Source organism: Aplidium turbinatum, chromosome 14, assembly GCF_918807975.1.
Source record: "Aplidium turbinatum chromosome 14, kaAplTurb1.1, whole genome shotgun sequence".
Lineage (NCBI taxonomy): Eukaryota > Metazoa > Chordata > Ascidiacea > Aplousobranchia > Polyclinidae > Aplidium > Aplidium turbinatum.
The window spans coordinates 15676000-15820178 of NC_137485.1; the positions used below are offsets into that span (position 1 = coordinate 15676000).

The 144179-nt window shown below is 36.5% G+C and overlaps 8 protein-coding genes, 2 long non-coding RNA genes and 1 pseudogene across 15 annotated transcripts; 5 read left to right on the plus strand and 6 right to left on the minus strand.

Moving 5' to 3' along the window:
• Nucleotides 1-515: 515 nt before the first annotated feature.
• Nucleotides 516-18430, plus strand: LOC145782938 (galactosylceramide sulfotransferase-like). Its single transcript, XM_082594697.1, has 4 exons — nucleotides 516-523; nucleotides 662-941; nucleotides 1099-1210; nucleotides 17553-18430. The coding sequence occupies exons 2-4, from the start codon at nucleotides 813-815 to the stop codon at nucleotides 18428-18430; spliced, it is 1119 nt and encodes a 372-aa protein (XP_082450823.1). The 5' UTR covers nucleotides 516-523; nucleotides 662-812.
• Nucleotides 2457-12531, minus strand: LOC145783678 (uncharacterized). Its single transcript, XM_082595567.1, has 5 exons — nucleotides 12168-12531; nucleotides 4369-4492; nucleotides 3851-3923; nucleotides 3233-3467; nucleotides 2457-2662 (listed from the first exon to the last, which is right to left on the minus strand). Exons 1-5 carry the CDS (start codon nucleotides 12178-12180, stop codon nucleotides 2640-2642), a joined length of 468 nt encoding a protein of 155 aa, XP_082451693.1. The 5' UTR covers nucleotides 12181-12531; the 3' UTR covers nucleotides 2457-2639.
• A 468-nt stretch (nucleotides 18431-18898) lies between the features above and the next one.
• LOC145782939 (galactosylceramide sulfotransferase-like) lies at nucleotides 18899-21287 on the plus strand. Its single transcript, XM_082594698.1, has 2 exons — nucleotides 18899-18932; nucleotides 19720-21287. The coding sequence occupies exons 1-2, from the start codon at nucleotides 18899-18901 to the stop codon at nucleotides 20307-20309; spliced, it is 624 nt and encodes a 207-aa protein (XP_082450824.1). The 3' UTR covers nucleotides 20310-21287.
• A 3317-nt stretch (nucleotides 21288-24604) lies between these two features.
• Nucleotides 24605-30040, minus strand: LOC145782765 (trafficking protein particle complex subunit 6b-like). The gene is made up of 4 exons (XM_082594527.1): nucleotides 29916-30040; nucleotides 28727-28906; nucleotides 27354-27437; nucleotides 24605-27219 (listed from the first exon to the last, which is right to left on the minus strand). The coding sequence occupies exons 1-4, from the start codon at nucleotides 30006-30008 to the stop codon at nucleotides 27094-27096; spliced, it is 483 nt and encodes a 160-aa protein (XP_082450653.1). The 5' UTR covers nucleotides 30009-30040; the 3' UTR covers nucleotides 24605-27093.
• On the minus strand, nucleotides 30041-32988 carry LOC145782764 (putative phosphoglycerate kinase). Its single transcript, XM_082594526.1, has one exon. The coding sequence runs from the start codon at nucleotides 32949-32951 to the stop codon at nucleotides 31695-31697; it is 1257 nt and encodes a 418-aa protein (XP_082450652.1). The 5' UTR covers nucleotides 32952-32988; the 3' UTR covers nucleotides 30041-31694.
• A 12654-nt stretch (nucleotides 32989-45642) lies between these two features.
• LOC145783052 (uncharacterized) lies at nucleotides 45643-52446 on the minus strand. Its single transcript, XM_082594819.1, has 2 exons — nucleotides 51674-52446; nucleotides 45643-47898 (listed from the first exon to the last, which is right to left on the minus strand). Exons 1-2 carry the CDS (start codon nucleotides 52342-52344, stop codon nucleotides 47685-47687), a joined length of 885 nt encoding a protein of 294 aa, XP_082450945.1. The 5' UTR covers nucleotides 52345-52446; the 3' UTR covers nucleotides 45643-47684.
• A 961-nt stretch (nucleotides 52447-53407) lies between these two features.
• On the plus strand, nucleotides 53408-74873 carry LOC145783531 (uncharacterized). 5 transcript variants are annotated; one of them, XM_082595428.1, is made up of 9 exons: nucleotides 53408-53494; nucleotides 56846-56935; nucleotides 57162-57241; nucleotides 60752-60887; nucleotides 61540-61714; nucleotides 62754-62856; nucleotides 63224-63396; nucleotides 63962-64127; nucleotides 74605-74873. In XM_082595428.1, the coding sequence occupies exons 2-9, from the start codon at nucleotides 56893-56895 to the stop codon at nucleotides 74668-74670; spliced, it is 942 nt and encodes a 313-aa protein (XP_082451554.1). In that variant the 5' UTR covers nucleotides 53408-53494; nucleotides 56846-56892; the 3' UTR covers nucleotides 74671-74873. The 5 variants fall into 5 exon arrangements, with proteins under 5 accessions (XP_082451554.1, XP_082451555.1, XP_082451551.1 ...); XM_082595429.1 differs by having other exon boundaries at nucleotides 56846-56932; XM_082595425.1 differs by lacking the exon at nucleotides 53408-53494 and adding an exon at nucleotides 53524-55787 and having other exon boundaries at nucleotides 56848-56935.
• Nucleotides 74874-80055: 5182 nt separating this feature from the next.
• On the plus strand, nucleotides 80056-81697 carry LOC145782940 (uncharacterized; annotated as a pseudogene).
• A 10868-nt stretch (nucleotides 81698-92565) lies between these two features.
• On the plus strand, nucleotides 92566-105826 carry LOC145783499 (uncharacterized). The gene is made up of 4 exons (XM_082595388.1): nucleotides 92566-94092; nucleotides 102242-102341; nucleotides 103608-103717; nucleotides 105157-105826. Exons 1-4 carry the CDS (start codon nucleotides 92621-92623, stop codon nucleotides 105275-105277), a joined length of 1803 nt encoding a protein of 600 aa, XP_082451514.1. The 5' UTR covers nucleotides 92566-92620; the 3' UTR covers nucleotides 105278-105826.
• A 9239-nt stretch (nucleotides 105827-115065) lies between these two features.
• On the minus strand, nucleotides 115066-120679 carry LOC145782996 (uncharacterized). Its single transcript, XR_014290892.1, has 2 exons — nucleotides 116943-120679; nucleotides 115066-116351 (listed from the first exon to the last, which is right to left on the minus strand). It is a non-coding gene; the product is annotated as an uncharacterized LOC145782996 (long non-coding RNA).
• A 12-nt stretch (nucleotides 120680-120691) lies between these two features.
• LOC145782995 (uncharacterized) lies at nucleotides 120692-125417 on the minus strand. 2 transcript variants are annotated; one of them, XR_014290890.1, is made up of 4 exons: nucleotides 124293-125417; nucleotides 123264-123388; nucleotides 121433-121566; nucleotides 120692-120777 (listed from the first exon to the last, which is right to left on the minus strand). It is a non-coding gene; the product is annotated as an uncharacterized LOC145782995 (long non-coding RNA). The 2 variants fall into 2 exon arrangements; XR_014290891.1 differs by having other exon boundaries at nucleotides 123249-123388.
• Nucleotides 125418-144179: the final 18762 nt, after the last annotated feature.

Consider the following 144179-nt stretch of genomic DNA (forward strand, 5'->3'; position numbering starts at 1 on the left):
AGATTCACGATGTTCTCGGACTAAGCTGGAAGGCTACTAGAGAGCAGCCAGTCTTTTGTTTCATTATTATCCAAGATACGAAAACCTTCCACTCCATGATGTGGCTTGAAGATGGTGCAATCGTTGATGATGTGGTATGATTTTCAGCACTACATTCACAAGAAGAGAAGTCATTCCCCATTAGTGCATGGTTGAGTGGAAAAGCCCGATGCCCATACAAAGACGGTTGAGGCGCACCAATGCCTGTCTTTGTAGTGCCAGGTCGGTGGGACGGGTGTCGGCATCGGGTATGAACGAATGGAGTTTGTTTAACTTTCATGTTTGGTTAAGATTACATGCAATTTGTTGTGTTTTTAAATTCACACAACGAGTCATACTGGAGTTATGTTTTATTATGAAATTGTGCAGCCAAGATATAAGTTAGTGTGAAACCTCCAAAGTAAGCCCAAAACGAGAAACGCTGATAACAAAACAATGCGGATGAATACAAAGTAAAAGAGAAGAAGAGGGAAACGAAAAGAAAGTACATAATTTCAATGCAAATCAATGTACATAACACAATTATTCTTTTCTTGTTTGGTAAAACTGCCAGCGCAGACAAATAGCCTACTGCATCTAGTGAAATCAGATTACGCTTATAACTTGTTTGTTTTTGTTTTAGACAACATTCTCAAGAAATATTGTTCAGCAAAATACTTCCCGGTACCAAAAACTTCACGAACAGGAATGCTTCATCAATCAATGGTTCTTTAATCGCCAGCATTTCATATACTGCTGTTTCTTCATCCACAGTTTTAAGCTCGACCAGTCATATGAAAGCTAATGATTATTCTGCAGATCACGTTACAAATGCAACCGTCTATCCCAAGAAACTTCCTTGCAGGAAAAAAACGAATATAGCATTTATCAAAACTCACAAAACTGCTGGAAGTGCTGTGCAGGTAAAGAATCTAAATTATTGACGTTTGGAGTAACAATTTGTGGCTTACTCCAGCCAAGAAAACTGAAAATTTTGATTGCATTAACTTTATTTTCTGTTTGTCATCACCATTGTAGGTCTACCAATATTTATACATTGTACTGTTTTCTATTTTGCAGAATGTTCTTTTTCGTTTTGGTTCTCAAAATGATTTGAAGTTTGCTCTTCCCCCGAATGCTCATGACTTCTTTTATCCACAATATTTTAAGCAACAATATGTTGCTAGACAAGGTTAGGAATGAAATTTATGCTATTTTGTGACAATCTTACTGTAGTCTGACTGTGCAGCCAAATGTTGTTGTAGGAATCTTTTTCTTCAAACAGAAAAAGCATTTTTGAAAGCATAATGCTGACAGTTTCGCATAGGTTACTTGGTCACTTTCTTGCTGTTGTTGTTTGCAAGTCCTTCCTTCTTCCAATTTATTGTGCCGCTGAATAGAGAGCTCCATTTACAGTGTGTTCATAGACTCCTTAAGTAAAGGACTGGAATGTTGCGATCTCGAGGGTTTTAACTTGAGTCTGAATGATTAACTTGAGTCCTGGCTTAAATGACTTCTAGAGAAGCTAGAAACACAATCTTGGATTTCATATTAGGGTTTTTGAGGATGGCGAGTTCAATGGTGTTATTTTCAACACCGTTTGAGGTCATTTTCAATGTTAAAATATTATATTTTAAGGAATTTTGGTCATTTTTGCCCAATTTTGCGTCTAAATCGTAAAGCAAAACTGTTTGAAAGAAAGTCTATGACGAAATATGCTATTACATAAACATCATATGTATTTCTCAACACTATGGCTATTATCTAAAAGAGTCAATGATTACAATATAATTCTCAAATTGACAATACATAACAAGATGACACCATAATAGACAATGTCTATCACTAGTTGGAAGCTTTTCTTGCCCCCTGAGGCATCCCAAAGACTTTTCTTTGTCACTTACATTGAGGACATAAGCCTTCAATAGAATGTTAGCTAAAGTAGTACAAGCAGCATTACTACTATCTAAAGGTCAGAGATGTACGTATGTATACGCCGCAAATTCCACGCCGCATCCCCATAAACATTGGCTCGTGAAAAACACGAGAAAAATACGTGTTTTTTTACCCCAGTTTCTCGTGTAAAACCCGTGATGTGCACCCGTGTATTACACGGATGTTTGCACAAACGCAACCCGTGTTTTTCACGACTTCTAAACCCGTGTTTTACACGGCATCTAACCCGTGTTTTACACGACTTCTAAACCCGTGTTTTACACGGCATCTAACCCGTGTTTTACACGACTTCTAAACCCGTGTTTTACACGACTTCTCCACCCGTGTTTTACACGGGTGTTTGCACAAACGCAACCCGTGTTTTTACACGACTTCTAACCCGTGGTTTACACGACTTCTAAACCCGTGTTTTACACGACTTCTAAACCCGTGTTTTACACATCAAACCCGTGTTTAATATGGCAATTTATTTGGTACCAAAATCACACATGCCAAAAAATACAGATATAACTGAGGACAGTACAGCTGTTTCACACATCATCAGTTGGGCGAACCGTGCTGGATGAAGATGTCCTTGCAACTGACTGTCTTCTTATTCTCTTTTCAGCTGATTTGAGGATTTCTTGCACAACAGCTTTAACATCGCCCATGGATGTGTCTTTTGTCTAACTGTATGTTCGAACTGATGCTGTAAGCAAAAAAGAGTTAGTGCTTAGTCACAAAAGCAATAGGCTAGCAATAGATATACAGAATTCTTCACGGATCAAATATATTAAAAATAGATTGCAACATACGTTCATTAAGCAGGGTATAGGCCTACGTGCAAAATCTAAAGTTCGAATTCGTCGAACTGTGTGAAAAATAAATAGTTGCTTTAACATGATTTGGTGTTAGCAAAGGTGCTTTGCTTTGACAATACAAAAAGAATAGCTCCCACGCTAGGGCAGTTGTGATTTAAGCAGCTGCCAAACAAGAAAAGCGAGTGGTAAATAATACTGCCAATTAAGAACAATGCTCTTGTAGGGGCGCTCACGTGAGAGACTCAACAGATCTTCCAAAATTAGAGAAACTGAATTTTCAAAATGCGCTGCTTGTGAGTAAAGATGGGAGTTACAAAGGATAAAAAAAGAGAGTAAACATAAATAAACGAAGTGAAGAATTATAGCTAAAACTATATCATCACACCGATGCAGCTGAGCAATTGTTGAGCGAAGTTAATCGAACAAGTTTCAAGATTTTAATTTAACCAGGTACAAACCTTCACTCTGCAGCGCAACAAATTCGTCACAAGATATGTTCTTGGTCACTTTAGGCGTAGTGTCGATTGCAACATTCAACTGATTGTCATCCAAGTGAAAATCAAGGATTGATTGTTCGCGCTCTGGACTTGAATGCTGTGGTGCCCTCACAGAGGAAGATTGTGGAAATTCCGGAACTTGTGGCAGTTGCTGCAAGGTTGTAGCAACCTCAGCTGCTCGTACAGGAGTAGAAATCTATGGAAGATTTAGTGACCGTCAGAGTGAACATTAACAAAATATATTTAGTGATATGCTTGGCTCCCTCTACACCCTCAAGTGTCGCACACGAAAACAAACTGACAACTATGTTATTCAAGACTGTCCAATCTATCACGCTCCAACTGGGGCACATGCTGGTCTCAAAATCCTGGATGACGACAGCATATTTAGGCAATGTTTGAAAAGTTCTGATTGAACACCTTAATCCGTGCTATTAACCTTAAAAATGAGATTGCAATATTTTTTTAAATCATACCACTTTTAGAAACCGCTCAATTTCCCAAAAAAACAACACCTAAAAATCGTCAAATTTTGGGATTATCATAATTAATAAGTGATTAAAGCATTTGTTTACTTACAGTAATGATATTTTCTGACTCCGGTGAGTCGCTTTCATCTGTATATGCAATCCTCATAGGCAACCGGCAATTCCTGCATTCATAATTTGAAAACAGTTACTTCAGCTAGATGTCATGCTTGCCCTTGCTTATTAGTACATTACCTACTGATATCTCGTCAACATCAACATATTTTGCATATATACAACCAATCATCATGCAATAAACGTAGAAATGCATGGGTGTACGGTATCTTAAAGGATTAGCTTATATTTGCATCACGGTGTTGTCAGGTACAATGTAACAAGCCAAAATGTACTTACATTAGATACAATTTATACAACAATGTTACAAAAACGTTATATACAACTGCCACGTTAGTGTAACTGTGACTTCAATGCAATAAGTTACTATAATGCGAAGTACTGGCATGCACCCATGTATTATAATTAAGTTAAGAAAGGGTAAAATCAGTTTTGAGCAGTTAAAATCAAAATGAAATGAACAAATATCAGGGAAAAATGAATGCATTGTTATACCGCTTTCTTCTTTTCGATTTAGGTTGTCTACTATCATTTACTCCTTCTTCACTAGCTGCTGTTGAAGCCAAATCAGAAGTATTTTCAGCATGTTGTAACTTTAACAGTGCTTTGGCCAAATCATCTGTTGCAAAATATTAACAGGTCATCTCCCATAACAGTGATCAAGATTAGGAAAAACAATACACTGGAGAATAAGATCTCATGCATATTGCATATGGAATAATAACAATCTGCTAAAGCGGTTAAATGGAAATTACATACCTTTTTACAGTAATATTCATACCCAAATTTTTGTTGAACATGCTCAAAGAATGCCCCAAATTCAACGTAATTTTTCAAAGTTTTTTGGGGGAGGACTCCCAGATCCCCCGCCGCTGGGTGTCGCCTGCGGCAATTACGCTGCCAGGCTTCGCCCGCCGACTGTCAAACCACCCCTCCTCCCCTTTCAAAATACCTAGCTACGCTACTGAATTGGATCATTGTCATTGGGGCCCGCACAGCATATTCCGCACAGGGCCCGAAATACCCTAAGACCGGCACTGTACTGGGGCGTTTCTTTCGTTTGTCATCATTACTGCATAAGCGTAGCCAGGGGGCAAAAGGGGCCATGCCCCCCCCAAATTTTCAAAGTTTGGATTCCAAAGTTGAACCCTTTGTTGAAAATATAATATAATTTGTATAAATTTAAATCGTTTTCCAAGACATCTGGCTATTAACACCCCCAGGATTTGTTTTAGACACACAGAAAGACACCAATAAATTTCGCAAATTGTAAATCGTGCAAAGTTTATGCGATTTACGCTTCTTTAAACTAATCTGTGGAAGCAATTTCAGAATCGCTTACTCTGTTGGGTTTTTGTGTAGCTGAGTTTTTTGTGTGCTCTAATTTTAGCCGCAGTTTTTGTCTGTTCATGTGTAACAGCTACCTTTAATAAGTTAATAGCTGTTTATCTGCCTATAAATTTCATACAATTATTACCCTGAAAGTGTTTCCAGAAAGCGCTATAATCAATTATTTGAGTGTAATTTTGCAAATTGTTTACGGGGGAGCATGCTCCCAGACCCCCCTAGAATATGCATGCCTTTGGCACGCTCTAACCCCCCCGCCAGCCTTATTGCTTCCCTTGCTTAAACAAAATATATTTAGTGATATGCTTGGCTCACTCTACACCTACAAGTGTCGCACACAAAACAAACTGACGACTATGTTATTCTGGACTGTCCAATGTATCGCGCTCCAACTGGGGCACATGCTGGTCTCGAAGTATTTTCAGCATGTTGTAACTTTATCAGTGCTTTAGCCAAATTATGTGTTGCAAAATGTTCACGTCATCTTCCTACGGGTGGCGACGATGTCGTCCCCTGCCGATGTCGTACCCCCGATGTCGTACCCTCATACATCGGGACGCGCAATAATTTACGCCGCCAAAAAAAAGCTTCATATGCGGCGCGCTGTTGGATTTCAGCTCGAGCGTCAATGCCCATGTCGTCTCCGGTGAGTGATCATGAATCACGCTGCCGAACAGACTTCAAAATGCGGCGGGCTGTTGCATTTCAGCTCGAGCGTCAATGCTCACGTTATTCTTTCAGTTTGGTACAACTTGTGGGATTAGTTGATGAACAAACATTTTTTTTTTGTTCAGATGAACAAACAAATTATTTTAATTTCAAAAATAAAAATTAATTTCTAGGCTAATTTTTTTTTAAATGTCCGCTAGCCAAGGTTAATTATTTGTTGCTGACGAGTGCACAGTTTTGCACAACCGAGTGAACAGTTTGTTTATTTATTATTATTTCTTTAAAATAATATAACCTACGGACACGGTAGCCCACTGCTACGAGTAGCGGATCTGTGCAAAATGGCGCCCATGGCAAAGTTTAAATGTGCGTCCTTTTTAACAATTTAAATTAAATATTGCATACAAGTCTTCTATGAACAAATCGTGAAGAAAATAAATCAATGTATTATTGCCGTTTTATAATGTTCAAAGGCAGTCACGTGAGATTGTTTCGTCATGCAAATTTTGTTCTCTACAGAGCTAATCAATTTGATAGAATGCTGCGCTATTGCGCTTTTCCAAGTTATTTCTAACATAAAAACTAGCCAACGCGGCTTATTACTTTTTCATCTGACGCTGTGTGTGTATAGCTTACTGTAGTCTACTACCAAGTGAATTATTGGACAAAATCGGACATAAGTTTGTCTGCTTGACTTTTCAGCTTCTGCTGCTTGCAAGTTTCGTCTCTTTCGCCCTTCAGCCCCACTTTTCTTTTTCTTTGTATTGGTTTGTTTCAGGGTCTAAAAGAGCAAGTAAAAGTTAAATTAAAAAAAATCCTTGGTCGATAATTACAATATATAGCCTAGGCATACGCAAAATGTTTTCGTAGTCCTTTACGTTGGCCTAGCCAACTTAAAATTCATCTCAATAGAGCACTGTGTTGATGCAACCGGCGGTGACCGACCTGTAGATAGGGGTATTTTTGTCTGATAACTGTGGATAAAAATAAAACGACCCAAGTCCGGAAGATTTTTTCAAAAACTAATATTAATTAATTTAATTTGTCGCCGACATTTGTTGGCATGTCGGCGGGTTTTGTAACCGTTGGGTTATAGCCTATGCTAACTAGAGATTGAAGAAACTGATAGCGAATCAATCCCAACATTGGTGTGTAGGCTACTACGAATTGCGTTCAGTTCAGTTGTTTTTTTATTTCTGACCATCATATCAAAACAATACACATCAACATAGCAAAGGTCAAGAAAAAGGTAGAAGCGACAAAACGCGAACGTTAAAATGTGCTTGTGATCGAAGTAAGTTATTGAGTTGAAAAAAATTTGGCACGGTCGCAACACCTTTCATTTTATCCGTTTGATAACGGAACTTGAGGAAGTTGGGTAAAAGTACGGTAGCCTACCGTATATTTATAAAGCACAGCTTGTGAATTTGTCAATGAACCGCAAAACTTCAGACTGCTTGGTCACTTAGTGCTTGGCATCGTCAGCGCAACACGTAAAAGAAATCATATAGCATAATTCTTGGTTTCAAAATTTCACATAGCCTAATGATGCTTATAGGCTCAATAATAATACTTCAATGCTAATTTCTTCCTAGAACACACTGAGTGGTCTGGTCAGGCCAAATTGAAGTCATACAACAGATTAGATTTATAAATTCTTATAAAAATGAATAAGTGAGTTCTGGAGCTACTTTTACGCTTCAACTAATCGCTGCTTAGCGACTTTACTAAACTTCCAATTTTTAAATGGCAAAATCGTCATTTTCGTAGGGTGGTAAATGATTAGGTCGTCTCGTTGTCTCCCTGTTGGTATGGGAACTTGTGTAACTTTTGCATTGTGGATATTACTTGCATATTTCAAACATGTAGCCTACTGTACTATGTTCCTGTTACTGACAATTAAACCGTTGGTTGATTGATTCCAATTGTTGCTGACTGAACGCAAAGTGAGCCAGGAGAGGCACAATGTTGCTTTTCCAACGTCCATTGTTTAACAGTGGCTACAGTAAAAGAGTGACCCTTTTTGATCTTTGTTGGGCGCAAATTAGATTTTGAAGAAAGTGTAAGTCACAAATTTTATTTTTACCAACCGATTTTTGCGCCCATGGCTCGAGCCATGCCTGCCATACCCTAGGTAGGCTACGCCACTGCAGTGCTACGGCCTAGGGGAACGAAGTCGTAAAAATGTGGCTCGTAATTCTGTTCACTTCCGTTTAATTGTGTGTCTGAAAATACGTTATCAATGGAAAATTACCATCACAGAAATGAAGAAAAGAGCAAATTCTAAAGTTAGTTTGCAGTCATTATGTGCTTATCTTGACCTAGCCTGTAGCATAAATTTTAAGCTAATACCGGTCCGCTTACAACAATTACCGGTAGCTTTAAGTAGGCTAGTCCTATGTTGGCTTGCGAACAAGGCGGACTATATAGAATGCAGTATAGACTATATAGAAAACAAATGCGAACCATCGATGCAATGCAGTAACGCGGCACCTTTTTTTAACATTTTATTGTTACCGGTAGGCTAAGCAGAAGCGCTATGTTCTTTGCTTGGATTCGCTATCATGCAATAGGCCAAATGCAAAAAAGTAATGCTTTGAATGATGATCACCGTAGCCTACATACATTTAATTTTCTGAGTTTTAGGCGGTTTTAGGGAGTAATAAAGCAATCGTCTCCTCCTAGATCAGCCACTGCTTTCTTGACAAATTTTGATACAAGCTATTTTATATCAAACCTATTATTAATATTTATTTGCGTCAGACAAAGCTGTCCATATCCAAAACAAAACAACGAAATAATAGCCTACACTAATACTAATAATATTACGAAATAATATTAAATATCAAACTGTTTTTTTTTAAACACGAAGTTTCTGAGTGTAGGCCGGGGACATAGTGAGCTCACTATATCCCCGGTGTAGGCCTACTCTTTTTATTCATTGAAGTAGTGTGCCTGCCTCTGCACACTAGTGTGTATGAATAGGGGAGATTGGGGCTAGTCGGAAAGTTTTTTTTTAAGTGAAATTTAAAACAATTGGTGCATAACCTGACTATCTGAAGCGGCCTAAATTAGCATCTATGGTGTCCTCTATCATACAACCAAAAATAAGTAGCCTATTGAGTCAATTCAGCTTTTAATAAAAATTTAAAATAAACAAACATACAATTGATTTTTCAACTAACCCCATACCTGGGGTTAGTTGAAAAACGTCAGTTTAATGCTCACTAATGAACTGGATATTCTTTTTTCAACCAACAAACATTTACATGGGGTTGTAAGCAAATATGTTTACCTGCTTTAAAATCAAATATAACACTTTCCAAGTTATTCAAATTAAAATTTTACAATGTATGTCTGCTTAAAACAAACCTTTGTTTTCTAAGTAGGCTAGTCCTATGTTGGCTTGCGAACAAGGCGGACTATATAGAATGCAGTATAGACTATATAGAAAACAAATGCGAACCATCGATGCAGTGCAGTAACGTGGCACCTTTTTTTAACATTTTATTGTTACCGGTAGGCTAAGCAGAAGCGCTATGTTCTTTGCTTGGATTCGCTATCATGCAATAGGCCAAATGCAAAAAAGTAATGCTTTGAATGATGATCAAGACATAAAATAGCCCAGTCAAGCCTACTTAGGCTATTTTCCTGAGCGTGCACAAACAGTATTTTCTGTAAAGCTAAACTATGAAGTGGCATTAGGCTATTCTTAAAAAAATTGTCAAATTATATCGATCCTACTCAGGCCACACAACCGAAAATACAATCAATAAGCCTATTGTACTCGCAGTTCATTGGGTTAAGTAATTCAACTACGTCGTCTAATTCAAACATTACAGCTATGCGACATCAAGAGAGTTAAGTTAGGCTATATCATATTGTTTGTTTTCAATAAAAAATGTAGCCTATCTAATGTAACCAAGCTGACCAGCAAACTAAAAACATTAACGTCAATGCAAATTGCAAACTGAGTAGCCTGTGTAGGCAAATCTTTTACAATGTAGTCTAACTAACTGGTTATTATTAGCAATTGGGCGTTTTTTTAATTCGGTTCGAAAGGCTCCCACCCTTGAGGCAATTCTGCATACGCCACTATAAGTCTACATTACAGATGTGCGAAAAGTAACATAACGTTAAAAAGTAACAGGTAATTTCCTTAACTCATATTAACAGATAGCAAATTGAAAAGTAAATTGATAAGCAAATTGAAAAGTAACAGTTAAAAAAATTGTTAGTTAACCTAATCGCCTTCAACTTTTGACCTTTTTTTTAGACAAACTAGATTAAAATTATATCGTTCACAGTCCAGGGTGGTCCAAAGATTTGTTAATATTTATAGCCTGCTAACAGTAAGAATATAGCTAAAACAGATCGAAATCTATAGAAAAGAATTTCAAAATCGCAACCTAGTTAAGTTTTTATTTAACAACGTTTCTACTTTCAGCAACGCGTTATCATTTCTCACTATGCGGCCCGTGAAGTTTTTCTCAGACCCTAATGTGGCCCTCATGTTCGCAGTCTTGGACCACCCTGGTTTACACAATTGTTTTTTTAGTCACACGTTAACTGAAGTTTACTCTAGCCTAGCTTTTTTCTGCTTTCATGGTTTTAGCTTTCAAAGTAGCAGTTCAGATTTTCAAAGTAGCCTACTTATTTAAAAGTAACAGTTAAGCACATCTCTAATCTAGCCTACATCACCAGATAACGTAGAACCACACTTGTTGCATGTCATAATTAATGTTTTTTTAGCTGTTTCTGTGTTTTTTGTCGTAGGTTAGATATGTTTATTTTCGCCCTTTATTGCGTTTATTTATTGTCCGCCCGGTTAGCTCAGTGGTTATGCGCCGGCTCAAGATCACGCGGCACAAGCACGACGCTCGGGGTGTGCGCTTGAGCAACGCATTTCAGGACTGCTCTCCATTCAGCGGCACCTAGTGAATGGAATAATTTCTCAGCAACAATACTTCAACAATCGGAAAACTTCACTTTGCCAATCTCGGTGACCGGCCCTGCGTCAAGAGCCACTGCAAGTACGCGTAACTACCAGGAATAACCAATCAAGGCTTTGTCAGTCCGAGGATAAAGATTTAAAACCAACCAACCAATTTGCAGTGGGCTACGTTAGCGATGTCAAAATAAATGTTCATGAAAAGAAATTGAGTGTTGATTCAGTGGCGTAGCTTGGGAATGTGTCGCCCGGGGCGGATTCAGATTTTGCCACCCCTTCAAGAAAAAGTATGTGAAAATGAAATGCGTTTTTTTATCAGATTATAATCAAAATCCAAAATCGTAGTCTGAAAGTTCCACTCCCAGATGTGCCGGCCGGGGCGGTCTGTCCCCCGCCCCCCCCCCCCCCCCCCCCCCTTACCTACGCCACTGTGTTGATTGCAGGAACATGAAATCCATGTCCTTATGCGAAATTCATGAGGAGTCAGAACAGGGCAAGAAAGATCTTTTTTGTTTTCAATTCAGTTTTATTTTTCTTTGTATAAGTCATGATGAGTTAAACAATATTGTAACAAGTAAAACAGTAATGATAAATTTAACAATAGAGTACAGGAACAAAAGAAAAAGGTAGCAAAAATTTCGTTTCGATTTGAATAAATTCGTTTCGAACAACCATCATTTTTAGCTACATTTAATCGGAGAACAAAAAAAGTTGAACATCTGGCAACAGGGACGACATCGACGTGGGACGACATCGGCAGGGGACGACATCGGGGGGACGACATGTCCAGGGGACGACATCGGTGGCATTCTCTTCCTACCATCTTCCATCTTAAACACGTCATCTTCCCATAACAGTGATCAAGCTTAGTAAAAACGATACACTGAAGAATAAGATCTTATGCATATTGCATATGGAATAATACGGTAACAACCTGCTAAAGCGGTTAAATGGAAATTACATACCAAAAAATTGACAGCTAATTAAGACAAGCAGCTGTGCTGCAACAGAAACAACAGAGCAAACATAAATTTTGTTGCACAAAACTCCATTAATATTGGAAAACATATTATATACATATACATGTTGATTGTTGAATGAAACAACCTTGACACTTGGCAATGTAAATTGGTAAGAGAGAATCACAAGGCCAGTGAATTCCAACTCTTAACTCACCATAATTATATATATGTATAATATAGCCGGCCATTGGGTACTCTACTGGCAAAACCCTACCGGTACCTCTGATTGTTTCCAACTTTTATTTAGGTACCGTACCGTATGTATTATAACTTAATGGGTAGTATAAATTAATATTAATGTTTACCTGTTTTGTACATAATTCGTACATGATACTTTTTCCAATTTGGATTGACATCTGAATTTTGTAGGCATAACTGGCGAACCTTGTAACCGGGAAGCTCAGGCCAATAACATTTCAAAACATCATTATCATGAAATATCCATTTCTCTAGGACAAGATCAACTTCACTTCTTGATATAAAGTCAACGACTGCAAATGCTCTCAGTCATAGTCTTCATATTTTTAATCTACAGTAGCACAAAATAGACTGGACTTACTTAACATAGACAGTAAACAAAAGTATTTTCAATCAGTGTTGTTTCTCAAGACTGCACATTAAATGATAGGCTAATCGAGTAAAACTATTCGTACAATAGAAATAAATGCACTGTCTACAGCAAGCCCTGTAGCCCGTAGGTAGGTACCATACTTCGATAGATGACCAAAAACAGGCACAGCTTTTCGCTACCTTTCTGAACAGCACTGCACCATTTCGGTATGTTCACCGCGATTCGTGCACAATCTTCAAGCGCTTTTCGGTAGATTTAAATCAGTTAATGATTTCTAAATATAAATGGAAGATTAATTAACACAAACCTTGTACCCTACTTAACAGTCACTCTAAAAAGTCCTCTCCTAAGCTGATAAGTAAATACTTAGTGAAATTCTGTGCCATTTTTTTTATGTCACAGACTCACAGGGATATTTAATCAGGTGACCGCTGGTAACCGCAAAATAAGGTTTACGAAAAATAAAGGGGAGAAATTCGGTCTCAACAATGAAAATTACATAATACTGTATTCCTGAGTTGCACAGTCAATTCCTATTGTAAAGATATTAACATAAAACACAACAAATAGCCTACTAGATGAAACAAACTTGCTACTAGCGTGAAAACAACACGAGTATAACACGTTAAAAACACGTGAGTGTACAGAAAAAAAGTAAATTTGCAACTGCAGAGATTTTTTAAAGATATTAACATAAAACGCATCAAATACCCTACTAGAGTTGAAAAATTACTTTAAACAAGAAAAACAACATGAAACAAACCTGCTTCTGCAGAGATTTTTTTAAAGATATTAACATAAAACGCATCAAATAGGAAATAGCCTACTAGAGTTTAAAAATTACTTTAAACGAGAAAAACAAGATGAAACGAACTTGCTACTGGCGTGTAAAAAACACGTGTATAACACGTGAAAAACACGTGAGTATGCAGAAAAAAATGAATACGCAATTGGAGAATTTTTTTAAAGATATTAACATAAAACGTATCAAAAAGCCTACTAGAGTTGAAAAATTATTTTAAACGAGAAAAACAATATGAAACAAACTTGGTACTGGCGTGTAAAAAAACACGTGTATAACACGTTAAAAACACGTGAGTATGCAGAAAAAAATGGATACGCAATTGGAGAAATTTTTTAAAAGTATTAACATAAAACTTATCAAATAGCCTACTAGAGTAGAAAAATTATTTTAAACGAAAAAAACAAGATGAAACAAACTTGGTACTGGCGTGTAGAAAACACGTGTATAACACGTTAAAAATATGTGAGTATGCAGAAAAAAATGAGTATGCAATTGGAGAAATTTTTTAAAGATATTAACATAAAACGTATCAAATAGCCTACTAGAGTTGAAAAATTATTTTAAACGAAAAAAACAAGATGAAACAAACTTGGTACTGGCGTGTAAAAAACACGTGTATAACACGTTAAAAACACGTGAGTATGCAGAAACAAGTGAATATGCAACTGCAGAGATTTTTCAAAGATATTAACATAAAACGTATCAATTGATATTCTAGAGTTGAAAAACTTACTTCAAATATGATATAAAGCATTATTGCAATTGATGACATGTGTAAAAAAACTCGTGTTAATCACGTGTTAAAATGGTGTAAAAAGAACGTACCCCAGTATTACACGAGTTCCCCCAGAATTTCACGTGTTTTTCACGTGTTTTCACGAGCCAATGTTTATGGGGATACTTGCGTAGAAGTTTTCGCGGTTTTTTAGCGCATAGCGTCAACGCATACTTTCTAATGTATTTTTTTCGCTACAACACGCCAATACCTTCCAGCGCTGCAGTTGAAAGAATGTTTTCAATGGGCAAAGACATATTGGGACCAAAACACAGCAAAATATCAGATGAATACTTTCAGATGCTTGTGTTTCTTCGTGGAAATTCAAAATAAAATTTGTTTGTTTCGAGTGGTTTATACCGTGTGACTGTTTGGCACCTAGCAAACAAAATTAGTTTGCGCTGGCGCTGACGCCGCCAACTTTTTTGCAAGTTACGTTGACGCATACGGCGTATGGTTTTTCGAACGTTTGCGTTTACGCTGACGGCGTCATTATTTTTTGTATGCGCGTACGTCACTGCTAAAGGTGCATTTACAAAGGATAACAACTCAGCAAAATGAAACAGGCAACGCATTTCAGTCTCGTCATTCAAATTACAGCTTTGATTTCAATAAATTGTTACGTCACAAAAGCTTGGAACCGCAATGTTTTGCTAGGGCATATGAAATCACCAAAATATTTCCGAAAATAAATAAAAAGAACTTCAAAGAACTTACGCAGTGTAGAGAAAATATCTTCCACAATAGATACAGTAGGTGCACAATATCATATTTCGTCACAGACTTCTTTGAAACAGTTTTGCTTTACGATTTAGACGCAAAAATGGGCAAAAATGACTAAAATTCTGCAATTTGACATTTAAAATATAATATTTTGACCTTGAAAATGACCTCAGGTATTGTTGAAAGTAACACTATTGAACTCGCCATCCTCAAAAACCCTAATATAGTATCCAAGATTGTGTTTCTAGCGTCTCTAGAAGTCATTTATGCCAGGACTCAAGTTTATCGTTCGGACTCAAGTTACAAACCCCGAGCATGGGAGGTTCCAGTCCTTTACTTAAGGAGTCCATGAGTGCGTTGCTGAAGCGTAGGCTACACCTCCAGAGTTAAACCTGCGTTGCTTAATTACCCCATTTCTTTGCTCACGCAGTCAAATGCGAATCCAGCGGTTTTAGAAAAAAAATGTTTTGTTTTATTATTTCGAAATACTTTGCTTCAACTGAAACTTATTTGTCTTGATTTCGTTTCGAATTAAATTTGTTCATAAAAGATCAGTTTCGACTAAAACGCGTTCGTTTCGAACAGCTGTACATTTTAGACCCCAGATTCTTTCAAAACTAGGAAAACACCACGTTAGTTTTGTAGTCCAATATTGCGTGAGCCTAAAACCAGTGGTGTAGCAACGCAATAGGCTATACCGCCTTGGATCTTTGCAGGAAATGCCGCCCCCCTTAACACCGTCATAAAAGCTGATTAAAATTCCGCAAAAAAATGAGAAATACTTGCTGTGTTCATCTCCTCCAGAGATGTTTTATCTTTTTCCAAGAAGCTCGATTAATTCGTTTTGAATAGCTGGTGAAAGATAGCCTACGTTGTCATGCCTTTTTTAGAGAGTTGGGTACCAAAAATATGTTAGAGAGTTGAGTACTGTACCAAAAATGTTTTGTAAATAACTGTACTGTAATTTTCAAGGAGTTTTAAGTTTCAAAAAAATTGGTTATTCAACATCATCACCATTCTTTAGCGTCTTGTAAAACCACTTTTTAGAAATGTTAAGGATTCTTTCTCTTTGTCTTCTTCTTTAATTACTCTAATCGCTGGCTTGAATGGCCCTTCTTTATTCTGAAACCTTTCGGGCACTAATTTGACCATCTCAACTCTCATATGAGTTAATATTTCAGGCCAAGTCGTTATGAAAATAATAAATATCATCTGTTTTATTTTTATCTGCAAGTATTTCATTCATAGGCTGACTTCTTTCAATGATCACTTCGTTTTTGTTTTGCTTGAAGTAGGCTACATTTTTTCCTTCTCAACTTGAGGTAGCGATTTACTGTGACTGCTGACCTCTTCTGTTTCTTTAGCAGAGGCAATTTTTACGAACTTCAAAATAGCTTCTTCATTCTTTTTTAGTTCCTCTTCTCTAGCTTTCTTTTTCTTTCTAAAAAAAGCTCCACTTTTTTTTACTCTCTTCATAGACAAAAATTAACTTAAAAAGTTTGCAAGTTTAATCTTGTTCTGGAATCTGCAGCACACGAGTTGAAAAGATTAACCATAATTGCAAATTTGCTGAGGTAAGCTAAGTGATCTATTTCAGACCTGAAACTTTAAACCTTTCACAAACCTAACCGATCTTCACCATGAAGATAGAGGAATCCCGTCTATCTACCACAGACAGATGGTAAAGGTGGCAGTTGACCCGATGACCTCAAAATCCTTTCCTGTCCCCTCGCGAAATTGAAATAAACTTAAAACTAATCTAAACTTGACTACCAAAGCTAAATTGACTGAACAATGCTATAGCTTACAAGTTAAGTTATAACCGACATTCTATTATGACTTCAACAGCATGAGTTTCATTATACCGTCACAAATACCACATAAAGATTCACCATCTAAAAAAGTTGCAAATTCGTTTAGAGGCATAACTTGTGTAATTTTTTGACTTCACTTAGATCAGTGCTAACTTGGGTCGTTTAAGTCTGAGTCTCTCTGAGAATAAATTAATGTGACTGTTTTTGTTCGTTTAAACTTTGTAACGTTATCACATTTCGCCGCCCTCCAGCAACGTGCCGCCCCTGGATTTATCCACAAGATCCAATGGGTAGCTACGCCACTGCCTAAAACGTGTAACTAAAATTTGAAATTAAAAGACCTATTGATTATGAGGAAGCTACACCCAATTGCAATAAAATCATAATTTAAACTGTTCGATTATTCTAAAAGATCAAAATACTGCTACTTAGTCAGCAAAATCCGGATAGAAGGTAATCAATCAAACGAATAAACAAGGTAGACTACCAAGACGATGGAATGACAACATCCAGACATGGACCGAACTCAATTTGGCGATACTGGGCGAGCTAGCTCAAAACCGTGATTTGTAGAAACAGATAACCCAATCTGTTTCAAGTGATTAATAACGCAACCTGCTTTAAGCGAAGACGGCGACTGCATACGTGTAGTCTATGCATCCACTTCAGACTATTTCCTGTAGGCCATGAAAAACAATTTTACTGATTTTGACGAAAACTAGCCTACCTCTGGTTTGATATCATTGCTTTCTTCTGAGGTAAGCACTCGTTGTTTAGAGCTATTTTTAGGGTCAGGACCTCTTATTGGTACTGGGTCTAAATAATCGTCTCATAGCTTAAACGTTGCCTAAAGGTTGGCTAAGGTTGGCTAAAGGTTGGCTAGGAGTTGGCACATTCGTAGTTTTTATTTGCACGATTTATTTTATCGTAGGCTATAGCAGCTGTAGGCTGTGGTGTGAGTTCCAATTTTACTCATTTAATTCCTAACTTTTTTTCAAACAGGGTCGAAGCCGAACAATATCATTTGTCATCATATGCGCTTGGACTATCAATCAGTGAAAGCTATGCTTCCAGAAAATTCTACTTTTATTACAATTCTACGCGAGCCAGGAAAACACTTTGAGTCTTCATTCGATTACTTTTGGTCGATTGTTGATGCGTTTCAACATGTTCCTCATCACGGTAACGATTCAATGGAAAGCTGGTTGGACAATGCTTCTGCATATTTTAAAGCTGCAAAGTCAGGAAAGTTTAATCACCTCAGTAAAAACTCAATACTTTTTGACTTGGGATTTAAAAATGATGACGATAGCGACTCTTTTATTGACAACGCTATCTCGAAAATAAGCGATATGTTTGACTTGGTTATGATAGCAGATTATTTTCCTGAGTCTATGATTTTACTGGCCGATCTTTTGTGCTGGGATTTGAAAGATGTCGCCGGCTTAAGTCTGAACATGAGAAATGCAAATGCAGAAAATGCCACAAAACATTCCATAATCCGGGAAAAAGCTCGTCGGTGGAATAAAGCAGATGCTAAGGTATTTGACCACTTCAACGCAACGTTTTGGAAAAAAGTGAAAATGTATGGTTATGAAAAGATGAAAGAAAACGTAAAAACACTGCATGAGGTCAATTCCAACTTGACTTCCTTATGCATTGAAGGGGGCACAGCTGTGGACTACAAAGAAATTAAGGACTTTAACTACAAAAAAAAAGTTTATAAACCGAAAGGTGTCGATGTTCGTGCTTATAACTTAAAAAAAGATGTTGCAAATTTGACAATGTGTGAGAACCTTATCGCTGCTGAAAACGATTTCAGTAAACAAATTTTTAAAAAACAAAACAAACCGACAAAAAAAAGAAATGTAGGCTTATAAGTTAAAGTTAAGCTACGTGACGTGAAGCTTTAGAAACAATACTTTAATTGTCTTGATGCTGTAGCTTAGATTAGATTGTAGCTTAGATCACTATCTATTTTACGCTATTGTAGTGTACAGTATATAAATAGTTAATCAACTGAATCAAATTTTTTACTTGTTCGTTTAAAATCATCGTGCATTTTTCATTTGCAAATAGTGTATTAATTCCACTTAAAATATGTTATGGTCGTTTAGTAGACTATCTACCCAAGAACTTGTAAACATATTCACATTCCAACCTCCGAGAATGTATAGGGGAGGATGAGGTAAGTTGAGCCACTTTTTACTTAAACGCTTCTACTAAGAAAAGCGCTTAATTTACAATAAAAGTGAAAGTGGCAGCATAATGCTTGAGGTTTTGGCCTTAATTGAAAAAAAAATTCATAACTCATAAGAATATTGAAAAACAAACATGTTTCAAATATTATGCCATTTTGGCTCAACTTACCTACCGCACGTGGTAAGTTGAGCCGGGGTGTGAAGTAAGTTGAGCCACTCGGTGAAGTTTAATAACAAAAGTTGTAACGATGGAACATGCAAAATGTTATGCAATAGATGTGCTTACGAAATTATTGCCCAGCTACTTGTCCCGTATTATAACATAGATTGTGACGCAATCGTGATGTCATTGCGATGCACAGTCACGCTTGAGCAACAATCTTTTATTATTACTTTTTATTTGCTAACTCGTGTTTTCGCTACTTGGTGAAAACGTGGTTCGGCCTTTTACGATGTGCGGTATTAGAGTGTGCACTGTGCAGTGGCTATTCCACATCACAATTGAACCCGTCCCTTGTTGATACTATATAATCTTCACTCAACACATGTGGAACTTGAGTCAAAAGTTAGGAAGAAGACAGGCTGGGTAGCAGTTAATACATAGCTGCTACCAGAAAGAAAGAACAACATGTGAAAGGATAAATTTATTTTGTTGTGACTGTTCGACTGTGAAATTGTGCACTGCCCAGCCGACAAAGCTGCCCTTTTTTGTTGATTGAACATCAACAGACGTTGAATCAATGTAGAACTAGCAGATTGTGTTAATAGGTGGCATGCAAACTTTAATGCAAATTTTTAAGACAAAACAACTACAATATAAAAAGCTTGCTTGGCTTCAAAGTTAATAACTTCCGAAGTCAAGTATCCCAATTCTTTTTAGACATTAGATTAGGTTGTGGTGAGTCTGCGTTGTTGATGGGTAACATTTTATTGTTTTATGCTTACACTTTAAACATGTTTTTATGCAGGGCATTTTCGCTCCAATATCATATGCCATCATATGCGGTTTGATTATGACGAGGTAGCAAAAGCACTATATGATCGCGCAGTCTATGTAACCATACTCCGAGAGCCAGGGCTTCAGTTTGAATCATTTTTTGATTTTTTCTGGCCAATCGTTTTGCCGTTTCAGAAAGTTCCGTATGCTGAAGTTGATTCCAAAAAAAATTGGTTGGACAATGCGGCAGAATATACCAAAGACCTCCATGAGTGGAGAGGAGAAGAGTTTTGGGAATATGTTCATTTGAGTAAAAATCCATCTACATTTGATTTAGGCTTTGACAACGCCAACGAAAAGAGCTCATACATAAGCTCAACAATCAGGAAGCTTGATCAAGCGTTTGACTTGGTCATGATAGCGGACTATTTTTTGGAATCACACGTCTTATTTGCGGATCTGATGTGTTGGGAATTAAAACATGTAGGAAATGTACCTCTTAACCTACGGAACTGTGATGGCGATAAAATCACTAAGGAAGGCCATGCAAGGATTCGCGAAAAGGCTCGACGGTGGAATAAGGCGGATGCCGCTTTGTATGATTTTTTTGGAAGCGTGTAAAACGTTACGGTAACAAGCGGATGGCTTGTTACGTAGATGTTCAGAAGTTACGCAAGGTTAACGCAGATTTGATGTCGATGTGTATCGATGGAAGTACCGCTGTTGATTTCCTTGAAGGATGAGGTAAGTTGTCAAAAGAAAAATCTGAGTTACTTGGGTCACGACTGAAGCAATGGTCTTTAATGTCTGGGTCAGTGTCAGCATAGTGTATAGTAACATGGCCACCGATAGTAACAATACTAAAAGGTCTGTGTCTTCACCAATTAAAGTCGTGCTATGTCGATGAGAGCTGTCCATTATGTTCACATCTGCATCACCTGGTGCGTTGATCACATTGCAGCTTCTATTCATCAATTGAGCAGAAATTAGAGAAATTAATCCTTCTTTGTTGGAAGCTCGAGACAAGAACTGCTCCTTCTTTCCAATGAACTCGGTGTCTACAGTGAAGTGAACAACCGGGTGGACGTTCATGCCGCGTCTTTGATGGGTATTGTCTTTGATAGACGGACCACCATATCCATCAAAGACCACCGTTGCTAAGCGATAATGACAAATGGTAAAATCTGCATACGACTGTGCAATAGACCCATAACTGTCTCCAGTTTCTATGGCACTCGATGCAACAAGAACCCTCCATCAAGGACGTAGTGATCGGTTTTCGAGGCAGATTCTTTCACTACTTCATAATCGCCTGACATCACACTGCTGGCATGTTCTGTGATGGCAGTAGCTATTTGAGGCTTTTCTTCTGCAAGAAACAGGGTCTGGATATTACGCGGTTGTCACAAGTAATACTCGTCTTCCTCTCAACTGGTCTGAGTTTTTAGAAAATGACAGCAACAAAACTGCGTTATATTAAATGGTTCAACAAGCTGTGATAACTTCAGTCGATCCAAACTTGTCTACGATTGTTGTTACATTGTTAGATACAATTTGGGTAGAGAGGTAACTCTTTTAAACCATAAACAGACATAACTCAGCAACAACACTACATTTAACATTATAAAAAAAAAAAAAAAAAAAAAAAAAAAAAAATTTTGTTTTTTGTTTTTATAATGTTAAATGTAGTGTTGTTGCTGAGTTATGTCTGTTTATTGTTAGATACAGCTCTTAACAATTAAACATTGGACATGTCTGAGGTTTCCCCATGTGATCACGAAGAGGCAGACGCCCGTATGTTTCTCCATGTGAAACATAGAAAATCCGATGCCATAGTCAAAACAGTAGATACTGATGTGGTAATTATTGCAATTTAGTGTTTTGACAAGTTGGAAATCTGTTAACTATGGGTTGAATTTGGAGTTGGAGAAAAAACTCGCTTCCTTTCAATCCATGACATTGTTTCATCTTTACCTCAATCTCCGATGATTTGCGCTTCTTTACCTTTGTTTTATGCTATCACAATCTGTGATACTGTTTCGTCTTTGGAAAAAAAGGCTTGGGATTGTTGGATGCTTAATCTTACCGAAATGTGAGGCTTATTTAACTCTCTGAATTTCTCAAGCTCTCCTAGTTCTATAAATGACATACAAAAGTAGGCTATGTTATAGCTCTTTATGGCAATTGTCCTACTATCACGGATGTAGACGAATGCCGTTATATGATGTTTACCAATGGTTGCACTATTGAAAAGCTGCCACCAACGTCAGCTGCTCTGATGCAACATAGGCTACACACGCAGAGCGATAGGCTATATCAAGCTGAAATACGGAAATCAAGCCTCGTAAATGTTCAGCATCTACCTTCTTCTTTAGCTTGGGGTTGGAAACATAATGATGCAAATCAGCTTGTTGCGTTTTGTCAGTCTACTTGTGGCTCTCGATGTTCCTATAAGAAAAAATCCATAAAATGCACAAGTCTTTGTTCATGCGAGTACGAAACATGCAATTCGACCACAAAATATCCAATCCTCTCTGATGTTTCATCTACAATCCACATTGACGTTTCATCTCCAACCAACACGGATCATTCAAAAAATGCTTTTGACTTTCTAAACTCTATCTTGTAACTTGAAAAAACTTGTCTTGCGAATTTTTTTTATATCAAATTACGTTTGGTAGGAATTTAACATCGAAAACCGCTAGTATTTTCATCTTGAATTAACAGTGTTAAGACTCTGACATTGCATCATCTGGGGTCGTGTATTAATTTGATTTGTAGATCATAATTACATATTATTTTAAATTTTAAAGTGGCATGACTAAAAGGGAAATTCACTCCTGGTAGCTGCTCTTCTGGTTGTACCCTTGATGACGTCGTTATTGCGTCATACTGTAGGCCTACTGTACTGGAATTATTGTTATTGCTTGCAATTGTAAAATTTTAAGTAATAGCAAAACTTATAATGAGAGCATTTGATCGCTTTTTTTTGAATAAACTTATACCCTTGGTTCCTGAATTTCACGTTGTCTAGTTTTAATAATGTAATGCTGACGTCATAAAAGATGCAATCATGACGAAAGTACTTTTAGGAATTGTGAAATGGTTTTAGTAACCGGTACTCCAACTAAAACCAACAGCAAACGACCAAAATAGGTTAAAAAAGCAAAAGAATATATGTGATGACCTCATAATGACGTCATCAGTCAAATTATTTTGTGTTTATTTTGTCTCACTTATTTGTACCTGCTTTTAAGTTAAAATACAGTAGAACTCGGTTAATCCGGATTCGATTTGACCGGCGATTCCATTCGGATTAGGCGAAGATCCGGATTAACCGATGACGGTTCTATCTAACCTGACTCATTTGTACTTAGAACTCGGTTAATCCGGATTCGATTTGACCGGCGATTCCATTCGGATTAGGCGAAGATCCGGATTAACCGATGACGGTTCTATCTAACCTGACTCATTTGTACTTCCAGCTTCATCCGGATTAGGCGAAGATCCGGATTAACCGAATCCGGATTAACCGAGTTCTACTTACAAAAATCAAATATGTAGGCTAATTACACAAAAATGCCGTAAAAAGAGCTGAAACGTGATTTCTGGGGAAATCCCCGATTTGGGGGTGATCTCTTGACCCAAAAAGTTGCGGCACCCACTAAAATCAAAGTTGGGTTGATCAACTGCAAAAAAACAACGTGTAACACGTTTAGCCTTAAGATTCCCCTCAGGGCCTGCACTATATTATCACATTTAAGTGGACAAGTTTTCATAACAAAGAGCTGTGAAATTGAAAACTATTTCAACCTCTTGGTCGCCAGGTGTGGCGGGAAGGTTTCCGTTTTTTGTGTGATGTATTCATTCAAGTAGGCCTACGGTAGTTTTAGAAGATTAAGAAAAAAAATTTCTGATTTAGTTTTATTCGTCGTTTTAAAAAAAAAAATCTCTGTTTTGCCCCGCCTTCCCCTGCGGTAACTTATATTCATAGCATCAAATACTGAGACTCACAAGGCTGCAGTGTGCAGATGTCCGGTCACTTTGCAACTTGGAGAAACACTTCAAAATATTAAATATATAATACTAGATCTGCTGATCTCAGCCATGATCTGTTAATCCAATTAGCTCTTCTAGCTGCAAAGACAAATTTAGCTTATTTATTGTTTCTCAATCACAATATCTTGGTTGTTGCATGCTCTTTATAAACCGCAATATCTTAAGTGTTGTATGACTATTTTAAAATCGCAATATCATGAGTGTTGTATGATGTTTTTCACTCGCAATGTCTGTGTTGTATGTCCTTTACAAAGTAAACCCTAATACAGTATCTTTAATTGCTATACCGTATGTTATTCTTCAATCGCAATATCTTGAGTGTTGTAGGCTAAGCCTAGGCTATGTTGTTTTTAAATCACAGCATCTTGGGATCGCAACAGTTTCCGTGATACATGTAGTTTTTCAATCACAATATGCTGCATGTAGTACCGTAGTGCGTCAGTCTATAAGTAGCAGAACCTTAAATAGAAAACATTCTTCATTTTGTTAGGCTATGTTGCTAAAACTATGCGGATGGAAATAAAATAACTAAAAAGTTGTGCTGCTTAGCATTGTTGGAACGTTTTCGTATAATTGCAACCAGGGGCTCTATCCACTTTTAGACTTCGAGGAGGTGAATTTTGGACAGTAGGCTAAAATCGTCATAGTCATTTCAACTTGACTCCAATGAGTGGGTGGGTGATCACCCCTCCCCCCCACTTGGATAAAGCCCATGATTGCAACCATAGCCATAGAAACCATAATTGCAAGCCGTAAGGTCTAGACTACGTGCGAACTGAAGGCCGACGTATTTTCGATTTTGAACTTTAAGCTAAAGTTACTTTATCCCTTTAAAATGATAGCTTTGAGAATTCAAATTGCCAAAGTGTAATCACTGAAGCTCAAATCACTAAAAATGCTAAATTTTTCCAAATTAACAGAGTTGATAGACGCTTTTGGGATTTCAAGCACAAGTGCTGAAATCTAGTCCATCATTTGCAAGGTAACAATAGCGCAACTGTAAATCAAAATATACACATAGACTAAGTTTGAGTATTAGTTAATAAACAATCAACTTATAGCCTACCAACGATTTTAGATAACAGATTGGCCTGCCATTCAGACGAATTTTCCAAGCACGTCATGGACCTGTGTATAAAGTTCGCCATGATTGTAGCATAATGAAAATTGGTCTGCAAACCCATCACAAAATGCACTTCGGAAAAAGTGGTCTAACAGAAACATCATTTGACAATACATGAAACTGGTGACTTCCATAAGGATGAGGTGGTGAAATAAGGAATTTAAACAGAATTGAAGAGAATTAGCATCCACCTGAATTCAACGTAGACTTCAATTTGTAAAGTTTCACTGTCGTTCACCATTTTTGCAACATATCAATTCAAAGTGGAAGCTCATATGCCATACTTCGCAAATATTTTTTCCTAATCCCCACGCTACACATTTAATCTGAAATACCACAGAGAGCATGATATCTAAACAACTTCCTGGTGGAAAATATTTCTGAAACCCAAATAGAGTAGATGAAAGGAAAACATGTCCGAAATAAAACGCTAGAAAGTATGTCATCTTAAGCCTCAAAACATTAAGACACTTTATTTCCAATTAGTGATTTCCACCCATCCTGGAGTCACAGATCGTTGCACAATACAGTAGTTAGAGGTCAAAAAGTCAGAATACATAACCGAATATCTTAATGACTACATACTGAATTAAAGGTATAAATAAACAATGACATGAGTCACATCACACAAAACTACACATGACAACGCAATTGAGAACAAGAATGTGAAAATGAATTGCAGTACTATAGTAAATAAACTATATCAAAACTTTCATGACGTGATTACTAATGACGTGTGCAATCGAATCAGAAATATAGAGGCTGGACAGGAATGAGACAAATTTACTAAACTTTTAAAGCACACGCAGAAATTTTAAGAGTGCACACACAACGCACACGCAATAACGTGTAAAAAAAACACGGTGAATCAAATGGCTGTTGCGGGAAGTAAAAACTTAGTGAAAGTACCAGAGGTGCTTGTTGAGACGAGCACATTAAAATAAAGTTAATTTACTATCGTGGCCTTGCGATGCCATCGTTGAGATAATACAAAAAGCTTGATAAATATCCTTCCGCTCTATTGACAGCGTCGAATAGTTTGGTTTGCAAAGTCAGCACGATCTGTTTCTGAGGGGACTTAGACGCAGTAGTCCCTGCACTATGTTGTAACAAACGAGGGTCGTGCGTATAAACGTTTTCAATTGCGCAACGCGACTGCGGTTTGGCACCGCCTGGGCAAGCACAATACCATTGCAACAGGTTAAAATAAGTAGGCCAAGTATTAGCGCATACCAAAACGACACTAAACGCTGTTGCTTCCATCTTATTACAAAATATAGTCCACAACATATCACTATGTATTTAGAATTTAACTCTTCAAAAGACGGTTCATTTTACTTCAATAATCAAAAAAGATTCAAGAGTAGAAAATAGATCCTCAAATCAAGTGAAGTTGAACGGCACAGTTCACTGTGATGATATCAATAGTTGATGGAGAACAATGATTAGTGTCACAATCAATGTGCAAAGCCTCGCGTCGGGCTGCTTTGCGTCTTGACAGAATGTGCTGTTTTCATTATGGAATTCTTGAGCGGTATGTTATTATCGGGTATTGACCTAAAGTAACCTCTGATGACGAAATCTGTATTATGTAACGTGTTTTCTACAACCTTCGGCCCCACGTGACATTCTAAAGACTTCTGTTGTTTACATTTAAATGCTACGTGACCGAACGATGGTTCTTTATGATGTAACCTTCTCGAAGTTACTGGACTGAACAGCCAACTATAAATAGTGGTGTAGTTTGTGTAATGTTTATTCTGATTATTTCTGAGATTATTATTATGGTGATTATTATGAGTTGATTATGAGAGTTGTGCTATGAGTTGTGGATTGGTAGTTGATGCAGAAATTAGAGTTATTTGAGAAGCCGTTCGTTAAAGTTCTTCAAGAAGTCAGATTATCATTTCACTAGTAGAATTATTCGACATTTAATTGACTGCTTTTCGGTTTGACCCATTAAACTACGTCATTGAACCTTTCCAAGTCTTTTTCCTGGTAAGAGATAGAAAGAAAGCGTGACAATTAGAAGCTGACCTGAAATTTACTACAATCGTCTGCATTTCACTGTATCCAGCATTCACGCAATGTTCAAATAGAACTGCATAAGTTTCAAGGCTTCAGTTTTGATTCGAAGCCGCCTTTCCGATTGTGTTTTGACCTCTTTGGGACTGGGATTTATGCTTCTTGATATCAGAGGCGGAACGCCGCCACTTCAATCCGTCAGCTTCTTTGTATCATGATTTGAAACTTAGCAGCTGGCATGCTGATTACTTCAGCAGTGACAACACTGTTTATCCCAAGGTTGTCCAGAGCTCCTCTGACGAAACCACAAGAAACCGCTAAAAACTGAAAAAACACGTTCATAAGCGAAAATTTGACACAACCATAAGACAGATCATTTTGGTTATTACTTAAAGATATAAACGCTTTATCGCAAGTTTAATAAAAAAGAAATCAGCTTGGTTGAAGGTTGTACTTACCCTTGGTGCACTGTCTAGGTTTTGTTTTCCAGCTGACAAATGCTGCAACAGCTTGAAGTTATTGTCTTGCAACACAAAAACGCCCTGAAAACAATGGCATATTTGAAAGGCATATCAAAATGCAAAAAGGTTTCATTAGATAAAGTTAAATTGTTGTGCTTTCGTACAATGATGTAGTCTGCCTCACAATACAAAATTATGGTCAACATGTAAATCCTAAAATCTACATGTGAGCATACAAATCACACACAAAACTTTTATTAACGCCAAGATCGAACAAAAATGAAAGACGCCATGCTCGAGTTTCACCCTTGCTTGGGATCATCATTGGTGCATATCTATTAGGGTGGAGTGAAAAAAATTTTTTTTTTCAAATCAAAAAATCAGATTAACCCAAAGTGGCGTATGGACCTAAAATCAACTTCTGAAAAGGTTTTGGGTTTGTGCCACCTATATTTTTAAAGGTCATCCGAGGGTCAAATTTCATAAAAATCCCATAACTTGGAAACCGGTTAAGCTAGAATGTTAGTTTTTGGCTTAAAATTTCCAGAAGGTCCATGTTTATATATGCTCTAATGCAACTTTTGTCTCTATTTTAACTATATAAGCTGATAATAATAATAAATGACATTTTAGTTTAAAAACTAAAATGTCCTTTGTCTCTAATAAATTAACATTTTAGTTTGAACTAAAACTAAAATGTCATTTTTTATTTTTTTTAGCTTATGTAGTTAAAATAGAGACAAAAGTTGCATTAGAGCATATATAAACATGGACCTTCTGGAAATTTTAAGCCAAAAACTAACATTCTAGCTTAACCGGTTTCCAAGTTATGGGATTTTCATGAAATTTAACCCTTGGATGACCTTTAAAAATTATGGGCCACCTGGGTGTAGGTGGTACAAACCCAAAACCTTTTCAGAAGTTGATTTTAGGTCCATACGCCACTTTTGGTTAATCTGATTTTTTGATTTGAAAAAAAAATTTTTTTTCACTCCACCCTAATATCTATGTGTCTTGAGGACACACATGGATATCGCACCACAAGACATACATCAAGACGCACCTCAAAACACATGGATATTCACCACTGATGATGGTGAAACTCGATTATGGCTGTATGACGTCTTCCATTTTCGTTCGATCGGCGCTTAAATGACTTTACAAATCCCCAGTCCCAACATCCCCTTGAAAAACGTTTATCAATTTGATGAAACTGAATCATATTCAACTACAGTATAAACTTTCGTCTGTTAAGAAGTATCGAGGAGTACAAAAGACTGTCGCACTCCGTGTTTCCAACAGCATGTTTTTACGCCAAATCTACCGGTTAGTTCAATCATGTCTATAAATTACCTAGAAAAATATAATACCTGATGATTTGTTCTTAAGTTATCCACTTGTTTTTGAAACAAAGCTGTCCAAAAATCTCTACAAATAAACTTCATGATTTCCAAATCATCTTTGAATCGGCCTGAATCTTTTGTCAGTTGTTCTCCTAAACTTTGACCAATTCTGTAGCCGTGTGCCTCAAGCCGGGATACACACTTGTTCTGATTTCAATAAAGTAATGGATTAAATTACATTTATGAAATAGAAAAACTAAAGTCTTAGATTTGATGGCAGTGTAAACTTTATTTTCGTGTCCTGGTGACGCATGCGTCTGCACCAAGTAGCCAATTACAGAAATATTTAATTTTAACAGTAACAATCTGCAAAGCACTCGGGTCCACGTCTTTTAAGCATTGCCCTACCTGCCAAGCTGAAACAGTCTGCAGACTTTACTAGGAATAGCACTTAAATGAACGGGTGCCACAGTGCTACGCACCTAAATGTCCAGACGGCATAGTGTGCGCGCCTATTTGACCGGCGCCTAACTGTCTGCACCTAAAAGACTTGCTCCCAAGCACTCTGTGATGGTTTTGCGGGACGTCAGTGATTGTATTTGGAAGATCGAGAATTACTGATTTTTTTTCTTTGCGCAAATAAATGTTTTGTTGCTGCATTGCAAGAAAATTAAGACAATTGATGTGTCATAGGAGTAGTTCTGGCAAACAGCTCCATTGTCAGAAGCTTTGGACCTTACAGTGCAAGTTATGACTGACCAGCACCATGCAGTGGATTCAATTTATAAATAGTTTTGATATCAAAACTATTTAAAACAAAACTATTTAATTGAATGAGTTTCGCTTTTAGCAGCATGATCGTTGCTTACTTCACAGTGTGGATTCAAACGATCTGTTATAGCCTGATGCTGCGGGTTCTTTTTTTGGCAATATGTACAGCATGCAACGAACACAGCATGCAAAGAACCATTTTAAAAAACCACTCACTGACTTCAACACCATTCGTCATAGCACATGACTAGGGAACTGTGTTCCGAAAGCTAGTGTACAGTAATTTGATATTGCCAAAAAGAACCCGCAGCATCAGGCTATAACAGATCGTTTGAATCTACACTGTGAAGTAAAAAACTATTTAAAATACCAAAGCTATATAATACAGTATGACTGTGAAACGCTAGTCAGTCAATGTAAAAGAAATCTACAAACGATACTTTACCTTGTTGTCATCGCACGAAGAGGACACATATGCAACTAACTCGCTGTGGAGAAGTTCAAACAAAACATTTGGTGCGTCGTCATGAATGGACATGATAATCAGTCATCAAGCTAACTATGTTAACGCTGTGTAAATGCAAAACATCTTTTTGCAAAATACGCCTTGCAGTCAATACTTTGTGGTGCACAATGCTCTTTTACAACACTCGAATACATACTCACTAACGCAAGTAATTCCTTACTTATTAAATTACATTATGAAAAAGCATTTTAAATGCTATTTAGTAAATTGTAACAATTAATTTGCAAAGCGGCTTTTATTTTTCAACACAATTCACATGCATGAGATTTAGTACGTGATTGAACTTAGTATAACTGGACTTTTGAGAATGATCTACTGTATATATAATATATGGAAGTAAAATGAACTATATTTTTCAAAACATAACTGTCGACAAAATGCAGTAAGCAAAGCACATGCAACAATCTACACTGCAGTATAACTTCAAGAAATGCAAAACACAAACTTGTGACAAAACCAAACTTCGTTATTAAACTTTTTGTGAGCCACATATATACATATGGCTCTTTTGATGATGGCATCTTATTTGCAGAAAGTTGCATTATAACTTTTCATTACAATTTAGAGCTGAAAATATGCTCAGAATGCACTTAAGTTAAATGTAATTTTTTTAAATTTTCTGAGAAGCCCCAGACCTTTTGCTGTTTTTCTCGTCTTCAGCAAACATGTAAACCCACCTTTGCAACTCACCAGTTATCACTACATGTTAGTTGTATTAAGTGTTTCTTGCCTTAATATTGTGTGATGATTCCATCAACACACCTTATTACTGAGTCGTACATCAAACCAAAACGTGTCTATATATACTGTCTATCTTGCGAGATATATATCACCACTAACTCTATTACAACTCCAAAAGTGTAACCTCGCATGTCCTTATCTAGAATAATGAATTGCATGCAAATTTTATAGCCAATTTGTTAAAATTAAATGTTAATTTGGAGACGAAACCATATGGAAAGGAACCGGAATCAGTTATTAAAGTCAATAATTCTCCATATTTTAATTCCAAACTTACAATGTTTAAGTTATACATGACATGAGATTAGCATCGTCTCAAATCTGATATTAATTTTTCAAAGTTCAGGGCAGGTAGTGGGTCAGGGTAGCTTTGCAACCCAGTTGACGCAACGAGAAAAGACAAACTACTGTGAACATGTCATTTTTAAGTGTATCATCAATATAGACATTACCATTGTAATCAAACAATATTGTAATTGTATACACCAATAATACATATATATAATAATAAAATTCACTTAAACATGTTCACTGTATAAAGTGTATATTGTATAAGCCGCTCATTTGAAACAGCAAAAACTTGTGCAAAACTAGACAATTTACGATACTGATTGCTTAATGCTACATTTTTAATGTGATAAGGTGAGGCATGTGTAAAAAACTGAAACTACACGTTTCTAGCAAGTTTAAATGGATTCTGAGACTTAGTCAAAAATTATAATATTGAAAGGACTAAAAATATTTATAATATGCCAGTTGCAAAATTTGAACACCAATAGCCTAATAACTGTTTAACCACAATAATAAAATATCTACTCCATAATGAAGATCTCCAAACGGATGTAGGGCGGGTAGGCCTATAATTCAGCCAAAATCACAAACACAGCAAAAGATTCATATGTTCAATCACACTTTATTATGAAAGCACGCTTTATCATTTTGGAAGAATAAACGAATTTACATGGCAGAAGAGTCAGATAATGCTGCAACACCAGGAAGAACTTTTGATTCCAACAGTTCTAAACTAGCTCCTCCACCAGTGCTAACATGACTCACTTTATCTTCTACATTCCACTTTGCACATGCTGTTGCCGTGTCACCACCTCCTATGATAGTGGTTGTCTTATTTGTTGTTGCATCAACCACTTCATCCAATATGGATTTGGTTCCTGATGCAAAGTTTTCGTATTCAAACACACCAGGAGGACCATTCCACACAATCACTTTTGCACGCTTAATGACTGCTGCAAATTGCTTACAGCTTTCAGGACCTATGTCAAGTCCCAACCATCCATCTGGCACACCTTGCTCAACCGTTGCTGCCCCAACCTTTGCATTTTCAGCAAACTTATCAGCAGTGACAAAATCAACAGGAAGATGAATTTGCACATTTCTTTTCTTGGCCAAATCCATTAATTCTTGTATGATTTTAGCTCCTTCTTCATCATAAAGTGAATTTCCAATCTTCATTCCGCTTAACACTTTCAGAAAGGTGAAAGCCATTCCACCACCTATTATCATTTCATTAACTTTGTCCAACATGCTTTTAATCAATTGAATTTTATCTTTAACTTTAGCACCACCCAAGATAGCTAAAAATGGAGTTTCAGGGTCTTCAAGTGCTTTTGCAAAGTAATCTAACTCCTTTTTCATGAGATAACCAGCAGCCCTTTGTCCAAGTTGTACTCCAACCATGGAGCTATGAGCTCTGTGAGCTGTGCCGAAAGCATCATTGACATACAAGTCTCCCAACTTTGAAAGGCTTTGACGGAATTCTTCAACTTTTTTAGAATCTGCTTTAACCTTTTTTCCTTCACTATCAACACCTTTTCCTTCCTCTTCTACATGGAAGCGGAGATTTTCCAGCAATATAACAGAACCAGATATTGGATCTGCACATTTAGCCTCCACATCAGGTCCTACACAATCTTCTAAAAAGATGATGTTTGTTGTCAGCAGAATTTTTAATTCTGCGGCAACAGGTTTGAGAGAAAATTTGTCTTGTTTTCGACCATCGGGTCGTCCCAAATGACTCATCAGTATCACTGCCTTAGCTCCATTTTCAAGACAATACTTTATTGATGGTAAAGCTGCAACAATTCGTTGGTTGTTGGTGATCTTAGAATCTTTAAGTGGGACATTGAAGTCCACTCTCATGAGAATCCGTTTTCCTTTAACATCAAGTTTATCTATACTTAGCTTTTTTAATGACATTGTAGTTTCTACAACCTATTCTTGTGTCAAAAATTTTAACTCTGTGATTACAAATACTTATGTAATTACACATGAATTCTTTTTATTCACACCAGTCGACTGTGTAAAGTTTGTAAACTATTTTTCTCCTCTTTTATCAACATACTTCTTTCAGGAAAATTGTGGGGCTGGTTATAGGCTATGAGTCTCCTACAACTCAGCAGTTGTGAACTTAGCAAGAAACAACTGAGGGGTGCAACCTAATTCGTACCCTGAACAATCTGTACCCTGAACAATCCGTACCCTCAGTTCGTACCCTAAAAAGATCGAGAGAAAAAATAGCACCAAGCCGAAGTCGCTGATTGCAACAAAGCCGAAGTCGCTAATCAGAGTTTCCGCAAACATTTTAAAGTTAGGGTTAGAGTTAAGCGGAAACTCTGATCCGTGTGTTATATTACAAACTACAATGGTGTAGAGCCAAACGAACATGGTGCTACCAAATCTTTTTCAGCCGTTGCAAAAGATCTCGCTAAGGATCCTGGTAGTATGGGTTGCACCAATAGGCCCACTTCTTCGAAAGTACAGGGGCCAGCCGGCGGTTCCAAACCTGGGAACGATCAGGGATGGACAACTGTCACAAGAAAAACGCACTCCAGGCCTACGCGCATTGGAAAACTGGCAGGTGCTGATTTGAAAATAATAAAAAGATAAGAGCGCCCTGCTGAGGTATTCATTTCCAGGCTTGATCCTGAAACTTCAAGCACTGAAATTGACAGCTTTGTGAAAAAGCAATTTTCTAGTGCCACAGATATAATAGTTACAAAATTGACAACCAGGTACAACTCTTATTCCTCATTTAAAATATCAATGAATGGTGTTTCTTTTAAAGACTCTGTTAACGCTGACCACTGGCCATGCGGAATTCTGGTAAAAAGATTTTTTACCTTGAAAGTGGAGCATTCAAGCGCTAGCAAAACCAGCAATAATGTTCATGTCAAAAATTAAGCTAACAGTCGTGTCATACAACTGCAGAGGAATGGTTGGTTCACTATTTAACATTCAACGGCTTTGCAATAAATATAATATGACATAAATATTCTGCAAGAAATCTGGCTGTCCAAGCAAAATTTGGACCTCCTATCAAACATAAGTGAAAACCATCATGCAATTGGCTATTCACCTATGGATGACAGTCAAGGTGTACGCGCTGGAAGACCATTTGGAGGTACTGCAATTTTATGGAATAAGAACTTGAAAGCTACATCTAAATACAGTCAAGATGAGTCTATTATTGCATTGACAGTTAATGTAGAGGATGCCTCATTGACCATTATAAACGTATACCTGCCCTACTGTTGTGAAGAAAAACACCGATGACTTTCTAAACTATATGAGTAAGCTAAGTGTGCTGTGTGATAGCCTGGAATGTAACAATATTTTCATCATGGGCGACTTTAATGCCAGTAATTCAAATGAATTTGGAAAGCTTTTGCAATGGTATTGTGATGAACAGGAGCTCATCCTCTCTGACAAGATATTACTACCAGCGAGTACATTTACGTACATCAGTGATGCACATGGAACAACAAGCTGGCTTGATCATTGTTTATGTACTGAATCAGCCCACAAATCCATCAGCAATATCTCTGTTCTGAGTAACTACTTCATATCTGACCATCGTCCCCTGCATATTACCATACAATGTGAAAACCTCCCCCGGCTTGTCCCAAGTATTGGTTCCCCTAGTTCACCATATCAAAAGATAAACTGGGACAAAGTTTCCAAGCTCCAGTTAGTCAAATACTATGATGAAACTGAACAGCTAATTTCACAAATTTCATTGTCCTCCACTGCTATCTGCTGCAAGAGCCCTATGTGCTGCAATTCATCACATTTAGAAGACATTAACAATTTTTACAATGGTATTGTTCATGCCCTGGCCAGTGCTTCCCATAACTGATTCCAACGCAGTATTTGCAGTAACAGAAGGTTCTCTGTATGTGGTTGGAACACAGCGGTGAGAAGTGCTCACAGCACAGCTCGTGAGGCATACTTGACTTGGCTGGATCATGGCAAGCCCAGACATGGCCCCATTTGCTCGCATATGTCCACTACAAGAAGACAATTTAAGCATGCTCTACGCCATTGTAAAAGACTGAAAGAAAAGCACAAAGCTGATGTGCTAGCAAAAAACATGGTGGCTGGATGCCCTACCAACGATTTCTGGAAGTGTATCAAGCATACAAAACAACATACATCCCTATCACTCACGGTAGGCGGAGAAACTGGCAGTGCCAACATAGCTAACATGTGGGGAGACCATTACAGTGCATTGTTAAATTCCTCAAATGATAACTCTAAAGCTGCAAAACATTTTGTAACTAGTAGTATAGCAAATGAAAAGGCTTACGAAAATCATGACAAATTTAAATGTACAGTTGACATCGTTAACCTTCTATTACATAAATTACCGCCCAACCGATCAGTAGGGACTGATGAAATTTGTGCAGAACACCTCTCTTATGCCCATCCCATAATTCATCTCTATGTTAGCTTATTATTTAACATGTGTATCTCCCATGGATTTGTACCTAATGCATGCATGAGTACTATTATTGTCCCTAATTGTAAAAAGTAACAAAGGTGATATTTCTGATGTTTCTAATTATAGGCCCATTGCTATGGCAACTATTATGTCCAAACTGTTTGAAAAATTTATTCTGTATAATACCACATAGAACCGTTTTTGCAAACCACTGATAATCAATTTGGATTTAAGTCCAAGCACAGCACTGATATGTGTGTATTCTTGTTAAAACAAGCGATTTCTCAGTATGTACAACATGGAAGCCCGGTATTCTCGGTATTCTTAGATGCATCCAAAGCATTTGATAGGGTGTGCCATTATATACTTTTTGAGAAATTAATTCAACGTAATGTTCCAATGGTATTTGTCCGTCTACTCTTCTACTGGTACACCCAGCAGACCATGTCTGTTAGACGGGATGGTTGCTTCTCAGCATTATTCCAAGTCACTAATGGTGTGAGGCAAGGAGGAGTTCTTAGTCCCTTCTTGTTTAATGTATACATGGACGATTTGTCAAAATTGCTTAATAACTTAGAAATTGGCTGCAGTATTGGTAATTATTGTATAAATAATCTTATGTTCGCTGACGATCTTTGCTGCCTAGCTCCCAGTATCAAAGGTCTGCAAAAACTCATTGACACATGTGACACATTTGCAACTACGCATAATATTGTGTTTAATTGTTCTAAGACTGTTGGATTGATGTTTTTGACTAAACAACTCAGGGGAAAACTCCAGCCTACAATCAGACTTGGCAAAGAAAGCGTTTCTTTTGTAGAAAGAGTTAAATACCTTGGTGTTATTCTTACCAATAACTTGTGTGATAATGATGACATTGCAAGGCAAACCAGATCTTCATACTGCATAGCGAACATGCTCAGATATAAATTCAACAAATGTAGTGTTCTTGTAAAAAATGTGCTTTTTCGCACCTACTGTTCTGCATTTTATGCTTCTCCCCTTTGGTGTAATTATTCAATATCAGCTATTAATCGTCTGAAAGTTGCATATAACAACTCGTTCAGAATTCTGTTCAAATTGCCTAAAATTTGCAGCATTAGTCACATCCAAGTAAACCACAACATGAACACTTTTTATGCCCTGCTACGGAAGAGCATTGCTAGCTTTGTAAATCGGTGTTGCAGCTCTTCTAACTCCTATATCAAAGCGTTAATGACCTCTGAGTGTTTCGCTCGTTCAATGTATTTACAACATTATAACTGTTCAATGCTTGTTGTTTGATTTTTCAATTATTTTTTTATATGTGGTTTGGTTTGGTTTTTGAATCTTTATCCTCGGACTGACAAAGCCTTGATAGGTTATTCCTGGTACTTGTTCGCATACGATACTTGTAGAGGCTCTTGACGCAGGGCCGGTTACCGAGATTGGCAGAGTGAAGTTTTCCGATTGTTGAAGTGTTGTTGCCGAGAAATTATTCCATTCACTAGGTGCCGCTGAATGGAGAGCAGTCCTGAAATGCGTTGCTCAAGCGCACACCCCGAGAGTCGAACCAGCGCCGAGTAATCTTGAGCCCGACGCGTAACCACTGAGCTAGCGGGGCGGAAATGTGTAAATGCGTAAATGTGTGTGCTGGCGTGTTTCTATGGACCTCTCTTCAGGTCTGAACCAAATAAATAAATAAAATAAAAAAAATATTGGCATTTTTTAATTTTTTTTCTGGATTTTTTCAGGGTACGAACTGAGGGTACGAATTGTTCAGGGTACGAATTAGGTTGCATCCCAACTGAGCAAGTGACAATTGAGCTAGCAACATTTGAGCAAGTAGCTGAAGCTGGTAAATGATGAAACTGAGCAAGTGACAACTGAGCAAGCCGAAACTTGGAATGTCACAAGTCAGCAAAGTAAGTTTGACAAGCAATAACCAAGCAAGTCCGACGTGAGCACACAAATCTTATTTGCTGACTGGGCAGTAGCTGAAATGTACGGTACTTGTTGAGTTATCACATGCCAAGTGGTCCGACGACCGTTTATACATGAACATAATATTTAGATGCGAAAAACCAGACACCAGTTCATGCACTGGCAATGCAGCAGTCAGCAAAAGATTTGATTACTGCCCTGATAGCTCGGTTGGTTGGCGTTTGACTTCTGGAACGAAGAAGCTTCAAGATCAAGGTGCTGTTTCAACTCTCTGGTTGTGTACACTTGAGCGACGCATGTTATTAAGGACTGCTCTCCAGTCTTCATTCAGGGGCATCTAATTGACGGAATAATTTCCTGGCAACAACACTTCAACAACCAGAAACTTCACTCTGCCAATCTCGGTGACCAGGTCTGCGTCAGCGATTCAAAGCCGCTACAAGTATGCGAAACTGCCAGCATTAAGCTCTGCAAGAAGCTTTCCCAGTCCGAGGATAAAGAATCAATCAATCAATTAATTACTGACTGACCTTGACGTTCAATCAATAAGAAGTGTTGCCAGACGCGACCAAACGCATTTCTCACAACCGCTTTGCAAATTCCAAAACACGAACTTTCTTTCAATCAATCAATCAAGTTTAATCAATCAATGTTTTATTTGTCAGTAACAGGAACATAGGTACATGTTTGAAATATGCAATATACACAATACAAAAGTTACACAAGTTCCCATACCGACAGGGAGACAACGAGACGACCATATTCAATTTTTCAATTCAATTCAATTTATTCTTCTTTGTCAGAACGCAAAAAGAAATGATATTGTAAAAAAGAAATACAGTAACAAAACCAACAAAAGGAAAAGGTGGCAAAACCTTAATGGTTTAAGACGTGCATAAAAAGATCTAATATTGCGGTATTTGCATCGATAAGTATAGTTAAGCACGGCCACCAAACCTGATACTGTAAAACAAGTAGCCTAGATGAATTAGTTAAGAATCAGTCGCCTCCTCGTTGCTGAAACAATTGAAGCGCCAATTCTTAAAGCAATGAGAACACGACTGAACCTAACAACATCACAAAAACAAACTAACACACACATATTGTAATTAGGTAATGGACTATCAAAACATGGATTATTTACAGATTTTATACAGAAGTAAAGTGTTCGCAGCAACGATATTAAGTAGCCTATAGATTGCAGAACAAATACACAATATAGCAGCTCATTATCAAGATAAAATAGTTAAAAAAGCTTTGTTTTTTAAATTAATTTCTTGCACATGTAAAAGCATAAGAAGCATGATGGTATATATAGCAGCGTGTTTTTGGTATTGCCAATAAGAGTTGAATCATCTTTTATAGCATCAGTGAGGGATGGAGTGTTTTTGGTATCGCTAATGAGAGGTGGAGACTCTTTGGTAGTGCCGATGAAGGATGTAGTAGTGTCTGATTTGTTTCAAGTATCTTTTCCAACCAACCTAAACAATAATCTTACAAAAAGTCAATTCATTCTCTGAACGAACATAATAGCTTATAATAATTAGGGGGTAGTTACAGTTAGATGCAAGCTTGTAGTAAATATAGTAATATTGTAGGATAAATTTACAAAAGTGGCATTTGGCAAGGCATGCTATACCAGGATTTGGTGCAACAATCAGTAACACAGTCAAAATTAAAGAGTTACAGCATAGGTTGATTTTCAGAACGCAAGTGCTTTTTCAGGTTACTGCAAAATATTGAAAAGGTTTCAATTTCGGTGATGGTTTTCGGGAGATTGTTCCACACTTTAACTCCACTAAACTGAATGGATTGTTGAGTCAGTTTTTTGGAGAAGTAGGGGAGGAAAAAGTGATTGTTGCTTCTGGTTGATATTGAGTGCAAATTGTTATTAAGTTGAAATAGAGAATTAAAGCACTGGGGTAAGTGATTGTGTCTACTCGTCAATGGTCTACTCGTCAATTGCCACCCTACGAAATTACGATTTTGCCATTTAAAATAAAAAAGCTTACAATTAAGAGAAAAAACAAAATAATGGAAACGTTCCTGCGCTTCAACAACAACATACGCACAAAAAAAACATATTGATGATAACGTAGGCCTAAACACAAAATTCCATAAAGCAAGCAGAGAATAATCAAGTTTCCGAAGAAACTGACAAGTTGGTTTCCATAACATATCACTTACGATGCACTGTAGCTTTGTAAAATTAACGTTTTGATCTCTTTTTTGAAACAATGAAATGATAAGTTTTTTAGCCTACTTGGAACCTCTGACCAGAGCATTGGTCCCAATACCTGCATGGACTTTTTGCCAAATTCTGTGTTTGATCTATTTATAAAATAGTTGTTGCTTGTTTGATATCTTGTGTGATGCTGATGAATAGATAAAGCATTTGTAAATAAATCACAATACGTATAGACGGATACTGATTCATATGAACTTTGTACATATGTTTTTTTATTTCATGTTATGTATGTCTTTTAGTTTCAAGATGTTCATTTTGAAAAATAAAAAATTAGTGTGAGCATAGTAATTTTGTTTCGTAATTATTCTTATAACCTTTTTTGTAATTTTATTAATGGATCCAGTACACTGTCACAGGCCTTTCCCCAGCTTGAAATACAATATTGCAAATGACAGTAAATCAAAGCGTGATACACATCTTTTAAAGTGTCTGTGTTGACATAATTTCTGAGTTTTAGCAACGCCCATGAGCCTTTTGCTACTTTTCCGCAAATTTTATCTATGTGATATTTCCATGTTAATGTGTTATCTATGTAAACGCCAAGGTATTTTACTTGGTCTTTTTGTTGAATGCTTGTGTTACCAATGTTAATGCTAAAATTTTTTATGTGTTTTTTATTTGTTATTAGCATGTATTCAGTTTTTGAGAAATTTAACGATAATCTATTAAGCTTCAACCAGTTGTAAACTTTTGCATTTCGGCATTCACATTGTTCTGCAAATTTATTTCACATTTGTCGCTCATCGTAAGATTGGTGTCGTCTGCAAATAGTTTAACATTCATGTTTGTTGAATTTGGTAATTCATTTATATAGAGTAAGAAAAGAAAGGGTCCCAATGTCGATCCTTGGGGCACACCGTAAGTAACCTGTCTTGAGTTTGAAGAGATTCCATTGACGACCGTGTGCTGTAGACGATTGCTGATATAGCTTTTTAACAATAGTAATGGAAGGCCCCGAAAACCATATGTTTGCAGTTTCTGTATGAGAATAGTGTGATCAACTGTGTCGAAGGCTTTAGCTAAATCAAGAAATAGGCCTACAGAGCAAGTTGTATTTTTATTATCTAGGTTAGTTAAAATGTTATCACAAACGTTTGACACAGCTAACGAAGTGGAATATTGTGGTCTAAATCCATACTGATGTGGTGTGATCAGGTCTTTTTTTGTTAGATAATTGTACATTTGTTCATACAGGCATTTTTCGATTATTTTGGTGAAGGGGGACAATAGTGATATGGGCCTGTAGGCTAGTTGGAACAATTTTTCCTGGAGCCACTTTTGAAGATTGGGGTAACTTGAGCGACCTTTAGTACATCAGGATATACACTTTTATCGATACACTCATTGAATAAGTTGGTGAGAAAAGGGGCGATTATTGGTGAATGATAGTTTGACAAATTTTATAGGTATTCCATCATGTCCTGTACTTTTAGAGACAGAAAGATTATTAAGATGTTTTAATACTTCTTCTTGATTGACAGGTTTTAGGAAAAAGGAGAATGGGACACTTTGCAATTTCAGTAATGAGCCAGGAGACGGTAGAGGGATTTTAGATGCCATGGAAGGACCAATTTCTGTGAAATAATCATTAAAACAGTTACTTATTTGTGCAGGGTCAGATATTTTTTCATTGTCAGTGCTAATTATTTCTTCTGGTATGTGAGCTGTGTGCTTATGTTTGTACTTGATGATGTCATTTATGGTTTTCCATATTTTTCCAGTGTTGTGCTTGCTTTGCGTAATAAAAAAACTGTAATGCATTTTTTGTGCTTGCTCTTTGGTATGAGTAAGTACATTTCTGTACTTTTTGTACGTTGTTTGTGCAGAAGTGTTTGTTGGGTCTTTTATTTTTAAGTGATTTTTAAGATGATAAGTTTATTTTGTCATAGTTCCACATTCATTTTCAATGTACACATCAGGAGATATAACAAATCGCTTTTTTTAATATGGAAGCTACACCATGGAGGCACCGAAAAAGCCATGCGGTTATCATCACAAACTTCATTATCACTGCTCACTATCGTTTTCTATGCTATTCTTCCGATTTTCAAAGAAAAATTTAAAAACGATCTTTATCCTCTCAAACACCGCTTACGGCACAAAATAGTTAATCAGTTTTCAGTACGGCAGGTGACCACATACCTAAAGTTGTTTCTGACAAAACACAAGGGTTGACTTACCTTCGCTGAGCAACCGATCATGAGCTCCCACTCTCGCATGTAGGCAACGTCAACCAACGGGTAGGGAATGAAGTGGAACGAAATGGAAGATGAAATTGAATGAAAGGCACTTTTTAAAATAGAAGATGGAAAATGTTAAACATGGTAAGGGGCGGAAGATTTGGATGATGGGATATAAGACAGTCTTCCATCATTCTATCCTAATTCCATCATGAATTGTAGCACCAGACTATGTCAAAAGTCAAAACATACAACAGTTGTGAAATGTATTGAGTAGGCCTAAAAGTTTCCGTTTGATTATTTTTTCAAGCATAAATATTTCGATGTCTTGTTCATTGAACCAACGCGATTGTTGCTCGGACGTTGTTCGAGAGAGAGAACTCGACAACATTCACACTTCGTGAGTAGTAGGCTACGGTACCGTAGGCCTATAGTTTCACTTCAGCTCAGACGTTTAAATGCACTATACATCGGTCTTGAATGATTCTATTTGTGTGAAAATTTGTAGCCTAGGCTACAATTTGTTTGAGCCTTGAAGAATTTGAGAACCAATAACATTTTGTGGCAGAGCGCTTTGAAAACCTTAGCGCTAACTGTAGTAACATAGGCTACTGTAATCAATCAAGTTTATTTCAGTAGGCTAGAGCTTCATACATGGGCCTACTGATACCGCTGCGGGAGGTTTACATTGTAAAAAAAATCAATATAGGCCTATCTAACGCAAACTTTTTATCCCTATTATAGAATCTGCACCGTATAGAGACACCGAAAAAAAAATAGACGTTATGTAGGCTACGGTAAGTCAAGATGCTCCCACAATTTTGAATAAAACAAGTCTTAGAAGAAAGAGTAAGCTTGCTCCTCTACAAACTCTAATTAATTACACACAGGACAGAAATCCTCTGTGATGTATTGCCTGTATCGCGCTATACTTTTGTAGCGCGATATACTCTCCACCTCTGTTTAGAAGGAACACTGTTGCACGGCTAGCAATAGTGTTGACAAGGGGGTCTATTAGGTAGGCTACTTTTGGACCAGGCCCCAGGATAATTTTAGGGGCCCCGTGCCCATAACCTTTCTAAGGGGCCCAGGAATTTAAGGAAACTGTAACAGTATGAAGGAATGGCTGTTGAAGTGATTCCCAATTAACAGACTGTCAACACGAGGCAACAGAAGGAAATTGACAGGATGCTATCTTAGTTCTGCTGGCTAGCAACGGGCATAGGTGGGCAAAGTTACTTTCAAAAGTAACTGAGTTACAGTTACAGTTACTTGGCCAAAATAGTAACTGAGTTACCGTTACAGTTACCGATTTTAAAAAGTAACTAGTTACCGTTACTAGTTACAGTTACTAGTTACTTTCAGTTACTCACAAATCTAAACATAAAATTCTGCACCTGGCCAGCTCTGCATGCAAGTCCAGTTTAACCGCAATGTTTGATATATAGTGTTAGAGCCAACCATGCTAACATAACAGCACAAGTACAAAACCAACAAGGTTTTATTTAAAAAAAATACTCAGTGGCTTATGTGTTTATTTCCTTTGAGAAATACGAGCATTTCAAAGTGCTCGTCACTCAGGCCTGCCCTTTTGGGCTTTAAAATGTCCTTGCCCAATCGTCGTCGTCGTGTGAGCCTCTGGGGCCAAGAGTCTATTCTTTTACGCCCCAGATTCACGATGTTCCCGGACTATACACTGGAAGGCTACTAGAGAGCAGCCAGTCTTTGATTTCATCATTCATGACACGCAGACCTTCCACTCTGTTAGGTGGCTTGAAGATGTTACAGTCATTGATGATGTCCGCCCCGATAGTTCAATTGGTTAGCGCTTCACTTCTGGAACGAAGAAGCTTCAAGATCAAGCGGCACTGGTTCGACTCTCAGGGCATGCGCTTGAGCAACGCACGTTAAGGACTGCTCTCCATTTAGCGGCATCTAATAGATGGAATAATTTCCCGGCAACGAGACTTCAACAATCGGAAACTTTACTCTGTCAATCTCGGTGAGCGGGCCTGCGTCAGTGATTTAAAGTCTTTAGTCTACAAGTATGCGAAACTGCCAGGATTAAGTTCTGCAAGAAGCTTTCCCATTCCGAGGATAAAGATTTAATCAATCAATCAATGATGTGGTCTGCGTCTGTTCCTCGGCACCACATTTACAGGAGGAGAAAGAGGCCATTTCCCATTGGTGCATGGTTGAGCGGAAAAGCCCGACGCCCGCACGGAGACGGTTGAGGCGCACCCATGCCTGTCTTGGTAGTGTCAGGTCGATTGAGCGTGTGTCGGCGTCGGGGATGAACGAATAAAGTCTGGTGATGAACAAGTGCTGCAATGAAAACAATATTTCTACTGCAGCACTTGACGGAATGGGAGTGTTATGTTTTTAAAACAGTTTTTTCATCGGTCCAATTGTGAATCTGGATCCGCTTAACTTGTCCTCAGCAGGGTCCGCTTCCAAATACTCCTGTAACAGATTCAACGCGCATTGCTTTCTTTTCTTGGTTTTTGCGTAAAGTGATGCAAAAAGTCCTCCGTCGCTCTATCTACCACCATCCACTTCAGTGTCGCTGCTACTCCCCTCTTCAGCAGAGCAGTTTGCTTCTTCAATTGCTTGAAGCATGTTCTGTTTTATTTTGGTCTTCAATTCAGCAGTGTCGCTTAATGATCAGGCATTAAACAGACAAGTCTAAATTGTGGGTGGAATGCAGTCGCAAGCTGAAAGTCGCTGTCCTCGAACCAATGACCAAATCTGGTTTGTCTTGCTTCCACAAGAACGTCCACCAACGGCAAGCAAACAGCAATGCTGTTGCTGGTTTTAACGTCAGAAAATCTTTTTAGAGGCATTGCAAGCGTTACACTAAATGCAATAAATTTCAACTTCTTGAAGGTAACTAACTAACTGACTATAAGCATCAACAAATTGCTTTTAATCGCTGCGTGTTTCTTGATGTTTATAGTCAGTTAGTTAGTTACCTTCAAGAAGTTGAAATTTACTGCATTTTTATAAATATTTTCAGGTTCCTGATGAGGGCTTAAGTTAAACCGAAAACGTTTGACTGTTAAACTCATTTGTAAATATGTAAAATATATTATTATAATGCTCAACCCTGTTGTATTGTTGTGTCTTGGGTGCATATCGATTAATCTTTGGTGCATATCGATTAATCGCCAAAAACAATTAATTTAGCCAAATCAGTTATCAAAATCGCCAAAAAAGAGCCAAATCATAAATATGAAGCTAAACGTCTTAAAAAATCGCCAGATTTCTGGACTTTGGCGATAAATTCGCCAATATGGCAACCCTTTTCCACCAGACCACACAACAAAAGTAGAACCGCGCATGCGCAGTGCTGCGCCGATACAGCTGCGAGAAAAATGCATTATTGCGCAAAACGCAGCAAACACGCACTAAGCAAGACACAAACACGTGCAGAGAAATAAACGGCAATTAAAAACTGAAATTTCAATACAAAAGTTAACTTGTAACTGTAACTGTTGAAAAAGTGCTAAAATAGGAACTAGTTACCGCGTTTCGTTACTTTTGGAAAATTGTAACGAAGTTACCGTTACAGTTACTCAAAAAGTAACTAGTTACAGTAACTAGTTACTTTTGTAACTAGTTACTGCCCACCTCTGGCAACGGGGGATAACACAGTTGGAAGTCATCCTAACTACTGTATCAGAATACATAAATCAGGCACTATGGTTGCTCTTCAAAAGGATTTCTTTATTGATTACCCTGTAAACGTGGCGATGTACCCAGATTGCAAAGAGAACACGTCACACGTCTACCAAGGTTGTTTCAATTTGAAAAGAAATGTGATTAATACGCGATTCTATTTATACACGACGTGACGTCAAAATATGCATCATTGCGCGAAAGTTGCCAGGCACAATGAAGATAAATTAAAACTTGAAAGTAGGCTAAACAGTTGAATAATGATAACACTGGACTGCACTGCTGAATATGCCGTTGGTGCACGAATGTGGGACAGCAGTCGGTAGTCGGTACAAAACCACCGAGTATTCTTTGGACATAGCGCGTTTTTCTTAGAAGTTACTTGATTTTGTGTTCGAGTCTACCGAACACAAAATCAATGTCCGGTACAATGTCCGGAACACAAAATCAATCAGCGTCCGGTACCAATGCTACCTCATTGGTACCGGACGCGTATTTGTAAAACCTACTGTTAGACGGCACCATAAGCAAAATTGACCAATCAGAAAGCAGCAAGCGATTCACACGCGTACCGAACCCAAGTTATCTTCTCAACAACCCTGACGGTTAGCTTCCATATGGATAAAAGTTATGAGTTGGGTAGACGTTCAGTTCAGTTCAGTTCAGTTGTTTTTTTATTTCTGACCATCATATCAAAACAATACACGTCAACATAGCAAAGGTCGAGAAAAAGGTAGAAGCGACAAAACGCGAACGTTAAAAACGTGCTTGTGACCGAAGTAAGTTATTGAGTTGAAAAAAAATTTGGCACGGTCGCAACACCTTCAGAAAAATTTAAGATATACAAAGAAAATAAAAAAAAAAGAAAATGTTAAAAAAACAAAAACAAATAAATTTAGGCTATAGCTTTATTAGCCCACATGGCTTTAGCTGATATATTTAAGATCAGTATGGACAGTTGCTATGAAGATCGGCCATGGTGCGTTATCAAGAGTGCTGATGGTCTTAAGGGGAACACGTCTTGATGCGTTTAGCTCATAGCAAGAAGAGCAAGGCAGGCAAAGAAAACCCCACAAAGAAATCCTACCACGGGCAAAGCCATTTCAAGCGCAACGCACCATAGGCCTTGCACGACTCACAAAATAGATAGGCTATAACTTGACGACACTGAAAACAATGACAAAAACAAATAAAACAAACTAGCAAAAACAACATCATCATCTTGCGGAAATTCAATTTTACCCAAGGAAGTTATGTCTTGCAGATATCAAGCGTGCTTTGATAAAAGTTGCGTTGATAAAGCGATAATTTTTAAACCCCAGTCAGCTAAACTCGTCACTTCCACACTGATCCAACGTTAGCAAACGTTGAATTAATGCAAAAACGTCAGGGATCGCCAGCTGGGATGTAGTAGTGGCATGTCACAGTAATATGATAAATTTGGGTTACCGTGTATATGTTTTACACGTTAAACCATAACAAAAGTGATAAAGAAATCCAATTTGGCATGTTAGAAAAATAGATAAATAATCAGACAATAGCATGACGATCCAGTCCAAGATATTGATATATATAAAAGCAACTGGTTGGAGCACATGGCCACCGCTTCACCGAAAGATGGCGATTGGTCGAAGAGGATGGAAAAACTTCTGAAGACTCTGTAGAACTTCTGTGGACAAAAAACACAAGAACCAGAAGGCCAGTAGGAGTAGGGGAGGCCGGGGTACAGTGAATCACGGTACACAGTGAATCACCCGATCAAACGTAAAAAGTATATATTAAATTTTCTCTGTAATCACTGTTGCGTGACCACAGTAAAGCTTTCGTTTCACGTGCAAAACCACAGGCGGAGCATAGTTCAGCATTTTGTCCAAGATAGAATTTGTCGATTTCGTTAGTAAAAAGTAAAAAAATTATGTTGAAGAGTTTTGATCATATCTTTGTGCATGGTCAAACTTATGCAAGAGTGTTTATATAAAAAAGTACAGTTATAAGTGGGCATAAACAGGAATAAAACTTAAAACTAAACTCGTTTGAGAAAAGCATGTTTTTCTCATTTTTGTTTTGAGGATAGGCATAGTACACAGTGAATCATGCCTCAGTGAATCAATGGCGGATTTGATTCACTGTGTACCGGACTTTAGCATGTTGTGATATGTGTATAAAAAGTTTTTTTTATTTTAGATACGTTTGTAACTAAATATGCCTAGAGCTAGAAATAAGCCAAGAAAAATTGGTGCTACTCCTCCGGAGTTGATGAAAGAAGCTGTAGAGCAGATCATCAAAAATAAAACTTCAATGCCGGGGGAGGCAAGCTTGCAATCGAGGGGATGGCTCCTCCTCCCCCACCCCATGGCTACGCCTCTGTGTAGCTCATGGATCTGTTTCTTTTGCCTATTTACAAGAAGAAATTTATGTCTCACTTTTAAAAAGTAACTGATTGTAACCGTGATTCACTGTGTACCGGCACCGGTCCACAGTGAATCAATTTTTTGTTTACATTTAAAATGCAAAATTTCAAAAACTAAAAGTGCAACAGATCTTGCATTAGAGTCATGTATAGTTTAGATTATGCGGAATCGTGTGACAAAATTTGATGTTTCTATGTTGATTTGAATGTGAATAAATGCAAAAATAAACATTTGTGATTCACTGTGCCCCGGTCTCCCCTACTTACAACCATACTATTTTGCTAATGAATCTACACACATTGGCCTATCATTTCTGGGCAAAAAAAAATATTAGTATGTTTGGTGCAAGTAATACTTAGATAGGATCATTTTAAGAAAGATTTAACTTGTTCATTTTTGATTTAAAGCCTTTTACAGTTTTACATTCATTTCTTATAGTGGGGGGAAGCTTGTTCCAAACTGTTGGCCCCATGTACCGTATTGATTGTTTGCAAGTGTTAATTCTACAATATATCGGAATATAAGGAGAATTACTTCTTGTTGTTAGGCTACTTGATTGTTTACACATAAGTATATCATTGAATGTTGTGGGAAGTAGCCTTTTTGAATATTTAAACATGAAAGTTGCAATCTCTGTAGTTTTCATGTGGTTAATTGATTTTAAATTATTGAGTTCCATCACACCTTTTACGCTTTCTCTGCGGTCAATGTTAAATACAGTACGAAGAAAGTTATTGCATGTACGTTGTAGCTTTTGCAATGTAGTTTTGTTTTCATGACACCATGTTGAGATACAATATAATATCTGGCTCTCAACTAAGGAATGGTAAATGGAGAGAAGTGCTTGTTTGTTTAGGAAAGGCTTAATTTTTTTTGTCACGCAGAGTGTTGATCTTATTTTTTGAAGCAAGATTTCCATATGAGATTTCCATGACAAATGCTCGTTTACAATTATTCCCAGAAACTTTATTGAGGCAACTTGTTCTATGTTGTTTTTTCGAATATTTAAGGGTGGGTTGTTTGATAGTGTCTTGCTTCCTTGACTTGAAAATAATATATGTTTGGTTTTGGTGACATTTAGAGACAATCGATTTGTTGATAGCCATTGATCTATGGATACAAGCTCTTGATTTGCAATATCATATACAGCAGAAACGGTTTTATTTTTATATATAATGGTGGTGTCATCTGCAAACATAATTGCAGTTCCGTGTTGAAGGCAGTTAGGGAAGTCATTTACATAAATCAGGAATAGAAGAGGGCCTAAGATAGACCCTTGTGGGACACCCAAAGATATGTTGTTAACGTTAGAAGATAGTGTGCCATTGAAAACAACTCTTTGTTTTCTATTACTCAGGTAACTCATGAACCAATCATAGGCCACGCCTCTTATTCCGAAATGATATAATTTAGCTAGCAATATTTTATGGTCGATGGTGTCAAATGCTTTAGATAAATCAAGAAAGATTCCTAATGCAAGATGGTTGTCGTTTAGTATACTGGTGATACTTTCTATTAGCATTGAAGCAGCATGGCTTGTGGAATGATTTTTTCTGAAACCAAATTGATTGTTATAGAAAAATTTATGTCTAATTAAAAACGAGTATAATCTGTTGTACATGATTCTTTCTAATATCTTTGAAAAGACAGGAAGTAGGCTGACTGGTCTGTAGTTGTTTGAATCTTTGCAGCTACCCTTTTTAAAGATAGGTATCACCTTCCCCAACTTAAATGTATTTATGAATTTTCCACTCGTTAAAAGTAGTTTGATAAATATAAATTGTCTCAGAGCATGGAGAATCGAGATATGTTGAAAATATTGTATTTGATTTGGGAATTTTTTTTGTAAGGGAATGGGCAGCACAGGAAAAGTGATCATTAAAGTGATTTGCAATAGTTAATCTGTCAATGACTGTACTATCATTTATTTTGATGCCATGGTTAGTCTTAGACTGGGATTTACCTAATAGATTGTTGATTGTTTGCCAAGTAGCTTTCATATTAAACTTTTGCTTTTCAAATTTAGATTTATAAAATTCCTTCTTTTTTTGTTGAACTGTATGGAAGTATAAGTTTCTTGCAGAGGTGTAGTTCTTTTTGGAGTGAACAGTTTTATTTGCTATGTACTTTTTAAACAAACGCTCTTTTCTTCGTAATAGATGTAGTAGTTCTCTATCAAACCAAGAATTATTCTTTTTTAAAGGTGTTTTTTGTAAAGGAAAATGCTTATTAAATTGACTAGTATATTCTCCTATGAATGACTCATAAGCTTCATCAGCATCAGTTTGATTTAAGCAACAAGTGATGTCCATATTTTCCAGAGCATTTGAGAAATTTTGTATGTTTGAGAGATTAAATGATCTGGTATATTGATGACATGTAACTGAGGGTTTTCCAATATTTGTACAATGCATAACTGGAAAGTGGTCTGAGATTGCATTAATTAGAATTCCACACCGACTTTCATTACCTGTTTGCACATTGGACCATATTTGATCTAAGACTGTTGCACTGGTGTCAGTTATTCTAGTAGGTTTATTAATTAGTGGGTAAAAAGAATTTGAGAACATCAAGTCTGTAAAATTGCCTACATTGATGTTTTCATAATCCAATAAATTATAATTAAAATCTCCCATTATGTAGCATTGTTTTGATGTACCTATGTTATTCATGCACTCACTAAGCATATCAAGAAATTCCAAATTTGACTTAGCATCCAATGCAGGTGCTCGATAAATGCTACCACAGGTCACTTGTTTACCACCAACAAAAATATCAATAAAAATAGACTCAAATACTTTTTCTTTCATAATGGTTAGGTCATCACGCTTGGTATACATAATATCACTTTTTAAGTATATTCCTACTCCTCCACCGCGACTGTTAATTCGAGCATTTGATATGAATGTATAGCCCGGTAGGTTTAAGTAAGGACCTTTTGAATTAGGCTGAACCCATGTTTCAACTACAGAAATTAAATCAGGACTGATATTTATAGACATCAACAGGGCCTCAAGTTTGGTGAAATTTTTTACATTAACAATAGACCGAGCATTGATACATAATGAAGTGAAGACTGGCCCTAGTGAGCAGTCCATTTTTAGTTTATTGACAGTTGTTGAGTCTACATATGTTTCAGATATATTAGGCATAAAAAGGTCATCTATGTCATTGTTGCTTGTGTAAGATGTGCTAGCAAACATATCATTCAGATAGTCAGGCTTGAAGGTAAGATTTGATACACTGTGGCTTCCAACCAGTGTAGCTAATTCGGTGTTGGATAGATGGACAAAAGGGGGAATCCAGTCACTGCACAAGGTACATGTCCAATTTTGTGTGTCATGATAATTTGCACTTTTTTTACAACATTTAACATGAACTTCAATGGGACAAGTTAAACATTTAATAAATTTTTGATTTTTTCTGATTGTTTTCATGCAATAGTTACATTTTGGTTTTAATAACATGTATTATTTAAACGTAGAATTGAAAAACAAAAAGGTATGTATAAAATAGGGTTGGTTGAAAGCTAAGCTAAGGATTAAGAGAATGGATAAAGTAAAAAGGTTCCTGAGTTTTTTTTTTTTTTGTCATCGGTAATAATATATCATGTGAGATGGTTTGTTTAGCTTCAAAAGGATAAATGAAAACTGCATAATGTTACAGCCTAACAAAATAAGTTAAGCAGTTAGGTTTAAAATTTTTATGCCTTATGGTTTAAAATTTTTGGAATATCTGAAAAATCATCTATCACTTGCCTTTTGTTATTCCAGAAGCACCACACTATTCCTTTGGATGTCCAGACGTCCTTGAAACCAAAAGCATCTCTCGCTTGACGAAGTAATGACAGACGTCGTTTGGTCAAGGACTCTGTAATCGATAGTTTAGGACCATCATCAGTTTTTAACTTGCTTTTTGAATAAAAAATTTCATCCCTTGTCATCCTTCTAACAAATTTAATAATTATTGGTTTGTTTAGTTTTTTAGATGGCAGGGGGTGGCATGCATCTATGTCACTCAAAGCAAGGCAGTTAGTTGGTTTAACTACTTGATTAATTTTATTTACCACATATTCAGAGTAATCAACATTACTTCCCTTGTTTGGGCTGTCAGTACATCCATGAAGTATGAGGCAATTGCTTCGCCCATACTGCTCCAAGTCATCCAGCTTGCGCTCTGTTCTGTATACAGAGTGCTGGAGTTCCCAAACTTGTTCTTGCAGAGCATAAACTTGTTTTGATAGCTCCGTCAGCTCCGAGCGTTGGGCCTGCTGAAGTCCATCTGTAAAAGATGAAGACACAGCAGCAGCAGGGGGTGCAGCAGTGGTTTGGACATTATCATACTTTTTCTCATACCTTTTTTGACTTTCCATAATCTCTGCCATTCCTTTCAGTATCTCATCCATCTTTGCCTTGTCCTCAGTAGTCATGTTGCAGTTCAAATATTTCAATATTTTCTTCTTTTTGAATTATTTAATATGATATTATCAGTAAAAATACAGGAACCTATACAATGTCAGCTACTCCAGCATTCCCTGAAACTTATTCAAATAGAATGTTACTAACTATACTAACTAATTATCTACCTTTTACAATGTAGGCTAGGCTACTGCATAGCCTATGTAACTGCATATGTAGGCTACTGCTACTGAAATAAACTTGATTGATTAATTGACCAAGTCAAGTCTATTTATTTGTTTCAATGATACAAAATGCAAAATATTTCATTTTCAATTAGCTATAAAGAAGATCAAAACAATTTAACTTTCGAAGCGTTTGCTGGCGGAAAGTTTAGTTTCTCTATTAACCTATGAGCTACTATGCTTTTTGACCAGATTGATCCCAGGACTTATAATTTCCTTCGGAGATTGTTCAGGATTAAGCCCCGAGATTGACCAGCATTTTGCTCATAGATTAAAAATGCTAATTCGTTTAATTTAAATGGATAAATTGTCATTGTTACATCACAAATGTATTTTAATGATTTTAGTTTTTCTCATGTTCTCCAATTGATTGTGATTCTGTCCAGCACAATGAAAGACATAGATCGGTCCATCAACCGAAGAAGGCCATCGGCAAACTGGTCTTCACTGAATCCGGAAGAGAGAAGTATTTTGACAGCAAATCAACTAAATGCACAGAATTTAAAAGTAAAGAAAGGCCTTGAAGTGGTAAGTCGATATGCATTTTCTCTGTAATCTGTATAGCCTATGTATATATTTTTTTTTTATAGAAAACAATTTTACTTAATCTTCTTGAAACTTATAGCAAGGTTAGTTTCTGATCACGTTCATATTAAATTTATGACCTACTTTGCGTAAATCGCATTTAGCTCATAACAGTACACATCTGTCTTTCACGTATTTAAAATCCTTTAAAAGAGACTGGTGCCCTGATAAGCTATATAGCGATAACACGACAGAAAATCGTAAATTCAGGTCTACACTATCTAAAAGTTCTTAGACTAACGGTTTTTATTTGTAAAGATCAATAAAGGCCTAGAAGATGAAAAAAGATGTGAAAAAGTTGCAAGAGCAAAAGAAGAAATTGTGCTGCAAAATCGTCTTAATCGCCTCTATAAGGAAAGTTTTAGCATACGTGTGAACAACTTTAAATTTTCGATTTGCGTTAGTCTGCTTGCTTTTCATTCAGCCTGCTTTTAGCAGTGTGCTACGAAAAAAATATTCAGTATCGTATTTTGAATTTTAGAATAGGCTACAACAGCTTTTTGGAAACCCGCTTACATAGCTATCGTATTATAGGCTACGTAGCCTACGTGTCACTGCCAGCATTGGCTTGCAGGTTTCCTAAGCTGTTTTTGTCCAAATATAGTCCACGCAAGTGGTACCGTACGACTAAAGCCAAATCGAATGCATAATGAATTATAAAATTTTAATTCTCAAGCACAGACATAACATAAAATTTGTAGCCTAAAGGTTCACAATGTTTAAAATTTTAAACACCACTGATCGAAAAATGGTTAATAAAAATACAAAAAGTTTGAAGCAAACGTAGGCTATAGCGGTATAGCCTATAGTTTCGGCCAACTTTACATTTTAGAAAAGTACCGTAGCCTACATTGTCTGATCAGTCGCGTAGCAGCAGCAATTGCCGCTCTTAGAAATTTGCACAAATTGCCGTGCCCTTTACAGTTTACAGTTAGGCCTACCACCAATCTCTCAAAAGTACATTAGATAATGTAGGCTAATGGGTGTTTTTTACAACACGAAAAACACCAGGTAGCCTAAGTTAACACATAGACATAAAACAATACTAACGTATAGGCCTTTAGTAGGCGAGCGTGCTGTTTGTTAGCCTACTACAATTTCTACTCTAATCAAGTTTTAACATCAGTGATAGACCTGCGACTTTATTTTCCAAACCAAATTCAAGCATCAATTTGTCAAGCTTTGACAGAAATAAATTCAAACTTTTTACGTATTGTGAAAAAGTAGTTTCTTGACGAAGTTACTTTGTACGGACACGATCGGCAAAGAGCAGCTGCTTTACCGCGCAAGAAATCTTAGCCTAAGTTTAATTTTATCAACTTTAGTTTTGAAAACTCTTTCTCATAAGCTAGCTGATGGAAACACAAACTAAGCTATGAGTTTAAAACATCAACACCAACTATGAAAAAACTGTTCTGCAAATCAATGCCATTAAATCTGCTTTATGCTTCAATGCAAAATCAAGAAAAATATAAAAATAAATGCAGCAAAATGCAGCAGAAAAATATAGTGAAAATATTTCACATCAACTAACTCATTTTAGATAGTAGAGAAAATATATATAGTCATCCACGTTTTAGAAACAAAATGACATCAACTGCACTCTCTCGGCGCTTTTTTTGTCCACGAGATTCAGCATCTTTTTGATTTGGCAACCTGAAGTCGTGGTTCAACCTGATCAAACTTATCGAAATAATTACTGCGAAGCTTTGAATGTGTCTTACAAAATTTCACACTAAATTTAAGTTTATTGACTTTCTTTATGCCAAAGAGTAAAACGGCGTAGGTCTACATACAAAAAAAGAGAAAAAGAAAGATCTTACCGAGGTGTTCAAGCCATGGCTCAACCCTAAACCAATGCCTGATATAATCCATGGCTTTCTGGCCGTTGGACTATTTCAATTTTTGCCATAAAGCCTACAAGCAGCCTTCATTTTGTTGCCCTACCCTCAAGCAGTGGCGTAGCAGCCACTTGGCGGTTCTGGCTCTGCACCAGGGGCGGCAGGCTGCAAGGGGGAGGCAAAATGAGGCTGCACAGTGCACACAGCACGAGAAATGAAGGAATGTAAAAATAAATAAAAAGTAAAACAAGAAAATGATTTACAAAGAGACAGCTAGCACACCTTAAAAAAATTAAGGATAGAACAACAGCTAAAAAGCTCGAGTTGCTTCTTGCGTGATGTTGGATAGCTGTAGCCTGTACTCCGTCTGTTGTTCAATTCTTAATGACATTTATTACGTCATAAATCTGTTGTTATAATCACGATTCATTTTCTCTATCTCAACAGTAGTTTCTCTAGTCAGACCTCGTGTACACGAGGTGACGCTCATAGTATTCTAGAAGCGATTCAGAATTTTTCTTTCTTTTCCTTCTTATGTTTTTGGAAAGTAATCCTGCGAGAATCTCATGATACTCAAACTTACTTGCAGCAAAAAGGACTGCTGTTAGCGCAATGTTCTAACAAGATGAAAGCATTTGTCAACTTTTTAGTGGAAGAACGAGATAATCTGGTTAAAGGTTCTGTGGATGCACCGATAAAAAATGCACAGAGCTAGACATTCCAGTTGAAGATCGGAGAGTTCGCAGAAGAAAGAGTATGCCTGGCGAACACGCAGAAGATGCTGGCCTTAGTGTTGTTGGAGAAGTAAGACGATGCATGTTTCAAGCTTTGGACAGATTTAAACTTGAAGCTAAAACTAGGTTTACCGGCATACACCACTTGAATGATATGTTTGGATTTTTGAATCCTCACGCGCTGCTGCAAAGCGAAAGTCACAATGGATTTGCCAACGCTTTTAAAAGCACTTATGACGACGAGGTGGACTTTTTGGAGTTAGCTGTGGAAATTGACAGATTTAAGTGGCTGGTGCGAAGCAGTGAAACCACATTTGATCGTAATGCAACAGCGTTTGATGTTTTACAGTGGTTAGCTAAATCACACCTACTTGATTCGACACCATATTTATGCTTGTGTCTGAAACTTTATGTTACCATTGGTGTTTCAATTGCGAGCTGTGAGAGGAGTTTCCCAAAGCTCAAAATGATAAAGTCGTATTTACGTTCTACCATGAATGATGATGAGACTACGTTCAAAAACTTGATTTTGAAGATATTATCGCTGATTTTGCTTCGGGGAAGGCTCGAAAAGTTCAATCGTGAGGCGGCTATTGATTTTTTATTTGCCTAATAGCCTACATTTGTTGTCTTTTATTTTTAGCCTTAACGGTGAGACAATGAGGCTTCTTTCTCAAGCAATATAGAACTTCTGAGACGAGGCACATTATCTGTAATTAAAAAGATTGCTTGAACATGAAACTATTTTAAAGTTTGCTACAGTCTACTTAGGGCGGCATTTTCAACGAAAGCCAGGGGCGGCAGCATATGCTCCTACGCCACTGCCCCCAAGACCTTGTCGCCCTTGAGTATGTTCACAGGATCCAATAAGTTGCTGCGCCATTGTGGCCATTTAATAACAGCCCACAAGCTGTTTCATTTGGCTAAAATGGGGTTTGTCTCACAATGCCAATTGGGCCGGGCAATTGAAATAGCCGACATTTATTTTGATTTTCTATTTGTTGTGAATAAAGATACAACAAGCAGCTAACAGCATTGAACATGGAGTCATTTGCATTCACTGATTTAGTCAGATATAATGTATGTTATTATTCGGATGATATTGATATAATTATATTATTACTGTTTAGGCATCCGAAAAAACAGCACGATTGACTAAAGCTTCCTGCCTAAATATGGAGACGACTAAAAACTTTTTGGAATCACCAATTTCTGGTGGCAAGCTGTGTGTATGATGTAGCTTACTTAGCTTGTTTTCTTTCGAACTAAGCTCAAAATATGTTGCCTGCTTGTTTAACTTCTTTATGTCAAACAACGTGGGCTAGGTTATATCAATTCAAAGACTAGTTTTTGTAGTTGAATTTGTAAAAAGGTTTTCTTTACATGCTAGCTGATTTATCTCGGAGTTTTATGGCGGCATAGTCTATATTTAATTTTTTTATAGGACGGGAAGTTGGGAAAAGAGCGTCTGAACCATTGCACAAAACTGCAGCAAGGGAAGAAAAAATTGCACAGTGGAAACTGGTATTACAGTATTTTATATGTTGGCTTATCGTAAGTTAAGTGCCGAATGCGATGTGTAACCACGCAGGGGGGCAACATCATAAAAAAAATTAAAAAAGTTTACAGTTTGTTTTAAATTTCATAATAAAAGTTTTTTTCCCCAACCATCGTGCCCTAAAGGCGGTTTTTCGTAAAGTTAAAAAATTAAATATGGTGTTTAAGGTTAGAAAGGCATATTTTTGTAATAATACTGTATAAACAAGAAATTGTCTGTAATGCAACAGAAGAGAGTCACAAAGGGAATATCTGACCCTGCACAAATAAGAAATTGTTTTAATGATTATTTCATAGAAATTGGTCCTTCCATGGCATCTAAAATCCCTCTAGTACCGTCTCCTGGCTCATTACTGAAATTGCAAAGTATCCCATTCTCCTTTTTCCTAAAACCTGTCAATCAAGAAGAAGTATTAAAACATCTTAATAATCTTTCTGTCTCTAAAAGTACAGGACATGATGGAATTCCTATAAAATTTGTCAAACTATCCTCTTCAATAATCGCCCCTTTCCTCACCAACTTATTCAATGAGTGTATCGATAAAAGTGTATATCCTGATGTACTAAAGGTCGCTCAAGTTACCCCAATCTTCAAAAGTGGCTCCAGGAATAACTGTTCCAACTACAAGCCCATATTACTATTGTCCCCTTTCACCAAAATAATCGAAAAATGCCTGTATGAACAAATGTACAATTATCTAACAAAAAAAGATCTGATCACACCACATCAGTATGGATTTAGACCACAATATTCCACTTCGTTAGCTGTGTCAAACGTTTGTGATAACATTTTAACTAACCTAGATAACAAAAATACAACTTGCTCTGTATTTCTTGATTTAGCTAAAGCCTTCGACACAGTTGATCACACTATTCTCATACAGAAACTGCAAACATACGGTTTTCGGGGCCTTCCATTACAATTGTTAAAAAGCTATATCAGCAATCGTCTACAGCACACGGTCGTCAATGGAATCTCTTCAAACTCAAGACAGGTTACCCGCGGTGTGCCCCAAGGATCGACATTGGGACCCCTTCTTTTCTTACTCTATATAAATGACTTACCAAATTCAACAAACATGAATGTTAAACTACAGGGTGGTCACTAGAAAAGCAGAAAATTTGAAGATCAAATTAAATGATGAATAAAATGTGTGCTCACTCATTTCTATTTTAACATGTTTTTATTTCTTTTAGGTTCTAGGTTCTTTTACGTTGTTTTAAATTGATACTTTCTACGTTCTATTTGAGTACAAGGACGACATTTTGAACATCTATAAGTGTAATATACCATATGCCTTCAAAAAACTTTGTAAAAGTTATTCTTTGTAAAAATAAATAACAGTTTGACAAATTTTCTGCTTTTCTAGCGACCACCCTGTATTTGCAGACGACACCAATCTTACGATGAGCGACAAATGTGAAATAAATTGCAGAACAATGTGAATGCTGAAATGCAAAATGTTTACAACTGGTTGAAGCTTAATAGATTATCGTTAAATTTCTCAAAAACTGAATACATGCTAATAACAAATAAAAAACAAATAAAAAATTTTAGCATTAACATTGGTAACACAAGCATTCAACAAAAAGATCAAATAAAATACCTTGGCGTTTACATAGATAACAAATTAACATGGAAATATCACGTAGACAAAATTTGCGGAAAAGTAGCAAAAGGTTCATGGGCGTTGCTTAAACTCAGAAATTATGTCAACACAGACACTTTAAAAGATGTGTATCACGCTTTGATTTACTGCCATTTGCAATATTGTATACCAAGTTGGGGAAAGGCCTGTGACAGTGTACTGGATCCATTAATAAAATTACAAAAAAAGGTTATAAAAATAATTACGAAACAAAATTACTATGCTCACACTAATTTTTTATTTTTCAAAATGAACATCTTGAAACTAAAAGACATACATAACATTGAAATAAAAAAACATATGTACAAAGTTCATATGAATCAGTATCCGTCTACGTATTGTGATTTATTTACAAATGCTTCATCCATTCATCAGCATCACACAAGATATCAAACAAGCAACAACTATTTTATAAATAGATCAAACACAGAATTTGGCAAAAAGTCCATGCAGGTATTGGGACCAATGGTCTGGTCAGAGGTTCCAAGTAGGCTAAAAAAACTTATCATTTCATTGTTTCAAAAAAGAGATTAAAACGTCAATTTTACAAAACTACAGTGCATCGTAAGTGATAAACTTGATTAATCTCTGCTTGCTTCTTGGAATTTTGTGTTTAGTTTACGTTATCTTAAATATGTTTTTTTTTTGGTGCGTATGTTGAAGCGCGGGAACGTTTTATTTTATTTTTCTCTTGTAAGCTTATTTTAAATGGCAAAATAGTCATTTCGTAGGGTGGCAATTGACTAGTAGACCGTATGATCGTCTCATTGTCTCCCTGTCGGTATGGGAACTTGTGTAACTTTTGCATTGTGTATGTTGCTTGCATATTTCAAACATGTACCTACTATGTTCCTGTTACTGACAAATAAAACCTTGATTGATTGATTGATCTTCTGCCATTCAATCTACTTGCTTTTATTTTAATCGGTCCCATTACTCTTTGAGAGAGGGAAAGACCAAGAATTTTATTTGCCTTTAAAACTTTAATTGGTTCCGATGAGAGCAGATTTTTAGGTTGAACTTTCTTGAAGCAACATTTTGTTTCACTGTACTTGAGCGCAAAATTCTTGTGTCTTTCTTCATTCGTTTTGAAACTCAGGGTACGGTATTTCTTATCGTTGGGCTATGAGCTAAAACAAAGATAAAATCCACGAGTATCATAGAATGGTACTTGTGAATGTCATAGAAATGAAATGAAATACTCATATCATATCGTGATAATGCACGAGTACAAGATTTAACTTTATGGCAATATTTACTGAGTATTAAGACTAGCCTAAGAGTTTCAATTTCAAACAAAAACCTTTCGAAACGCTTTTGTTTCTTTTTAGGACAGCAGTTTGTTTATATCGTGATAATGCACGAGTACAAGATTTAACTTTATGGCAATATTTACTGAGTATTAAGACTAGCCTAAGAGTTTCAAACAAAAACCTTTCGAAACGCTTTTGTTTCTTTTTAGGACAGCAGTTTGTTTGTCTTAGTTTGGCTTCGCGGTCAGTTTTCAAGTTAAAAAATACGTTTTCTACGATTTCTTTCAAACATTAGTTTATAACACTTTGATGACGTTTTTGCAAAAGCAACCAAACTTTGATTTCAACAAGCTATTGCATGAATATCATTCAATGTGATCCGATTTTTTCTACCTTGTCGTATCAGTAAGAATTGAAGTTTACAAGCCAATTATCTTTTTGGCTCGAATAAGCGTAACCAACCAACCAAGATAAAGTAGCAACCTTCTCCACCCATGACCTACTCTTCTTTTGCTAGTTCTGTGGTATTTCAATGCAGACTTTGAAAGATTTTATTATGTGGCATGTAATTGTAGAAACCTTGGGTAAGCGATGTTGACGGCAGACAGACAGCTACGTCATCTAGTTCTGATCACCGAGCATCAGTATCTGGAGACAGAAGAAAAGTTAGATTTGGTGGTAACAAATCTGGTGGGACCGACGATCACGGAGGTTAGGAAGTGACATATTTTACTGAAAATAAACTTACCAAAGATGTTTCTTTTAGGTTACCAAGATTTGTCTGCTTTATTTGTAGGCTACTATCAACTTTGCTTTGTTAAAACTATAATTTTTTATGCATTAGATTGAGTTTCGCTTTTAGCAGGATGATTGTTATTTACAGTATAGCCTACTTTACAAATGTATTGCACATGACCAGGGAACTGTGTTCCAAGAGCTAATGCAAAGCGTTATTACCACAGCGAACCCGCAGCATAAGGCTAAAACAGGTCGTTTGTATCTACATTTGTGAACTATAGTTTGTTGCTGGTTTTAAAGTGATTAGTGAAACGTCTCCTTCTACTTAGTCTCTAATCCAGTAATGCAGCTACGAAAGAAAATTTTAGGGGGTCAAATGCAATTGTAAAAAGGGACAGATATTTTTATTTTTAAAATAAAGAGCTTGTATAAAAATATAGCTACTGAGTGCAATTTAACATATGCGAAACGTCATTCAGCATATAATACAATGTCATTAAAAATTTGTAATTGTATTAAAACGTATTTGCTTGGGGGGGGGGGGGCAAAATAAATGTTGGGTGTGCGATTGCTTCCTTCTAGCTCTTCTGTGGTTACATCTCTGCTCTAATCTATTTTTTTTTAGTTTTGCTACCTCAATATGATTCATTACGTCGATCTTCTGTAAACTCTCAACGATCTATTGTGAGTAGCATGCTGAGCCATTCTCAAATAAATAGAATTCGTTCAAGCAGTGACTTTTATCTTTCTGAAGAGGGATCTCTAAAACCGTCCAAACTGCCTTCTTGTTTAGACTATTAGTGAGTTGTTTGATTTAAGTAGGTTATTTTAGTAAAACCTATAACCTATGTACGCTTTTCATTTTAGGCTAGCATGAGTTTCGTAATAGTGATTGATGCAGTATCTGTTAGTTTGTTATGGTTTGGATTTCGGCCGATCATCGTGCACCTGCAAACAATTTTCCTTCGGACTAATATAGAGTAAGATGCCTAACAACGCTCTGATGGTTACTCTTAATTATCCATACCTTGTTGTAGAGGAGCTGCACAATCAGAGATTAAAATGACCGAATTATCCGAAAGGAGTTGGTTTCACCTCTTTTAAAACAATGACAACAAAGAAATGAAGTTAAGCAGAAGCTTCATTTCGAGAGCAAAAATGAAGATCAGAAGAACTATATTTTTGCCTTTATAACTTTTCACATGATTTTATACGAAGATTAATGTATAGCCTAAACCCATTGGAAATGTGCCATCGTTCTTTTTTTAAGTTGTAACTTTCTTTAATCAGTTGAACTGAGTTGCTTACAATTTTCAATCACTATTAATCCAGCAATCTCTGATCACGTGAGCGTAAGTGGGTTAAGCAAGCATCGTTGTTCCATTTGGGGTTATTATTGTTAAATTTCAGTTAGAAACCGGTGTCATTACTATTACCAATATAACTGGTGGCTGCCTATACTGTATGTAAAACTTACCTCGTTTTTACTTTAGGTATTCCACTTTATCACAGTGTAGCCTAGTGTAGGCCAAAAACTGTCAGTCATTGACAGTATTTTCGAAACTACGATACAATACAGTATGATTTACAATAAAAGCTTTGGACAGTTGTAGTTGATGTCTAAACTGTGGTAATAATTACTAATTGCAATTATTGCAGTTTTCACAATCATTATCATGACCATTTCGACTAGAATCTAGACATTGAATTAAAATATTTTACCAAAATATTTGAAATATTTGTTGCTAACAGCAGATCATTTATTTAGTTTTATGCCGAATTTCTAAGCCAAGCCTATACCCAATTAACAAATGCTTTATTTCAAGCTGTTGTTTGCAGCAACGCGCCAGTATCGAGCAAAATCATATGCCCTCCTTCCAAAGGCTTCTCACATAACACAGCGAGCTTCAGCAACGTTGCATCTCAACGTAACTCTTTGAATGTATGTAGCAGTAGGCTACACTTGTCAGCTAAACTTTAGTTATAAAAAGTAAATACATTTTGAGTCATGGTGATTCGTATGAATTGACTTGGGATACACGGATTAATAAATTATTGTAGCCAGATTGACTTTCAAATCACTTCAAACTAAACAATGAAAACAACTTTCCAGGTTGTATAATATGAAAAAAAAATGTTGCTCTTCGATCCATTACATGGTGATGTCTTTAGGCTAAGTGTGACTACACCATCTTGTAAAGCCTACGCTTGCCTAGGCGTTTAGGGTATTCAATGAAACATCGCAGATGATTTCTGCTGCACAAGATAGTTTTGCAGAGTCTTTCAAAGCTTACAAGTTATTTATCTAGCAATTGTCAGGGCTAAAGGATGAAATGCATCGATGGAAAAGATTGTCGACGACGCGAGCGACTAATGCTCGTTTGAAAGCGGTGAGAGTGATCGGGCGACGACACGCGTCGACTCTGTCCCTGAAAGATGCAATGGACGATAATGCACGAATGCGAAAAGATTTGGCGTTTAGGTAACAGTTTGAGCAGCATTGTGAGTTAAGTGTACTTCGAAGTTTGTTTATTGAGACACAACGTTCGCTTTTAAATACAAGTAAAAAAATTAGGTTGATTTTTTTTTCGGCGACGAAATCAAATCGAATCATAGCCTTCATCTAAATTCAATGCGTTTGTTATGATATAATTATAATTTATTATATTTAATTGTCAACAGCAATATTAATTACATGAGATTTTTTTAACCAATTCGGTTAAGCCTTAAAATCCTTATAACTTATCTTATTTTTTAATTCGACTATCCCTATACAATTTTATGAATGAAAATTCTCTTTCACTAACGCTTCAAGTTAACTTACTATGCTAAAGCCTTCTACTATCTGCATTCCTTAATTTTTTCTACAGACCTCAGAATTTTCACGCATGATTAAACTTTCGTTTCATCAAATTGTAGGCTACCCAGAATCAGAATCATGTTCCTCTTTTTCAGAAACTAAGCTATATCATGCAGATGCTTCCAGTGCTAGAGAATATTATCAACAGAATAAAAAAATAATTTTTTTGGATTTGCTTCATCATTAGATCACAAGACTTTACTCCTGCTCGAGCTTGGAAGATGCTTAACTGCCGATACCTTCGGCTCACGGAAAACAACATCAAAACTTTGGAAGAACTATGCGGAGATGCAGGTTATGACGTATCTACTCATCCTCATGCTAAAGAAGAATCAGCTGATGTAATTTTGAAGGTAAATTTATATGAAGGTTTTGCAATAAAAGTAGAATCACAATCATTTAGGCTTAACACAGATTCCAATTGCCGTCGCTCAATGAAACTTCGGCTCGACGCCCATTCGTGTCTGGGCAAGACATAAATCACATGATTAAAGGTAGACATGGATATTGGCTTACTTCCACTTACTCAAAATCTCCTCAACCAGGCTAAGCCCTTAAAAAACAGTGCGTCTGTTTTGACACGAGGTTTCGCTAGAGTACAACACTCAACCTGTTGAATGTTGATGATAGCAAAAAAAGAAATGGTTTCTTTGTTTGGAGTGTTGTTGCTGTTTACCCAGTAAGAGTTAATGTTGCTAGTGTTTCAAACCTACATGTGCATCACTTTGCACGTTGCGTTTTCTACATTGATTAATAAACAATTTTATTTACAACACCCAGTTCAGTTTATAGGCCTACACTCTCACGATATATCTTTTTGCCTTTACCCCTGTCCGTTTGAGTTTTAATCACTTGTATGACATACGCATGCGGTGCTCTAGTCAAGATGGATTTGCTGCTTTTGCAATTTTGCATCCAAAACGTGATTTCATTTGTTACATTTTTTACGTTGAAGACAAAGAAGTCTACTAAAAACAATTTTGAAGATTTGATTTAAAAACTAGAACGCTTATCTTTTGCTTAAAATCATCGGATGACTGCTAATGTGCTTACGTGGTTTAAAAGATATTGTTATAAAGTTATGCTATTTCAAACGCGATTTTTTGTCACTGAAGTTACATTGTTTTGGTTGAACTAATTAACAATGTTTAGAAGCATATAAAGTCACCAAAGGTCACTTTTAGCGCTTTAACACTTTGCTCCTCAAAGGGAGGCCAGATTTGGCCCCCCCCTCATATTTCCGTTGATTACTTGAAGCACAGTAACGCCATGCACTTGGTTTTTCTTGACTTTTCCTAAAATTGCCAGGGGGATCTGATGATACTAAATTTGATGCTAAAAGTTGTGTAGTTTTCTTGTAAATTCAAGATTTTGGTGAATTTTTGCTATTTCTAGCTAACTTCCAGCAAAGCGTGAAATGGATTACATTGCGATAACAAGCCATAAGCTCATAATTGCTTCGTGCATCCATATGCGCGAGCAGAGAGGAACATCCTCTTGTTTTCCTTTGTTTGGTTTGACCTCAATAACACAAAGCGCGTTATTTCTAATGCTACAAAAAGAAGCCAGTGGTCACAAAGTTGTTAATTAGAAACAATAATAGCAAACGTTTTTTGCGTTATCACTTATCAGCTTTACGAAGAAAAGCAATCTATGATCAATGTAGGCCACAAACTATTCAAAACAATTGTTTCAACCAGCAAATATCCATTGACGAATAAAAAGCGTTACAATAAGAAATCTTCCCTTAGGTCAGTGGTTCCCAACCTTTTTTGTTGCGTTCCTCCCTTTGCCTATTTTGGAACTATTCATTCCTCCCCATATTACTAAAAACAAAAAAGGGAGTCTTAAATTTTAGAAACCCTAGAATTTTAACTAAAATGGTTTCTCTAGAATTCCCCCAGATTGTAATAGACACCATTATGTTAGGGTTCTAAGACTCTTTCCTCATTCCGATCGGAAGTAAAAACGGGATCAGGGACCGCACAGCCGGCGGTCTATAAAAATTACCAGATATGCCAGGTTTTGGTTTGGCTTATCAAAACCATCGTGTCGATCATCCTCATTCTGCGCAAGCGGAACCCAAGGTATGTGAAGGTTTTTTAGTGGCGTGTTGGCCAGTGGCGTAGCCAGAAATGTTTTTTTGGGGGGGCCAAATATTTGATGGATCGAAGAGGACAACAAAGTGTTTGATTAAAGACATCGCTACCTCATGTGCAGTGGCGTACCCTGGTCGGTTGAGCAAGGGAAGCAATAAAACTGGTGGGAGGTTAGAGCGTGCCGAAGGCACGCGTATTCTAGGGGGGCCCGGGGGCATGCTCCCCCGGAAAATTTTTGCAAAATTACACTAAAATAATGGATTATTGCGCTTTCTGGAAACACTTTTAGGGTAATATTTGTATGAAATTTATTAGCAAATAAACAGCTATTAACTTATTAAATGTAGCTCTTGCACACGAACGGCAAAAACTGAAATTCCTCCCCTGAACTCATGAAATTCCTCCCTAAGGAGGAATTCCTCCCCGGTTGGGAACCACTGCCTTAGGTAGTGAGTAGTGACATGAAAAACCTGGTTTCGAAATAAACGTTCTATGGAAATACTCTCATTGACAAAACTTTCCATTGAGGAAATGTATCACTTCAAATGCTTTTGGAAGAAGCTGAAAAAATGGCGTTTTTGCAAACAGTAATTGTGATATACAGTATGCTCAAAATTATGAGATCACGTAGCAGTTTACTCGATGACTATACATGTCCCTTCGCTGGTTTATGTCGCCTACGCTTACTTGTTATGTGTTGCATTTTTGTTCGACAGTGCACTGTGTATTGTTCCAAAGAGCGCAAAATAAAGATGATAATACCTCGTCTTCACTACAAAATATTTTGTATTGTAGACTAGGCATAATGCTCGGCGTCACATCAGACAAACAACAAATCGGCTTTCTTGATCATTGATTCAACATCTGAATACGTTGCGCCAATGTATAAGAGGCCGGCTATTGTGAAAACCCGCCATTTATAAACGATCTGATTATTCCTAAAGTGGGATAAACTAATGGATCAAAGAATGAAAAAACAATGCTGAGAAAACTAAATCTAAGTGACGAACAATACAGATGTCTTCATTTATTTTGGAAAAATGCTGCCTAAACTGATCAACAAAAAATACCGAAAAAAAGGGGATCCCGAAAGCAGAATTTGCTCGACTTTGGCATGAATTTAGTCAGACAGCTAATAAATCCACACATACAATAACGGCCACTCAACGGCTATAATATTCATAATCAACCTGGTTCTGGGCGGTTTGTGTAACAGTTCAGGAGAAGACACTACTTGAAATGGTGCACCACACAAAAGATTTTCAATGTTGATTGTGGATTTCTAAAAACCGGTGTGGATTGTGCTGCAGAGTGACTTCAAGTTTAGGACAAAAAAGGCACAAAAATATCAAGATAAAAACAAAGACCTTGTGGGAAATTTGTGGGAATCATAACACGATGCAAATACCATAAACGCGTAGTTTGCATGCTGCTCTAAGCTGACCGGTAACCACAAAGGTAGACAACAAAGGCAGTTTATAACTAGATAACAGCGTAATAAACATTATAAATACGTAACCCTCCAGTTTTTTTTATTTACAAGCGTTTTACGTCTAACAGTAAAGTCTCCGCAAAATTTTTGTGAAGCGTTTACAAAGCATGGTTATTGGTTATGTGAAATTATTCATCATTATTATTTTTACTTTTCGGATGTTGTAAAACGTCATCAGAAAAAATCCCAAAACAACATTTCATTACTTCAATGTAGTAGGCCTAAGAATTTTTTATAGAATTGTAATAGCCCCGTTTTATCAACCAAGAAGCCATTTTTTGGGCAATATGAAATTATAGGCAATTAGAGGCAATATGAAGGCAACATGAAGTTATACAAAATAATTTGCAATACTGCAAATGTTTGAAAAGAATCTAGGAAGTCTTCTCACAATCTAGTACAAAATGATTGTGTTTATTGTATCTCTGCAATATTTTTTTATGACAAATTTTGAAGCTTCGTTATAATCATTTTTATCTTTCAAGTCATAAGTCCATTTTTTTTGTCCAGAAACATAATCGCTGCTTTGCTCTTGTATCGCTTCGTCGCGTTTACGCGTATTTTTTGTGTTCCAAACAATAACGACCAAGTCAGCAATTCAGTCCTTTTACATTGATTCAACATTTGTAAACGTTAAATTAATGTAGATCTGCTGACTGTGGGTTTATTTCACATTTCCTTTGTTTACGCATGTTCCTCACTGCGCTGTTGAATTGTTTCGACGCTGGCGGACTAAAATGTATTTTCAAATTGATTGACACAATCTTCAATAAAAAGTGAACTTCGAACTTAGCTTTGTTGATGTACTGTAAATGCTGTAGTTTTAGTGGATGTAATTTATGAGTTATGTTTATAAACACCCGTAAGCCAAATGACTTATGATGTAGCCTGCATGATATTTGTGATACGCCTTGACACAAATCCACAATTCCAAAAGCGCCTAATTTGAACTTATAAAATTTCAGATAATTTCAACAGCTTGTTCAATTGTCTTCTATCTACTAAAAATGTTCATACTACAAACTCAATTGTAGACCTAAAATACACAAACGAACATGTAAACAGCTATTCAGGTAGGCCAAGGTGTTACTTATGAGAAATTTGGTTCCATAAAACAAGAAGCTGGCTATGGGTTTCGCAAAGCATTAGTTCAGGACAAAAAAACAAAACAACGCAGTTTTGTTTTTTTCAAATTCATGTAACAATGTTACTCTGTAACTATTTTATAATTAATGAGTAGCCTACAATAAGATTTGCTCGCATGTCGTAATTCTTTATCGACGCAATGAGTCGGCACACCGCACACACACTTCGTGCGGTTGATCGAGCTCTTTGTCCTTTAGAATTTTGCATGAAATTGGATTAGCACGGTTAATTAAAGGCGGCAAGTTAAATCAAAATTGTCGTTTTTGGGTACCTTTGCAAAAGTTGAAACATCAAGTTTAACATATAAAATCTTAGAATAATGACTTTTCAAACTTATGGACAAATGATTTTTTTTCACACCAGTGCAACTTCTGTTGAAATAGCACCAGCGGATCACACGTAACAGCTGATTGAATTTGATCCAAAAACGGCCCCCCCCCTTGAGCAGTTAACTTCCAAAAAAACGTTGAAAAGCAAAGGGTTAAGATTACTTTTCATTGTTAGATTATTTTTTAGCATAACGTACTTTCTTGCCCAATTCCCTTATTTAGTTATCTTTTATCAGTACTGAATAGATGAATTCACATTCTATAGTAGGCTACTACCCTGGGTTTACTTCTATCACGGTGAAGATTTTAGGTATGCACAAGCCCATGCCTACTTGCATCACGTGCGTTCGCCAAGAACCATAGACGTTTAGACTTACTTTTTATGATGAGATGTGTGTGGATTTTAAAGACAGACTGCTAGTTTTTTGAGCCAAGAACAATGTTAATGTAGAAAATCCATCTTGAGTTTTGATGAAAATCAAAACGAAGTATTGTTTTTAACTGGCCTAGTGTTATAAGTAGAAGATGCAAAATACACCATCAAACATGGCGGATCCACCAAGTTGCCTTGTGGGGAAGGGGACGATTTCAACGAAACGCAATGATGTGAACTTTGCGTAGGTCTAACAATACTCTAATCTTGAATATAGGCTACACCATGAATAAAGTTACTTTTCGGTGTTTTAAGGGGCGATTGCCCCATTCGCTCCTCTCTGGATTCGCCACTGCCTGAACAGTTCCTAACGATTTGACACATTTTGTTTTTGGTAACGACATGTGAGGCGTTGTATCTAATATCACACAAAGGCGCTGAGCATTATGGATACGAATCGTCAGGAAAGTACTTCAGGTCTTCAGCTGTGTATGCCTTGGTCCAAGAATTTCAACTAACAGTGGCCTCATTTAAGGGCAGCTTATCTGTGCTCAACAAGTTAATAACCGAATACCGAAACTTCCTGCCAGATCAGGGGCGTATCCTCAATGGAAGCAAGGGAAGCATTGCTTCTCCTGTCAAAATTGAAAAAAGAGAAGATAATATTTTCCAGCAAAACAATTTCGTAATTTCTTTACCTGAATACGAATTATAACGGTTTCTAACTCATGTCCCCGTATGATTTCAGCTAGATTTTCATTTTAAAAACTTGGAAGCTTACGAAAGCAGAGATTCGTATCGCTTCCCTTGCTCTCGTTTTTGCTATACTAAGAAACAAGGTGAGAAACAAAAGAAAAAAGCAGAGCAAAGCTTGCGCGATTTACGTTTCTTTTAATTAATCTATGGATGCAATCTCAGATTTGCTTCCAGCTGGGAATTATACTCTCGTTTTTGCTATACGAAGAAACAAGGTGAGAAACAAAGGAAAAATGCAGAGCAAAGTTACGCGATTTACGTTTCTTTTAATTAATCTATGGATGCAATCACAAATTTGCTTCCTGTTGGGTATTATACCTAGCCTAGTATTATTTCGAATGCGTAATGAGAAAATCTAAGGCTTTAGGGTTATATCTGCCTCGGAAGAGAAAGTTTGAGCTTAATATTAGATTTACACTGTTATCCAGTGTTGTGTACCACCTATAAACCTCATCTATAAACATAAAATTGCAAAAATTATGTTTAAGTACAAAAGTGAACATCTGTCAACAATCTTTACTGGATACTTCCAAACTCAAAGAGAAATACACTACCATAACACAAGATCTTTTCAACAGAATAACTATTTTTTGCAAAGAGTTGAAACGAAGAAGTCAAGCTCTACCCTGACAGCAAAATTCATAATTTTTACGTTGATGCAATGTTTGCAGACGTTGCAGCAATGTAAAAAAGACAAATTTTGTTGTCTGGGTAGCCTCAAAGTGCAAGGTTCAAAAGTATGGAATGAAATCCCACACGAAATACGCACAATTTCCAAGGTCAAAGCCTTCAGTCATAAACTAAAATTACATTATTTAAAAAAGACGACAAACCAGTTCCCTACATGAAAAGCAACTTAGCCTATACCTCTACAAACAATTACGCTGTTTAAGTTGATTATATCAAACACTGACTTATTGCCGTTTATTGTTTAACGCCATTAGCCCATTCGAGTGCCTTCTTCAATCCATTTGTGTTTTCATTAATGACCTGTTGGGAGCAGCTGACTAGATGGCCAATTGGTCTTTTGCTGCTCTTGGTAAATCAGATTGAATTTGTTAACACTGAGTGTACTTATGCGTTCCTCTACGTTCATGAACTGTTTGTTATTGTGATGTAAGCTTATTGTGAATCGTACTATTATAGAATCTGATTGGCAAATAAAGTTATTTCTCTCTCTCCTGGCTACTACAGCAGTAGGTATAGCTGTAACTGAGCAGTTAAGCTGAATTTTTGGTGTTCTGTAATTTGAGCCGCAGTTTTTGCCCGTTCGTGTAAGAGCTACCTTTAATAAGTTAATAGCTGTTTATTGCTAATAAATTTCATACAAACATTATCCTAAAAGTGTTTCCAGAAAGCATTATAATCCATTATTTGAGTGTAACTTTGCAAAAATTTCCCGGAGGGGGAGCATGCCCCCGGACCCCCCTAGAATACGCGTGCCTTTGGCACGCTCTTACCCCTCCCCCCCCCCCGGGTTTTATTTCTTCCCTTGCTTAACCCACCAGGATACGCCACTGTGCCAGGTGATATAAAACAATACATAGGTGTGCAATATAATTTGAGCACAAATTGAAACGAGTTAATACACTTAGTATGTTGGACTGCTGCTATTTTTTTCGTTTTATAATGTTCGTTGAAGTTAAGTTGTGGTTACTTTTTTTGCAAAAGTAAAGTCTACTTTTGAAGTTCATTAAGTTACAGAAAATCGCCTCTGTTATTTTATTTCAGCAAATAAAATTCATCAACATAAAAAGGGTATTTTAAAAAATGTAACTTTGCGGAAGATACTTAAAAAACTCTCTCACAAACTCGACAACTTGTAAAAGCTCTTGTCAGGAAACCCCAATTTTCAATTCACCATAATGTTGGGCTCTACAGCTTTGATAATTTTGAGTTAAAAGCTTAACAAATAATTATATCGATGATGTCTCAGTAGCAAATTGCTAACTTTGTAATGTTATTTTAGCGTGAAAAATTTTCTGAAAAATGCCAAGTTTAATCTCCTCAATAAGTCAATCGCATTAATTTCTATGAAGCCTAAAATTCTGCTGAATGAGTGGCGAGCAATAACAAAATTTTAGACAAACAAACCCAGAAGCGGAAGCATTGGATAACCATATAAGCTAATCAAATAGTCTTCTTCAATAATGCTAGCGAAAGAATTTGAAGCAAACGTCTCTCTTAATCTAATAGTTACATGTCAACAATACCAGATGCCTCGCCCAACCGTATGCAGGCAGAACATAACAATGTAAATGCAGTCATCACTTCAAGTAGTTGAGATTCTTCATTTAATCGGTGTTTAAGTGGTTATTAAGAAAATCGTCGAAAGAAGGCTTTTTTTCAATTTTGTATCATTTTTTGATTGGAATGAATAACATTTACAGAAGCAAGGATATCATCTTACAAACAAAACAAAAGTTGATCAAAACTACTGTATTTTATTTCAAATTATAACTTATTGTGTTAAGTTAAACATAGACAATAAACACACAAACAAACAACAACAAAAAGGTTGACGCGTTTCAATTGTAGCGTTGGAAAAATTGCTGCGTATTTTTTGGACAGCAAAAGAAGAAAATAAACAGGTTTTAAATCAAATTAAAGCAAACATACTTGAAAGCTAAAGTTACCAAGCAGAAATCCATCATATTTTAGCCATAGTAAAAAGCGATTAACTGGAAAAAGATGTAACCCTTGGTTTGATAAGCAAAAAGTAGGATCGGGCAGTTCGAATACAGGATGGCTCGCTACAGAAATGGACGACACCAGGGAAACACGATTGAGTTGAAGGAAGTTGCATGGGATTGAGAATTATAAAGAAGATATATCTTATATAAATCTAAAATTTCCTTACCTGAAACACGTTTGTCAATTTTCAGCATCATTGAAAATCAAAAATTTAGAACGATGTGATACTAATATAAAGCGTTGCAAATGTCTTATAATAGATATTCCCATAAAACATGTAAATTTATCAGAAAAATAATAAATGCATTTTTTTTCTAATTTACAGTAGACCACTTACGTAGGCTATAGTAGATATCATAGATTAAAGGTTTTACTTTCAGGACACACCCACGATCTCATCAGGAAAATAACAACCGATTCACTTTTGTGAGATGGCTGAAAGATAGCGTAAAATTTATATATAGTTTATAGTAAGAAGCACGGTTCTCATTACCAGACGGAAAAAACGTTTGCATTGTCTTATGGGTACCTTGCATCTTTCATGTACCCCAATCTTGTACAGTCCAGATCTATAGTCGGGTTGCCCAATGAAATACACATTTATAATTAACACTGTAACGTTTATCATTAAAATGTACAAACTAATTAAAGTTAAATATTTTGGTTAGGCACAATATAAAAGAGCTTTTGGAACAAAATATTTTCAAATACTACAATGCTAGGTTAATAACCTGTTAAGTTAATGAAGTAACGCATTTTACGATAATTGAACTTAATTCGACGACATAATAGCATGGCTCTAAAGTCTAAAGTATTTCTAAGTGATGGATTTATGCAAACACATAGAGCATGAGAAAGAAATATCACTTGTTTTCTATTCCGCTTTACTTTGCGTTTAAAATTGATCTTAGATACATCAAATAACTAATTGCGTATCGATATCGCAACTCTTCTACTCTATACATTCTTTTGAACAGATTTTGCGCGGTAGACGCAAATGAGTTGCGGCTCTTCAACAATAAAATCCTAAATCAAACCAAAATAGTTTTCCTTCGAAGGATTAAAAGGACTTTTAAATTTAGGTTTGATGTCTGAGGTCTGACCATAAAGTTAAGCTTTAAACTTAATACCTTTCATTTTTCCGAATGTCTTTTCTAAATATACATTTTCCTCATGTTTTTTTTCTTTTTATAAAAGCAGGAACGTTTTTGTCAAAAAAAAAATTCTAGATTGTATGGAAAATTTTGTCTACGTGCATTTCACAACACCATCATGCGTGCTTACATGGAAAACGAAAGATAAAGTCATTCGTAGTAGTGATGGCCATTCTCCTTCGCCATTAAACACAACTATTTTTTAAGAAACATTTTTGAAATTGAATTTCGGTAAAGTTTACTTCTTAATATGGAAGGAACATTTGTATTGTTAACAAATTATTTTGTATATATATTGTGGGTTTGCAACATCGGCATAAGTGTATCGGAAATAGTTTCTCCTAGGTTGGAGGCATGACTTGGCACAGGCGCTTGTTTACGACAGCTTTTCGCGAGAAAATTTTTCAACGGGAAGAAATGAGAAAAACATTTAATATTAGATCTCGAAGTTAAGACAATCCGGCATTTTATGCATTGTTACTTTCACGCTGTGTTATGAATATGATTTTTGTAGTTTTTGTTCGTTCTAATCATGTTGTGGTATTTGCTGTTACTTTTTCGTAATATTTACGGTCAGAAATATTTTTCAGGCGTGATTCTTTAATATTTATTACTTTTTCGAACATGATTGACCTAAAACGTGAAATTTATACTCAAAAATTAATTCCGTGAGCATATTTTGTGTTTGCTATATTTTAGATGACTTAGTTTTGAAAGTTTGTTTCTTCATTCCAATAGATACAAGCAAATATTTCAATGAGATATTCTGACGTTGTTTTTGTTTCAGAATACGAAAAAAGAACATGTACCTTCTGCAAGTCTTTTGCCAGATGAAAACCCAATTACGACTTAAGTGTTCAGCGAGAACCTTTTTTGTCTAATGTCAACAACTTCTCGTTTCAAATCTTGTTATATGCCGCGTTTGTAGTGATAAAATTGAATGCGTTCTACTCTTAATTATCACCAGAATTGCAGGCAGCATTTCGTAGTAGCTATATTTATCTTCGTAGAAATATCTCAAGAATTATTAGTTCAAAAATAATTACACGACGATAATTTGAGAGTGTCTTGGCGTTAATTTGTTGCAAAATTAGTAAGTGGCCTTCACAAGTCTCAGAAGTGCTATAATTAATTGATAGATGAAACTACTTATTCGGGTGACTTTATCTCAAGGTGGCTCCATCGTGGACTGTAATGGTGAAGACTTACTAAGAAAACTATAATTTACTTTTTTCTTTCTCAGCAAAATATTTTTAGCGGTTGAAAAAATTTTACCGATTAAGGCAATTCCATCAGACACAACTTGTGCGCAATTTTATGTTGTTTTATTGAGTAGCCTACGTTCCAGAACTGTCGTAGGCTTATTAAGAACGATATTGAACTATGGCATTCTTAATAAGTTCAGTAACTTATAGGAAACTCAACATTTACTGCTATTTTTTTTTCTAACAGAGACATAACCTACAAAATAATCAACTTGCGAAAAATGGGGAAAAATTGTTATTAAACTTAATAAGATGGTGAAGATAGGCTACTTAGTTCTAGAGATATCAATTTTCGGTGACGATAATAAGATGTTTAGTGTCATAGTACTTTACTAGTAGCCTAGGGCCTAGGCCAGGGTGTCCAAAGTTCGGCTCGCGGGCCACATCCGGCCGCTATACGTTTTTGTATGGCTCGTGCCTGCTGTTACACAATGGGTTCTTTTTGGCCCGCAAACACACAAAAATCATCCCGATTCCACTCGCGTTTTTAAAAGACAACACATTCTCACAGACAAGAGAAAATCCAGCGACAAAGTTCCAGTAGAACCATTATTGCATCATAATTGCGAAATCAACTATTTATTGTCCTGAAGAGTAACGAATTCAACGACCGCTTTAGGAAGAACTTGTCGCTATTCACTTCTTGCTGCCTGAACCCTGATGATAATCCAGCTCACCTTCAGCCAACTCAGCTTCACTGCGACGCCGATATCGACAGCAACATCTCCCTTGAGCTTTTTTTACAAGCACCTGGATAAAAATTCCAGAAATACGAACCTTTTACAAAGAAACAGTTGAGGTTGTTTGGCTCAACATATTTGTGTGTGCGGACGTTCTCGGTTATAACTTAAACAAGAACCGCTTGAGATCGAAACTGAGCGACTCTCGTATAAGGCCTACATGATGTTTTATGTTTGTCTACCTCGAACCAAATTTGACCTGGGTATTAAAATCAAGACGTCAGTTTCATCTTCCACATTAATACAGATGTGTTTTACAAAAGTTCAGGATGTTTCAGTTTATAATGGAAAAGCTGATAACTTTTAATAACCAAACTTAACCCACCCCTTGATATATAACTTATATAGCAACTACTAAAACCTGCGTATTGCTTTGTTGAAATGAGAATTTATAAAATAAAATGTTATAAAACGATATTAAATAACACAGCATTACTATATAATGCATCATTTTTCGAGCGAAACAAGATTATCAGAGAAACAAGGTTGTTGACCGGCGAACACTTCCCCATTAGCAAGTTTGGCCTTCCTGGGAAAAAGTATGAACACCCCTGGCCTAGATTATAATGGTGAAATATTTTATCCGAAATGTGATCTAGCCAGAGGTTATCCATTCTTGCACTATTTGAAGTGATTTGTTTTTACTTTAACAAATACAGCGTAATAAGCTACTTTTATTTTCAAATGAAACTGAAGCACGACTTTGTTAAAAACAACTTGAGGAAGTCTATTGATGTGGCCAGTGGCGGGTTTAGAAACAAGTTTGGGGGACACCAAAGTTTCGACGAAACAAAAACTTCTATGAAAGACTAGACGATGTAAAAATTGAGATTCAAAAAAGGAAGGGGTTCAATATAATTTATTTTAAGAAGCTTCAAATGGACTATGTCACTATAGTAATCAGGAGGAAGTAGTCTTTACAGATCAAACGGAGTGAGACGTAGCACTCATGATATGAAGGTGGTCCCATAAGTGATGAGAAAATAAGGTTCTTATTACACTAATCCGTTGCAACTAACGACAATGGGGTGGTCAGTTTTTTCGTCTCTGCCGCTTTTCTTTCAGCAACTACTACACCCAATTTATGACACTCTGGGTAAAGGTGTGCGATGTTTGTCAACAACCAACGGTGAAAACGGGTATCGAACTTGATTCGCTTAATTGGCAAGATAGCGCCCTCTCCGCTGTTTATGTTTTAATGCAAATTTGTTACAAGGGCTTCCATTATTCTGTTTCCTACTTTTTATAATGGCATTGCAATGCAATGAGCACAAACGCTTGTCTGTGCTTTTCTTGAAGGAAGAAAAATTAAAAAGCTGGTTGTAGAGGGAAAATTAAAAAGCTGGTTGAGGTGTCCTCCCGATTTTGCAGATAACAATACTTTTTTAACCTTTTTTTTTGTAGCCCAAAATTCAAATTAAATGACTGTCGTAGCCCATTTTTAATCTGCCTTTGCTCCTAATACCACAATTCCCGTGAAGTCAAAGTCTTTACATCATTTATTACAAGAAATGACATGCTGATTGACCTCTTGGTTTCTTGCGACCAAGTGTTGTTCGATTATGAGCAGTAGTAGGCCTATGATCAGGGCTATGTTAACCGCCCCTCTTTGCCCCTAGCTGGGAGGACGACGGCTGTTTAGGAGGTCACTCATTTTAGTCTGTTTAATGTTTTTGACTGTTTAAAAAATAAAAAGCTGCTGCAAAAGCTCGATAATCAATAGCTTAAATCATACAAGGCCGTATTTATTGCTCTCAACCCCCCGACTGAGGCCCACCTCCGCCTAGGGGCCCACACACATTTAGTTCATGCAGCGTTTTTGGACTTGTACTTTTAAACATTTAATGTGCAGTTTTTATTCCAATTTTGCAAAAAAAAATTTGCTCGCTTTGCTCGCTCGATCAGATTTTATTCACTTTGCTAGCAAATTTTGGGTATGCATAGTTTCAGAAAGTAATTTAAGGGAGTAAAAAGTTTTTTGTATCTCACAAAATTAACAAAATAAATATACTGTATGGGCCTAATATTCCAAAGTAAACACTACTCATTCAAGTAGCCTAGTTAATTAACAATTAAATGGATAAATTTCAGTGGTGATGAAAATAGATTAGAAAGTGAAATGTAGCATACCGTAAAAACACGCCAGGTGAAGGAAGATAAGGACACCTCAGATAGATTTCCAAAGTGTTAACCTGCCGAAAGGCTGCCATGTTGGGCTATAAAAATATTCGAGAAATAAATTATTGTAATTTTTTTGTGGTCGTAAAATAATGAAGTCTTTTTTTAAATGATACGCTAATTTAATTTTAAACTAAACCTTTAACACAAATTCTGTAGCTAACTGCTCTAGGCTGCTGCTGAGTCGGAGTCTGCCTCGCTTTCTGACCTAGTCTTGTTCGGAAACAATCCCTGTTCCATATCTAGAAAGCTAAAACCTCAATTGCTAAGGTAACAGGGATCAGTAGTCAGTAGATGTAACCGAAAATATATTTCGCACTTGTTAGTGCATCGTCAGTTCTGATAAAGATAATTATCAAGTTCCATTATAATTTGATAAATTTGGTTAAAAAATTTGATAAAAAAAACAAAACATTATTGCGCCAAAAAATGCCTAAAAAAGGATCAAAACAAGATTATATTGGTAATATTTTTCGGGAGGAAATCGCCCAACACCTATGTGCTTTGCATTTTCGGACATTACGTTTTGAATTGTCCATATGGCATATAAACTTCGTTTTGTTAAAACTCTGGTCTTATCCCAACTTTTTTTTCTAAAAAATATTAGAGTGCCTAAAGTTGTTTACGGTTTGCTGAAATTATAAATATGACTTTTTTTTCTGCATTGAGATGTTGCTCACACGGCCATGCCTATGATAGTCTATTTACCTTCATAGAACATTTGCTTCTTTGCAAAGTTCAAATTTATCTTTTTTTCAAAAACAGCTTGTTTGCTATGTTGGACTTCTCGAGTTTTCTTTTCTCAACTCAGCACAAAAATTTATTTTATTTTATTTTTCTTTTGGTGTTGTCAAGCGCCCATTTTATGACGCAGGCTTTATTTTGAATTTGTTCACGTCGTGAGGCTCGCCTTGACGTGTTTCCATATTTAATGCTGTAATGCTGATGATCAGAAATAGAATCCTGTTGAGCTGTAGTGAAAGAAAATTCTAGAAATCAACAACTTTGTGCAATCAATTCTTGTTCCATACTTTTGCGTGCAAATCTAAAATTTTTCCGAGTTTTTCTAAACATGAAGAATATTTTTTGATTGGCGTCTGAATTTCCATTTGTACAAATTCTCGTGGTCTATTCTGAAAAGCTTTCTGGTCATTGAAAATGGGATACGTATGTTCGAATTGTTCCTTTCAAGTTAGTAGATATGTATATTATATCCCAGTGTGTGTACACTAGGGTGGGTCGATTTTTACATGAAATTGTTGGATTGTCGCATAAATCGGTATTTAGGTGAGGCTTGCCATACTAAATAAAGTGTTAAAATTTCAATGTGATGGTGTGCTCCTAACCACTTACCCCAGGTGGTATGGAAAAATACAATTTTCTACTTCACAAAAAATTATGTTCAATAGGTATAAGGCTACAGTGAAAACGAAACACAATTGAAATGTAATGAGAGCCACACCAGGATGTTAAACTAAACAACACAGTCTTTCTTTGATTCAAATATAGGCCGATGCTTCCTTGCATCTAAGATAGAATAAATCATAAATTTCTTTTCTCCTTTCCGACAGTTTTGAGGCTGACCTCAGCGACTACACGAATCATTCTTTCAACGGCTTGAGTCTGTGGAGTGTATGACGACTTTACTGGGACTGACTTTATTGCATCCCAAAGTTCATCCTCACTATTAGTGCTTAAGTTAGATGATAATAATGGTGGTTCAGTGACGTCAATCTGTGTCCAGTCGATCATATCAATATAATCCTTTGTATTAAGATTAAGTTGATCAGCAGGGCGATGGCATCTTCATATTATTGTAGATGAAAGCTTTCGTGCTTTCAGATTTCGCTTAACAGCTACTTCACAAATGGCAGGTCTATTGTCATGAAACATGGCATATAGCAAGTTTTCGGGGTGAGCTGCATAACAATTTTGCTTGCTCAATTTGTCGATGACAGACTGCACTTCTACTGGCTCAATTCCATGACTGAGTTGTATCATAAGGAAAAGTAGCCTACTGCTGGAGCATCGCTGATATCTGTGGCCATCTTCGGAATGGCCCGTTTCGGTGAGTCCGATTCGGTGAGTCCGATTCGGTTAGTCCGATTCGGTGAGTCCGATCCCTTAACGGGGGATTTTTTCAATTTTTTTTTTAAATTATCGGGTACCATAGCCTAATTATCATTGCCGTTTTAGGGTTAGGGGTTAAGGGTTTGGGTTAGGGGTTAGAAGTTAGTAACTCACCGAATCAGACTCACCGAATCGGACTCACCGAATAGTAGCAGACCCAATAATCTTAGTGCAAACCATACAGGCCCATATACAGTTGCAATCAGGGCCGGATTAAGGCGGGGGCTGATGGGGCTGCAGCCCCAGGCCCACCGATAACAACTTACTAAGAGCAACTGACACGCTTATTATCAGGATCGAAAGAATAAAGGACAAAATCATAGAACTAATTCTAACTGTGTAAACCAGTGGTTCTTAACCAGGGGCACGCCTCCCAAGGAGCGCATCAGCTAATTTCCAAGGGTGCGCGAATCACAATGGAATAACAATCACAGACTAGAGAAACAGCCAAGGGGTTTATCTTGTCAATGGAAAAGATTGAAACCATTATTTTAAGTGAGTTATGATCGTGCATAATGAACGGTTTCATAAAACTAGTCGGGCGCTGCAGGATAGCAAAATTACTTTGAATAAGACAACAAATTTGCTTCAGGGCCTACATGACTTTGTTCAAACATTAAGATCCCAATTTCAAGAATTCGAAAAAAAGGGTAGAGTATTTAGTAGCTGTCATCATTATATTGAAGAAATTTGAAGAAAGAAGAGAAGAAAAGTAGGCTATGCTTGGATAGCGAATGTAGATCGGAAGACACATCACCTGATCCATCGAGCAGATTCAAAGTATACTCATATTTGCCAATCATTGACCAAATTATTTTGTGTATGAAATCCCGAATTGCAGCATATGATCGTCTTCAAATAAGATTGTCGTTTCTGGCGGAATTAAACGCTAGGCTATGTCTAACTATAAAATTGAAGAGAGTGTTAAACCATTGCTTCACTATTATCCAGATAATCTAGAACAGGGGTGGAAAACCTGCGGCCCGCGGGCCGAATACGGCCGGCGTGACTGTTCCATGTGGCCGCGTCACAATTTCTTTACTCAAAATATATTGAAACAACAGCTCAAAAAAGAGTAGGCTCTGCATTCTCGGTATATTGCCAATGGCCTTCTATGACTAGTTAATCCATCATAGAAGATTAAGAGTTGCAGTTAAGAGTTGAGTTACAATTAAGAGTTGCAACATCTTCCGTGTCAGCAGACATCACACGACTCACCAAAAATAAAAACTTTCAGCCATCCCACTAGCTGTGAAAGTGAAATAATCATTGTCTACCAACTGTCTTCTAACTGTCGAACTGTCTTCGCTGCATTTCTTATCTGTAAATAGAATTTCGAAATCTTTAGTGGCCCGCCTGTGTTATTTCTCATTTTATGTGGCCCGCAATACTAAAAAGGTTCCCCACCCCTGATCTAGAAGAATCACTGCCTGAAGAGATAATTCATTTTTCTGCACTGCTAAAACACCATTTTAACAGCGAATGCAGCAAAGAAACCTAAATGTTTAGATTCATCAATGAAAATGAGTTTATGTATGCATTTCCTAACGTATCTGTTGTACAGTAGCCTACTAAGAATGTATCTTTGTTTGATGATATCTAATTGTTCAGGCGATTGCTCGTTTTCAGTGCTTAAAAGAATAAAGAATTATCTGAGTTCATCCATGGGCCAGAAGAAATTGCATTCCTTAGCTTTACTCTGCATTGAAAACGAAATTTTGGATAAAATAGACACCGATGATGTTATTAACAGCTTTGCTTTGTCTAAATCCAGAAAACATGTCATTTGAATGTGTTTAATAAGTAAATAGACCTACTTTACCTCGGGTATAATAATTTTTGTTATTTCATTTTAATTGTGATTGGTACAATGAGGGGAATGAAATATAGGCCTCATATTACCATATAGCCCCAGGTCCATCAAAAGCTTAATCCGGCCCTGGTTGCAATGAATCGTGTCAATGTCTTAACAGCTTCTGATGGATGGGTTTGACTAACATAATAGCGGCACATTCGATTTGCTCCTGTGAATGATTAGGCTATATTTCCCAGGATCTCTGTGTAAGAGTGCTTCAAAGCATTCCCCAGTACTGATTGCGTGGCAGATTTCCAAAAGGTACATTTGGTCTGTGCTTAGATCTTTGAATTGTCCAATTTTGGCAAACGAGGAGTTTCAATTTTATCAAACAATGCGATCTCCAAGGCTATAAGGTTTGACCACAAAATATCGCCAATTTGACCAATGAATGTTTCTGGACCAGATGTCTTTCCAAATAATCCAAATAGATGCTGCAATGGTAACTCATTGATGGGCAGCATAGGCCAACATATATTCCACTGAATTACATAATGAATATGATCTTCTATTCTAGCAATTACTCCATTACGATTCCCAGTGTTCACTGCTGTCCCGTCACACCCTGTTGTTCGAATTCCATCCATGTTCACATTCTCGTCGATCATACATTTTAAAGTGTCAACTGAACGACCACTTGGTGTTGTGACATGAGAGATGTAGATGTCACCAGGTTGTGTAAGAAAAACGTAATGGTATTCTTTTATTTTTCTCCTGTGGTGGTAGTCATCAAAGACATATGATTCATCCTTTCTCCCATCGAAATAAAGCGATATAAAACTATTGACGACATGTTGGGTTGGTTTCAATCCAGTACGTCTCTTGACTCGGCTATGTCTCACTTTCCGTGAGTCCAATAATGATGTCTGTGGAGAAGTCTTTTCCTAACACATCCTGCAAAGTAGCAGTGACAATAACAGCAACTGTTTCGTCAGAAACCATCTTTTAATGGGCTTCCATTGCAACACAAGGGATTGAGATGGTATTGTAGGCACTACTTGTTGAGACACTCTCCATGAAACTCGAATCATTATCGGATAAATAAGATAAAGAGTCAGTTTCACAAATTTTTTTTGTGGCGTGCTAAACCGCACAACTATTAGAAGTTCGCTCACTGCGCAGGATTGCCGGATTGGGCGAAAAAATGAGATAAAATGACAATAATTTCTGCAATTTTTTACCCAATCTGACAACCCTGTTATAGAAACAGAAGGTCATTGGGGTAATGGGTTGCTGTGCACCAAACGATTTTAAACTTTGAGGAAATGTTTAGAAGGTAAAGTGGCACCTATGTTCAAATTTATATGATAAATGGAGAAATCGACCCACCCTAGTGTACACTACACAAACTTTAGAACCTTGATTGGGATGGGACAAGGAGAACATGATTTGTCTGCAATGGGAAGACTAAAGAATATCAATCAATGGTATTTAAAGAAAACAAAGTTTCCTACAATATCGCGCTTTGATTTCCTCAGTTCTAGTTACTTCATTTTCTTTACGGGGCCTAATCATGGGGTTTATTAATAAAAATGATAAAATAAAACCAGATAATTTTTAGATTATCAAGCCTTAAGTTTTCTTTTTGACAAAACTCAACGAGAGATAAACATCGCTTAAGTATTTTTGCGCCGAAAGTCACACCTTCTTTATTTCAAGTCACTTAATCTGATTAAAATATATTTTAGTATTAGCATAAGTAATCTGACGGAACAAGAAGCTTTGCTTCAACCATTCTCTTACATTCCAAGCATGCTGATGTCTGAATTATTACATTCACTTTCTAGTATTTTTCATGGGTTAATTTCCGGATGCCTTGCCCGCTGATATAATTTCTTTCATTTCGAAATTTAAACGAACCAGTCTTTTTCTTAGCTTGTTTTTTCAGCAAGTTTATTTTTTTAACTTTCTGGTAAATTTATTTTTGTAAACCTTACAAAATCTGTGCTTTAATTCTGTAACCAACAAATTTTATTGGAAAGTATAATACTTGTGATGTAACCGCCGCTAGGTGGCGCATAAAAAGCATTTGAAGGCAATGCAAAAAAGGCTGCTTTCGGAAAAAGGTACTGGCCCAAAAAAGTAACGGTTTACCATTGTGAAAAAAATTTTTTTTTAATAAATAGTCTACGTCTTGGCGAAGCTTGAGTTTCAAACAAAAGATCTCAAGTCAAGTAGGGAGGTTTGAAATTACGCTGAATTAGCTGAAGGAAGAATATTATCGAGCAAAGTTGTAAGACGTATTTCAAAACCTGCAGCTCAAAACATTTGCAGCTACAAACATTTTTTCATGGTTTGTTTTTATGATTACAAAAAGAATTATCACAAATTTTTAAACATTGCAGAAATGTTGAGAATATTTTTTTATTTTAACAAAAGGTACTCTGAATATCTGTTTACACTGTACGAATATAAAATTTCCCGTCAAATATTTGCGCGCACAAACCAGAGAATTTTTTTTAATATGTTCTACCACGTTATTACCAGCAGAAACACTGAAACCTATTTACATTAATACAGAAACATTGCTGTAGAAGAAATTCCCCTTTATCCCACAAAATCTATTGGTTTTGTCTGAAATAGGGTAGGTCTAGTGCTTGCAGAACCGTTTTTGAAATTACATCACTTTTTTTGAGAGGAAAAGAACACAGTAAAAACAATTCCGTAAAAAAAATTATACAAAACATAACAGCTCGTTAATTTTTAATAGTAGCACTTTTAAAATCAGGGGCCTGTTTCTGAGAAGCAGATTTTTCGTTTAACTTGTTAAATAAAAAATTGGAACGAATCTCAGACGAGATTCCCATCTGATGAACAAGTGCAAACCTGGCCACGAGTACGAGACAACAAACGAGGTTTTGTGGTCGATTATGGTTTAGGTCTAAGGAAAGCAGAGCGCTGAAGATTATATTGCAATTGCCTAGCTATCTAACCCGTTTTTAGCTTCCGAACATTCAGGGTGACAATTGATTAGTGGACCGTGTGGTCGTTTCATTGTCTCCCTATCAACAGCAATACATTAAACATTGCGTGTATTATTGTTTTATGTCACTTCCGTTTTTATTTTTTGATATATAAACAACTGATTGATTGATTAAAATCTGCTTTATAGGCGTGATTACGAGGTCATTTCATATGGGCCACTGATCACTATTCTTAGCTGGTTTGACACCTGTCGAAAGCATGCGGCTATGTTTTTGACAAGAAACCAATTACAAACCTAACCGTAGACAAAAAATTTTCTTCCTTGACTTTGTGCCCTCCTCATCTCAATCTTCAAGAACTGGATATAAACCTGAAAAAAAATTAAGAAAATTATTTTACAAAAATTATATTTACGGTACATCAGAAGATAATTTTTCATGCGTAGGCCCAATGTTTTTTTTTAAGGTGTTTTGGGGGACCGAAACGGGCCCCCGAATTTCTCCAGCGGTTTCCCAAAACTTGGACTTGCAACTACAGTAGAAAGTGGAGGTACAGCTAAATAACAGCTGAATCAAAGAGTTACTCACAAAAGAAGTGCACCTTCGATAGTCGTCAATGTTTATTTCTGATTTATGGCGCATAATGATCAATTTTTACGTGTGGAAACATCAACAAGCAGAAGCCAACAAGCACACTTTGTTTGATTGTGCAGCAAACTTGTTTGGCGGCCGTGTTGGGCAGGCTGTTTGGTCGCTGTCACAATCATTTAAGCTGTGCCTTGTCGAATAATTCATTTTATGTTGCGTTGATTGTATGTAGTTATGGCTATTTTTTGGTGTTTAGATGAAACACTTGCGGTCTCTTAAAACTACTTAGCGGTTACCCAAACCAAACCTTAAAAAAAACCTTCGTATAAGCCTACCTTCCACTTCTGAGTTTCGTTACCAAATTTTATCGTGTTGAGCGCTTAGCGCGAAAGCATATCAAGGCTTGATGTAACCTGCCCTATCGCAGTCACTATCGTTGATATGGATGGGCCGGTGAATACTTTTGGCTCAGGTCCCTGGATCATTGTAAGTAGCCAAAAACTCGTCAAAAAACCGGAGATATTTTCATAAACTCTCTCGTTTTTATACTTACAAAACAAACGCCTAACTTTTCCTCGGACAAACTTTTCAGAGGTCTTGGTTTTTTTTAGAGAAGATTCGGAATTACGCTTGGTATCCGGCCAGATCTGTTTTCTCAGCGTCCTCATCGTAACTACTACAATCCATCATCGACACCACATCAGTTCTTTTTTACATTGATTCGACATCTGTAGACGTTGAATCGATGGAAAAAAATAACTGATTTGCTAACTATTTGAACTATTGTAGAGCGTAGGCTACAATTGTTTTGATGAGTTTCAGATTTGAAAAGATTCTCTCAGCGCTTGCTACGGATAGAGCAAGCGTCAGTGGAATATACAAATCTATAAAGCATTTGGCACATTGTCTGAAGTTTTTGATTGCACCAGAAAGAGTAGCACATGTTCAGGTGTCATGGATTTTGGAATTTTTTAGTTTTGGGAATTTTGTAGTTATTGCTGTTATAGTTCACAGCTCAACTCATTGTATGTATCTGCTTGATTGCACCATAGTTTTAATCTCACGCTCTTGCGACGGCTTTGCAAAGAGATGAGCTCATTAAACTTGCAGTTTTGATGCATTGGAGCGACTTTCTCGTTTATTATCTTGTAAATTATAAGCTTGCAGTTCGCACCACAATATTCGAAACACAAAGACGTCTTCATTAAATAAATAACTTGAAAATTTTTTTTTAAAACTGCAAGAAAAAGAAAGGTTTGCGCCACTTGAAGGCTGCGCCCTAGGCGACTGCTTAGTTTGCCGGCTTTGAATCCGTCTCCTCGGTTTAAAACTAACCGATTCCGGCTTTAGTGTTGCCCGATTTTTTAAGGTTTCCAAATTTTCTGAATATTTGTCCTTTTTCATTTAAAGAAAAATTAATTTCACTTACGTTGTGATTGAAATTAAAAAAGGCGACTTTTACAAACACTGACAAGAACAAACAATTTTATTTTTTGTAAAGTTTTAGAGGGCAATGCGGAGAACAAGAAACAAAATTTTGAAAAAAGATGTTGCAAACAAATATTTCATTGCTCAGCGTTTTGTATCAAGCCGGAGTCAGCCTTTTTCTAACGACACCTACTCTGGATACGCCAAAATCCTTCCGACTCCTCAAGTCCACAGCTCTGTTTACGCTATTTAAATTTTTGCGGTTGCTTGGCATTTTTAATTTTAGCAAGGTGAGTTTAATAGGTATTGTCTATGGTCAAAAGACAAATGCTTATTTGCGGAAACTTCAATCTATTTTTGTTTGACAGACGATGCAATGTAAATATTTCATATGAGTAGCCTACTTCAAGTGTTACATGTACTCATAAGGCAGTAGCTTCTGCAGATCTAGTAATAGTGACGTTATACTTCACATAGCAGAAGTCAAAACCGCAGCACATTATTAGGGATAGATTGGATTATCCCATTGATAATTTAGGAAATTTCCAGGAAAGTCGCTTGACTCTTTTAGTCGATCAACCGTTCCTTGTCCTGTAAAAGTAGCAAACACCTCTTTAATAATAATAATAATGTTAACAATGGGTATTTTTAAGGAACGTTAAGGTTAAAGAAGTTAAAAGGGTTATGAAATCTGGCCTTCCAGTAGGTTACAAAAAAAATTTTTTTTTGGACACTCCTGATCTGCAGTAATGTCTGTGGAGATCTCTTACAAGATCGCGATATATTGCGCTCAGGGATTGATTGCGCTTCATGCAAGTCGTTATTTATTACTAAAAATTCGTCGCAAGTTTTACGCCTTAAAAACTCAGTTTTATTAATGTCCATTTCTTTTAAAAGAACAACTGATGCAAGGTGTTGTAACCCGAAAAACAATGCACACGCAATGTTAAGTGTTCAACTCCTTTTCAAGTTCTCACTTTTATATCCTAAATTGAATTATCGTGATGTCGTACGTGCATCAGAGGGTGTGGCCACCTGCGTTCCCTCTGGTTATAATTAGTTACAAGCGCTTGATTTTTTAAAACTTTTTTTCCGTAAGGTGTAAAACTTGCAGGAGAGGCTACCTATTACTTCGTTCCAAAACAAACTCAAAAATTTAGGTTAGGTAAATACTTCTTCCAAACAATTGAAAAGTGTGTGGCGATAGTCAACGGATTGCCGTAATCAAAGGCAAGGACGCTGTTTTCAGAAGTTTTTTTTAAACTCTTTCTGCTTGACGTAACCAAGTGTTGAATAGAAACATAAGGAAGTGCAATTTTTTTTGTACCGTAATGTCATCTGTGGCAATTGCTACTTACTTACTGCAGCTCATCACCGTATATAGACAGAGTAGGTTTATATTTGTCTTTTTGTGATACCAACAAAAGAACTATGCCCGCAGGTCATACAAAGTTAGCGTATTATTTTCAAATCTCATACGAAATATCTTCAACTTCATCGCCTAGTCACTAGTGCCACACTGTAAAATATCAGCGATATTTCGTGGCACCCACAAAGTTGTTGATTAAGAAGGCATTGACGTATTTTGCCTGCTATTTGTAGGCTATAGGCCTACTATTACGTTTCTTTCAGAACTTGACACTTTTGAATTTTCTGAAGTCGAATCATTGCAGAGTGAAATATTTAGGAAAACTGTTTTTTGCGCAGGTCACAATCATGTCAAGCAATGAATATTAAGCTTATAATGACACTTTCACTTGTCTTTGGCACAGATGGAAGGCTGGATAATGTTTGGTCGTTTCTCATCTAGCGTGTTAAGCAAACGATCTTTATGAAAAATGAGGCTATATCTTTACCAACTCGTTAAGCTCTCTTTGAAGATATGAGAGCTTTTAGTATAAAAAAAGGCGATGCGACTGCATACAGCACAAAATATGTGTGAGGAGAACACCAAACTAAATTTTTTTAATTTTCTTGCGATTTATTGGTTTATGTAAAATCAGTGAAAACTCTTTAACCAGATAGACAATGCCGTACTTTTTTTTTAAAGTCAAAATAATTCAAAAAATGATGATTTTAAACAATAATTTCAAAGTGATTTATTCATGAAAAGTAGTCAAAAACTTGCGCACGACTCAAACTAACTAAACTTTTTTTATTGCATATAAAAAAAGGCAAAATTATCTTTTTTTTGAAAAACATCACTAAAAAACTGGTGAGTCATGGGCGTTTCCATTAGCCCACGTGTCGAGATGCAAGATACCATATGCAACAAACGAAAGCAATTATTGAGAACGTCTCTCCGCTCTATGTAAGGAATGCAAGACATATTTTCCAAAAAGCAATTTTTCACCATGTACCAAAATTAGGTTGGAAAGATATGGAAACAAAACAAAATGACTTCTTTTTCATTTATCTTATTTTAAACTAAATACAAAGTTATTCGAAATGAAACAATACCTGCGTCTGATGTTATTGATCAATGCTGAAGAAGCTCGAGAAAATTTGGATAAACAAACTATATTAAAATGTGCTCTCCTCCAATGCGCCAAGTGAAAAGCGTATTTTAGCTTGTATGCATATACTTTATTTTAAATTATTTAACACTCAGCAGTGGTGCTTTTTTGCAACAAAAAACTGTTTTCATTTTATTGAAACCACATTTTATATTTTCGTCAGTGACGCACTTGTGGTCAAAACACACTATCAAAGTAAGAATGTTGCGATTTTAATAGCAGAAAAGTTGCTGGTAATAATCCGGGGGTGTGTCACCCCCTACTTATAGTGAAAGGTATCCCGATTCTTAATTAAGACAAAGCCTAAGCCGTGGGGGATCATAAACTTTAAAAAAACGTTCTGATGTGATTTTTTCTCGTGTCAAATCAAGAAATCCCACATTGAGGCAGGCCGTTCAGCGTCCTACCAAATACATAGCCGTATGCTCTTGAACGTGTCGAACCGGCATCCTTTCAAGAATCGTATACGGGTTCACACCACACAACTATGCAGCTGAAGACGTTTTTACACTGTTGGCAGTGAATTTATTTTGCTAAGACATTAAAAACATCCTATCATGCATCAACAACTAGTTTAGTCACATTTAGTCTATTTTTCACAAAACGGCCCCATGTTGGAGTGAGTCGAGTGAGTACATGCTAAAAACATTGTCAGCATTTTATGGCTAAATGATGACGTCATTAGTCTTGCAGTTTCATAAATTAGTGGTTGGTGCTTGGTCTAGGCCTTTATGGCCTAAAGTTAGAGCATGGGGTTCTTGTTGTTAGATGGGGCTTAGTTCTCTTGTACTTCTTTACTGTTCCTTTGAGCACGAGCTACATTTTATGCTCACTAATTACGTTGTTTAAATTTTTTTGTGCCTATTCGTCTTTCTGAATTGTTATGTTAGGCCTTTTGTTTTACAGCCTGTAGCCAAATATAAATTGACGAGGGTGCTTAAAAGCTACGCATTGAAAAGCCAAACCAAAGGAGCAGCATGTCGTTATCAAGCAAACATTTTTACAAGTTAATAACACCTTTGTTTCGATTCAGGGCGTGCACGGACTGGTTGAAAAACATTAATAATAGTGCAGCACTCTAGTCATGACTTTTAACGCGTTGGCTCGTTGGTATCCGCACGTGCTGGCGACCGTGTAAATTGTTTACGAGTGTGCACGACGTCATGACACAGAACAACGTTGCTTGAACTTTCGCTAGTCACGTTTGTAGAGCATGTCTATTAAACGTTTGTTGAAACACCGACTAATGAATCTGGATCTCCCTTTTTCTCATAAACTTCATATATTCAGATCAAACTAACTGTCACAGCACATTCCCGCTGTTCCACTCATATTTGACAACTTAAGATTCTGCGCTAAGATAAAGCTGAGACCACTCAGAATGTGAAAGTTTTGATAAACAGCTAATTCTGACATTTTATTTGTGATGAAATTTTTCAATATTGCAAGTAGGTTACGGTTTTGACAAAGAAAAACAACTGAAATCAAGGAAAAATCGAACGCATAGCCTACGTATCATGATATTTCTCAAAAATTCGAAATAACTTCAAACTCATGCACAACTTCAGAATAAAATTTACTTTTTTTATTCAAAAACGCCTGTTTTCAATATTTACAGTCCCATACTAATGTATATTGTTTGACGTCAGTATAGCACGGCGTTGAATTGGAGAAATACGATATAGCCCATAAACAGTTGACTTTACAAAACATTTGCCATGCCTGCCAAATAAGGCAAGGAATTATTGTGTTTTTGTGTTAATGCATAGCCCACAATTGGACGGATAATATCAAACGTGCTTGCAACGATCTTGCTTTCCGTTTATGAAATTAAGAAAATATTTCAAATGTAAACAGGGGATGATGCGGATACAGCAATATCTTAGATTTAGAGGCAATCACGAACCAGAGGAACGTGATTGGCATTTGTACTGGAAACAACAATTCTTTTATTTTTTCGTCAATCTTATCTTCGGCAATTTCTCTTCAACGGCAGTGTAATATTGTGCGAATGAAAGAGCCTACTTCATCTGTTGATCGTCATGATTTTCGTGCAGATTGCGTATCAACAAAAGCTGATGTAATAAAGAAACATGTGTTGACCGAAATGCTACAATACCAGGTTAAAACAAAATATTTTCATGTTTTTTAAAATGATTTCTTTTCGCAAATGACATTGCAAAAAAACTCGGAAAAGCATTTCACGATCAGAGTAACACTGACGAGAGAACGACAAATGTCAAATATGTCGTAGACGTAGACGAATCATTTGTTTCAAACTGGACTGAAGATATGCCATGGTTTGTTACATCTATGGCTACCAACTCTAACTAGAATTTTGAAGTAGCCTATACTCGTTTTTTTTCGAATTTGATCTCTAAACTAGCAAATCTCTTAACTGGAATTTAAAAAAAGATCAATGTTGTATCCACTAATTTAGTACTTTTGAAAAAAAGAAAAGATTTTAAATCCACTGCAGTACAAGCACTATTACAAAGTAATTATCAAATTTGAGACTGATGCACAAAACTTTCATTTTTTTTTTGTTTTGCTGAACATATTTCAACTTTTTTGAGATGGAATATCGTTACGCTCGAAATTGTAAAACTTTGAAAATAAATAACTCAGCTTATTCTATTTCGTACTACTCGAATAAACACAATCAAATTCACAGGCATGCTTGATTTGTTGGCTACAAAATATAAATCTAGCGTTTACATTGATTTCTTGCATCAGCAAATTAGCAGTTGGAAAAATCTCCGTTTGTTTATTCATGAATTATTCCAGCAGTAAAATGTAATAAGTGAAATTCCATCAAAATCAAAATGTCTTTGTTGTTTAAACTATGGAAATCGTGTTTTTATATCAATATAATGTGAATATTGGTGTATTGTATATCATTGGTAGGCCTAAATAAGTTAATCTCTTTTTACTGTAACAAAAACAAGCTACAAATAAGATAAAATGTGACTTACAGGTAGCTTTGGTAGATAGCACATGATAGCTACTGTTTAAGTAAATGAGAATAGCCCGGAGCAAGTTTGAAAAAGGTATCTTCCACTTTCTCGGATAAAAAGGAAAAAAAATACCAAGACCGTATGCATTTGCAAGGCTATAGCTTGAAACGTGACCAAGAATATTTGCTTAGTAGTCATTGATTTTGTGAAACTAAAATCCTCATGCTGATTTTAAACCGACCTTTTTCCGTGAAGCAGAACCAAACGATCGAGTCATTTATGGAGCCAAAAAGATACGCAGCTGCAAAGGAAAAGTATAGCGATAAACAGGTGGATTTTGATAAGTTTTCAACTACGCCTATGGATGATGAACCATCGTTCAGCCGACATCTAAGTTTGGAAAAACCAATAGGAGAACCAAGCTACTTTTCTGAGAACAATCGACACGTAAGTGGTGCACTTGGTTCACCTATGAGTCAAAGAGAAAAAAGTCTAAACTTAAAGAACAACAGCGGATTGAACCAAGATGAGCCATACAATCTTTCCGTGCGGAAAAGAGCGTTTTCAAATACAAGCATTTCGACAAGTTCTATTCACTCAGAAACTTCTGTCCGAAAAACACCCCCAAGAGAAAGCGGAAGTCTCACAACTCAATTCTCAGTTCCTGGAAGCTCTGAGAATCCGGCTCTGTTACTTCCTACGGTTATAGCTTCATATCCGCTTTCCGCTCCACACGGATTTCCTACTTCAGATCTCTATGCTTACAGGCCGCTGATTGCCCCCACGCTTGTGGCATCCAGTGGACATCAGCAGATAGCGGGAGATGTTGAAGAGTTGGGTCGTGTGCAACAGAATTTACTTCAACTTTCAGCTTATTATTACGCCTGTGGCGGGATGATGCGAGATATTGTTAACTCCATGAATACGGCTAACCATTTTAAAATGGCAGACGAACCTGCGCAGCAAAATCGGAGTGCCAGCAATGAAAGTATTCCGGCAGATGTTCGGCGAAGTAGTTCCGACGCAACTCCAGAATCGAAGCAACTTGGGGAAAAACAATTTTTCACAAATGATGCTGTTTTGAGGAAAGTCTCACATGAACAACCTTACCTACCTCAATCTTCAAGTGCATGCCGCAAACCAATGTTTCAATTTCCGAACACAACAATAAACCAAGATACAGCGACAAAGAAAACAAAATTGCTTGTGCAAGAAAATAAAATAACAAGTGCAACATCTGATGACTGCGACGCAAAAACGAGCAGACACTATGCAAGACCATTTTCGAGTTTTTCATCGAGCGGTTTAGATGCTAGAACAGCTCTGAGAAATTTGCCGTCCGGATTTTCCTTAGCTACTTCATCTTACAGCAACAATAATAGGGAAACTGTAAACCAACAGATTTCTACAAATAACATCGTAGATCCACAAATCTTTACTTCGACTTCTGCAGCACGATACGACGTGCAGCATGGTTCATTGGCATCAGGCCCACGCTACGCCCAAGCGAAAGCTCCCAGCGCAAAAACATCGTCACGACCAAAAAAGCGTTACATTTGCAAGTATTGTGGAAGGGAATTCACCAAGTCATACAACCTTTTGATCCATGAAAGGACGCATACTGATGAACGACCGTACACATGTGAAATTTGCAATAAAGCATTTCGAAGGCAAGATCATCTACGTGATCACAGGTGGGTGCTCGTTTAGTATTTTGATCAACAACTATTTTATAAATGATAAATTTCATTTGTTTCTCAAGAATTCGAATGCAAGCTACAGTAACTACAGCCTGAGTAACAAGTTCATAGCTTTTTACATGACTAAAATGATGGATAACTTAACCAAAAAATGTGTTCGATCATGGGATCGAGAAAAGCGAAAATGAAAGACCTTTGATCGATTTTTCACTTTCGTTAAAATGGCCGACGCTTCAGACGACTGCAGTGGAAAATTAATTTTAGCAAAGTTGGTTTAATGCGTTTTCATTCGTAAAAATCAAGAAAAATTACAACCTTTAACAACCACAATAATTTAAAGAAATATTACGGACAATATTTGCAAGAATTTAGTTTTGACAAAGATTTAATTACGCTTAAATGCATAGTGTTAATATCTTGACCACAGCTGTTTTATGAAAACAATTTTTTTAGTTGAGATTTATTTTTGGTGTATTTATTTGGTTCAAACAGTACGGCAGGCTATAAGGCTCCTTGTTTTTCTAAAGATCATTTGGAAAAGGTAGTAAGATTACTTTTGCATTAGGTTTGCAATATATAGACTATGTGCTGTTTTGCGTTTTAGAATATTTTAATTATGAAAAATGTCCATCTGAAAAAATAGCATACAATCTGCCTCACCAAAATAATACATTTTTCTGGCTGACGACTGCTTTTAGACATTGAAAATAGAACTTTAAATGTTTTTAGGTATTTTTATGTTATTCTGCAATAATTAAAGATATTTCGAAAAAAAAACTACTTGCAAGCGTAACAAGACAAAAAGTAGTGAAAATTGAAGTGTGTTTGTTGTTCATGAAACTTCTAAAATCCTGTAGTCTTCTCAAAAACGTTGAATAAATTGAAGAAGTTTTTTTTTGATTTTTTATTTATTAGCAAATCAATGCAATGTGTGAGGGATATGTCACCGTGCCTATCTTTTTATAAGCGGTGCATTTTTTTATTTAAATAAAATTTAATTGAATACCATGCTGTTTACTTGAATTAGTTTTTTAATGTAGGCCTAAGCTTATTTTTTGATTTGTGCTGGCATTTTTTTTTGGGTTTTACAGAGTGTTTCCCTGATGGTAATTTATATTTCAGCCTAATTACTAAACTTATTTTTTTGATTTATGCTGGAAACTTTTTCTGGGTTTTACAGAGTGTTTTTCTGATAGTAATTTATATTTCAGGCTAATGACTAAACTTATTTTTTTGATTTATGCTTGCAACTTTTTCTGGGTTTTACAGAGTGTTTCCCTGATAGTAATTTATATTTCAGCAAATGACTAACTATTTACTTGCAAATGACTAACTATTTACTTGCATGTTTTTATTACACTGTAAATAGCCTGCCGTAGATATAATTACAAACTATTAGCAAAAAATTTGAGGCAACATTTCATTCACTTAACATTTAGTAAAAATGTTTTTAACATTTAAATGCTATTTAAAATTTCACTCAATGCTGCTGCTGATTTCGAAAATGCGGTTAGGTCTACTGCTTACAAAGTCAATGAAACTGAATGACAACTTGAAACTGCGCTGTGAAATTACACCAGTTTAGTGCATATAGTTGATTTTGCTTACAGATAGGCTATATCTTTGGTCATATACAGGCTTTAAATATATATGCTGATTTTAAAATAGTCTTTGCACCAGCATTACTGTTAAAGTAGCTGTACACTTACAAAGGTGATCTCCAGTTAGCAACACTTCAACCAAACCAGTTGTTTCAATAAAATCTATAATAAAAACGAAATAGAATTGAGCTGTGACAAATGTTGTTACAACTGCTGTTTTATAGCTGCCTGCAATTCTCGGTTTAGATCATCCTATGACATTTCAGTTCAGTTTGGTGGTAGCCTACTACTCAGACATTCTTGACACTACCATAAACATTGGGCCTGGCCTACATTTTAGACTTGTGCTTTTAACTGAATTGTATCTACTGCAGTTGACTAAAAGCTATAGCCTACAGGATTTCTGCAGGCTAAAACAGAAGTAGCCTACATTTCAATAGACAGACGTAGCTTACCGGTACGTGCAACTGCTAAAACTTACTACCATTTTAATTTTAGCTGGATATTGGTTTCACAACACAGTGAGTGATTTTGAAAGTCAGAAGTAGCCTAACATTAATTGGAAATATTTTGCTAACTGAGCTTTTACTTAATATATACTGTATAAACAATTACAAATAAAAATAATTAATTGAAGAATAGTTCATTGAAAAGTCAAACAGTAGTCTACCACTGTAGCAGTGGACCAATACCAATGAAAGACAATACAAAGCAATAAACTCTGATATGAGTTGAAAATGTCACAAAATCATAAAAAAGAACATATAAGTTACTATTACTGGTAACCGCTCTTTGGTGATAGCTTAGTTAATACGGTTTTCATAAAGCCAAGTAACTGATAGTAAGTTGAAACTTTTTGTCAACGAGTAAGCCTATTTCTATCTGCTTTTTGTAGGCCTACAGTTTTTAGCTACAAAATTTGCTGTAGGCCCTTGGTCACAGCGGTAAACCATAATCTCTTCGTGGGAAAATTGTAACGTAAGATTCCCAAATCCGTTCGTCTGCATGCAATGACCCAAAAATAAACACACTTTCGAAACGTCTATTCAAAGTGTATTCCAGTAAAATTAGCCCGAGGCTATCGAAAATAGGTGCAACGCCTACACCTCTAAAAAACTGTCACTACAATACAGATTAATTGGATAAAAGACGGAACTTTTGTCCAGCTAGCAAGCACTAAGCCAACAGTTAAATGTGCGGCCAACTTTCAAACAATCATTTTACGAATGACCAGAATAGATAGCAATATCTCAAATTCACGTATGCAGTACTGTGACGCAATGAATGAAAGACAATTATGAAGTCATTCCAACAGGTGTTTAAGCTGATGTAATATTTCCTGTTTAAACAGGCCCAAACAGGCCCAAACAGGTTTGACACAATTCTTATGAACGCTGGTGCAATTTTGGCACATTTTCTAGCAACTTCCATGACGTAATATTCAGTAGACTTGAACGGTTTTATATGACGTTTGATTTGTACAGAGATTGGCCGTAACAGCCCTTATGTCTTATTATAAATGTTTTTATACTTTAGGTCCCAAAAAACAAATAAGTTGTATCCCTTATTTTTGATCGTATGTTTGCAAAAATTACTTTATAGGCTATAAAAATTATAAGTTTATAAATATTAAGTATTTTTAAGTTTTTCACTCACAGAAAGCTGGGCAACCTCAGTCAGACTTCGAGCGTGAAATTGAGCTTGGTTATGTTTGTCGCTGGATAAAACGAAAGTGATTGACAAAAAGGCATTGGATTTAGACTTAGACTTGAAGACTTGTGGGCTTTTACTTCAAACTTGGGTTTGCTGCTTTTGCAGACAAGTCTAACTCCAGTCTCAGTCAGTTTAGTTTTCTGTTTGGGCAGAAACTGTTACAAGAATTTCAATTTGGTAAAAGACAAAAGTCTGATGACTAAATATGTCACGTAACCGGTATGACTTGACAACATTTTGGAACTTCTGATCTCAGCCACCTGCAAGCAATCGTACAGTTAGTGCTCAGTTAGCCTGGGTTTCTTTAGCCACACACAAAAGAATAATGTTGGTATTTCTGAACACTGTTTCATGTTTAAAAAGTTTATATCATGTTTTGTTGGACTTGTGCAACTAAGTCGTACGTAGATTTGGTCAAAAAACATGTGCAAGCTGTGGCGTTGACAAGGGAGTCCAGGGGTAGGCCTACGCCTACTTTTGACCTGGGCCCAGAATGATTTTAAAGACCCATAAACTTGAAGAGATCATCTTGTATTCTTTTGAATGTAAGCTTAGTGCGTTTTTTCTTAGACGTGTCTTGATTTAAGTCCCGAGGATCTCATTGTTACTGGACCCAAACTGTATGCTCAACAGTCCTGTGTGCAAGTCCAATGCCCCAGTTGACTTTGACTGTTATTCAATTCGAGACTATGTAAGTCATGCTAGCCCGCTATCAGCAACAGTGGCTATCGAATTCTGTATACCAACAATTTGTAGAAGTAGGCTACCGGATGTTCAATTCTTGTCAAGAGGAAGGAAATTTTGCACAAAACTGTAAACTATATGGTCTTCACGTTTTCAGAAAAAAATATTATTGTGAAATATCGGTACCGGTAGTTTGAATCCAGGGGTGGATCTACCGGGTGGGCCTGATTAGTACAGCCCCACCCAAATTGACAGTGGGCCCACCCAAAATCAGATTCATGAAAAAAACAAAAACATATTAAAGTTTAACACTAGAACAACCAAGTGGCACTGAATTGTCTGTGGCATCACTATTTCACAGCATTTGTGATAGATATTCGGTAACATTAAGTTTTTGTATGCTGGCCGCCGTGGCATTATTGGTGAAGGCCCACCAAGATATTTCCTAGGCCCACTCATAAATTACGTTCTGAATCCTCCACTGTTTGAAACTAGCATAAAATTTTTGGAACCTGTACAAAATTAATTTGAAGAAACTCCTCATTAAATCACCCACCCGGTAGTGTTATCAACTGATAAAACGTTTGTGGCTTCTATCTGCAAAAAGTTACTTTGCATTTACGATTCAAACCTTCATTCTGAGATTCTTCGCTCAATCCCTCTCCATCTGCTTGTCTATTTTAGGCTATCTGCTGGTTTCAGTTAGTCACGTAGATTGACATGCTTTTGGTATGCTTCTGCTGCAACAACCAATTTAAAACTTCAGTATAACAACTGCTGCTCAGTGCTCAATATACTTCTCAACAGTAAGTTGTTGTAATGGATGTTTGTCGACGCGAGGTAGTTGTCGATAAGGCTCTATCAAAATGACGCTGCACAATGCGCTGATCCTGCGAAGTGAACTTTCAGAAGGTCTTTCCTTAGATACTTTTACAATGCAGGGCATTGCACTTCAGACAAGAAAAGACAACATTAATAAATAAACTGTTTTGGTTTGTTTTTAAATCTACCGTCTTCTCCCGATTGTTTTTTGACCCACAAGCTAAATATGGAAAGCTTAGGCACAACAATTTTTGGTTAACTTGTACACCAGTGGAAGCCTACCAACTTGACCCAATATCTATAGTTCAGCTATTGACTACCTTGACCCTATATCTATAGATGCACGTTTGACTTGTTTGATAATGACAAGTGGGCGATAGCCATCATTACCTATTTTACCAATAGTAGCAAACCATCACTAGTTTACATACTGTGCATTAGTCCTATTCCTGGACATGACCTAGGCCAGGCGCGGATTTATGGGGGGGGGCCCAGGGAGCCCGCCCCCCCCCCCCCGAAATTTTGTGAAAAATTGTATGTTTCCGCATCAAATGGTTTGATATGCTTCTAAACAGCTGATATTAGTCCCTCGGCATCACAATTGATGAAAATGGTTGTTTTAATGTCTATTTTCTAGCATATCGTATATGTCGTAGTATCATTGTTCATATCTGTTTAGCTTTTTCTTTCTTTTTAATTGATTTTCAAATTTTCTGGCCTCCCCCGAAAAAAACTCTTAGATTCGCGCCTGACCTAGGCTACAACGGATCTTGTCTTTAAACTTTCACAGTGTCTAAAAAGGAATAATACATAACATGATTAAACAGCTGTATTTAAAAAAAAAAATTCCTGGTAATGTAACCGTACAGAAATATTCATGCACTATACAAAAGAGCAAATAATATAGGTCTGCAAGGTTCTACTATTGTAAAAATGATACGTGCAGGCTACAGTACTTAAGAAGGTATAAGCTTACTTGTGTAGCAAAAACTGTACGATACCCATTGGATCATTTCCATGTGGTAGCTTATTCTCTATTTCTTCAATACAGATTATTATCTGTATTTTCGGTATGCTTTTGCGCATGCGCGTAATTATGCGCACAAATTGAAATGATCACTTCCCCTGTTTTACGATGAACCAACCCCAGAAAAACTGCTTGCGGCTGCATTGCAACATTATTAACGTTTTTTGGTGCAGTTGCAAATAATATTTGAACTTTAAATGCAATAAACAAAAAGTGACGTCAATACAATATGAGGAAGTTTTACATGAAAAGTAATTTTCAGAGTAGAGGGAGGGGTTGCATGGATATTTCAATTTTTTTCTAGAGGTCTTAGAATGTACTGTTGTGTCCTAAAATCAGGACTAAAGTTGAAAATAAAAATAAACCAATATCATTTGCCTACTGTTGTCATAGCTTCTGACAATCAGCCTATGTACCTGAATGCACCTTGTTTATTTTTAAATAAAAAAACTTTTAAATAAATTTATGATAAGATCTCTTTAGCAACATTAGAATTGTGGGTTAATTGATGCCTTAAAGTAAAGAGATAGTATGACCACGAGAAATGGAGTTTAATAAAGTTAAATTTGCATGAAAAAGCTAAAACTGGATAAGTGAATTACTTATGAAAGCAATATGTACATTTTAAGACAGAATTTTAAATTGATCTAAAAAGCTTCATTAACTTTTGATAGAAGATTTTCCATTTTCCTTTAGGCTTCTCCGTAGTTATGGCTTCTAGCCCACTACGCTTCCTCTTTGAGTTCCTTCTCCTTCTGTCGACGCTGCCCGTTATTGACAAGTGGCAAGCAAATAAAAATGTAATGAATGTAGGCTACTGTACTGAACAAGTTTGAACGTTAAAACAATTTTATCAAATTAAAGGATAACTATCGCATTTGAAGCCAAGGTTTCACCATGAAACCAAACGGCAGACTATGTGCTGAAAAGTTGGATTCAGAAAGAATTTCGCAATTGCAATGGACTAAGCCTTTCGCAAATCTCGGAATTGAACTTGTTGAGCATTTGAAATTGAAGCCAAGTTGGGCGCTTCAGAGTTGGGCGCTTCGGTATGGAAAGTTAGTCAGAATTGGATGTTCTTTATCTATTTCTTTATTTTGTATTGGAAACATAACTTTAATTAAACAATTGGGAGTTTGGACTTGAATCAGTGGAAAATGATAGTGTTTTCTATATTAACATCACATGTTTTAATTCCACAGAAAAAGAATCATATTTCTACAGATTTGGCAATCATATTAGAAAGTAGCTATAAAAATATCAAAGGTCATGTTGCTGCACTTGCGTTGCTATCTATACTCTCAAAAGTGCATTAATGATTATGCTGGAAACCAATAAATTAGTCCCTAAAATAAATTGCTCACCGTTACGTAAAATTTACCTTATGTAACAACGTCCAGGAAAAATAGCATAAACCACGTTTACGTAACGGTTTATGTAACCGAAATTTTTTCCCGATTATGCTACTGTAATTTTCAGAAAATTAAAGGGTAGAACAGCTAAGTTTCACTTCAAGGCAAATTTCTTTGAGCAAAATATCAACATTTTAATGATTTTGTGCCTGGTGGCATTTTAAACTGATCAAAAGAAAGATGTAGCAGCATAGCGCTTAGCGGTTACCTAATATAATCTAATCAGTTATAGTTAGACCTAACGTGGCCCGATCGTTTTTAACCGTAACGGAAGGTCAATGGGTAAAGTTGCTGCAGTGAGTGACCAATGTGTTGCAATCGCTGCTTTCATAGCATTCTTGGTCGCAATCACACGACCAAAAGCACCGTTACTCAAACAAAGAGGACTATTTTTGATTGATCAAGATTGATGTATAGCCTACTGTGCTACGCGTTTTCTGTGAAACCCTCTTCCTTCAATCATAACTTCCAACTTTTAAATCAATTCTAGGCAAAACAATATAGCATTAGCCTTTTGATACCAACTCTTTAAAACCAGTGTAAAACGTTTCAAGACAATTGAAAATTACTTTTAGTGCATCATCTAACTGTCGGACTATAGCAGCGATTGGTAAAACGTAAAGCGAAAAACAAATAACGATAATATGCTATTTAGCGCAAAAAAACATAAACTGTGATTTGTTTCGTTTGTTGTAAATTAAGTTTTTTGAAAATTTCATTTCGAAGTTTCGAATAACCTTGCAAAGAACTAAATTTAGAATTGGAAATTTTAAAGTTATAAACTTTTTGCAGACTAAAATGATGTCATCCTTTCTTTATCGCAGTAAAAGTTGAACGCCAAGAAAACAGAAGCTTAAAAATATAAACAAAGTTCTTTTTTTCAGATACATCCACAGTAAGGAAAAGCCATTCAAATGTTCTCATTGCGGAAAGGGGTTCTGTCAGTCTCGCACATTGGCTGTTCACAAAACGCTGCATATGAAGGTAAAAAGAAAGATTTTAAATGTGTACCAGACTCTAACTAGGCCTACATGTAGTCACCCAAACACGCTTGCTTCATTCTCAGCCAACACACCCAATCAACGTATGCTATATATAATGCAAGATATAATGCACATAAAGCCACACGCATATGATATTGTATGATCTTTAACAAATATCTCAGTTTTGATGCATCTACAAGAGCACGCGGTAAAATTTTTTAAGTTTTTGGTTAATTAAAAATAACAATAGTGCTGTTTACAGTAAAGCTTTATCGTGAAATCAACAGGCGTAACTTTACAAAAATCCCGTGATTTATTAATTATTGTTTGCGGTTATAATTCTTCAGTGTAAAATTTTTATACGTTGTAAAGTATAATCGACGTTTCATTAATACTGAAGAAAATTGCTCGACAGTTGACTTTGGAAAAAGTTAAATATTTTGACATTTAATATGAACTTCTAGTAGCGTTAAAATCTGATTTCATAAAGATTGTGCAACTTGAGCAACATGAAAAGTTAGTTTGTAATATTTCGATTTCTGATGTGGGATTTTGATGACTAATATTAAAGCTTCAATAACGGTTAATGTCTCAAGACCGTAGTGTAAATACTTTAATCATACAAAAATGTAGAAAATAATTAAAATCAAAAACTCTGCATGGTATATGACATTAAACGCACTAACGATTACCTTGTATGAGGCCTCAGCTTTTTTCAAAGAAGCTTAATCATAATTGGTAGTTTTTTTGATAAATTATTTAAGCAAAAAAATTCCGAATAAATGGCGGACCGGTGGTGCTTCAATAGGATCAGAATCATACGTCTCCGTTTTCTGTCAGTTTACATCGAAAAATTTACAGCACCATTGATAAATCGTGTCCGGTAAAAAGTAAAGTTTAGCCGGTGTAGTGCCTTTTGTGTCATGACTATTTTCGTGGCTTCTTTTTATTCAAACAAACATGGCTAAATTTTGCTTTGAAAAATCCTAACGCTACCATTCCATACCCTGATTCCGTTTAATAACTATTCTATTTTGATAACTTTTTGTTTTTGAAATTTAAAAGTTCCCTTGATTGGCATGGTTTCACAAAAGTGTGCATACTAGAAAAGATTGTGGTCCATCTGAGTACATCACACAAATTCGACTCCATTTATGACGTAATGTTATAAGATGTGCAACGCTGAACTGCGACCTTTTATTGCATGTCTGCATGTCAAGCGTTTTAAAATACTGCAACAATGTTCTCTTCATTATATTTGACACAGGAATCGCCCTTTCAGTGCACGATTTGCGGCCGGACTTTCAACCAGCGGAGTAACCTCAAAACACATTCTATTAACTCATACGCCAATCAAACCATTTCATTGTTCGACATGTAGGTGAGATTATGCATATACAAAAAGGATTTTCTTTAATAAACTTTTTTAGAAAATAGACAATATGGAAAAACAAGCAATCTCGTATGACAAACTCACTGTTCAAAGTTTTCTGGTGGAAGAGTACAAAAATTCCGAAGCCGAACATTATTAAGCTTAATTTGGTTTAGATTTTTACAAACACAATTTTGCTGCTTTTTTTTGTCAGAAACTGTTTATTTTTTAGTATAAATATTAAAAGTTGTAAAAAATCTTTAATTTAATTTGAGAAAACTATTGTTAAATTTAGACATTTAGAAAGAAGTATAACGTGTGAGCTTAAACTGAGATTTCGAAATGATCTGGTTTTCCATTGTTCACATTGCTAAGTGGTTGATTCGTACATTAAATAAACAAAGGAAATTCAACTGCTCTTGTAACTTCACTTATCTCGTTTGGCTCAAGGCGATAAATTTAAAGTAAGCATGGCATTTTCTGTTTAATTTACAACTTTGAGAGGTAACCAGTCTGTCGACAAATTCTTGAAAACATTTTCACGGCATGATTTAGCTGACAGTTTAGTTTTGCTAGATGGTGTTGAGTTTATGCCACATTCCTTTGTGTTGCTTGCAATAGATATTACTTGTGTTGTCAATTCCAATCTTGGTTTGTCAAGATAAAAGTTATTTGAAAAAAAAAAAAAACTATTATAATACGATTAAAAACAAAATGATCGTTATACATTTTCTGAGCAATATCTCCAGGCAAGAGTCAACGAGTTCAAAAATTATTGAATATTTTAACTAAAATGCAATTTCATACAGCAGCTGTCGCTAACATTTAAGCTATTTATAGTAGTGATAGATTTTTTTACTGGCGACCTAGATAAAGGCTTCGTGCCCTTCTCACCTTAACTAATTCCTCAGCGAGCCAACAATAGCTACGAGTGACAGTAAACTGTAGAATGTTTAGTTGCAAATTGATATGGAAGCTTTGGTGTTGTTCTATTGAAGTTTACTTGGTGTCTTAAAGTTTAAAAGAGTTCTCTTTTGGACAATGCTGAAAACCCAAATTTTAGTCAAGTATACGCGATTGGGCTTTTTTATAACTGGAATAAAAATGAGAAAAAAAAAGATAAAATGTGAATTTCAAAACTAAGGTTTGTCCGCATTCCAGCAATTTGGCTTTGGGCTTGCTTTGGATTTAGCAACTTGATATCGTAGTCGACATAAATTTGAAATAACTCGATCGAAAAAACACTTCAACTATTCTGTATAATTAAAACCATTAAAGTTTTATACTACAAATAAATTTGTTGGAAAACAAAATATTTTATGTGTGCCAGCAATAAATAATTCAGTCTGTGTTTGTTTGTTTTTTGTTTTGCATAGATTTAACTTTAAGCCGTAAAGCAAGTATTTTTCTTAATATCATCTTCATTGTGCTTTCTTTATTTCAGCAAAGTTTTCCGACGGAATTGTGACCTGAAGAGGCACACGTCGACCCATTGTGACAGAGCAACTACGTCATCTTACTCTGGTGAAGCAACAAAATCGATTTCCTGCACTACGACAAAGTAGCACGGAAATAAAAACCAAAGTAGCAAAGACACAGCAGCCTAGATGCTTTCAATGGATCTACATATTTGCAATGTGTCTAATTAAAAGGCAAGATTAAGCTTTGACACGGAAGGTTGATATTCACATTAAGTGGACTTGAAGGAAAAACTTGTTTATCTTTTCGTGCAAGGTGCATATTGAACAGAAAATTATAGAAATGCTTTGTCATTGCTGCATATTAATCGCGCAATATTAATCCATTAATTGTTGTTGTTCTTTCCGCGTAGTAAGCTATTCAAAAAGTCATTTCAAAGTGCACACTTCTGTACTCCGACGATCAGTCAATGTTGTATATCCACGTCTAGATAATAATAATAAATGAAATATGCTTCAAAAAGATCAATAAAACTTTACTAATACAAATCTACGATTTTTCTATTATTGCTTGTGACAGTGGAGTAATGCTTAATATCAAAGGATAGAAGTTACAGCAATAGGTGGTTCAACAAACAATTCGTCAGGCATAAAGGAAGACGAATGTTGAAGGCGAATGTTAAAGCATGAATTATTGTACCCTTGCTTTAAAGTGGAAAATACATCTATTTCTCATGAACTATCTTCAGCGGCTGACTGATTTATATAGATAAAATGCATACAGATGTAGGCAAGCTTGGGTTAATAAAAAATATGGTCGAACATGGCTACCTAAGTAGAGAAGTGGCCATGGGTCGAATAAATGTGATTGCATACCGTGATAAAAAAATTTCCAAGAAGATCTTTGCAAGTACTGTGAACAAATTATTACGCTACTGCTAGAATTAAGCTTAGCCAATAAAAGCTTGACAGCGCCAGCAACGTTTTCAGCCACCGCAAAGCTTCAGAAGCTTATGGGAAACATTAATCCACGCACTACACAAAGTTTAAGCTAAACATTTTTTTTGCAATGTAGATTTTGCTTTCAAATACAATGGATAGAGCTTTTGTATGAAATAAATGCCATACAGTGTTGTATTGTAAACTAAGTACAGGTATATTTATATTGCAAAGGCTTACCAGGAAACTGCATAATTTCGTAACAGTTTTAACGAGTTCGAAGCGAAAGATAACGTTCATATAAGAAAATTCAGCTCAATCTGAGCTAAAGAATTTAAAAGTTGATGCTACCTGATTTTTCAGATCACTATCTCGATGCAGACTCACAGCGAATGACATTTTAATCTAGCATCTTGGCAGCAAGTTTTCAGAAAAGTAAAACCTATTGACTTTTGAAGCGGTGTCTTATCTCATCGATTTTTAGTACAGCATGAAGCACCGAAGGCAAACTTCCTTATTTTCTATTTATTATCGTGGTAGCAATCAAAAACAATGAGGCGGCAATAAGATAATTTTAAATTTTTTTTTTGAGTTTCGTTGTAGTTACGTACTAAAACGCTTTTTTTACATTTCAAATCGAAAAAATGGCTTTGCAAGTCCAATAACCTACTGAATTTTTTTTGCATTTCCTTGACGGCGATGATAAAATACTTATCACGGAATTACCATAAACTGTAATTCTTTCAAGCGCTGCCAAAAGCATTGACAAAATGTATCAAATGCAAGGTAAGCATTTGTTACCCGGTCAAATGCCAGAGAGTTAGTTTTACAAAATGTGTCTTTGAAAGATGTATTAACTTGCAATATAAACTCACATGGTGCATCAAGTTCCCGTAATGCAAAGCAGCCTCGAGAATTCCCGGTGGTCATCATTATCACCATGATAAGTAGGCTACCCACCAGGGATATCTAAAGAAGGGGATACGAAGGCTTTTATTACGTCTGACAATAGAAGGGCTTTAGTTTATCGTAAAATGACAATTGGCACCGATAGTAGTTTAGTAAATCTTGTTATGATAACTTGCATTGCGCTATTAGAATCAGGCCTGGATATCCACAGCATGCTCATGGTTGCTTGTTAATTCAACTACCCATATAGTTGCTTTACATCTAGCCTACTGCAAAGGCTTTGTTAAAAAAACAGCTTACTCGTAACTTTTCAACTGTCTTTCCAAACAAGTATTCTTTAAATATGCTCTACGTAACATTTGCTAACTGTCTTCTGTAGCTCATTGTACCAGCTGCACTACAAAATTTTCTAAGATTTTAAAAAGAACCACATGTTTAAAGCACTACAAACTACCGCCCTGGTAGTGTCATGAGAATAAGGCAATCGCTGCGAGCCTTCATATCCCCTTCTCTAGATATCCCTGTACCCCACAAGGGAAAATCAGCCGGTCACAAATGGTCCTTTATTTTGAATCTTTTTCTTCTGTTAGAGATTTCTTAATTTTCTTCTGAAAAACTTCGAATCTTCTCACATTCGTTTTCGAATTGCACCACTGAGAATTTCATCACGACCAAATGGGTTTAGGTTTCTTTGTTTTTATGGGTTCAATTTGAGAGACTGCTGCAAAGTTAGCCTCTAAAGTAAAGAATGTATTCTGTATGTCTCCATGTGGTTAAAAAGAATTTGCTAGCCTTGTGAGGTTTGAGTTAGACAATTGTTCTGGCTTGTTTGACTCTTTTTTGATACTAAAAACGATACAAAAGCAGGAAACACCATTAAAAAGCTACTCGGTGTGGCACGCGTTGGCAATTCTCTGTGATAGAGTTAAAAACATAAATTAGAATATTGTATTAACCGTCATGATTGCAACAGGATGGTTGTAGTTTAAGCCTCAATGATACACTAGCACCAGCCCTTTTTAATATAAAGTAGACTACGTAGACTACACTTGGCCAATGGGGTAGTTAGAGGGTGGTTGTGAACGCCAAATTACTCCATTGAGACGTATGGGAGATTTGTTATAATTGAAACCATGATAATAAACACAACCAGATCATTAATGATTCAATTGTCGTGATGTCACAAACGGGAGAAGGTGACATCAACAAACCGATCTGCCTACGTAGCCCTTCGTAGGCCACATAGACGCGTAATCAGCTGCAACGTAAAGGTTTGTGTCAGGAGGACAAACTTCGCTAAACAAGTTTTATTCTGCTAGCAACAGTTACGTGCCAAACAACCAGTTTAGCACTATAATAATATTGCTATGGTTTATTTGTTGTCGCTCTACAACTGCTGAGATCTTTTAGCGACAGAGTTCATTTTTAATATTGTGTCAAATTTAGGATGTCATTACATTATTACCCGACTAATCCACACTGCTGCGTTATGCAAGAGAAAACACAATCTGTACTGCTTTTAAAGTCTTCGATGTAAACCGACCTGGAATTGATTTTAGATCTACCGGCACTAGAGTCAAAAGCAATGTCCACTCGGCCAGTGATCTGAGGAGCTTAGTTTCATATTGTCGAATTAAAAAGATGCTTTGTACTTGACTTGCCAACAGGACAGTCATGCAGCTTTCTCGTCGCCTTGTATGTTCTTGCATATAATCACAAGTTAGCGGGAACTAATCAAATAAAAAAGTGTTTGTTTTGATGGTTTTGGTCAGAGATTCAAAGAAGTATGTGATATTCAGCTACTGCCAAGCTAATCATTTCAAAAGTTGTGCAAATTTTGAACTCGGTAAATTCGCTCATGCTCAAGGTTTTATTTAACGTTCAAATAGAACTTCTGGTTGTTGTGTTGTCGAAAATGTACAGAAACACCTCAAGACAGATCTGCCTACTTTTAAATTTTGAAATAATTACTTTGATATTATCTGAGTGCTTACCTGCAATATCCTACAACTAGTGTTGTGTTTAATTTCTCTCTGGGCTCTGGAGAGAGAGGGGGCAATTTTATGCCCCTTACAGCCTTTCAGGATAAAACAAGCTGTAGAGACTTTAGAGAATAGTAACTCTATTTGATGTACTTCGCTCTGATTGGCTTTCTGCTAGGCATTGAGCACTTTTTGTAGTATTAATAGTATTTATTGTGTATATATCAAATAAAGTTTACTTTCAAGGTCTCGTGATTTACAGACTCTGGGCAAACCATGATTTTCATGTTTCCAAGACTGATTCTGAGTGGTGATGCTTGGAGCAAGTGTCACGTACGACGCGCCACACCAGAACAAAATGTTCCACCCAGTGATGTCGTTTCTAGAAGTTATTGAAAGTATTTCCACTGCATTCGATCGTTGACCTAATTAACCAAACCTTTTTAAGGAGTCTTTTTGCCACACCCGTATCTCTGTTAACCAATGCAACATTTCTGCAAAATCAGAACACGAAAAACAGGCTGAAATTTCCGAGACTTTTGTGTTTGTTTATGCTTTTTTTGTCTATCCACCGCACAAATGTTGACTTCTCTTGAAAACAAAGGCTAAGCTGATGAAATATTATAAGTGCACTCTTTTATTTCGTAAACATTCCATAAGCTCTTTGCACCAAGAAAAATCATCCAACAAAGAATTTGCTGACAGTTCAATTATTTTCATATTAATTTCATAAAAGAATTAATTTCATAGGTACAATTCTGAATGAAAGGTTCTGATGGTAAAGGACACCATCTAAAAACAACGATATTGAAAAAACATCGCAAAAAAAGTAGATAAATTTGTTGGAAATTAAGCACTTTTTTTTTCAAGTACAATATGCTTACCATTAAACAATATCACTTAATAATTTTATATTATTAATCTTTCATAACTGTTGGTATTGAAATACTGTAAAGTGTAAATAACTGTCAACATGTCAAATGGAAGCGTTAAATAGAGCACACATAGGCTACCATATAAAGCTCTTTTCTGAACCATAAAGTGATCCAGAAATATTGTAAATCCAAACATTCTCTAATTTTGGTAGAGAGGTAATTTACCATAGACAAATAAAACCTAACAACCAGACGGCATTTAACATAATAACTTGAAAATAAAATGACAAACATTCTATAGCGGTCAATTATTTTTTTACGCCCCGGAAAGAATTAATCGGTTGCAACGCAGGGCTGTCGATACCATTCGATCAAAATAAGCGCTCTACTCACAAGGCGTAGAAGCCTGAACCACTTGTTTGGCGGTGTTATCATTTTCATGAGGTATTTCGATTTTTATGGCAATCTATATCACAGGCCATGTCAGCATGCAAGTTTTCGAGTTCAATTGGAGGCTGACCTATCACGTTTGATGGCAAACCGAACCACTAATTATTGCCCAAGTTGCTAGTTTGAGTAGTAGTTGCTAAATATAGTCTGTGTATGTTTTGTGTGATTTTGTGTTATTTCTCTGTTTTACCTTATACTTCCATTGACGTAATGACGTCAGAGACAACGCAGCTTTTGATTGGTTAGTGCTTTACAGGCGCTTACAAAAGTTGTTATGTTAAAGTGGCTATCTTCAAATCCATAGAGATCCAATAAGGTTAAAACGTGCAGTTTCAGGGAAACTGGGTGCACCTTTGACAGTGTAGTTTCTAGTAACTACCATGTCAAATCTATAGTACTATAACGTAAATTTAGCCTAGAGTTCCTAATCACTGGATACATCGGTCGATGGGAATAAGAACAACCGAGTTCACACTGTAACAAAATTCAGTTTGACAAATTTTAAATACCTGGTTTAAATCGACTTAAGGGGAGGCAAGCAAGCCAGCCTTTACGTCCACTTTCAAGCATGTCTTAAGGTGTTTATAGTTAAAGACACAGCCACATGCCTTTGAATTGTTTCAAACCATCACCCTTTCAGACGTCAAACCAGAGATTAGAGTACATAGTCTTGTATGGTATTCCATATAGCCAAGTTTTTCAGGAAAAATTCGAATATTCGTCTGCCGGGCACCTGCCTTACCACATAATAAGTACTCAAGGCACATTTCACCTGATCTCACTTTATTATAAGCCTTTTTACTCAATGCAACAAACAGTGTACCAGCCACATTTTTTAATCATAAATCGATTTCGCTATCACAGCATCCTCAGTATGATCATGTTAAGACCAATAAAGAAAAAAAAGACCCAAGGCTCTTGACATGATCATACTGAGGATGCTGTGATAGCGAAATCGATCTATGATTAAAAAATGAGGCTGGTGCACTGTTTGTTACATTGAGTAACAAGGCTTATAGTAATAATACCGATAGCTCAATTGGTTAGCGCGTGACTTCTGGAACGAAGAAGCTTCAAGATCAAGCGGCGCTGGTTCGACTCTCGGGGTGTGCGCTTGAGCAACGCACGTTAAGGACTGCTCTCCATTCAGCGGCATCTAATGGATGGAATAGTTCCCCGGCAACAAGACTTCAACAATCGGAAACTTCACTTTGTCAATCTCGGTGACCGGGCCTGCGTCAGTGATTCAAAGCCTCTACAAGTATACGAAACTGCCAGGATTAAGCTCTGCAAGAAGCTTTCCCAGTCCAAGGATAAAGATTCAATCAATCAATCAATCAATACGAGACAGACAACCGCTTCAAGTGGACAGTTTGCTGGGTTGGTTCACAAAAACAGAAAAGTTTTATTAGTCATCTTACCTTAAGTATTATCGATTTATGATTTTTGCATGTTTTTTTTAACCTTCTGATGACCTTAATAAGGGTGAAACAGCCTTTTAAGGTTTTTAGTGAATGGTAACTATTTGATCTAATTCGTATTGCTTGGTATTGAGCAGTTTTTTACAGCTTTAATAGTATTTTTGTTGCATTAATAGGTTAATTTAAATGTTAACTAGTTGGGGAAACAATGTTTTTTCTTTAAAGTATTGTATTATTTGTTCATTCTCTTCTTTCTTTTTTTTTATATAAGCACAAAACTTTGCAATCCTAAACATTCCTGGTTATAGTTCAAAGAAATGTGGGCCGGTTACCGAGATTGACAGAGTGAGGTTTTCGATTGTTGCCGGGAAAATGCCTTTGAGTGGAGAGCAGTTCTTAGAGTACGTTGATCAAGCGCACACACCGAGAGTCGAACCAGCGCCACTTGATCTTGAACCTTCTTCGTCCACGAAGTCAAGCGCTAATCAACTGAGCTATCGGAGCGGTGAGAGATTACATTCAATTCAGGCCATGATTTTATCTTTTCCTTTTGAATTGTCCACAGATGGATGGTGTTATAGTGAATATATTGTTTGCTCCTTGTCCCAAACAACAATATCATCGGTGTTTTATTTTTAATAACATAAGTTTCAAAGTTATAATATTTACCCCGTCATGTTAAAATCAAGTTTGAAATAAGATAATCCGAAACGAAGATACTTTCGAATTTCAGAGACTGCCTAAAGAAAAGAATCGTGTAATTCTGGGTGCAAGCGATGGGCAATCATGGCACCCAGTCGATGCTTTACGTAAATTAAAAATCAAACAGTTTAACGTTTTTATATTTCTGTGAAGTTTTTTACCATTTTTAATGGAAAGCATTTTTTATAGGAAATGTTCATTGAGAATCGTTGTTAAGCTGACCGTTTGTTGCAAAAAATTGTGGTTTTTATAGATTGTCAAACTCTAATTGGAAACACCGTTGATTATTAGACGACCAAACGGGAGTAACTCCTGGACCGATACATCGATTTTACTTTTTCCCATGTGTATATTTCACTGAAATGTCAAAAAAACAACGTTTTCAAAAGGGGCATCAAACAGCAAACTTCACTAATTATCGAAACTGGAGTCAACATAAGCAAACAAAAGAAAAGTCAATCAAATTTTTGTCTGACATGCTCTTCTTCAGAGTAGTCATTAAAAAATTGCTTGGATTAGGTTAGTGCTCCCAGGAGCTTTGAAGATGGGAGGGAGGTGTTATCTTTAAAATATCAGACAAAACTTTATTAACTTGGAGTAGTGGCTGTGTCTACTCCTAAAAAACTAATTGTGAGTTAATTAATTAGTTTTTTCGCACCTTGCCTTTCTACCATATCATGTGATCTGTTCAACACCTTTTGATGCAGTTACCTTTGCTTCTCGCAGAGCCTATATCGTTGAGTTTGAGCTAGTCAGAAGTTCTGTGCAGTTTTTATTTTTTCCTGTTTATAGTTACAATAACCATTGTATTTTATTCAGATGTAGTTAAATTGTATATATGTTATTTTTGAAGAGGACATCTTGTGATGTCGAAAACGTTCGATATTTAATTTGTTGCGTAGTTTTGTGTTTCTGTAAATATAATACTAAACTTGAGTATGTTACACTTGATCACGTTGCTCCGCTTCGTATGCCTATGGTTCAACAAGACAAACTCTCTACCGAAGCTCTATGTAGCCTACTGTATTTGTTTGGTGGTGGTCAGCAAAAAAAATGAAGTTTTTGAAATATGACTTCCACATGGGCTACAACTTAAAAATGATTTGATTGACTGAATCTTTCTCTTCGAACTGAGAAAGCTGCTAATTCTGGTAGTTTTACATACTTGTAGAGGCTTTGAACCACTGACGCAGGCCCGGTCGCCAAGATTGACAGAGTGAAGTTTTTGCTTGTATTTGATGGGTTGTCTGTGAATTATTTAATCTACAAAATGTAGCTGAATGGTGAGCAGTCCTTGGAATACGTTGCTCAAGCACAAACCCCGAGAGTCGAACCAGCGCGGCCTGATCTTGAAGTTTCTTCGTTCATAAAGTCAGCAGATCGAAGTAAAACAGCACCATAGCAAAATATCATACCATTTAAATTACTGGAAGGGTTATTGCATTTTTCAGTATTACTTTTTTATCATTGTACTTAATTGTGTAGGCTAGCATTTGCTTCTGTGGCATGTCTGCCTGTGTTAATTGTGCTGCTACGCACAGACATTGGTTTCCGGCTAATTTAAGAGGCACTCTCTTTGAGTTGCCGAGTGGTGAGCGTTTGCAACTTGCAAGGACGTCGGTTCGACACCACTGAAGAGCACGAGACTTTGTAATATTGGTCAAACTCTTAACAATTGCTTTACCGCTTGCTTGGTCTAAATCTTGAACCTCGTACCAGAGGCCTAGATACAACAAAAAAAGCAATTTAGGTTAGCTACTTCGTGCAAAAGATACCTTCTGCTATTGAATTTAGTATTAGCCTATTTTGTACATATGTTTTGACTATCACATTGCATTTCGTTTGTCGAAATATTTAGTGAATTTTCTAACAATGCAAGTTCAGTTGTATTTGGGAACCCTGCCTTTTTAACATAAAGTGTTTACGACCGTGCGAATTAGATTAACATTTTATTGTCTCACTGTTAATAATCCTTGTATCCAACGAGGAACAAACCATAAAAATCGTACAAGCACTGTTGTCGTCTTTTTATTGTACACTGACTCTCTATGCCATAGCGTCAATGCATGGTATGAACATTAGGCTAATGCTTCACTCAAATTAATACGAAACTTTAGCAGTAGTTTGAGCAGAATGAAATGTCTTCTGATAAGCTTCGTTGACCACCAATGTCGTTTTTATTTCAAGATTTTAAAGCAAAAGTATACGTACCAACTACCAACAAGTATCGCTCATCACACTGTTTGCTTCGGGATACGGATTTAATGCTTACTGTCTCACTGGATGCAGCTTTAATGCCGAATCTTAATACCAAATTTCAAGAATCGCCTTGTGAATTAAGATTACAATTGTATGGAAAAAACTTCAGATAGCGTTTATTGAATACCAGCAATCAGTACGAATGCCTTACGCTAAATGTGTGTGGTTTCTATTTTCTTACCTGAGGTAGCCTACTCTATTACTTTGAGATTGAAGATGGGCGCTGCTTTCCGAATTACAAAAGCAAAGGACCTACATGGCTGACAGGCCATTAATTTTTTGCACCTGATTGTCATCAGCTGCGCTATACAGTACATGACTTAGGCGAAATTATTCAATCTTTTTTTATGGCACCCTTGTAACTTGAATGTCAAGCGTTTTAAACATAGCAAAGCATATAGCTGACAAACTTTACATGATTTACTCAGAGAAAACAAAAACATCTGCTAATTGAACAACTGATGCAAGCAGAAATAAGTTTCTATTTCGTGTCCTAGCTAGCCAACTGGTCACAAAACCTTGGCGATAGCTGAATGACTATGATGTCTAATGGATTTGAAACGTATTGTAATAAAGCCATGACCATAACCGTGCTTTGGGAAAGCACTGAGCTATGCCTGCTTGAAGAATTAAAAAAGCAATACTGTATTTCAAGAATACAAAGCTTTCATGAATTTATGGATAAATATGTAGGCTACAATCTAAATAATATCACCAAAGCAAATGTGCCATAAATGCGGTAAAAGCGATCGTGATCTCGCTAACGTGACATCACCACGAGGATATATCTACAGCAGCCATGAAATCAGCATGGCTGAAATCAGTCATTTTTTATATCGATTGGTGTAAGAAAGGACTGACTTGCTGTGTTGGCTGGGATAAGACAATACGACATACAGTAGGCTAATCAGCAACTGACGCATCAACAGCAAATTTCCACAAAAGAATTATTTGAGGAAACATGCGGTTTGTTTCTGACGATTAGCCTCTGGTGAAATTCAGCTTTTTAAATCTTTGAAATCCAATAGTAGCAAACATCTAAAAAGCAAATTCAGTAACATTTTTTGACTTTTTTATTCACACGATTATTCACAAAGACGACTAAACTGCTGTAGGCTACTGCTTTAAGATTATAAGATGAACTGTTAGTTTGAAACAGGTGTAACAAGTAAAAACTAATTGAAAATAACTTAGTTAAATCTCAATTAAAGTTTATGATATTCTGATAAAGTGAATGGGAAGGAAACTGTGAAAGCTTCTTACAAGTTTAGAAGTCTACAACATTGTAAACTTTAAAACTTAGACAAAAGTAAACAAATATGCCGTGTTTTGGACAAGCGCTTGTAGCTACAAAATGGCCAAACATTTCCGCGACACAATCGACTGAGCCATATCGGTCTAAATGTCGTTTCTAGTGCACTGCTTTAGCTTCGGTCTTGTGCGAAACGATTAAAGCAAGCACACCATCTGTACAATATTGTAGTAATTTTAACGCAATCAAATTGTTTCAAGACACAAGAATGGTGGGTATGTTAGTTCACGATAATTCACTAATATTTGTTTTTTTAAGCAAATGTAGGCTATAGCTTGGAACTTTTGGAAGACGCGAAGAAATAAGAGAATTTACGTGTGCTGTGCAGTGTGCTAGCAGTACCATTTCTTGATTGGATAGGAACTCTAATTCCTGAAATACATTGATAAAACTTTTGTTTACGATGCCTTATTTGTGCACTAATTCTATAGAGCGATTAGTATTCTTAAAAAACTTATGTTAAGCATGTCATTTAAAGCAAACGAACTTACAACAGGAAATGTGGGCTATATTTTTCTTAGAAAAAAATCCAAACTAGAAGAAAAAAAATTGCTGAAACAAATGTAAGAAGTGTTGAAATCAATGAAATTAGCAGGCGAGCAGCACTCATCCTTTTGTAGCCTACATGGACATTGTGAACTGATGCAGGTGAGAAAACCACATAACCTACAGTAGCCTGCTGTATTTATCATGTACATAAAGTTGAAGTTAATCAGAGAAAAGATAAATCTAACTTTTTATTGAACAAATTCAAAAAAGCTATTAAAATCCATCTCTATATCATAACCTAGAAAGTTATCGAGAAAAATGACACAGCATAGAGATGGGAGTGTATAAATCACGATTAGCACAAATGCACTGGTTAGGACCAAAAATGGAAATGCATCAAACAAATTGATAATAACAATTGAGGTTTTTACACCAAAAGTGCTCAAAAAGTAGGTTCTATACCTATCAGGGTACCTGGTTCTTTTGGCAAGAACCCCAGTAGTCCAGTCAAAATAGGGTTTGACCCACCACTAATTGCAAATGTTTCGACCCATACATTTTCTGAGAGCTTACATCATACAGAATAACATACTAAAAATCTGCCACGAAAAATTTAGTGGAACCCTCTTTTTAGGGGTAAAAACAAAATGGCCGTCATGTGTCCTAAAAATCTTCATTTTTCCATATTTTTTCACCTAATTCATATAATTTAGGTCTGCAAAAGAGCTGATTCTATACAGGAATCCAAAAACAGACACTGGAAAGTTGCAATATGAGACAAAAACGTGTCTTTTTAAAATTTACAACAATTAAAAAATAAAATGGCCTCCACAAGTCCCAAAAATCTTTAATTTAACCACCATAATCGGAAAAGTGGTTTTGAAGATTTTGCGTGTTTAGTTTTGCCCTCATATATGAGTGCTGGCGATCAAAGGGTTAAGGTACCACGTCCTCAATGGTCTGGCTTCATGCAACTTATCCACCAAGGAGAACATCAAGACAAAACTTCCGTCTTGTTCCTGCCCATGATTGCCATGGACTCCAGTGATCTCTCATGAAATTCATTTCGTCTCATGCAACCATACAAAGTGTGTCCTGTCATCACACTTGATCAACCATTGTGGCTAAAGGCATTTAGCATGGTTGAAAGTCAGCCAGATCTTCAACCATCTGTGATAAGACTCGGAGGATTTCACACCAAGATGAGCTACCTAGGCAGCATTGGACATTTGATGAACGGAACTGGACTTCAACAACTCTTGGAAATAGTTTATGCACCTAGTTCAGTGGTCCACATGCTGTCCGGAAAAGCAGTGAGTCGCGCAGTCAGAGGACATTTTTTGGTGGATGCAGCCCTTAATGCACTGTTAACCTCGTCAGCATTAGATATCAACTTGTCTCATATTCCTGAATCTGATGGATGCTTTTCAAATGACCACGAACAGGACAACCACTTGATTCTTCAGTTGAGGCATCTAATGAAACGACTACTATTAGGCGCAGTGTCTCCATCAGATTTAGATCAGAATGAAGTGCTTCAGTGCTTAGAACAGAAAGTACAGAAAACTATAGACACCCTAAAAGAATTTAGAACAGCACGACTTTGGCTACAATACATTTCGATGGTCACAATCCTGTGCAGATTCATTAAAGCAGAGCGACTAGGCTTATGGCCATTGCATCTGCAGTCCATGTATGAAATGCTTCCGTACTTGGCAGCATCAGGCCACAATCACTATGTGAAAAGTATCCACTTGTACCTAGCCAAGATGTCCAAACTTCAGAGTGAGATGCCTCTTGTCCACAAGCACTTCATGGAAGGACATCACGTTGTTTGTCGCACAGACAGATGCTGGGCTGGTCTCTGGACTGACCTGACAATCGAACAATGTCTAATGAGGAACCTGAAGTCAAGGGGTGGATTTACAAGGGGGCGTGGATTGACAGAGACACAACGACTCATCTGGGTTCTATCTGCACCAGCATGCGCTCAAGTAAATGAAACCATGCAAGAGTTCACAGGGGTGAAATTTCTCACCAGTGAGCAACACAAAGAGAGTAGCCCAGCAAGGATGAGCAGAGATATGAAAGATCTTCAAGATCTACTGTAATTCAGTATTTGACGTGAGAAATCCATTTCGAAAGGATGGCCCATTGGCCCACCAAGCCTGAGAAGCATAGTGACAGGCATTGCAGCTCATGGCAGTGTCAACTGTGACTCAGCATGGGATGTAGGTATGAAAATCTTTGCACTAATGCCTGGAGTAAAGGTGACTGAGCATTCCTTCAGAAAGAAACACCAAGCCATCACCATGGGTGCAAAAGAATCGGTCAAAATCAAGGACAGGGAAGTGAGTGTTGATCCCATCCTCCTATTTCAACGTTTTGTCTGTGCTGGCACAACTACGAATCAGCTACCAGATGTATTCCAGTATGAACTTTGTCCCTTTCCATCAGCCTTGTTTGAATCAAAGTCCATCATTAGACCAGCCAACAAGGTCTCCTTTGCTGACTTCTTGTGGTCTTCATCAATTGAGTCTGCTCCAAAACCATCTAAGCCCTTAGTCCAGCATGTACTAGATGGAGGTGCCCTGCTCCATAAACTTCCTTGGACAAAAGGAGCTGCATGGGATGAAATCATGCAGATGTACACTGATTATGTGATGTCCAAATATGGAGCCTGTATTGTTGTGTTTGATGGTTACACAGATTCGCCTTCCACAAAAGATGGTGCTCACTTTCGAAGAACTGTTGGTAGGATTGGGGCTGAAGTAATCTTCGATCCAACAATGAAGCTCCAAACCAAAAAGGAAGACTTTCTTGCTAATCATAAAAATAAACAGCGACTAATCCATATGATGGGGGACAGACTCGAAAGAGCAGGATGTGTTGTCCACCATGCCAGAGGAGATGCAGATGTCCTGATAGTAGAAACCGCGATGTCATCTGCACAGCAACAAGACACTGTAGTTTTAGCAAGTGATATTGACATTCTGATTTTGCTCATACATTACAAGAAGAGTAATACCACACACAACATCTGGTTGCAAACAGCATCTAAAAAGGACACTAAAAAACCATCAAAGTGCTGGAACATTTCAGTCACCAGAAAACTTCTTGGAGACACTGTGTCAAATAATCTTCTCTTTGCCCATGCACTGTTTGGGATGTGATACCACTTCAAGGGTATTTGGAATAGGCAAACAGAAAGCTGTTACAAAACTAAGAACTGATGAAAACTTCAGAACAGCTGCAGTAACTTTTATGTCATTCTCTGCAAATGCAAATGATGTTGTAAAAGCAGGGAAGTCGGCTCTAATTGCCATGTACAATGGAAGGCAAGATGATAATCTTGCCGTTGAGCACATCTAAGATATCAAATTTTCTGTGGAAAGACAGCAAGAAGTACGACTGCAGTAGACCCATGTTCTCTTCCTCCCACGTCATCAGCAGCGAGGTTTCACAGTCTCAGGGTATATCATCAAGTGCAGGTGTGGCTGGGTCATGAGACAGATGTTCCACCGGAACAGTGGGGTTGGCGTTTTAGTGAAGGCAGTCTGGTGCCTGTGATGACAGACAAACCTCCAGCTCCATCTCAGTTCCTGGAAATGATTGTCTGCAACTGCAAGACCGGCTGTTCTACACTTCGATGCACATGCCGAAAATCTGGTTTAGAATATACAGTTGCATGTGGTGAATGTCATGGGTCATGTTCAAATTCGTCATTAGGCCTAATGGAAGACATTGACTCTGATGATGATGCCTTGGTTTGAACTATTAATTGTTTGATAAAATTAGGTCTTTTACAGAATTAAATTGTGCGAATTAGGTTAAACGATAAGGAAAAACAAAGATTTTTGAGACTCATGGTGGCTATTTTATTTTTAAATTTTGTTATAAAATTTTATTAAGACAAATTTTTATCTCATTTTTCAACTTTCCAGTGTCTGTTTATAAATTTCTTGTACCAGAAATATAGAACGAGCTCTTTTACAAAACTAAATTACATGAATTAGGCGAAAAGATACGTTAAAATGAAGATTTTTGGGACACATGGCGGCCATTTTGTTTTTACCCCCAAAAAGGGATGTTCCACTAAATTTTTTGCAGCAGATTTTTAGTATGTTATTCTGTATGATGTAAGCTTTCAGAAAATGTATGGGTCAAAACATTTGCAATTAGTGGTGGGTCAAGCCCTATTTTGAGCCGGATTGACTGGACTACAGTGACATACTTGACGGTTGAAACAACGATTATATTCCTTGCCTTCCTGTCCATAATTTTATGTCCTAAATCACCAGGCTTATACCTGAATATAGGATAATTGTTTTAAGACTATTATCTGTCATATATAGTAATGAAGTCTCTCAAATATGACCAAATAATGGTCAAAACTACAAATAATAGTTTGCAAAGCACAAGACTTTTACTAAAACCGGTCAATAAATTTGATGAAAAAGCTTGAAGTGTGCAACATGTTTACTTACCATATAATCGTACGTTGGAATAGCACACTAGAAGAGTCTACTACAACTCAGCAGTTGTGAACTGAGCATACAGCAGTTGAGCAAGTGACAACTGAGCTAGCAAAACTTTAGCAAGTGGCTGAAGTTGACAAATGATGAAACTGAGCAAGTAATAACTGAGCAAGCCAAAACTTGCAATGTTACAAGTCAGCAAAATCAGTTTAACAAGCAATGACCTAGCAAGTCCGAGTTGAGTAAGTCTCATTTGCTGACTTGGCAGTAGCTGAAATGTACTTGCTGAGTTGAAGCACTTGCTGAGGTGCCGCATGGCGAGTGGTTTGACGACCCACCAGAACAAAACGAACAATATTAATTTCAAGAAAATATTTACTTGGCAGTGCATTTGCCGCTAAAAAAAAAAAAAAAAACGATAAAAGCAGTCTAAGTATACTAAATTGGTTGATCTACCAAATCCAGCTAAAAATCTTTTATCGTTACCTCTCCGCTTTATTGACACCGTCCGCTTTATTAACAGCAAACACTTTCGTCTATCATCCAAATAGTCCAGAAAGAAAGAGAAGCCATATTGCGTTTCTTAGAGTAGCCTGCCAAGACATCAATTCAGTGACTGCCTGTAAAAATACAGCGTGTTAATATAACAGCGTAGCCTACTTCACACTGCTGTACGTATTATACAATGTTAGCATTACACTAACACTCTACACACAAACTTAAAGGAAATGTTTATTGCAGTGTACTTTGAAGTATTCTAACTTTTTAGGTACGTGGTCCAATTACAAGACAAAGTACAAGTGAACCAAGTGGCCCACCAAAAAATCCTGTATTTAGTCAAAATCGATTGCATAGCGGCTATAGCCTACGTACAGGGCTATGTGCCAGGTACCAATGAAAACCATAGACCTCAAATCACGATATTTATAATAAAAATTCACTGTATTTAAAGAATACGTGGTGGTTTCTTTAAGTTTCCAGACCCCTTTAAAAGGCTTCGGACGCCTAAAATTATCTCCCTACCCGAGTCCAAAATAACTTCCTGGACTCCCTGTTAACGCTACTGCCTACATAGGCAATACATTTCAAAGTGAAAAAAAAATGCATTTCATCCATTCATTGCTGGCTTGTCACACCTTCTTCATTTCTAAGTGTTTTTGCCTTTGCTGTTTTTTGATTCTCAGTTTTCATGAAGTAGCAGAGATAGCAAACTTTCAACGTTTCATTTTAACACTTTTGGTTATGTGTAATCCTTGGATGTATTCAGCTGACCGCGATTAGTTGTCCGAAAGAGGCTCATCAAAACTCAATTATAAACTTTGTTAGGCATGGACTCTCGACATTTATTACAAAAGTAACTTACAGTAGCCTACTTGGGACTAATTTCCTACTACACGTGTAAGAAAATGACTTCAGGTCTTGAAGATTGGACAGCAAAAACTCAAGAAATTTGTCTAAAAGCAATAAATAAGTTGGAGACGTTTATCTTTTAGACAGTGTTTTAACTTTTTGAATTATGTCTTGAATGTTTGAAAAATCGTCTTCAGACAAGGTAAGCTGAATCCAGACTAAGGAACAACATTATGTTCAGCTTGCTACTTGTACAGAAAAAAGTGAAACAAATCCTTTACTTTTGTGACATTAATTTTTCCTGAAAAACAAAGATGATTCACATCTTTGTCTTCGTCTATGAAAAAAATATGTTCAAAAACATCCCTTGTCAATGAAATCAGATGGTGAAAAATTGTTAGGCCTATACCTCTGCAGGCAACAATGACTAGAACTGTGCCCGTGCACGAAAGTTGAGTCAGTTAATTGTTAAATAGAAATGAGGATTTTTCAACGTTCAGATAATGTGATAGAAGCCCAGATTAGGACAGTAGTATCTTCCAGTACTGCTATTACCCAGTATTTCGTTTGCTGCTTATGAATGAAACTTTTATTGATGATATGTTTGTTCTGCATTAGCATGCTTCTGTAGGATCCTAACCTTACACTGGATTGGAAACGGCCGACTCTTCATAATGAGGCTCAGTAACTTAGCAAAAACCAAGCTTATGAAAACAAGACCAAATTGCATTTTAGGGCAGCCACTTAAACAAAGACTTACAAATCATTTTATTCTTTCTACAATATGATCAGTAGGTCACTCATTTTTATTCACTGGAGGCTTATGATAGGCTACTGAAAACAAAATACACAGTTCGGCTTGTTGCTTTGTACGTATAATTGCAGCAAAACTAAAATGGTAGGCTCATAATGTTCATGCTTATGCTGATCAATCACTCCTCTATAGACTTACAATTAATATCAGCACCTGTGTCATCGAGGTAGTCCAGTCCAGTGACAAAGTCAGCCTTCAATCATTCAAAATCTTGCCGATGTCATGGCCTGTCACTGGAGGTTGCCTTGTGTGGGCTTTATTCCAGATAGGAGCAATTTCTAAGAACATGCATAAAGTTATGACAGAAAATAAATACAACTCTAGTGTGTTCTAACAAACAAAACAATGTCCTTTGCAACATTGACTAAATTTACATTGCGAAGGATTAAATCTAGCAATGTTTCACATGTTTCAATGTGAAAAATAAAAGCATGAAAAAGAAATCGTTGAAAATATTTAAATTTTGAAAATGTAGCTTGCCGAAAATATTTTTCTAAATGCTTCGACCTTGAATTTTAAAATTTACAATATTTAAAGTTGCTGAAGCTTGTTTGGAAGATTTCCACGTGATTGTATTGGCACGCTAACAACACCCATTGCTTGTTTTGCTGCATGCATGCATAGGCTACATGTGCAGACATAGATAACATTTTTGAGAAAAAAGTAATTTTGCTTGGTAATTGTGGGTTTGGGTTTCATTTCCTGTTTATTGTTTTAAACTCACGTTAGTTTTGATCAGTACACCAACTTCTATTGACTTATCGCCACAATATAATACTGTACACATCGAGTAATCGTTTTGCTAAGCAGCTGTTGAAAGAAAGCAATCGCCGTTGTAGCCCTTGCAAGGTTTTTTTTTATTGAAAGAAGAGAGCCGGTTGAGTTAAAGCCTCTTAGTTATGTTTTTACAAGAAAATATACTGGCAGTTCTAGGTTTGAGCAAAAACAGGAGAAAAGGCTGTGATTGGTAAAACATATTTGTCTGATTTGCTTTGTCTGTATCAATAACTCATATCAGGTGATGTCTCTGCACGACTGAAGGAGAACAGAAAAGGAGATTGTCTAATCTATGATGCATACAATTTTTTCGGACCAAAAACTTTGCAATTTTTGTAAACAACCAAGGGAACACCCTCCTTCATTCGTCACAACTGCAGTAAATATGTTTTCAAGAAAGTTTACCTTCAGGCTAGAACATTCTTGGCGATTCCAACAGAAAGATAAAAAGAGATTTTTTCCTTCCAAGCGACGCTATCGGAATGCATCTGATTTATAAAGAGTTGTGCCGCTATATCGCATGAAGATTTGAGTGGCAATTCCATTATCAACCAATGGTCTAATTATTACTATGAACAAAAATTGATAACACAAGTCTGAAAATAAGCAATTGTGACCTAAATACATTGAAAAAACAATTAAGAAAAAATAAGTTGATTTATCAATTAGTTTGCCTCACTGGTTCCACCTTAGTCATTACAAATAAAATGGCAACACCATTTAATCACTGTATCAACTAACAGGAGGACAAACTCACATCAAACTATCTCTTTGATGTGTGCATCTCTTTACAAATTAATGTTGAAGGAAATCAACACTTGTCAACCAATTCATGATGCCAGATAGTTCACCTGTTTATGTGCAAATAACATTCTTTTCGTCTAACTGCACAGTTTATTTGATTTGCTATGCCGGGATCAGAAAGGACGTGTTTTATCTTTGGACTAAATTTATAAATACACCAACAAAGGTGCAAATTTATATGAAGTGAAAATTGTTCTTGTAGTTAAATATGTGTTCTAGCAACTGATGTTTCCAAACGGTTGTTTATTTTGAGTAACAGTGGCGTAATGTGGCGTAATTGTCGTCCTTCTATTTACGTCTTCCAAATTAACTTTATTACACCGATTTCACTCACTACTCACAGTATCAAGACAATTAACAAAACACGAAATCATTGCTAGGTGTCAAATGATGTTATTTAGTACCGCAAGCATGTAAATTGATGAAAATGTCAGAACTTCTTAATTAATGCCGTCTTGACCCCACTACGTCAATTGAGAAGTTTTTTTTACTTAAAGTTGCCTATTACATTCGCTAGACCTACATTGAAAAGTAACTCATGTTACAAAATTATGTTCACGCTAATTCATGTTGTGTCTGGTTGTTATAATTCAAAAAGGCATATGGCACGCTATTGCATGAAAAGTAGTTTCTTTATGGCATTTATGCGATCTGTGGAAGGACTGGGCTGCGTAACTACTGCAGACTAGCTGCAAACAACCCTTAATTAAAAAAAGCAATACAAAATGGCCACCGACTTCAAACAATCTTGTGAACGAACGCTTGCCTAGTTGCCTGCAGGCCATATACGTTTTACTGCTTGACTCACGTTTTATGACGAAGAAAAATCTTGTGAGCCATAGTTTCTGGAAGGTATGCCTCAATGAACACTTTTCTATTTCTCTACCTTAAGAATCTGAATGAAAATTTGGGTTGGGGACAAAGGAACTTCAATAACGCAAAATTCTTAACGAAATAATAAATAATAAAAATGTTGAGGTACCAAAAATGAAAATAGTGTGGTTGAAAATTTGGGGGTTTGTCCCCAATCATGTTGACGGGTTTTGTTTTGGTCGCTGTTTGCGTATTTTGTTGCCCTATTTACTGTCTTTTCATTTAGGACGCACACTGAGTAGTTGACCGAAATCATGCAATTAAATTATGTTTCTATAAAGGTTGGAGTAACAAGGTTTGGTTTAAAATTGAACATGTCGGTAGAAAGATTTCAACACTATTTCTTGACAACGTTTTGTATAACCTTGTGTACGTAGTGTTGCATTGCAAGACAATCTCAAAAATCATTCCAAAATATCTCCACCTTTCTCTAAAGTACGCAAGGCACATTTACCCTATTCACCTGTTAACACTGAATGTAGGTTAGTTTAATAGTTAACTTACAAGTAGCCTACATAGTTGAGTAGGCTAAGCAATGCAATTACTTTAGAATGTTGAATTACTTTCTTATCTTTAGAGCTGTACAAAATATTTTGCAAAAAGAAAAGCAAAAATACTTTATCAGAGAAAAAGTGCATGTAAGCAAAAGGAGCATGTTACCAAGTATTCGCTTCAGACGCATAAATTGTATTAGCTTCGTGATTGCACGAATTCTTCTCTTTCAGCAGGCTTCTTTAAACATATTGTAACATCCATACTGGTTGTGAGACTTCCATTCGAGAATGTGTTTAATTTGAAAGACAAGCGTAGCCTATAATGCAATTAGGATAATTATGATAGATAGGCTGCTATCGACATTAATGCTGCGAGAGGCTGTTGCAAGCCGCATGAGTAACAATGTCAAAGAACAAGAAGACATCAAAACCGCCACCTATCATCATCCTTCTTTTATACGTTCTTCTATGGTGAGAAGACAAAAAAAACACTCTAGTCCCTCGTTCCAACCGTAGCTAAATATGTGGCAGGTAAGGGTGTAACAGCCCATCTTTTGTGTCATCCTTATCATTCAGCAGAAACAGCCTGATGCTTCAAAGAGTGGTTGTAATGAAATATCTTTAACCGTACCTATTCCTCGTCTTTTTTGTCGTAAGATTATAGGTTTACAACAGCTAAGCCTTAGGCCTAACTTCTCTTCTGATGGTCCTTCTCTGCCATCTCCTTCAAAAATGTGTCTGATTGTAACTACCCTTTGTGGCAGTTTCCAGATGTTTAGAAAAAGATCAACGAAAAACAAACGCACACAAGTAGGCTACAGCTCTCAAACCAAATTCAGTGTAAAAACATACGTTTCTACTTTTTATTCTTAAAAGTGCTAATTTTTGACTGTGAAGTTAAGACGTGGTCCAGAAGATACTTTTGGTTACAACATGCCATTTGTACCAAGCGCAAATTAGCTTTATAACGGCTGAGGTATTTGATACATTATACAGAAATGGTAAATCAAAACCAATATGCTCATTATTCTAGTGTGTGTCTAGCCTAGAGCTGATAGTCAGCAAGAGTGTCCTCTTTTCAAATTTGGTGATCCTCCGTATGGACTTTATTTCAAACGAACGACAAGAGCTGCCAAATCTGAGAGTAAGATAATGTTTTCAAGTCTAGGCTACCTCCATTTTCTAACATATGTGCCATGAGACAAATACCAGCAAAAACTTCATGTTCAAACCATGGTGGGTATAGTTGTGACAAAGCAATCTTAGAGTTGTGACGTTGGAATGTTGACCTAGGCTCCTCTGCCAGGCTTACTTGAAAATAAGATTTACACCACTAAGGCATGTCGTTACCATATAGATATAAACGTGGTACTTCACCACACAAGTCTGAAGGTGGTATTCACGACGAAATCTTGTCGCTACAACGTTATTTTTGAGCGCATATGTAGCACCAAAGAACTTGGCGATAACGTTATTTAACCACACATTTGCTACCAAGTTGCGGTTTAAGGGCTATTTTGCGTTAAGAAGGCATGTTAACATCAAAATTAAATTAATAATTTACTATATTATGTAACTTCAATTTTTGACATCATTAAAGCTTTTTAGCTTTGCTGAGGTAGCCTACTCGTAAATAAACGCTGCTATTCAGACTGTTATGACATAAACAGAAGTTTAATTGAAGTAATTCCATGAAGCTTTAGTTTAAGATATTTTCACACGCTGCATCTTATGCAATCAACGTTGTATTGACGTGGTTGTGTAACGTTTGTTTGTTTGTTTATCTTTATCCTGCATTGCGGGAAAGCGGACTTGAGCGCTATGCATCGGTGTACGCCTTCCGACATACACCTGACCCACGCTGCAGCCGACGGCAATGTCTGTTTTCCGGTTGTCTACTTTACTTATGACTTAAATTTGGTACTACCCATTACTCGAAATCGATCACTAGGTAGAGGCAATTATCGTTAAGTTTCTTGCCCAGAGAAACAACAGCAAGTGCGGGTGGCTGGAGTCGAACATGCAGGCTCTCGACTGCGAGCCCAACGCGCTAACCACTCGGCCACGGCTGCCGAATTTCAACTTTAAACCAGAGTTGTACGGATGTGGATTTGTGACACTACTACAACTTTCAAACAAGCATGGGAAAATAACTCGAGTACTTTGCTGAAGGCAATACAAAAGCAACTCGAAGACCACGCTAAAACCAACATGGCTGATAAACGTCCATACTGCGCCACGGTCAATCCCACATGCACAACAAATAACGTGCATCAACTTTGTGGTAAAGTCATTCAAATTGAAACAAAAGTGATAGAGTTATGCAAATGCAACGTTCTTTGCCATAACGCATGCATGTGAAATAATTATAGTTCAAATTAACTCGTGTTTGCATCACGTGATTTTAGCGACGTCTAAACATGATTGTGTTGGCTCGAATGGTGTTTTGTGAATGAATATGCTAACTAGTACCCTTACCAATTCAACCTTTAAAGTCGTAAAACTAGCGACAAACAGATAAAGCCTAATTGAAAAGCTAAAGTCCTATGCAATATGACATTCATCCATATAAAATCAATTCAGCCATTATTCATCTTCTTCCAAACTAATGGTTGGTGATAAAATGCCCCTCGCAAAATTATGGCTAGAACTGAAACATTCAAAGCTTTCTCGAAACCAAATAAATGGCACCAATTCCTATTCATTTGAATTTGTACAAAAGTTGTTGAACAATTTGTTGCTGTTTCATTCTTATGCATGATCTACATTGCTCCTTTCCAGTTTTTTGTTCTTCCATCACATTTTATAAAACCAGGGCATAGAAATGCATGCTGACATGCATTATTGCTAATTAAAACTTGTAAAACGGTTTTGATTAAAACAGGATCTGCTTCCAACAATTGATTAAAAATCTAGTGATGCTACTTCAATCCATTGGCTTTTTAAATGCTGATGTTTGGTCATTCTGAGAGGTCTATGAGTAACTAAGATCCGAAGTTACATAACTGTGTGCCGGAGGCCAAAATGACTCCAATTTTAAAATATTCTAGATGGAGAAGATTTATGTATATATTGATATATTTAACGTATGACATGGTTATGTAATGGTTCAAACCACATGTTGCATAACGAAAATTTCCTGAAAGTCTATGTTTGATTGTATAACTTATTGTCACTACTGTATCATTGGACCGTTCACTTGTGTCGTGATTGAATTGCCTCCGGCTTTTTGTTACACAACCAAACAGCTGATTTGGAGGAGCTGTTGGTCACTGCTTAAGTTTTGCAAAATATGAACAAAGTGAGTGTCTCAATTAACAGCTTAACATAATAGTTTTCTTTGGTTTGTTAACCATATCATTGCAACTTGTTGGATGTGGGTTTTATTTTCATGTTTGACGTGGACTTTTTAATATACTTGATGTAACTACTTGTATTGATGTACTATGTGCATGTACAGTTGAGAAGGAGCGATCTTCCTGACGTCAGCACTACCTGACTACTCACTATAGAGCAGCGAGCATTGTGTTTCTCTAACCATACCGGTGTAGCTTCCACACTAGCCATCAAGACTTTTCCCAAAAATATGTGTTTGCATGCATGTATGCCGTGTGATCTAAGTAAAAAGGTTGGAAAGAGTTGCTTGTACAAACATCTTGTCATATTTTGAGTTAGATTTTCTACCAAAACGTTCATGCACACTGGTCAACTCTTACAATTAAAGAAATGGTGGTGGTTCGAAAACCCTCACAAATGGACAAAAGTGATTATGAGTGATACATGTCAAGATAGCTGACAACATGGTTGTGTAAGCCTAATGCATGACACGGAGATATATTTTCCTCTACCTCAACCATTATTGTATCTAACGCTTCAGAATACTTTGGCCTTGGCTAAAAGAACTTGTGTTTGCAGTGTTTGCTACCGGTAGCTTTAACAAAGGGGTCTAGGAGTACTTTTAGACAGGGTATGGAATGGAAAACGTTTCTTGTATCTTCCATGTTGAGATTTTTTTTATTCCATTATAAAAATCTCCCATTCCATCTCAAAAATGTCTTCCTTCTTCAAAAAGGAAAAGTAAAGAAAAAGGTACCCAGAGCGCCAATATATCTAGTCCTGATATTTACCAGATCGGGTAGTCTACGGATCTGACCAGATCCTTACCTGATCTGAGTCAGATAAAATGGCTGTCTAGGTAATAATTTTATTTGTATTGACGTATAGAATTGAATTTTTATTCTTGCGCAATATTGTATGTATTATAATGAGTCGTTGCTCTCAGTGCTTTACAATATAGATAGTGTAAGTATTGTCAAGGCTATTGAGATAATTTCGGCCCAGAGATCTCACTGGACCGGGGCCAATGACTTCAATGGCCAGGTACCAGTTAGTGGTTACCAATTAGCAGTGATGTACGCGCATACAAAAAATGTTGACGCCGTCAGCGTAAACGCAAACGTCCGAAAAACCATACGCCGTATGCGTCAACGTAACTTGTAAAAACGTTGGCGGCGTCAGCGCATACACGAGCGTAAACTCATTATGTTTGCTAGGTGCCAAACATTCACACGGTATAAACCACTCGAAGCAAACAAGTTTTATTTTGAATTTCCACGAAGAAACACAAGCATCTGAAAGTGTTCATCTGACATTTTGCTGCGTTTTGGTTCCAATATGTCTTTGCCCATTGAAAACATTCTTTCAACTGCAGCGCTGGAAGGTATTGGCGTGTTGTAGCGAAAAAAAGACATTAAAAAGTATGCGTTGACGCTATACGCTAAAAAAACCGCGAAAACTTTACGGCGTAGCCTTAAGCGACAACTATTCAAAAAAATGTGGCCGTAAGCGTTAGCGTATACAAAAAGTCTACGCCGCAAGTCTACGGCGTAGAATTTGCGGCGTATACGTACATTTCTGCCAATTAGTCCGCCCCATTAGCTCAGTGGTTACGCGCTCGACTCAAGACCACGCGGCGCTGGTTCCGCTTTCGAGTTGTGCGCTTGTACAACGCATGTTAGAACTGCTCTCCATTCAGCGGTACCTACAGTAGAGGATGGAATAATTTCCAGGCAACAACACTTCAACAACTATTGGAAAACTTCACTCTGTTAATGGCGGTAACCGGCCCTGCGTCAAAAGCTTCTACAAGTATCGCCCCGTTAGCTCAGTGTGTTAGCGTGTGACTTCGTGAACGAAAAAGCTTCAAAATCAAGAAGCGCTGGTTCGACTCTTAGGGTGTGCGCTTGAGCAACGCATTCTAAGGACTGCTTTCCATTCAGCGGAACCTAATGGATGGAATAATTCCCCGGCAACAACACTTCAACAATCGGAAACTTCACTTATGCGAAACTACCAAATACCTATCAAGGCTTTGTCAGTCCGAGGATAAAGATTCAAAACCAACCAAGTATGCGAAACTATCAGGAATAAACTATCAAGGCTTTGTCAGTCCGAGAATAAAGATTTAAAACCAACCAAACCAACCAATGATATCTCCGGCTCCAAAGGCTTCCAGAACAATAAAGCTCAGGAGCAGAAAACATCTATGATAGGCCTACCTTTTACAAAACGTCCTTATATCACTACAATTAAGTCTAAAAAATTGATTTATTCATTTATTATTTTTTGCTGCATGCATGCCTATTACTGTTTCCAAAGTTGTTTATTTGTTGTTTTCTGTTTTTCCATAGTTACTATTTTTTCCTATTTGTTGTTGCTGTTGTTGTTTTTGTTTTTTTTGTATGAAGATGGCAACTGACTTTGTTGACCCTGTGTGCTTTCGCTGTCACTCTGGTACCAGCACTATTTTCAAAGTATTTATTTTTTTGTTATAATTGTAGTTCATGTGCTGTCGTACTTAAAGAAATATAAGGCATCATTTCAAGGTTTTGTCGGTCCTAGGATAAAGATTCAAAACCAACCAACCACATCTGTAACGGGACTCAGGGAGTACTAGAATTCGTTGTAATCTTAATTTGTATTTTTCCCAATTGACCTCTGTTTCCACACCATTGTGAGTGATGTTACAGCTGTTTTTACCATCACAATCCGTCTTCTGTTTTCTGTGTTCTCATTGTTAGAGTCTGTTATGAAAAATACCATACAGCAGAAACTCCTAACATATTCGATAGCATTTCCGCGAATGCGTAAGCCTGAACAAACTTCATCTTTTTTACTAATGGTCATTATTCTTGTTTTTTGCGAGATGCATCTGCTGACCACATTCTTCACTTTTTAACTGGGCTATCCAAAAGTTCCTATCTTCTGCTATATAGGCTACTTCCTCCGACCAACACTATGGCGTCAGTACCGTATATCACAAGTTGGTTACCATTTTTTCTCTAATTTTTACAGAGCCTTTAAAATTGTTGAAAGCTTTTCTCATTATGTGTTTAGTATATGGGTTGAAAAGATATGGTAACAATCAGGGGTGTATTTCTAGCATTTTATTTGGGGGGCTCTATTAACACCTAGCTGTGTTGTTATAGACAAAGTATGTATAAGTAATCGGTGAAGGTGAGCCAACAATCTTTACCTTTTTTAAAATGAAACACTGTTTAGTTCGTTTTTATTTCTGAACATCATATCGAAAAACAACCCATGCTAAAACATAGCTTGAAGCGCAGAAAAAGGTAGAAACAACAAATTGTGAAAACGTGGTTGATTCCGAAATAAAATTATAAGTTTGAAATTTGGCTTGGTTGCTACACTTCCCCTTTGCTTTTTCTTTACTGCGTAGGCTTACACTCGAAACTCGCTTTGTATGAGCTAATTCCAATCTCTCAACTCAATTGTAGGCTACTTATTTGTATGAGCCAATAAGCTTGCAATGTGACAGTTACACTAAAATCTCATTTAGTTATTAACGAATAGTACAACTCCAAATACAGCAAAAGCATATTCCAAGTTGGTGCAAACGAGATTGTACAAAACAAATAGCCTGTCTGTCAGGTCTTTGGTTTTATGGGCTAAGTTATAAGCACCACGACAGTCTTTGATTTTAGCCAGCAAACAGTTTTTGCACACATCTGAGTTCATTCAATATGGGCAGCTTAGAGTGTTTAACCTGAGTATCCACAGCCGATCGATGAGTCCGCAACCACTTCTGAGTGGCCGCAGTGCCATTCCATATAGGCTATGAGGAGGTGGTCCATTGATGCTGATGAACAACATTACTGAAGCAAGTGATTTCGTTAGCCGTGATCGTAGCGGTGTGATGACCAAGTTCATTTGTGAAAATCCACGTTCGGCTTCAGCAGAACTTATAGCAATCATGTTTAGTACTACGTTCTTGAGCAACTTTATAGTATCTGGCATATGGTAAGGATTGCAACGTACAATCGGAAATAGGAGTGGTGACATAAAATCTCTCCTCTATTTTCCGTAATATCTGCTACCCTTCTTGCCATAGAACTTCGATTACAGCAAGCCATAACTCTGGTACAATAATTTCCAAGCTCTTCACAGAATTTTTATTGTTGGTGTCCACCATCCTGCTTCCAATGTTGTCAACTGAAGCTTGAATAAACCGATTACGACCAAAAGAAGGATAGTCTCTACATCGAGCTTTGACGTGACGATTAGCTACTAGGCCTACGAAGTTGATATTCTCAGTCTGGAGAGTTTATAACAAAAGCGATAATTGCCGAAGACAGTTTTTTAAAAGCGCCAGATCTTCTACGAATTTCTTGGTGGTCATTTTGATGCAGAGACCTCTGAACATGGCCCGATCTGTTTCTCTAATATTCTTCCTTTCTGCGAGGGCTGTGAAGTGTTTATACAATGCTGGGAAACTATTCCACAGAGCATTGATACTACGATGTGAGGATGCAACACAATGCACACTGATAATTATAACATTACATTATGACATAACATTATAATTATAAATATGCATATTGCATTGCCTGTGAGCTTATTTTTTGCTCAGGCAAATCCTGGCTTGTTTATATTCAGGCTTGTTTGTGCTTAGGTAAATGGTAGATTCCTTACAGCTTGAATTACTTAAGCAACTTAAGTAATTTTTAATCGTTACTCATTACTTAAGTAAAAAAATCCGTTACTTGAATCCAGCCTTAAACTTACCATAACAACAGCCATCACACTTGTATTTTTGTCCAATACTAGACAGGCAAAGATATTCAACACCTTCTTTGTCGGAAAGTGTAGCCTATTGTGTACCAAGATTACGACTAAGATAGAAATATCATGTTTTGTGATAATATACAGCGCATTCGGAAATTGCTCTCAAAAATATCGTCCGTGCAAATCCGATGAGTTTTTATCTATTTTTAGACATGTTCAATATGTGTGGAATATTGTCATATTTTCACATAAACATTGCAGTCAAAGCAGAACTGCACAATTCTGGAAACATGTAAGTTAATGTCTACATGTCCACCACCCCACCGCCAAGATAAATATCGAGCGACAAAGCGATTGCAATTTCATAATTTTGAAGTTGGATCATGGCAGTTTGCAATAAAAACAATGCAACCATTGAGAGTGGTATTTCTATTGTGTATGGACCTGGTATCAAGATCTTTATCGTTAATGCAAAATGATAAATATAAACAAACAGAAATGTAATTGCATACTCCGCTAAAAGCAGATGAAGTAGCACAAAATTAAGAACAGAACTTTACCTTGCGATCTTAGATAAGAACGGTTTTGTAACCTTTGCGATTTTCCAATCACTGTTTGAAAAATGTGTATTGTGTAACGACAGTCGCTTTTTGTCAATTTTTTTCTACAGTTGCCATAACAGGCTATACCACTTGACTTTTGGTAGAAGGTTAACTTTCATATTTCAGAAAGTAAAAACTAAGCGATCTTACAGGTTGTGATACGATTATACTGTGGTTTCACAGCAGAAGTCAAGTGATTTTTACTGTCATAAAAATGGAATTTTCTTGCTTGGGTTTCCTAGAATATTATCAAAAAAAACTGTGTAGCCCTGTGTTTTATGAATAAACTTCTTAATGCATCAAACAACTCTTCAGATTGTATAAAGATGTATGTTACTGCAGATTGCAACATTAACCATCACAACTTAGTTCAAGTAAAAACTTAACATAAGTTTATCGAGTCGGCATATCTGCAAACAGCTTAGTTTTAGAAATTCAAACATTAAAATCAGAAAAACAAACAAAAAAATACTCTACGAACAACAAACTCAAACAAAAGAGATTCAAAATGTAGCCTACGTAAGGTTTCTTGGAATACCAATTATCTTATTTGAGAAAGTGATAAAAAAGTTGTAATACCTTTGAACTTTTATTGTGAAACACAAGATTTAAAAATTGCTATTTAACCAATGTTTGTTTAATTAAGACTGTTATTATGAGATTGTTATTAGAAGCCATAAGATTATGGGTAGTTTGAGAAAAGTCTGATAATTGCAGAGTAAAGTTTGCATACAAATTTGATAATTGTGCAAAGACAAGTCCAGGTACAAAATTTTAATATTGTATGTTATTACATGATTTTCTTGCCACTTATTCATACCAGATTACTTTAATTGTTTTTGAGTTGGTAATCTTTTTTGAAACAATTTAACCAGGGTCTTGGCAGAGATAATATGAATCCGATACCAAAGAGAGAACCTGGCTAATCCAACAAGACATTTCTAAAGAATGAAAAAACATTACCTCCTCAAGAAATGAGAAATCAGTAGCAAGTTCAACGAAGAAAAAAAAGCTTTCAATAAATGAATGTAGTTGTCTCTGGTGGTTTCTGCAAGTTTGGGGCCGGTGGTTTCTTAGTTTGGGGCGCTTGGAAAGATTGCAAGGCTCAAAATTTATATACCGGGCGGGGGTCTAAAAATATCTTTCGGATCCCCTGTCAGGTATGCAACAGGAGGCTGGCTTCATTGGTCCCAGGCTTTGGCGTATGTCAGCTTGATTGTCACCCCATTGTTTGTTGTTTACATTTACTTCGCCGAATGCTTAATATTTTCGTAATTACCTTCATAATTTGCATAAAAATTGTCATTGTTACTGCTCGTAGACTAATTTTGCAGACTATTTTGTTTCTTAGCAAATGGCAACCACGTAACATTTTTAGTCATTTCCTAAACTAAACTGATGTAAATTTTACTGTACTATGCTGTGGATAAAGTTGTATTGAAGAGGGTTCAATACCCGAAATCGCGATATGCAACAGAAGAATTTCAAATTGGACTTTGTCATACTTTTTTGAACATTGAATTTCCAGGCAATGCATGTTTTCCCATTTTCTTATTCTGTTTGAATTAATATGTACTCTAAAAGGTCTTCGTTAATATTATAGTATTCACATTTTTCTCAAATTTATTGATGCTTTTGTATCTGCTTTACGCGGATCCCCGATTAACAATACGTTGATACGGGTTTAAAGTAATCGCCCCCTTTTTTTAATAATTTAAACATAAAATACTTTGACAAAACCAAGCGAATTAACGGAAATGAAAAGCATGGTGAAATTACTGATAAAAAGCAAAAAACAAATCAAAATGAAAAATCAAAAGGAAAGTCACAGCTGATCAAACTGTTGAGGACAAAAATAGTTAGGTCTAATAAAACATCGCTTTTATTGTGCGCAAAGCATGAGCAAACATTGCAGATTGTTAGAATCCCATTATTAGCAAAAACTAGAATAGAACATAAATTTGTTTGACTATCCATTTAAATTCAAACTTTTTTTACATACTCTGGTATTAAGAGGTTCTGCCCAACCAAAAAAATACTGCAACATTAATGTCACAATCAATGTGCGAGGTCTCGCGACGGGCTGCTTTGTATCTTGACAGAAAGTGTTATTTTCATTATGGAATTTTGAGCGATGTGTTATTATCGGTTATGACCTGAAGTAACCTTTGATGCGAACCTCGAACATTCTGTTGTTTTCTCAATCACCAAATATCGTTTGTCATGATGTCACAAGGATGTTTACCAATGGATCTCTGATTGCGAAATCGTTATTATGTAAGAGTCTTCTACCCTACGTGACCTTCTTTAGACTTCTTTAAGCTTCTGCTTGTTGACATTTATTGCAACTTGACAGAACAATGTGACATTACGTAACCTTCTCGATGTTACTAGACCGAAACAACCTTCTATAAATAGTGGTGTGAATTGATGGATTATTATTATTACGAGTTGATTATGGGAGTTGTATTATGATGAGTTGATTATTATGATGAGTTGGTTATGAGAGATCATTGCTGTAATAGTAGCAGTTGTTAATAGACGCAAAGATTATTGTTGATCGAGAGTTGAAGTATTGAATACGAGTAAAGCAAAGTTGATGCTAATATAATTTCTGATTGAAATTAGAATCGTATGAGAAGCTGTGAGTGGATCACGTTAAACTCGATCAAAAGCCGCAAGCGTTGGAATCTATTGCTGTTTACTGTTACTTTGATTAATTGCTGGAAGTGGTGCACCATTCGTTGGAGTCCTTCAAGCGTTTTCATATATATCATTTCACTAGTAGAACTATCCGTGAATTTATTTGACTGCTTTTCGGTTTAACCCATTAAACTACGTCATTGAACCTTTCCAAGTCTTTTTCCTGGTAAGAGATAGAAAGAAAACGTGACAATTAAAATACATTCATGTTTAAAAAAATACAAGAGTAGGCTACCTGAATTCTAGTAGTTACGCCTGGATGAGAATTTATACTATTCAACATTCACAACAAGTTTTGTTTTTGCAAAATCGTTTTACTAAGAATTTCACTAAGTCCTTTTCGTCACCTTGTCAATTCCATATTTAGTAACAGCTCAGCAGCCGTCCTTTAAATTTTGTTGGGAGAATGAAAAGTGGGAAAAGTTCTCACAAATCAACAACTTCATTCAGAAATACTGTTGTTTTGATATTGTTAACAGAATTCTTGCGGTCAGACGGACGACAAGCGGAGCGGATTTAAAAGCCTAAAAATATTTCTGTGGTTCAATAAGTTTACAACCTTTTTCAAAACTGTTTTTCAGTTAGAAACTACGTACTGTATTTGTTTTCATTTAAATTTTTGGCTGTTTACGCAGTCTGTTTCGGTGATCAGATCTGATGTTTTCAAATATCGCCTTTTTTTATTTTCAAGTCCGTATAATACGTTTTTTCCAAGTTTGAGTTTTAAAATTTGATTTTATTAACTTGAGTTTGGCAAAAAAAAACGATACCGAGCTCTTCAGGAGTATGTTCAGGTTTGCATTCCTTTTCTCAATTTATATGTTCAGCGTTTAAACCTCTGGGGCCGAAAGCCTATCTTTTTGCTAAACCTCTTAAGGTTTTCCCACCTTTTCGATTTCATTGACGTGCTGGTAGGCCCAAGGCCTATGAGAGGGGGTACGGAGGGTACAGCGTACCCTTGAGGGCCCAGGCCGTTGATTGTTGAGGGCCCGAAATTGTGATTTTATAGTTTCTCTCTGTAAGTATCATGGCTGATACAGCCCTCGATGTACATTGATGTTCCAGTTTGATCGATCTCGTGCGTCTTGCCAAGTTTACGTTTGGTAGTTTTATATGTTTTATAGTTTATGTATGTTTTATAGTATATGTATGTTTTATAGTTTATGTTTGGTTAAAATCATCCTAAACGACTAAATTCAAGCATAAAAGTTGTTATTCTTTAGTCATGGAGGGTGGGCCAGTAATGCAGCAAAAGGACTCGGAAAAGTAATTGAGTGCATTGCGCGCAAATTAAATGGCCCAAAGTGGTGATTTAATGCTTTACGTGCAAAAGTGTTCTGTTAAAAGTAAATCATAAAAATAATTAATAATAAAAGTCTAAATTAAATCATAAAAGTTGTTTTTTCTCCTGTCAAGGGGAGGCATAGTGTAGCAAAAGCAAGGTTGAGAAGCACTTTTTTAAAAAGCCCGGGTGTTTTTGTGTTTTTTTGTGTTTTTTAAAAACTATTTGAAAAAAGGTAGTTTCACGCGTATTTCACTTCAAAATAAATTTCGGAGTTGGAGCAGAAGCAGGGTCAAAAAAGTGACTTCGTTTACCTCTGCTAGGCATGTGGTGAATGCAAAAGTTAATGAAGAAAGGTTATTTATCAGATGATTGATTTGATTATGTTTTAACAAGATGTTATGTTTGAGTCTTGATAGAGAGCGGATTTGTTGTACCAGATACATATAACACTCAGTAACATTAACGGATTTAACAATTTTCGTTAAACACACAAAGAAAACAAGAAAAATTACTACTAAATCCAAAGTTTTCGACACCACATAGTGTCCTCATCCGGAATAATTATAGGCTACATCTAAGAAATAAATAAATGAATTTGTAATTTTTACATTAAAGCTGTAGGCTACAAGTGACACCTCTATACAGCACCTTCAACAACTGACACACAAACTCAATGCAGGATACACAAATTGGCGAAGGACAGATCACATGATATGCACAACACTAAATACTAAATAATAGTTTTATTGCAGCCTGATACTAATATTGCGCACAGATATCCAGTTCTGCAGCAAAATGTTGTATGGTGTGCAATATGCCAAAGCAAACGTCACGCGTTTTGCCCAAGACAAAGGGAGCCCGGAGTGAGGGGACCCGGAATGACTCTTCGTACCCCTAGTGAAAATTTCTCTCAGAGGCCCTGGGTAGGCCTATATCAACCAAGGGCTCCGGAAGCGGCGGGCGGATACCCCCTGCCCTCAATTTTTCTGTAGATGGGGGGCAGGGGGCAATGGTGCCCTTTTAAGGTCATGTAAGCTACTGCACACTTTGCAATATAATAATTTATGCTATTCGCTTTTAGCCTATTTATATTCTTTCATTTTTGTCTCAAAATAATATTCAAGACACAAAATTCTGTAGCACAGTAGGTTTCATAATTATAACAAAGCATGATGCCCTTCCGTGCCATTGTTCTTTGTTTTCCAGACACTTGTATCATTACTCGATAATGAGCTGATGGATGAGCACTATTGCCATATCTTATCTTAAAACTTTTAAAAAAATTGGCCGTTCACCAACAAAAGTGCCCTTTTTTTATAATCTCGCCACCCCCCAGTCAAAAATCGCTCCGGCGCCCCTGGTCCTTGGGCCTAATAAGGCCTGTAGTTGAACACCGCTGCACTGAGCGATAAACAGCTGAAAAAAATAAACCACTCAGAAAAATCAGAAGTTATTAATCTGATTCGGCGATTACGTGGAGCAGACTGCTTTCATAAAATTTAACCAGCTGCAGTGACAAAATCATTTTTTTTTGCTTCTCGTTTTTCTCCTGTCGTATCGCAATTTCGTTACCTACGTTAACATTACGTTACGTGCTTCGTTATTTTGTCAGTGTGTGTTTTTATGCGCCATGCGTCGCCAATACAGTAGCTGTTATTTTTGGCTTTGTGCACTTAAACTTTCAATGTTTTGGGCTGCCTCAAAAAGCAGATCACTGAAACAACTTTGATATAAAATACCGTTGTTGCAGGTCAGTTTACGTCACTGTGACGTAAGATCGAGTATTTTGCGTGTAAAAATAGATCGCAATTACGCATTACGTACGTAAGTAACTTCCTACAAGCTTTAATAGTTTTGCATTAAGCCTTTTTTTCCTCAACGTAAATTGAACAAAAAAGATTCTGAAATGTTGATATTGGCTTCAAAAGAGTATAAACTAATCTAGTAGATAAAGCAAAGGCAAACGGACGAAAAATATCTAAATAAGTAGGCCTGTTGTAAATGAGTTATAATCTTGTTTTTTTGACATTTGCAGAAAAAGTTCGTTCTTTAAGCATTAGCATTTAAACTTGGAAAAAAAACTGTCTGTACGTCAATGGTCATAGAATGTGAAGACATTTAACACAACAAAAAAAACAATAAAAACGCGGACTAAAACAAATACTGCGCGACGTGTGCCTATAAATAACACACCTTGGTCATCTTTTGAGAGATAGTGGAAGCAAGATGACGACAAACTATCAAACTCTTCTTCGGAGATTTCTTTACTATTACTTTTCTATAAGCAATATGCAGATTTGATTGCCAATGATGTGGCTCGCAAACAGATTTCAGCAATGCGGTGGCTTTATTTCACAAATATAAATTGATGTACGTCATTGGCAAGGAATTGGCGTCATTAACAATATTTATATTGTTTACAATATTCGATATTATTTACAATATTTATATTGTTTACAATATTCGATATTGTTTACAATATTTGATATTGTTTACAATATTCGATATTGTTTACAATATTCGATATTGTTTACAATATTCGATATTGTTTACAATATTCGATATTGTTTACAATATTCGATATTATTTACAATATTTATATTGTTTACAATATTCGATATTGTTTACAATATTCGATATTGTTTACAATATTCTATATTGTTTACAATATTCGATATTGTTTACAATATTCGATATTATTTACAATATTTATATTGTTTACAATATTCGATATTGTTTACAATATTCGATATTGTTTACAATATTCGATATTGTTTACAATATTCGATATTGTTTACAATATTCGATATTGAAAACAAAACAAGCGGCTTTAATAAACTGTCCAAGATTTTTTATTTTACACAGCATGAATAGTTGTGAAGATGAAAGCAAAATCAAGACGGACACTTTACTCAAATCTTGAGTGGCTTTAGCATAACTGCGTGATGTGATATTTAATGACCTTCTTAATTAAAATCAAAGCTGTTATGTGACTCTGATTTTGGGCATTTTTTATGCAAAGATACACTGAGTAGCATTTAATAACGACAGAAATCTGTTGCGAATTGTTTCGCACAGTGTCATTCGAAAGATTATTAATATGTTTCAGTAAAAACAAATTTTTTTTTTAATTTGAAGTACTGGTTGCCTAGATAGTTTTCTGTCGATCACATTGTGGTTCCATTGCTATAACAATATTACAAATTGTCGGCCTCACTTTGTGTAAGCGATTTCCACAATTAACTTTGTAAAAGTAGTTTGTTTTATTTTGAACTCAAAACTAGAAATGGAAAAACTTTTTGCAATATTTTTTTTACAATATAGATTTTTTTAGTGCAGGCCTTCCCAGACTGTACAATTTAGAATGTTCAGCTTGATTAAAAATTGAAATAAAGAATACACATGGTTCAACTACACAACTGTTGGTGTGTGTGTGTGTACACACTACACACCGAGTTTGGCAGTTTGTTCTTCAGCGCGACACTTGCAGAAACATGGGGGTATGGATCTTCCTATTGGTGCATGGCTGACAGGAAAAGCCTGATGCAAGTGACTAGGCGATTGAGACGCAGACTCATTTGTCTTCACCGGACAGATTAAAGAAGCGGGTGTGATTCCATCTTACTTTTATTAACGGTTGTAGGCTTACCAGTTTTCGTTCATTCATTCTGTGTAGCAGAATACATGCGTGCCTTAGATGATGAAACCAAAATATGTCCGCACAGTTTGCTCTGTAATAGTCTCCCGCAGCGTCGTAGTGTAGTCAGGAAAACCATGAAGAACTTGCGGAAAAATAACTCTCAACTTGAAAACTCAAACTAGAATGACGACGGACAAACTTCATCAATGTGTTTGAAACGGTTCGAAGCAGAAGTTTCTTTATTACTAGTAGCCTACATCTAATTCAAATAATTAAATGTAATCAATGAGTAGCCTGCTACCTTGCTAGACTAAACTTGTTACAGCTTTAGCTATCAAGGGTCTGCGACTTCATTTGAAACAAAACTATTGGATTCGTTTTAAACTATTTTTGCAACAAACATTCCTTGTCGCTATTAGTCGAGGAACGGTATGACAAAATTTGTAGCCTTTGTCTTTTAGAAACAAAGTCGACGAAATGAAATTCAATCAAGAAGACATTACACACGCCAGTTGTTTAGCCAGTGTCAACAAACTTCTTAGGTTATGATGATTTGTTCACAAAAGCAGTATAACAAGATTCCACTCTATGTAACAAAACCGCTTTTCGATACCAAGAAATAAGTATCTAAAAGTGTATGATACGGATGTTAGATTTTTGTCTGCGCTTTGATGAACAAAACTTGCATTCTTTTGTCTAAACTCTAAACGGTAGCGAGATACGAGATCAGATAAAATTTTTACCCACTCTTACCGATTTTACATTGTGTACAATTTGTACGACGAATTTAAGATTAGCTGCTGTTCCAATTGACTTATTGACCTTTTGCAAATAAAAATTATTGCTTTTTCTGTATCATCAACAAAAGCTGAAATTCGTGTGGTGCAACATGTAGCCAAGCCACGTCATGTGTGCACAAATAAGCGTAAATATCCCATTTCAAAACAACGCAACCCTACCGCACCAAGTGATAAGAAAATAACTCCTGCAAAACTAATCGCGAAGCAACGACGCTTGTCTGTAATATTTAAAGTGTGATCACTGATCAGTAAATAATTGCAATTTGTTGGAGACTCCAAAAGCAATTCCAGTAGCAAGTATGAAGTTTCATATCTCAAGTTTCGCATCATAGGCTGCTGTATAGGCTAAATATCTGCTGCAGCCAGAAAAATGCAATCAAAAGCCAAATATATCACCTTGATTTTCGCCAATAAGTAAGCTAATGAGACTACAAAAATTGATAGAGTAACCTTGCATAATAAAAACTGTGTCACACTTGGACATTTTATTAGATTTTTATGTGGAAATGTATTCGTTGTCTGTCACTAATAAGTAGCATCACTAGCATGTATTGTACAATCAGCAACGTGAAAATAATAATCTGGGCCCCTGACAATGCACTTCGAGAACAGTCTGCACGTTTGGCATACTTTCGATAAGTGTAAAGACAACAATCCAATCAGCAGAATTTGTAGTTTAATTTGATGTTTGAAAAAACACCGTGGCAATGATGAGTGGTTTAGAGTTTCGATTTTTGTAAACATTAAGCGAGTAAATGGTTGCACAGGAATGCATTACCGTTGAACAGTGGCGTCTTAAAATCTGCTAATTTGTTTTCAATGTTGCCACTGTCAACGCAGTCACGTGAGAATAACGTTTACAGAAGGCATTAATTTTATTTTTTGTGGCAAAATGGACTGAGAAGTACTACCAGTTGAGAAAATTAATCACATGTACTCTTTGAAACCATTATATTTTGAATATTTTGACTCCTTCAGTAGAAAATGGGATGATATTACAAACAGT

What these genes read in the sequence shown, in the direction of transcription:
- LOC145782938 (XM_082594697.1), top strand. Translation starts at nt 813, where the DNA reads ATGAAAGCTAATGATTATTCTGCAGATCACGTTACAAATGCAACCGTC. An exon ending in CTGCTGGAAGTGCTGTGCAG is followed by an intron (nt 942 to 1,098) that starts GTAAAGAATCTA and finishes TCTATTTTGCAG; the next exon opens with AATGTTCTTTTTCGTTTTGG. An exon ending in ACAATATGTTGCTAGACAAG is followed by an intron (nt 1,211 to 17,552) that starts GTTAGGAATGAA and finishes TTTTTCAAACAG; the next exon opens with GGTCGAAGCCGAACAATATC.
- LOC145783678 (XM_082595567.1), bottom strand. An exon ending in AGTCAGAAAATATCATTACT is followed by an intron (nt 3,468 to 3,850) that starts GTAAGTAAACAA and finishes AATCTTCCATAG; the next exon opens with ATTTCTACTCCTGTACGAGC. An exon ending in TGTTGCGCTGCAGAGTGAAG is followed by an intron (nt 2,663 to 3,232) that starts GTTTGTACCTGG and finishes TTTTGCTTACAG; the next exon opens with CATCAGTTCGAACATACAGT.
- LOC145782939 (XM_082594698.1), top strand. Translation starts at nt 18,899, where the DNA reads ATGCCATTTTGGCTCAACTTACCTACCGCACGTG. An exon ending in CAACTTACCTACCGCACGTG is followed by an intron (nt 18,933 to 19,719) that starts GTAAGTTGAGCC and finishes GTTTTTATGCAG; the next exon opens with GGCATTTTCGCTCCAATATC.
- LOC145782765 (XM_082594527.1), bottom strand. Translation starts at nt 30,008, where the DNA reads ATGTCCATTCATGACGACGCACCAAATGTTTTGTTTGAACTTCTCCAC. An exon ending in CTTCGTGCGATGACAACAAG is followed by an intron (nt 28,907 to 29,915) that starts GTAAAGTATCGT and finishes TATTGAAATCAG; the next exon opens with AACAAGTGTGTATCCCGGCT. An exon ending in ACTTAAGAACAAATCATCAG is followed by an intron (nt 27,438 to 28,726) that starts GTATTATATTTT and finishes CATTGTTTTCAG; the next exon opens with GGCGTTTTTGTGTTGCAAGA.
- LOC145782764 (XM_082594526.1), bottom strand. Translation starts at nt 32,951, where the DNA reads ATGTCATTAAAAAAGCTAAGTATAGATAAACTTGATGTTAAAGGAAAA.
- LOC145783052 (XM_082594819.1), bottom strand. Translation starts at nt 52,344, where the DNA reads ATGACTACTGAGGACAAGGCAAAGATGGATGAGATACTGAAAGGAATG. An exon ending in TGCTTCTGGAATAACAAAAG is followed by an intron (nt 47,899 to 51,673) that starts GCAAGTGATAGA and finishes TCTTGTAAATAG; the next exon opens with GCAAAAGAAACAGATCCATG.
- LOC145783531 (XM_082595425.1), top strand. Translation starts at nt 55,740, where the DNA reads ATGCCTGGCGAACACGCAGAAGATGCTGGCCTTAGTGTTGTTGGAGAA. An exon ending in TGGGACCGACGATCACGGAG is followed by an intron (nt 60,888 to 61,539) that starts GTTAGGAAGTGA and finishes ATTTTTTTTTAG; the next exon opens with TTTTGCTACCTCAATATGAT. An exon ending in CCTTCTTGTTTAGACTATTA is followed by an intron (nt 61,715 to 62,753) that starts GTGAGTTGTTTG and finishes TGTTGTTTGCAG; the next exon opens with CAACGCGCCAGTATCGAGCA.
- LOC145783499 (XM_082595388.1), top strand. Translation starts at nt 92,621, where the DNA reads ATGCTGATTTTAAACCGACCTTTTTCCGTGAAGCAGAACCAAACGATC. An exon ending in GATCATCTACGTGATCACAG is followed by an intron (nt 94,093 to 102,241) that starts GTGGGTGCTCGT and finishes TCTTTTTTTCAG; the next exon opens with ATACATCCACAGTAAGGAAA. An exon ending in ACAAAACGCTGCATATGAAG is followed by an intron (nt 102,342 to 103,607) that starts GTAAAAAGAAAG and finishes TATTTGACACAG; the next exon opens with GAATCGCCCTTTCAGTGCAC.